The following is a 144,179-nucleotide window of genomic DNA, read 5'->3' as shown; positions in this document are numbered from 1 at the left end:
TAATAAAGAATTAAATATTACAAAAAATCCTTTTACATAGTATTTGGGAGATCCTGTAGAGCACAATTATTCGATATATCTCTCATTAGCTTGAATGACTCTATTCTCGGTCTGAAGCGTTCGCACGCACGTTGTAATGCAGCGCTGTTCGTGTCGACGAATGCTGCCTCAATAGCGGTCCTTAATGACGTCATATTGGGATGCCGAGACCCCAATGTTTGTAACCCTTTCAACTACGCTCCATATGTAGTAAGGGATTTAAATCTGAGCTGTTGGGAAGCCAAAATGGGAGCTGAGGCGAGCAACTCGGCTTGTCCTGGCAGCCTTAGAGAGCATTTGTCACATATTATCTTGTACGATTTGTATCGAAGGTCCTCCTCGGCAATTCGATGCATTGACTCGCTTGCACCAACAATCGATGCTAATTTTCGCAACGATTGTCCTAGATCCGAAATTAGCGCTTGAGCCCTTTTAACAACTGCGGGGATCCTCATGATGCTTCTATTCGAATGACTCTTCCTCGCTGGCATAGTGAAACCTTCGTTGGACTGTTCTAAAGCCGTATATTTTGTCACAACGTCATAAACGGTTGATTTCGGGTATCCAAAGAACCGAATTATTTCCGTTGTTGAGCGCCCAGCGCGAAAGCTTTCAATGATCGCGGCTCTTCGATTATATTCCGCACTCGATTTTAATATCACGGCCATTTTGAAAATATGACTGTTTACTAGAAGCATCAGGCTTTCTCGAACGCTAACAACAACCTCTGGCGGAGGCACAATATAGCGGAAAATTGAAATTGAAATTTATCCGAATTTTGGTAATGCATCCTGTATTTTGTATATTCCAAAACAAAGATGAATAGGGAATAATAAAAATATACGTTTACATATATTTTATATACGTTAATATATATTTTTATATATAGAAAAGAAATATATAAATCAAAATTGTATTAAATGACATTGTTTTTATGTATCCATGAATTGTGCGATTCATCGAATCCCATCCACTTGACATATACCATATCTCCTTTTCTGTGCAGTACTTTCTCCACGAGATACATGAGTAGCGCGATGCAACTCGTGCTCGTAGAACACCTTAGCGATGGATTTTCCGCGATAGTCCTCGAGTAGATAGATTATGAGATTGGTATGGTGCACTTTACCGATCGTAAACATCTTGGTGTCCAATTTTACGAACAATCCTTCTCAAAAACTGTCTTGTACTTACTCACGCGTACCGAATCGCCAAAGTGAGCGATTTTGCCGGACCAGCAAGTTTTATCGCGCTGTACACCGTATCCAAAAGACTTTTGGCGATCGCGAGTCATGTCGGCGGGTCGCATGCCGATAGTGCGATGTGTGCGCGCGTTGTAATCTGATACGGACAGTAGCTTGTCGATCGCTGTTGAGTGTACTTCTATATATCGTTTTTGAGCGTGCGATTGATCCGCTCAACCACTGACGCTTTCAACGTCGAATACGAGGAATAGTTATTAACGTCGTGTTTTTTCAAGATTTTCTGTACATTGTAAAACTCCTTCCCCATATCCGTTTGTAAATTTTTCGGACATCTTCCTCACTCGAATTATCTCAGCGATAGCGTCAGCCGTCTCGCTTCCACTCTTGCTCTTGAGCGTACGGCCCACGCGTACTTGCTAAACACATCGATGACGATGAATATCTAATGGTAGCCTCTATTGAAGTTCGAGTACGGGCGCACTTCGACGATATCAGTCTGCCACAGATTATCATATCTTCGAACTACAATGCGTCTTCGCGGAAAATTTCTTCTCACCGAAGCATGCAATTCCTCGACGAATCGACATCTCTTGGCACTAACTTTTCTCTTTTTCATCATTCGACGCATAATACACAGGGTGCAAGAAAAAAAATATTTTTTTTTTTACTGATGCCACTTGACTGATTTGTTTCGTCGATACTCGATTTAATTTATAATAAAACCGGCTTCGCGAATTTCCTCGATGATCGACCTCGTTGTCGTGTTGTTGCTCGGTGCGAAGCGTCAAGCAATCGTAGACGATCCACCAGCTCGTTAGGATCGACCCAGTGCACGATATCGATCGCGTTGTCGTTCAGTGTCATTGCGTGAAGTAATCTCTTTCCAGATTTCTTCTTCTGTTTCAGATGTGATCGACATTAACGGTGCGATTACGTATTTGTACTTGTATCTTCTATTACTCTAACTATATTCTACAATAATCGGCCCTGCGAATGATGCTTGTGTTTGTGCGCGTTCGTCGCCAACAGCATGCTTTTGTACTTGTTCATATTGTCTTCCGTGTTGTGGAGATCATCGAGAATTCTCTTGAAAATTAACTCGTAAAAACCGGCGTATCGTATGTCATTGATAATTATGTTATACGCGTCATCCACGTCAAAATGTTTATTCCCAAACATTAATCCATCCTTGTGTAGGTAAATGCCAAACACATAATCTATACCGCTCTTCTGTTTATCTCGCGCTTCCCTCAGGACAGCCTGGACGTATTTTTAGCCCAGCGGGCCCAAGTCGGCTTGCAACGTTTCTCAACCTTCCGATATTTGCAATCGATTTTGAACTTTCGTTGCGAGTCGTCCGTCGTTTCGAAAACATTCTCTAACGATTCTATCGTCGGTACGATCGTACGCGGGGTGGAGGTTATCGGCTGTACACGATCGTGCGATCGATCATCGAATTTACACGGGGTCGCTCGAACATCTCGCTTGCTTCCTCTTTCTTCTCTATCTGTTCTATTCCTACTCCTCTTGCGCTTGGGGGCAGACGCCGCGTCGTCATCGCGCGACTGTCTCTTCATCGCACACCGGGGCTGTCAACGATCTGTCGCAGCGGTTTGATAATAGGCTTAAAATTCCTGTCCAACGCCATGTCCTTCTCGATTCTACCGGTCTTCAGAATGCAATATTTCTTGCGGATTGACTCGCTCGCCTTCTCGATCTCTCTCGCGATTTTTTCATCCTCGCGCACATCAGCCATGTTCATCTCTGGCGGAGTATCGACTGGCCACATTACGGTATCGCAGTTAAATTCTTTTCTGTATCTCCTATCTTTAAGCGGACTGTCCTTGTCTATCACTAGAAATCCATATTTTTTTCGCAACAAACAAAATTCGTCGTACGACATGTCGGTATTCACGTGATCATTGTAAACGTGTTTCAAGTTGGTACCATCCTGTTTGAACAGGATCAGCAGGTTTGTGTTATCGCGTATCAGATGTTTAGGTATCCTCGCGTACGTCTGACAGAGATAGAAGCAGTCGACATTTGCGTGGAGAAATATTCTCTCCCGCATCCTGCTTGTCGCTACGTCATCAAAGATAATAATAGAATTTGGGCGCGCCTCGCTTGGTCATTGTTGTTGGAAAACATAAAGTAACTGATTTCGTTGATAGAAGTAAATAAATTTTCTTATATATTTGATTGTTGCAGCGATTTCGAGTAGACATACACGTTCTTGAAACGTACGCCATTTGGATTCTTGAGCAAGCTTATGAGAACGTTGGTTTTATCGTAATTCGACGGGTCACAAATAATCGCGCGTATAGTACTTGGCAGCACTTTTCGCTTGCGCTTGTTCGCGCTGCCTTCCATCATTCGCGATTTCGCATCACAGTGACGTATCGTCAGCGGTTGCCGCACGAATTTCATGTTTGTACTAAAGGCTACGCGCTCTCGAACGATTATTTAAAGGCGCGCGAACTCACGAATCACACAGTAGCAAAATGTATCTCGCGTTGAGCCATCCTTCCTATATTCGAGACTTGAACGCCAAGCAGTTGGAGTATATACTGAAAGTCGTACTTTTACGCATACGGCGATTACATCGAACACATCTGGGACAAGCTTGCGGAACACGTGAAGGCTGATTCGGAGGTTCGAACTTATCGTCGCTGCGACTACAATCAGCCGTACACACATTGACGGTCCCGCACCTAAGATAAAGGACTGTAACGAATATCGGCGTCGCGCGGCGGTCTGCTGAATCGAACGATAAACGTGCTGTCTTTCGAGTTACATATCCCGGACTACTAGTTTTGCCCGGGCACTCGGCTAACGAAACGATTAGCCAGAAGCGAACATAAATCCGCTGGTCACGGTGTGCCGGGAACACGACATAAAGCATAGAGATAATGTATTCTTTACAAGGCCAACGACAACTCGATAATACTCGCTCATCTAGCTGCATCGCACAATATTATTAATATCCAGATTTCATAAAGAATCGGTATCTTCATAATCAGCATTCAGAATCTCAACGAAATCAAGTCGTCGCTATCGAATATATCAGCCAGCCATTCACATCCTTTAACGTTGTGACGTGACGTTTTCCGTCCGTCACAAGGGCCGCGTGACTTGACCGAACAGTGCAGTATAGCGTCCTGAATTCTCTCACATTTTGGGGGCGGACGCACCTGCGCTTTTCCCGCGACGTCGTTTGCGTACCTTACGCGTTCCGCGCTGTCGTTTTCGTTTTCCTGTTTCTGTGTATTCCCATACCGAGGGTTACAGAGGCCGACGACTCCCGCGACCTTGGCAGAGTGACGCCACCTCTCGGAGAGAAGAGGAGGAAGAATGACCAGGATTGGGAGTCAAGAGACGACCGCTGATGACAGACCCGCCGGGGACGCACGACACCTGACCCCGAGTTGCACGCAGGTGATATCCTTCCTTCATTATTATGCCCTTTTGATTATCGCACAGCCTTTTTTATCGCATCCTCTTCCAGGCGCAAAACGGATCGAGAGTCGGCATGACGGGGAAGGCCACTCTACGCCCCAAGGACGGCGAGAGCCCCGAATAGGCGCCTCGAGGCCACGAGGCGGCCTGAAAGAGATTCCTGTGATCTCTCGAATTTCGCGCGCCAGGACATGCGACGGGCATGACGCGGTTCCCGCGATCAGCGGAGCCGCAGGGCCACGCGCCAATTAGGCGCGATAAGGCTCCCTCGCGGGGATAACGAGCCCTGCGTGCGCCCGGGAGAATTAGCGCCCGGCACTTGAGCTATGGCCAGCTTGGCGAAAAGGACACGCGAGAGGACACAAGACGTCAGCGAACCTTCCAAGGTCGACTAAGATGAGCACTTGCGAGGGAGTCACGATGAGACAAGCGTCACCCCTGTAAAGTCGCCGGTTTCCGCGTCCGGGAGGCGTAGCTTATTGGATTTCTATCGGGCGTATAATAGTGAGTGCACGTGGCATTACCGTGCTCCAGAGTTTCGCGGGATTCGAGTACGCGTGTCGCCTCCCGGAACGGCCCTTATTGTCGGGATAACTCTAAGACGTCCGCCAAGGCCACAGCCTCGTCACTCGTTGTCGGTTTCTTTTTATCGCGGATCATATGTTGCGTCGAAGTTCCGTGCCGTAGTATTGTCGCGTATCGTGTCGTCTCGAGTGTCTGTAGCGTAAGATTTGCATGTTTATTAGGTCCTCTGTGTTATAGCCATTAAAGTCAATTTATAATAGCAATTGATAAGTGTGCGTATTCTGTCGTATCGAGACTGCGTAGTATCGAGTTTGCACGTATTCGAGCCTTCTCTGCATCTCAGCTGAGTGGCGCGAGGTCACGCCGTGTCCACGCTACAATCGTTGCCGAATTCCTTAGCATTTGCGAAGCGATGAAATATGGTTCGTATAATTCGCGAGAGTATTCCCGTGTGGCGTGAGCTCGTGTCGCGAGAATTTAACGAAGTTGATACGCCTAGCGTAAAACCTCGGGGCCTATGTAAATCAGTTATTGCGCTCAAGTAGAGTTTATCGTCTCGATTGTATCGCCAGATGTAAATGTGAGTCGAAGACTCATTTAATATATTTGTTACTTTGGTTATTGTTAATTCGTGTGTACTTTATTTTCGCCCCTATTCGCTTCTCCAAACGATCTGCTATCCTCGACCGCGAACCGCCCCCTCTGCCATTTCCGAAGCTGAACTATCGGTTGAGAGCCCGTCGACATTCGCAGCTCATTAAAGATGGCATAAAGAAAATCGCGTAATTTCTAGAAAGAGTGGCACGCTCGCTCGTGCCTGGCGCCCAACTATTGTTTTGTGATTATGTGCCGCCCTTAAGAGCGGTCACGGGAAGACGCATTTCTGTCACGTTTCGTTTAACGCCATCCGTCATCCGATCGCCTACGAGAACCTTAGCTGTGAATGTGCGACGAAGTTGCGCCACGCTCGTGAGTGCGGTTGCAATGTATATGAGAACCTTATTGTCATCATTCTCTTCCGCACCAATTACAACTATCGTAATTAGGCGTTTCACCATGCTGTATGAAATCATTCCGTCTTCCCATTGCAATCCATGGTGATACGCACTCAGTCAGGAAGCGCAATACTTTTCGGATTTTGTCAAGAAGTTCTATGGCATGTAAAAATGTAATGAGAAAGAATAGCTCCTTTTCTCAACACCACTACTTCCTTCACAATAAATTTCTTTCCAATGATAAATCCTTACAGATCCACGTTGGTACGATCATAGCGAACGACTTTTCGAGACTGTGCTTGATTACAAAATATCTTGATTTTTATTCTTTATATTAAAAAGAGAGGGAAATATTTTTTTTATCAACTATAATTTATATAATCTTGCGTACTACGTTTGACATTGGGCTGTATTTGATCACGCGGTCATGTATGATAAGAGAATAGACTGTAATATTCCTGGGTACATTCTCTTTGAATTCAAGTTCTCATACATCCACGGTGCCACTCTTGACGGAGTCGTTTTGTCGCGAGCAGTCGATGATTGCAAAAGCATAACCGTTTCAAAAGGCATCCAGGTTGAATAACGTTCATATGTTTCGCGGGAGATTTCATAGTAAGATTTTCGGAAATGTATATACATATCATACAAAGTAGTATTCTGTCAAAGTCTAAGTTCATGTCATCATTCGAATAAAATTCTGAGTTTAAATAAAGTTTTATGTTGGTTAATTTACAGGTGAGGCAGAATTTCCCACTTTACTCCTTCCAAGTATTTCTTGACCGGTTTTGCAACGTGTGGCCTAGCGTTGTCATGTAACAGAATCAGCTTGTTGTGCCTATTGTCCCATTCCGGTCGTTTTTCTTTCAAAGCTTGGTTTAAACGTATCAGTTGTAATCGATAACGATCGCCAGTAATGGTTTCGGACGGTTTGAGCAGCTCATAATATATAATACCTCTTTGATCTCACCAGATGCACAACATAATCTTCGAAGCATGGATATTTCGTTTTGGCGTTGATGGACCTGGTTCACTTGGCATCACTCATGCCTTCAAGCGTTTAGGGTTATCGTAGTAGATCCATTTTTCATCGCCAATTACGATATGATGTAGAAAACCCTTCCTTTGTTGTCATTGACGAAGCATCTCGCAGATGACCAAACGTCTTTCCATGTCTCTCTCTTTCAATTTGTATGCCAATTTCCTTCTTTTTGCATTCCTATTGCGTTTTCCAACAGTGGATCTATCAACATTTAACTCTTTTGTCAACCTATCGAGCGATAAACACGAATCTTCTTCGAGTAATGCTTGCAATTCTGCATCTTCAAATTTTTTCGGTGCACCTTCGCGTTCTTTGTCACGCACATCAAAATCACCACTGTTGAATAGCCGAAACCATTCTTTACAACTAGTTTTCGATGGAGCATGCTCACCGTAAATATCTACGAGCAAACGATGCGTTTCCGCAGCACTTTTCTTTAAAATAAAATAAAATAGCTGTCTCTCTGGCAAAAATATGTCTCTAGTCTGTTTCGTCTGCTCGTTCAAAACAAGCTTCTCGTGTTATTGTTGTCGTATCACTTTATTGCTGTCTCTTTCATATATGCAATCAAATCCGGCGATCTCCTCTCCACAAAAATCGAGCAATCGTCCGTCTTGATCCACAATACGAAGCGTCAGATCCATAATGCTCCGTACGGTGATCGGAAGGTAAATGATCTGTGTCAGTCTTTCCGATATCTTATATTCTGACGACACACTCGGCGAAAACTTGTGTATTGTGTGCACACATTTGTCGTTGTACGCACCCGCAGTCACGTTGCATTCAATGCGAATGATGTTTACATTAATGATATTTATCAATACGTCCGATTCGTGCCACTGTCGTGATTCCAACACGTGATTTGATGAAAATCCTAACAGCGATCCAATGTTGTGAGGTTTGGTGAAATTTACTCGATAAGCGCACTTGATCTCTTCATTGTATTGTTATTAGTGCAGATAGTCAATGGGTACTCTTCATCCTCTTTGCGAAACATTTTCTCTCTTGCAATATCGTTGGGACGAGATTGTAAAATTGAACGTCTTAGATACTCGTTTATATCACATATTTTATACGATCCTTCGGGAATAACAATTTGCTTGTCGTCTTCGTCAAAGTAAAATTTATTATTTGATGAATTTACATTAGATATTGTATGGTAAGTTTCAAAGTCCATCAGACTGAGCTCGTAATCACTATCGCTCAAATCTACGGCCAGAAAGTAGCAGGCCGTGAGGATGTTACTCTTACCGGTCAGCGTAAATGTCAGTTTGAATGAATATTGAGTTGAAACAGTGCAATGTCAGTTCTTAAATTGATCGTCAACTATCTGTAAAAACTGTAGACATAGTTGTCCACAGTACTTTGATTGTAACATTGATAAGATGTGCGATTATACTCAATTTACTGTCATTACTGTATGTAGTTATGATTCAACGCTTTTCGCTCTCCTACGTTTTTATGGAGTGAAGCTTTTAGTGATATTACTGCCCCGCGAATGAAGAAGTGTTTTAAAAGTGAACAAGGGTCTTCAAACTTGAACAAAAAAATTTTCATGCATGAATATACAGAGTATTCCAGAATGACAGTCAAATATTTCGTAGAGTTCTGAAGGTGTTATATAAATGTCAGAAAGGATGAAAATCCAATATTACATAGCATGTAATATTGCAGTAATATAACTTGCAATGCAATATTACTTCTGAGATATTACATTGTGATATATCACAATGTAATATTGCAATAATTTTGTTGAGATATTACAATTTGTATATTAATGTAATATACAATGTAATATACAATAGCATTCTGCAATATTACTGCAATGTCATCTAAATATTATAGTGTGATACATTGCAATGCAATATTACCACAATATTGTCCAAATATTGCAGTACGACATACCGCAAAGAAGTATTATCGCAATATCATTCAAATATTGAAATGTGATATATCGCATTGTAATACTACTGCAATATCCTTCAATGGTTGCAATATGATATACTAATATTACAGCAATATTGTTCAATTATTATATTGTAGTTTATCGTATTACAATATTACTGCCAGCGTTGAAATGTTACAATGCATTTTATCGCAGTGCCATCTTTTAAGATATGAATAATACTATATTTTGATTTATTACTGAATAAATATTAGATGTAAAAAAATTAGGAATATAGATTAAACATATCTCACAATGGATACAAATAAGCTATATTGTGGCTTACAGCTTATTTATGTGTATTGCAATTATATTTAATATTTATTTACAATTTTTTTATTTCCCCAATATTCAATATTTTTTTCCTGTTCTTAATTTTTGTTATTATGCGGACCAAATAATACATCATTGATATATATATTCCATAGAGCAAAAGAAATCCGTGGAATCTCGTCAAGATATCGTGCCAGAATATTGCAATGTCTCAAAAATATTGAGTAGACGTCTGGATATATGACAGATATTAACAGGATATATTAAATCACACCAAAGAAAAAGATATTTTAAATTTAAGCGAAATGTATTCTTACGTTATTCCTGAGATATCTGTGATTAATGTTGCTTATAATAAAATTTGGAATGTTATTGTAAGTATATTAAAAAGATTATTAAAGATAATTTATAATATCTAGTTGGGATATATTTGGGAGAATGCTTCTAATAATAATGGCTTAATTTACACCGATTATATTGACAAGAAATATTACAATAGTATGTAATTTCGAAAGTTTCTAGCATGCAAAACCAAATCCAATCTATTAGATTTCCAAGATATTTCCAAGATATTTTAATCTTAAAATTCCAAAAATACTCATTTTGGGTATTTTTAGGTTAGAATCTATAGTCTCGGTAACTTGATGTAATGGAGCAATTTGGGCTACGGATTAGATTTTAGCATACCAAAAATCTTCGGAATGACATACTACCTATGTCAAAATTCATGTTAGCCTGTGTTGTTTTTAATATGTATATCAATTAATCGGTGTAAATATAGACATTATTGTAGTTATTGTACCTAAAATAACATAATATAACAAAATTACATAAAAGAAAATATATTCTATAAAGTTTAGATGACATTAATTTTACAATATAGGTTTGAAAAGCAGAGTAAAATAAAATAATAAGAATAAAAAGAATAAGAATCACAACATGTAAATACATTTCATAAATGATATATACGAAGAACCACCAAAAACAGATAAAGTTAGATGAATTAGAAATAATAAGATTGGAAACAAGACCGTTTACATTAAATACATTACTTTAAATATGTGGTTTGAATGTTAAGGGGATACTGGAGCGAAGGCTCAACTTAATAAAGGTCGATATTACAGGTTTTCATATCCATGTAAAAATGTTTACGCCCTCTAAGTTAATATGATCATGCAGGATATTCGATCGATTAATTATCGATATTTTTTTTCCGTTTCCTACATTACCATCTTAGCAGGAACGAAAACATGTATTAGGCTCCACAAATGTAAGATTTATTTTATTTTGCAAATCCAATTTTAGAATTGAGAAAAAAATAAACCGGAATTGAAGTTAATCTTATATTTGTGGAATCGGGTCTTAGAAATACAATTGTATTATGTACACATGTAATGTAGACCGCGTTCCAATATATACCACCACAGTACTAAAAATCTGTAATATACATAAAATACAGATTTTTAACTAATAGTTATATCGATATTAAGCCGTAGTAGTACTTTCTCGTTACGTCCAATGCCATTTTAGGTTATAATATATTTTCAATAAATAAATACGACATTGCACATACATAATGTAACTTTTTTTGCTCTGTCCAATAAAAAGAGATAGATACTTATAGTATTTATATTACTAACATGTCGACTTGTATATCCAATATAAAAAATTGTATGTATATTATAATATGTGAACACACACATTCATACATGCACGCATTATATAATATAACAGATAAAAGTTACTTATGTTGAAATAATCATGCAGATATTATCTATACGCAATATTTTATGTACATACATTGTATAATGTATGTATTCACATCGTACAAACATAACATTTATAATTCTAACATTGTTGTAATATATATAAAAAAACATTAGTGAATATAAATTATAATTATATTTTATATGTATTATAATGTACATATATGGTACCATAACATACCCAAAATATAATTTTAATGCTGCATATATCATTAATACACTAACATGTCTATATGCAATAATAGAACAATATTTTGTGTTATTGTGTGTGTACATTATAATACACATAAAACGTAATTGTAATTCGTATTCATCGTTTGTTCACTGTGGACCATAAGCGCGACCGTGTGACGATTTCAAAACAATGTTTGGAGATGTTTCAACGTAATCCAGATGAATTTCTGCATCGATTCATTACTGTGGACGAAACATGGTTCCATTACTTCACACCCGAGATGAAGGAACAGTCAAAACAATGGACTTCACCGAGTGAACCAGCTCCGAAGAAAGCGAAAACTGTGAAGTCGACCGGAAAGGTGATGGCCACAGTTTTTTGGAATACACGCGGTATAATTCATATTGATTACCTTCCGTCGAAGTAAACGATCAATGGCGATTACTATGCAGCCTTATTAGATCATTTCAATAACATTTTAAAGAAAAAACGTCCCCATTTGGCGAAAAAGAAAGTGCTCTTCCATCAAGACAATGCACGGATTCACATGTGCCCGACACGGATGATCAAATTCAACGAATTCCGCTACAAATTGCTTCTCCATCCAGCATATTCGCCAGATTTAATCACCTGCGACTATTTTCTGTTTCCAAATCTGAAGAAATGTTTCGGAAAAAAGAGATTCACCACCAGAGAGCAGCTTATCGCCGAAACAGAAGCTTATTTTGAAGGGTTGGACAAATCATATTATTCGGACGGCTTGAAAAAGTTGGAGAATCATTGAATCAAGTGTATCGAGCTGAAAGAAGACTATGTTGAGAAATAAAAATGAACCGATCAAAAAAAATGTGTTTTATATATGTTTTTCTAAAAAACTGATTGAACTTGCATATTACTTCGTAAATATATTGCATATACATATGTAGCTATTCCATCTCTTTTTATTACGTTTAATAGACCTTTTACAATAATAAGCTATAAATCAGTAATAAATTAGAAGTCAGACGCTAAAAATTGTGATTGGTCAATTTTTAGCTTCTGACTTCTGATTTATGACTAATTGCTTATATAGAAGGCCTATAATAAAAAGAGGCAGAAGTTATTCATACTTAGCTTTTCATGATATGATACACAATAGTATTAGAATTATATTTTACGTGCATTATGATGTACACACATTACAAAACATAAAATATATTTCTAAGAAAATATAATTCATATTCACATACGTGTGTAACTACTTCATCTCTTTTTGTTACATGTAACAAAAAGGTGTACTGATGTCCTCCTTTCTCTACGTTTAATAAAAAGAAATATGTTTTTTTTGGTCAAATATACGGATATTAGATCTATGTTTTTATATTTTCAATATCAGAATATACATACAACTAACATAAATCAAAGCTAATGAGAGTCAAACGCAAATGATTAGACGTAATATCTTACAAAAAATAATCTTACAAAAAAAATTACGAATCCTCTGATAAATGATATCTTCTTTATTTTATACATTTCAACTCACTTTGAAATCCTCTTCAGCAATACAATATTACAAAAAGCTCACAAATACAAAAAGATTGTCACTCCCAAATTGCCAGAGATGAAGTGATGGAAAATTTTAGTAGATAGAGAGCGTGCCAAGAAGTTTTGATACATAATTGATCACAAAATTATTAGGGGGTTGCATTAAAAGTTATTGTTTTTTCTTTGTATTTGAGCACTTATTTCAATAACAAAATATATGAATACCTCAATCAAAGTATTTTCCCTCGGAAGTTATGACTTTTTGCCACTTTTCAGGCAGAAGTTGAATTCCACGACGAAAGAATGGTCTGTCTTTTGAATCAATCCATTCAGCAACCCAATTTTCGACTTCGCTATAATTATGGAAGTGTGTATCTTCTAGAGCATGTTGCATCGATCGGAACAGATGATAATCGCTTGGTGCTAAGTCCGGAGAATACGCTGGGTGCGGGAGAACCTCCCATTCGAGATCTATCAGTGTTTGTTTCACGGCTATAGCAACATGCGGCCGAGCATGGAGTAAAATCACCTTCCGACGATTTGATGCAATTAATGGTCGTTTTTGCATCAAATTATCATTCAAATGTTCCAATTGTTGTCGATAATGCTCGGCGGTGATTGTTTCGTTCGGTTTAAGCAGCTCATAATACACGACACCCTCCATATCCCACCAAATACAGAGCATTGCTTTGTTTGTCGTGAACGTCACAATCACCATTTTGAATCATCGAAACCAGTTTCTACATACTGTTTCCGATGGAGCAGATAACCATTAATTCACCATAAATTTCCGCAAGCAATCGATGAGTTTCAGCTGTATTTTTTTTCAAATCAAAATAGTGTAGAAGTACACATAAAACAACTTATCACGTCCATTTTAATTCAGTTATAGAAAAGCACATATGTAACCAAGGATGACGTCTGTTGACTGAATTTTAGTAGGAAATGTTCACACTTCAAAATGATATAAGTAGCAGATGTCTCTGACCATAGCATACGCAGCTACTGTCATCTAAACGTGAACAGTAACTTTTAATGCAAACCTCTAATACATTTATACAAATCTATCTATTAAAATTTTACATCACTTCATCTTTGGCAATTTATGAGTAACGCAATCTTTTTGGATATGTGAGTTTTTCATTATATATCTATATTGCCTCATAAGTTTTGATTTATGTTAGTTATATGTATATTTTATAGATTTAAAGTCCTCAATATAATAATTGTTTTTTTCAATATTATATTATTGCATGTGTGAGTATTATGTTGTGTGATTATCTACATAAATTAGAGCTAGAAGTAATTTATACTGAGGTATTTATGCAGATATTTCCTATGTTTCTTTATACAAAACATTGCAATTAAATGTTATGTACATATATACACATTATATTATATTATAATAGTAATAAGACTCAATAAATTTAAAAAACAGAAAGACAAAGGCTACGAGCCTAAAACAATCATTATAAAATAAAAATTTTAAAACCGTTAATAAATAAAACATGTTATCAGTTAAAATATAAACTTTAACTAACAAAACAAAACAAACGTTTTGATCCCTATTGGATCATTATCAATGTAAACAAAAATGGTGGAAATATTACATAGTTAAGATATACAAAAATCGAAGTTCGCTATCTATCGCATCATTAATAATTAAACTCGCTCAATTTAGAATAAATGTTGCAGGAATGTTGTAATCGAAAATCATGTATTCCTCTTTATTAGGATTTATATAGAATTTATTGACGATTATAACTATTTAAGATTTCAAAAGTGAAAGTTTGAATATGTATATTTCTTTAATATTAAAGCGGTTTGATAATAAAAATAAAATTTGTGGCAAAAAATAATTGTGTTTAATTTTTTAATCGTAAGAAATATGAAAGATTAATTACAAGTATCATAAAAAATAGATATGTCATTAATCAAGAAAAATATACAATATTTATTCAACATAAATGTTTAAGATATATTACACAACATTTATTATAAATTGTCACATTTATTATAAATTGTCATCTATAACAAGAAAAGAAAAATACTGATAATTCAATCACATAAAATTGGCAATTTTTTTATGCAACAACTATCATTATGAATAACATGTTTCAATTTTTTTCTTCTTTCTAATTTTACAAATTTATCACATTTGCAAAACAAATTTGATATGGCATCTTTCCTCATAATCTTTTTACTACCAACGCGGAATAATTTTGATAAATAGAAATAAAACTAAAAAATAAGTGATACACGTTAGAGAAAAATATTTGTCCCACCAATTATCATTAATGTAACATCAATATGTTAGAATTTTTCACGCAACTATGTAATCGTTACATAAACTCGCATTATATTGAATTTAATGTATTGAGTAAGAAATTATAATATTGATTCGACATTTACATTTTTATCAGGACAATAATAACGCAGTAAAAATAACTAAACTCAACAATGTCTGTTTGCATTAACATGAGTTAGACACATATTAAGCGGGGAGCACAGACTCTTGCAAAGTCTATAAACATGTTACTTTTACACTAAAAAAAAAAAGATTGGCTGCTGGAACAATGGTAAAATATAGTATAACATTTTTTATTGGCTGTAACAGCTAATAAAAACATATTATACCATATTTAATCATTTTTTTTTAGTATGTAGTGTAAGAAACGATTGGCACATTATTGCTGATTGTTTTTCATTAATTGGTTTTCATTACGATCGGAATCGACATTTCAACAGCTCGAGAGATGTCGGAAACTTTCCGATTAATTTGGGAACAATCCGATTGTTCATAATAATTCATCTAGGGATAAACGGAATAATTCCGATTGGAAAAGTTGTGTACCGATATATCTATTAAGGGAGATTTTACCTTTGCAGACGTAAAAAAATCGAAAATTTTTTTTCCTTATTTTGATTCCTACATGTGTGTAAAATATCCCTGTAAAGAAATTTTTTTAAATTCGTAATATTAACGGAGCTATGAGCTCAAATACGTAAGCAAAAATATTTGCTGATGAAAAGAACAGCGCATAAACAAAGCAAATCGTCGTACGTCAGAATCCTCAAGACAAGCCAGAACAGCTCGGCGATTGGAAAGATTAATGGAAAAATGAATTTTAAATGAATTTTATGAAGAGGAAGAAGGATTATTGTATGGTCCTGGTATTGTAGCATAATCGTAAATGCTCTAAAAAAACTTGTTATATGTGGAAAAAAATCAAACCAAAACTTTAAACACATTTTTTTCAAAATCACATTTTTCGACCTGACGGAATTGATAACTCAAAAATGGATTAAGATATTAACTTAATTCTTTTTTCCTCTTGATCCTAATACTTTTGCGCATGGCACGAACTAGAATCATGATTTTACAACAAATATTTGATTTGTTATTCACAAAAAAATAACAAATTTTTAGGATAAAAAATTAATTTTGTTTCAATGTCATCATTTTTACAAATTTTAGGCAATTGACATTATTTTAATTCATGCCATAGCGATATTCATATAATTAATAAAAATGAAAAGAATTTTGATTTCAGATGATTTGCAAAGCCAAGATTTCTGTCATGAAGACGTGTTTTGCGAATGACCCCTAATTCGATCGCCATTTGGAGACATTAAAATGCATATTCATCTAATAAAAAAATATTTTTTTACTGTTTAAACATAACATAATTTTATGCAAAACCCCTGTTGTTCTATATATAATAAATTTTCTTTAAAAAATTCATAAAACTGAGCTAATTTTGCGGCTGGCTGAAACCCCCTTTAATTCGTTTCAATCTTGTTTCTGCGAATTGCTATTAGGATTTCAAAAATGTTCAATGAAGTTTCACTTTCAACTCGCTATTCACGCTATGTATAGTATAAGTACATATAGTATAACACTGAGTGTCGGCACTTTTGATGTATTAGGTGTATCAGAAAGTTCCATCCGTTTTTATGCAAAAAGTATGATTATATTTAAAAAACAAGATGAAAACGTACATCAATCAAAATATTGTCCATCGTTAGCGATGACTTTTTCCCATCTTTCGGCAGTAAGCGAATTCCGCGGCAAAAGAATGACTCATCTTTAGAGGCTATCCACTCAGAGACTCTTTTTTCGATATCTTCATAAGTATTGAAGTGTTCCTCTGCAAGTGCGTGTGCCATCGATCGAAACAAGTGATAGTCGGAAGGGGCACAGTCTGGTGAATAAGCCGCATGGGGTAGCACTTCCCAGCGAAGTGCTTCTAACGTTTCCTTAAGTTTTGTGACGTGAGGTCGAGCGTTGTTGTGAAGCAAGATCACTTTATGCTGTCTCGTTTCATATTCTGGTCGTTTTTCTTGCAATGCTCGGCTCAAACGGATAATTTGTTCTCGGTAGAGATTCCCTGTGACTGTTTGACCAGATTTCAACAGCTCATGGTACACTACACCCTGTTGATCCCACCAAATACAGAGCATTGCCGTCTTTCCGAGGATATTCCGCTTTGGCGTCGATGTCGATGGTTGGCCTGGATCGCAAATGGTTTTTCGGCGTTTGGGATTATCGAAGTAAATCTACTTTTCATCACCAGTCACAATTCGGTGCAAAAATCCCTTTCTTTGTTGCCTAGCAAGCAGAATTTCGTAGGTGGTTTTTCGTTTTTCAATGTCTCTTGGGTTCAGTTCATATGGGATCCATTTTCCTTCCTTGTTTTCTTTCCTAAGGCTTTCAAACGATCGGAAATAACAGATTGAGCACAATTTAATGTTTCTGCAAGTTGTTTTTGTGTTTGACATAGGTCTTCATCCACCAATGTCTGCAATTCTTTGTCTTCAAATGCTTTTGGCCGTTTAGAACGCTCTTTGTCCTCCACATCAAAATCACTACTTTTAAAGCGTCGAAACCATTCTCTGCATATTTTATCGGAAGGAGCACTACCATAAACTTCTACAAGCATTCGATGAACTTCAGCTGCAGTTTTCTTCCATTTGAAGCAAAAGATTAACACTTCGCGCAAATGACGCTTATTTGGCTCAAATGTCACACGACATTTTCAATGCGGTAAAAAGCAATGTTATTGATGCAAACGTATACTTGTATATACTGAATTTTATTGATAGATAGTAAAACTAAAAAATTAAGCTTGGTTTAGACATTAGAGTTATCGACAGTTCTATAGCTACTCGTCACTAGATGGACGGAATTTTTTGATACACCTAATAGCCCCAGATCACATGACTCGCCGTTATGTTGTGGGTCAGAAAGGCGCTTATAAATTTGAGTTTTTATGAAGCTACAGAATGATTTTTCTAAAACAAAAAAAAAGACATAATTTGGCCGTATCATGAAAATTGTTTATAGCGAGTATATTTTTAAATCAGAATTATATAATAATATAATGTTAACGAACTCATTATATAAAAATATTATTTACATTAATAGTAATAATATTATACAGTAATAAGTAAATTAAAAATAATAATTGATTAAATACTATATAAAAATTATAATTGAATAATTATGAAAAATAATATACTGCATGAAAATTGTAATTAAATGTGAAGTTGTAATTTAATAATATACATACACACACACGCACGCACGCACACATGCATACTTTATTACGAGAATACTTTATTGTATACAAATATAACAGTCTACACAATATAGCGTCTCCGAAAAAATTTGATTTAATTTTTTAGTAAAACTTAATTTTATTAACCCTGCCATACTTTTCTCTTACAAATTAAAAAAAAATTAAGCTTTGTACGAACAGCTCTCATCCATGATACTCATGTTTGGCCCGATTTCCTACACGAGTCTCACACAATATTGTAGGCGAAAGGGTAATTATATTTTATGGGAAGGAGATCCAACTAATCTAATCTAACTTGCAATTTTAACTTGCTGAAGGCAACCACATTCCTGATTGGAAATTGACATATGCGCACTAAAAATTGGGAACCACATAAAAAGTTCAGTGTTTATACTGTATGTACTTATGCTGCGGCTATGTGTCACGTTATGTTTCACAGTAATAAGTATAAGTATAGTCGGACATTTTGAATCTATCGATTTTTCTTATAGACTTACATTGTGATTGGTCGTAAAAATCCATTTTCCCATTCCTCTTGTTTGGTTCATTCCAGATCCAGAGAAACAGACGGAAAGTTCGAAAACCATAATAACAAAAACATGTAAACAAAATCGCAATCGGAAACTCGCCAGTTGGAATTTCGTGTTTCCGATCGGAAAGTTTCCATAGTAGGTATCCGGATCACATAATGCAATTTGCCACTCTCTCCCTGCGAGGCTCTTTACTCTTTCCCAGGAAGGCTTTCTACCGGATCATGGTCACCGTGAGCATGCGAATTCAAAACATGACGTCACTTTGCTCACGTAAAACGTTTAGGGAATGAATCGGACTAATCCTTAAAAGCACTGTAAGCGTGAATCGGACTACGGCCATTGACGTCAAAATAACGACAAGCTGCTACTTGGAGAATACTTGTAGGTGATTGGTCAATTTTTACAGATTACGACATATAACATACGGTTAGAGTACCGTTACATGAGGCGTAACTTGTATAAGCGTAACCTGCGAATTCTAGTAATTTTACTAGAATACGTTATATTGGGTCATCTAAAAAGTATCCGCGGTTTTTTGTTACTAGATGTGTGTTGATGGTCATATATCTAGTGACAAAATACCGCGGATACTTTTTAGATGACCCAATATTTTATTTACTAGAATACGCCAATCATTCTCAAAGCTGGTATTTACATTGGGTGTATTTCGTGGAAGATTAGAGAAATGCGACCAATTGCTGATTAGAATTTCTATTGTACTCCGACGAAAATGTAAAGCTTGTCGAAACATTAAAGAAATGTGAACAAAGAATTTTTAACGTTTCTTAATCACTTCATTGACTTTCCATTGACTCTTAGTGATTTTGAATATTCATATACGCTCCACGAACTCTCCTCAAACGCTCCGTAAAGTGTGCCCAAAACACATCTGTCACATTTCCCGCACGTTTAAAATTTTTTTTTTCGTCATTAACGTTTCTTATACGTTCCTCAACACTCCGCAAAGAATGCATGGAGCGTACTGATACATTTCCTAAACACTTAATTCGTTAGTACTTCGTCTACGCTTCCTAAACATTCGGCAAAAAGTACATGGAGCATTCAAATGTTCCGCTTTGTGTACATTTCCAGGATAGAAATTAAAAAATTTATTTTAAAACAAAGTGTCATTGAGTTATACAACGAATGTAAACGAAGTCGTTGAGTAGTACATCGCCACCAGAGGGACTTAGCAAAAACTGACTTCTCAAATTTAAACCACACAGACTAGAATAAAAGATGTAGCATTGAAAGATTTTTCAGTTGTGTTCTAATGAAATAATTTTTTTAAGTGAACCCCTAGGGCTCCAAGAAGAAAGCATAGCACTTTTTTTTAGATATTTACCGAATAAATGAAATATATTTTAAAATATCATTTGCTTACCAAAGACTTCGATTACATTTCATTCACGTTCGTCTAAGAACTTGACGATGCTCCGCTTACTTTCTCTAGATTGCTTAATCACGCTCCGTTTACATTCAACGAACATTCTGCTCGTGTTTGCTGAAGAACTTATTATACTTTTCTTTAACGTTTCTTTAACGTTTGACGCTTCCTTTACGTTTCATGTTCCAATTTTCGCTTCTTATGGGTTTCATTTATGTTTCTGTTACTCTCTCCTTACATTTCCTTTATACTTCAATTAACGCTTTATTGACACTCACTTTATGTTTTATTTTCATCAGGGTACATTCTAACAAAAATGCTAAACAAATTTATGATTAGTTTTCATAACCTACGTATCTTGAAAAATACGCCATTTGTATGTACGTGATCGAACAAAACTTCCGGTTGTAAAAAATTATCATTTTAAATCGTTTGTATTTCGTATGAAGAGTTTTGAAGTGCAAATAAAAAGGTTTGTGAGCCATTCTATTAATTACTAATCATTCTTTTTTGGATCATGTACTTGACCGAAATAATTAACCGGATCTAAATTCAACAAAGTTTATATATAGAATCGTTTGTATTTCGTATGAAGAGTTATATAGTTGCATACGTATCATCTCATAATCATGCTTGATGATATCTTCTTTATCTGATGTCAATTTTGTTAAATTAATATAATATAATATAATATTAAACTTAACTTACTTTCAGACACTTCACAATATTTTGATGGAGTAACAGTTAAAATCTACAATAAAATAATTTTTAATTTTTATATTATGTTTCAAAACCTGATACAATTAAATCCTATGACAATAGCATTTGAGATCTATTACAGAGAATGATGCAAAGAATTTTGTCTTACAGTTATTCATCCATCTTGTTGATCGAATAACAACCAGAAACGTATAATGGATTATTCGGAATGAATTCCGATCAAAATAATTAAATTATTTCCTACATTTCTATTATGTTTTTTAAAGAAACTGTAAAACTAAATGATTCCGATCGTAACTCTTCCAAGCAATTCCATAATACGTCCTGGAATATCAAAATACTAGAGAGACTATCTCGTGTCTAATAGAATTTCCGTGACCTACATCTATATTTCGGTCAAATACATGATACTTTAATATTTAATTTAAAATCACTCTGACTCACAAATGTTTTTAATGGTACTTCATAACTCTTCATACGAAATACAAATGATTCCATATATAAACTTTGTTGAATTTAGATCCGGTTAATTATTTATTAATTATTTCGGACATGATCCAAAAAAGAATGATTAATTATAATTAATAGAATGACTCACAAACCTTGTTACTTGCATTTCAAAACTCTTCATACGAAATAAACGATTTAAAATGATAATTTTTACAACCGGAGGTTTGTCCGGTCACATACATACGAAATATGCCTCATGGGGAATCGGCACCTTTCCATCGCGTACATATGAGCGGATAATCGAATGAATCATTAAAATCGGAAAATCTTATGAGATTACTCTAGGCTTTTTCGACACGTTTTTGCATGAAACGAAAGAATATGGCAAAGAAAAGCATTGTTCTGCTCTGTAATCCGAGATATTGGGTCATCTAAAAAGTATCCGCGGTACTTTGTCACTAGATATATGACCATCAACACACATCTAGTGACAAAAAACCGCGGATACTTTTTAGATGACCCAATAAAATGGCGTCTAACAGAGACTCTGTTGGAAAAGTTCTAGATTTTCTACATAGAGCGTAAGGCCATGGAAGCTTTGATTAATAAACCCTGGTGGAAAAGTTTGTCTGAATTTGTTCGAAATATAGTCAAAACATGTCCGAATTTATTCTAAATTTTTCCGAAAATTGTCGAAATGTGACCGATTTTGTTTTGATATTATTTAAAATATGTCGGATTTGGAATATGTTAGAAATTGACCGAAAACAATTCTTGCTACACGTGTCTTTTTCGAATATTATTTGATATTTTTGGACATACATGTCTTGTACGATTATGCGTGACTTTCGACAATTTCAGACATTTTCAAAACTTTTTATCCATGGTCGACACCGATAATTTCCGACTATTCTTGTTATTGGTTGAAATTTTCGGATATTTCATGATACTTGTATTGGACATCTATGCTACTTTTTCTAACATTTTTGGATATATCTACCAGAGTTATATCTAAAACAATCATACAGTATTGTAGGAATGCAGGATCATCTTGATTTGTCGATATTGATTTTTATATCAATCGATCCGAACATCGATCGGTGCATCGATGATGCGCTGAGAGCAGTGCTTGTGGCGCACGAGCATTAAGACATGAGACACAGAGGTATAAAAAGTGATCTTTTTTATCATCTTTCGTGCGTGCGTAATCCAAGTTCGTACGCGATTCTTGGGGGCTCGTTCGGGATCGCGACTAGAAATCGAACAGTGCGAAAGAACAATTTATGATGCGGGACAAATTGCGTCGAGAAAGCAGAAGATCGTAAAGACGGGAACGAGGCATTTCCCAAGGTAAAGTGACGTGTATGACGACTAAGAAGATATTTGCCGGGCAAGACAGCCATAGACATCATGACGGAGCAACCGGGGAGATGACACAAGGACTTGAGCAGCTAGATCTATCAAAGATGAACAGTAAGGTGACGCTACAAAGAAGGGCGAAGGATGTTAATGGCGGCAATAATGCGGAGAATTAAACGTAGATGCGATGTCGAAGATAGAACTACAGAAGCAACTATCTAATTTAAGGCTACATCCAGTCTTAAAGCTACTTTACGCGAAAGATTACGCGCTGCTTTAGAGGCAGACGCGAGTGATGCGGACGAAATCGATAGTGTATACGAGACGATCGGTGGAAGATCAATGCGGCGACGATGCGCAATCACTTTGGCACTAGAAGGAGACGGACCTCCCACGACCTTCGAAATGAATCACAAACGTGAGGGATTTACAACTCTAACCTTCAAAGATGTTGAGGAATTGTTAGGAACGTTTAATGGCGATAGCACTCAAAATATACAATGATAGTATCATTTGAGGAAACGGCAGACATGTGCAAGTGGATGGATGCACAAAAGGTGATATATGTTAAAAGACAGTGCGCGGATCCGCAAAACTATTTGTAAATTTCAAGTGTCACATACGAACATGGAGGGATTTAAAGTATGATTTAACAGAAGAGTTTGCCAAAACGATGAACAGCAGGCAGATGTATAAGGAGCTAAGCGCTATCAAAAAGAAGAGTATTAGAATTGGCGAGTCATGCGGCTATCGAATTGGAAGCCAAAATTCAATATATAATTGACGGAGTGAACGATGAAGAATCTTATAAATCTCTTATACAGTGTGACGACAATTAAGGATCTGCGACAACGTTTCCTGCAATATGAGACGCAGAAAATAAATCGAGATAAACTGAAGCAACAATTAAATGTGGCCTAAAAAGAAGATTGCAAATCAGACGCCGGTGAACACAACAAACAAGATGTGATGTTTTGATTGTGGTGATATTAAGCATTTAGGCAAGGATTGCCCAAACAAGAAAGGAAGGACAGAAGTGCTACGATTGCAATGAATTTGGACACATCGCAGCAAATTGTCTTAAAAGTTCGATACCAAGAAATAAAGATAACTACTTCGGCGAAATGTAACGCAGTATGCTCGCAGAAGATAAGAAGACGTGAGTATTTTGGGGAAATATTATTTCAGTCATTGATCCTGGCAGCGACTTAAACTTGATATGTACCAGCTGCTATGTGCAATTAGCTCTGAAGCTACGGCAAAAAATAATCAAATTTAACGATGTAGGTTCATCGAACTAAAACATTGGGAAGGTTTTCGATACAGTCATTGACCATATAACCCTAACATTATCCTTTGATGTATTATATCACTTTCATTTATTCACTTTTCAGATCACTTTATTAATCATCACGACTTGTTGATAGGAGGCGAACTATTAGAACTAACGAAGATCCGTATCTATAAACGTCAAGCAAGCTTGACGAAAATAAACGATTCGTCGAAACACAGGGCAGAGATATTGGGCATTAACGTACGACATTAACAGCACGACGAAGAGAAGAGATCAGAAGTTTTTATGGAACACATAAAAGAAGAAACTTTACGAACGCAGGTACGAGAGTTAGTAGAAGAATATCGTCCCGAAAAGTCGAAGGATAGTAGCATGAAGATGCATCTTGCCCTAAAAGATAAAATATCCGTGCATCAAGGTCCTCGGAGATTGCCAATAGGCCAACGAGAGAATCGGATTATCAGTAATTGGATATAATGAGGAATTATTCGATCAAGCATCTCAGTGTAAGTCCGATAGTCCTAATAGAAAAGAAGAACGGAGAACCAAGACTATGTGTCGACTTCAGACAACTAAATAAGAAGATTGTGAGGAATCGTTTTCCATTCCCAATCATAGAAGATCAGCTAGACAAACTGTCTGTAGCGAAGGTGTACTGGATCTCAAAGATGGATTTTTCCATGTACCAAAAGAAGAAAACAGCATCAAATATACGTCTTTCATAGTTCCAGATGGCCAATATTAATTTTTGGTAGTACCTTTCGGAGTATGCAATTCGAAAGGTACTGTCATTTTTCAATGACACATCAAAGCAATATTCAACGAATTTACGGCGAAGGACGTGGTAATGATCTATTTGGATAATCTCATCATTCCGGCCAAAGACGAGACCGAGTGTCTAGAGAGATTAAAACAAGTTGTACTCACAGCTAGGCAATTATGGATTAATTGAAAAAAAAGCTTACTTGTTCGACAGAATATCTTGGACACGTGGTGGAAAATGGCACAATGATGCTTTCAAATAAAAAAGTCCAAGCGGTGACTCAGTTCCCCGAGTCAATAACAACGAAAGCAAAAGCTTTCTAGGATTAGTGAGGTACTTCCACAAGTTCGTTTCACACTATTTCCTGATAGCACGATCGTTATCACAATTGTTAAAAGACAAAGTCAAGTTCAAATTTGAAGTGGAACAGAAACAGAAGCGAGGAGTTCGAGGAGTTGAAGAACGCACTCGTAAACGATTCATTACTGAAGACCTAGCACTGAAACTGAACTTCACACGGATGCGTCCCGGTAAGAGCCTTGGGCCATCCTGTTGCAAAAGAACGACGAGGACAATCTCCTTCCGCTATACTATACCAGTTGGAAAACTACGGAAGCAGAAGAATGTTATACGAGTTACGAGCTTGAAGTGCTCGCAGTAATTAAGTCGCTTCGGAAGTTTAGAATGTACCTTCTGGACATCTCTTTTCGCATAGTTACTATAAAACTTTCGTACAGGTAATATCGAAAAAGGACGCATGTTTATGTGGCTCGTTGAGTTTTGGAAATCGAAGAATTTCATAAGGTATTCATAAGGTAATTTCATAAGAACATCGACCAGGAACTTTGATCCGTCATGCCGATGCACTAAATCGAAATCCCATGGAATACTTCACATCAAATATACAAAAAACACAGGATGCGCTAGCTACACAAATCAGGCGCGCACAATCAGACGAGCCGGAGATTCAAGAGATCTTGGAAGCAGAAACGTAACCAGGACTTTGAATTGACGAACGAAGTATTATATAAGGAGCATCTTGAAAATGTATTACTAGCGATTTCAAAAATCATGCAGCAAGAGCACATATACTTCAAGCACATGAACGAGACCATTTCGAATGAAGAAATACCGAATATTAATTACAACAGAAATTTTGGTTTCCTCAAATGAGACATAAGGTACAATAAGTTATAAACAACTGCGTGCATTGTTTGCTGGTAGAGAAGAAAAGCGATAAGGCTGAAGGATTACTACAACCATTGGATAAAGGCGATCTACCACTGGAGACTTACATATAGATCATCTGGGGCCGATCCCGTCAACTAAAAAGAATTATGCATACATCTTAGCTGTAGTGAATGCATTTACGAAATTCATATGGCTCTATGAAGACAACGACTGAAAAAATGGTGAATCTTTTACAGAAACGGGCGGCCATTTTCGATAACTCAAGACGTATTATGTCCGACCAAGGAACAATCTTTACTTCGAATGGATTCCGAGAATACTGTAGAAGAGAAAAAATCGAATACGTGTTGATTAAAACAGGTATTCCACGAGGAAATGAACAAGTGGAACGTGTCAACTACATCATTATTTGTTAACGAAGTTATCTCTTCCAAAATCAGCAGAGTGGTATAAACACATGGATAAGGTTCAGCAGTACATAAATTCATCTTTCAATCGAAGCATTGGAACCACGTCGTGTGAGTTGCTTATTGGGCGAAAGATGCCTTAGAGAAAATCTCGAGCTGCGCGATGCTATTTAGAAAGAAGATGTGACAACAAAGCGAAAGAGAACATATCCAAGATACAGGAGGAAAATCGGAAGACCTACAATCAGAAGCACAAGCCAGCAAGAAAATATAAAGTTGGAGACATCATGGCAATACAAAAGATTCAATTCAGTCCAGGTCTCAAACTATGTCCAAAATTTGTGGAAATCTACAAAATCACGACCGTTTTGAGAAATGACCGCTTCCTCGTCAAAAAATTGAGTGATTCTGAGGGAGAGATTCTTGTCCAAGCCGGACAAGTACATCCAGTGATCATTTGAAACTCAACATCGCGACTAGACAAATATCAATCTGCCAATGGAAGAGAACAGCAAAGAAAATGTCGATATCGAAGACGATGCCGAATTCAGAAACGGCCGAATGTGGAAATGCAGGAATCTTGATTCTGTCGATATCGATTCTTTTATCAATCGACCGGTGCATCGATGGTGCGCTGAGAGCAGTGCTTGTGGCGCATGAGCATTAAGACATGAGACACAGAGGTGTAAAAAACGGCGACTAATCTTTTTTATCATCTTTCGTGTGTGCGTGATCTGAGTTCGTGTACGCGATCCTACAGTATTTCGAATACTTCTTACACTTTAACATGGTATTTTTTGTAATAGTTTCCGACAATTTCGAATATCAGTACATTATCGTTATAACTATTTCCTACATTTTTCGATCATTTCCGATGTCAATTATTAATAAATGTCAATTAATGTTCAAAAATACCAGAAAATATCAAAAACTGTTGGAACATATCGAAAACTACGTGACAAAAATGTGCTAAATCAGTGCTCGGAATTAGTTGCCCATTTCGGGCAAATTTTTGACCCCCACTATCATTCAAGACTCGGCGGCCAACCCTACGTGACGCTGTGCCCCAGGAGCGTCGCGATACAAAAAGTATACTGGAAGCATATCTTCCGGCAAATATCATTAAAATATTTTCTTTCCTACATTTTTATTTTAATTTTTATTTTAATATTTAAATTTTTATTATTAACATATTATATGTATATTCTACAATAATATAATAAGGAATAATATAGTAAGCAATTATTATAATGTTACGATGTAATTACAGTATTATAATAATTGCTTACTACAATATAATAGCAAGACTTAAATAACATAAATTAAAATATATCTAATAAGATAGGAAACAAGACCGTTTATATTAAATAACATTACAATCCGAAGCGCCACTACGGTCTAAGTATTAAGATGTTGAACTAATATATATATTATTCAAACGAATGAATTAATTTCAGAAATAATAATTACGTGTCGATATGGTTGTCGACATTAACGCAATTAATCTGAAATGTAATAATCCCCCCAAAATTCCCCAAATTAATCTTAATATGCGTTACTTTCGATACATATCGGTTATTGCGAAAAATTATTGCTAAAGTCTCGGTAGTCTAAAGGCTCAGGACGCTCGCACGGAATGCAAGAGATCCGGGTTCGACTCCTGGCCGAGGCAATATTTTTTCGCAATAAGTTTATTACAGTTTTTTAAGATTAATTTGGGGAATTTTAGGGGGATTATTACATTTCAGATTAATTGCGTTAATGTCGACAACCATATGGACACGTAATTATTATTTCTGAAATTAATTCATTCGTTTGAATAATATATATATTAGTTCAACATCTTAATACTTAGACCGTAGTGGCGCTTCGGATTGTAATGTTATAAAATATATCTCATGTGCACATGGAGCATTTTAACATGCAAAAATAATAAGAATTTAATCACGCTGCGAATGAGTGCACGAAACTTCATATACATTGATACTTACATCCCGACTATCATATCGAGCCTAACGCGAAGTCACAATGCTCCACGTCAATGTCTATGATCATTAATATATGTATTTACATTGTTCCTGGGCGCGAACTGCGTTAATCTGTAGTGAACCAGGTGCGTTCCGAGTGATGTTAGTAAATGTCTGATCTATTCGATGCACAGTAGTTGATAATGTTTCGGTTCTATTGATAAGAATCGAAGCTTTCGCATGTAATATACCCACAGCATCCGAGATATTATGTATGTTCTCCATCGTACACAAGACTAATCAACTGATAGAGCTACAACTGATAGCCTAACCGACTGATAGAGTTTGATTTAAGAGAGATTATAAACGATTTGACTGAGATCTTCGAATCTACTGAGAGAACGAAAAAAAATTATTATTGTCTAGAATTTAGGGGATGTAGAGTAGGGATAGACGCTTGTAACAAAAAGTCTAGACTGTTATGATAAATATATTGTTTTCATATCTAATTCGTCTATCGTTTTTTCAAAAAAAGTTAACAAAGAATGCATTTGTTTTTCTTTTAAAAAATTCCAAGTTATCTGAAAGAAATGTATCATCTATGAAAATGAGTCACTCATACTATTATTATTGAATTCACATCAAACATTTTATTGAACTAAGTATATCGTAATAATACTGAATAGCTATCATTATTGATAGCTATTATAGATAGATAGATTCTTCTGAATTACAGAGAAAGGGGAGAGAAATTAAAATGCATTAAAAAAAATTTCATACTTTATTTTTTTAATTTAATGTATTTTTTTCTGGCGTTGCGACCACTAGTTGTATATTTTAAGTACATTCTGTAACGCATAATTTTTACCATGTTTTCCACATCGTATTAGTAAAACCTAGATTATGTATAGAATCTATATCTTCGTAATCAGCATCCAGAGTCTCAATTGTCGAGTCATCTATCGAGTATACTAGCCAACCATTCGCGTTTTTCGTTCTTTAACGTATGTAAGAGCCTCATTCTCTTCCTCATCAATTACAGCCATTGTAATCAGGCGTTTCATGCTGTACGGGAGCATTCCCGTCTTCCCATTGCAATCCATGGTGATAAACACTCAACGCAAGAAGCGCAGTCCTTTTCGGATTTTGTCAAGAAATTCCATGGCATGGGACATATAAAAATGTTATAAGAGAATGGCTTCGTTTCACAACACCGTTACTTCCTTCACGATAAATTTCCTTTCAACGATAAATCCTTGTACAAACAATCAAATTAGGTATGCATTAAAAAAAGCGTGTTTTCCTTGTGTTTAACGATATTTCAAAGAGATCTTAAATCGATTCCAGAGGTGACACACATATTCCTTTGTTATTGAATATTGTCACGTTTACTGAATGTAAGTAAACAAAAAATGAAAACTTACAATATTATTACATTAAAAATTCTTTAAATTAATGCTTTATAAATACGTAAGCTATAATGTAATTTTTTATTATTGAATACAAAAACGGTTATATCATGACATCTCTCAACGTGATCTGAGTTTCTTTCACTTAATCCGAAGAATTTGTTACATCTATATTTTAATATTAATAAATTTCATATTAAATATATTACAGATATAATGCATCTTCAAATCGTAATAAAAAAAAATGTAATTTTAAATGTATGAGTAACTATAAAATGTTAAAACGAATAATATGTTTCAATTTCCATGCAAACATTCGCTACCGAAATCTAAGTTATATCTTGAAGAATTCATTACTCGTATAACTTTAATGTAAAAAACGTTATGATTTCTTTTTAAAAGTATAAGAGACCAACGTTGTTGGTCAACCTAAACTGTTAAAAAATAAATACATTATTTATTCGAATGCTCTTCTACGGTCTATAATACCAAATCATTTTTTAATAACAACAATCATTTATTGTTATAATAGAATTAAAATTAAATTGCTGCAAAATATAATTCTGTCTCATTATTGCGATCAATAACAAACTTTCTACAGATTACAAAATTCGTGACATTAGTTATATACAGTTTTTAAATTTATTTCATACAATTATACACTATTAATTTAGTTCTTTTTTTCTTATACATTTATCTTATAATATTTAATTACTTTTTTAATTACAGGAAATATTAATTTTATTTATAAAAGATTTTTGTTTCTGATGTAAAATGCTAATAAGTAAAGCTTCAACAAGAAATAACGTGCGTGTGCGTGCGTGTGTGTGTGTGTGTGTGTGTGTGTGTTTGTGTGTGTGTGTGTGTTTTATATATATATATATATATATATATATATATATATATATATATGTAATAGTGTACATTCTTCATTATAAAGACTTACAAAATTAGTAGAAATATGACAGTGGTCTGTCAGACCGATGTAATCGTTGGTATATTTTTTAACATTACAGTTTAAAGTTAAATAACTGATATAACTAATATCAATTGTGCAATTTATTACAAACGCCTGGACCTTAATCGAGTCACTCTCAATGCATATACAGACAAATTATGGTGTTACAAATTATAAAATACGAATCCAGCAATAATTCTGTGTCATTTTGTTTATTTGATTGCCCGCAATTGTTCTTTTCTAATATAAACTATTCAAGAAATTAAACTTTTCCTGATTGTAGAACTTGTTGTACGTGTTGTATATATTGTCACTTGATATATATCCGTACATGAAGCCGTCAACTGTGTTTTCGAACTGGAACATTGCATGGAGCACGTATACTTTGAATTGTGTATGTAAACAATATGAGTGAAGACTTAAAATTTAAATAAATTTTTACACCAAAAGTTATTATCAATAAATTTAATGATTTTTTCACAAAATTTTGTGATAAAAATTTTATTATAGAATATGAATAAATAGTTCAAGTTTTAAATAATATCGAAAATGCTGCAAATTACATGACAAATAGACGAATACGTGATTAATAATTTGTGTGTGTGAACTGTTTCCACATTTCAGTCTTCAGTGTACGATTGAATCGTTTGACGACTGTCTGTTCAAAGAAAAAGAAAAGTTCAGAAATACGAAATGATCTCGATTTAGCAAATTGAGATTGAGGTTTCTGGGAACCCAGTGTGCATAATTAGAGTTATAATAAAAGTGGTGCGATAGACGTTCGATAACGGTTCGACAGATGTTTGACATTGATTCGAAAGATGTTTTTGACAATAATTCGATAGACGTTCGACGATGATTTAATATATGTTTGATAATTGTCATAGATGTTTCGAGATTGTAGTTCACTAATATTATCAACATGTATTAGTGGGTATACGACATAATAGTAAAGCATTTTTCTGTTGATGATTTAAGTTTAAGATAAACAGATAAAAGTGCATAAGTTCTTCTCAGTGAGACGTTGATGTATGGCAGTTGTGACGACTACGTTAGATACGATATTGCATAAGTATAATATAACAATTTTTTTCTACGGAAAATCGACATATCACAACATGTTTTGCGATTAGATTACTCTGTTGAATACGTAGAAACATAATTTTGCAGTTTCGCATAAGTCAAGCGTGCCGACTTCAGCAATACTTGTCGCCAATGATTATAAGTAAGTGAACAACCGTTTGATCAAAACCTAGTGAGTGAATGTCGTTTTTCAAGGGAACACACAATTATAATACATATTATAACTACTGTAATTTCATGATTGCGTTCAAGATTGAAAAAGACTTTATTGCGCAATTTACAGAATTGCTATGTACGTATGTATATAAATTCACACCGAAATATTTAGGCAATAAGATCAGCTTTGATCAAATATAGAATTTCTTTTACTTAATTAATGGAATTAAAAATTTATTTATCTAATTAAAGAAATTTTTTTATAACATATATATTATCAGTTTATAATATATATATTACATATATATATATATATATAAAACATACATACATACATACACATATATATATATATATATTTCTTGTTGAAGCTTTACTTATTAGCATTTTACATCAGAAACAAAAATCTTTTATAAATAAAATTAATATTTCCTGTAATTAAAAAAGTAATTAAATATTATAAGATAAATGTATAAGAAAAAAAGAACTAAATTAATAGTGTATAATTGTATGAAATAAATTTAAAAACTGTATATAACTAATGTCACGAATTTTGTAATCTGTAGAAAGTTTGTTATTGATCGCAATAATGAGACAGAATTATATTTTGCAGCAATTTAATTTTAATTCTATTATAACAATAAATGATTGTTGTTATTAAAAAATGATTTGGTATTATAGACCGTAGAAGAGCATTCGAATAAATAATGTATTTATTTTTTAACAGTTTAGGTTGACCAACAACGTTGGTCTCTTATACTTTTAAAAAGAAATCATAACGTTTTTTACATTAAAGTTACACGAGTAATGAATTCTTCAAGATATAACTTAGATTTCGGTAGCGAACGTTTGCATGGAAATTGAAACATATTATTCGTTTTAACATTTTATAGTCACGATATAATTATCATTCGATGTACGTAATATTAATGTTACTATACATTTACTTTAGTAATAAGAATACATATTAAATCAAATAATTAAATAATATACTGCAAATAATTCGACACGCGATATAATCTCACAGAAAGAATACGCCACATTTAATAATTTTTATATAAAATATAAGTTTATATTAAATATGTATTACGTCACATATATATACATATACATCTCGTATCTTTTTATTAAATTTCAGAGAGTGAAAGAGGATGAAATTTTGAATTGAAATTTCCTTCACAAGTTTTGGCTCGGATCATTATTTACCAAGTTATTAACAATTAAAGTTTATCAATCAAACTGCACGCAGCTGGAGTATACAGGAGCGTAGCATGCCACGGGATTTCTCGCACTTGCTATGTATTATCCTATTGAAAATTTATTCTAATTTTTCATATTAATTAATAAGCAAATCAATAAAAAGATGGATAAATAAACAAATAAATAAATAAGTAAATAAATAAATAAATAAACAAATAAAATAAAATGAAATGAAATGTAATATAAAATAAAATATCTGTTCAATATAAAATAAGTACTTATTTAAAATGAAATAAAATAAATTAATCAATAAAATAAAATAAAATAAATAAGTGAAGTAAATAAAAGAAATAAAGTATGGGAGATCGGGGCTAATAGACTCATTTTTCAGTTTCGAATTTTTACAGATGAAATTAATTTATCGAAAAAATGAATTTTACATCACTTATTACATACATACACTTGACTACTTAATAATATTTTAATAATAAGAGGAAACTAATAACTAATATGAAAAAATGCATTTTTCTAATGTATTCCGCTACCCCCGGTACCGGGGTAATTCGACTAAGATTATTAAAATTTAAAAATTAATGTATTTTAAGCTACATCTTTGGCTACATACGTATATTAACAAAACTTTTAAAAATATATTTTAAACACAAACATTCGCTTCGCAGGACAAAACAATACTTCTTTTTGCAAAATTTGTTCATTTTATGCAAAAACACGTCGAATAAGCCTAGTTTTCGAGATTGGACATGAGGGAACTAAACTTATAACATTTACCACTGAGGAAAATCTCTTTAAAGAAATGAAATTTTGAGTAAGTACTATAAAAGTCGTCATTAAATGAGTCATACGATTCTATGCTATGATTAATCTACTATTCCCATCCATTCATTTTTTAAAAATATTAACAATATACGATGAGACACATAAACAAAAAAAAGCTGTTGGATTTTATTAAGTAAGAACTACACTTATTATCTAAGTAAAAATAAAATATTTCAGACAATCATATACGATTGTAAAACAAAAACTTTAAGAATAAAAATATTTACTTAGGTGTACGATTTTTTAAAATTGTGGCATAATTTCTATCATAGATGTGTTCGCAACAAGATGTTACAGCAGACTTAGTAACAGTCGCTGCTGCGTACTCAAACACATTTACGCGTGTCTCGCGTGTTTTGTTTTTAATGTAACCTCGATTATTCTACTTACCCCTATATTCAACTGACTTCGGTCTTCCCTAAAATCTAATAGAAAATAAAATATCTATCTAACACAAAATAAAATATCTATCTAAAATAGAAAATAAACATCTATCTAAGATAAAATTAATGAATGAAGTAAATAAAACAAAATAATATCAAATCAAATATAAAATATCTAACAAACAAAGTTTATCTTAGATATTCATTCTATTTTAGATAGATATTTTATTTTATATTAGATTTCATTTTATAATATTTTATTTGTTTATTTATTTATTAACTTATTTATTTATTTATTTATTTATCCACCCTTTTATTAATTTATTGATTTATTTATTAATTAATATAACAAATTAGAATAAATTTTTTATCGGGAGAATGTGCATAGCAAGCGTGAGAAGTCCCATGTCATGCTACGCTCTTGCATACTCCAGTTGCGTGCTCTCTGATTGATCAACTTTAATCCTTAATAACTCGGTAAATATGATGTGAACCAAACTTGTGAAGGAACTTTCAGTTACAAATTTTTACTTTCTGAAATATTAATGAAAAGATACGGGACACCCTGTATATATATCTATATGTATGTATATCTATATCTATATATACTATATGTCCTAGGCACAGTATAAGTACATACAGTATAGACACTAAATTTTTTTATGTGGTCTCCAATTTTTAGTGCGCATACGTCGATTTCCAACTAGGAATGTGGCTCTTCAGCAAGTTGAAATTGCAGGTTAGGTTTGATTAGCTGGATCTGCTTCCCATAAAATATAATTAATCCTTATAATATTGTGAGACTCATAAGGAAATCGGGCCAAACATATTACGGGTGAGAACCGTGGTACGTATAAAACTTCATTTTTTTTTTAATTTGGAAGAGAAAAGTATGACAAAGGATTAATAAAATTAAGTTTTACTAAAAAATTAAATCAATTTTTTTTCGGAGACACTATATTGTGTAGACTGTTATATTTGTATACGATAAAGTATTCTCGTAATAAAGTGTACATGTGCGTGCGTATGCGCATGCGTGTGTGCTAATGCCGGCGGTACTGTAACTTTCATGCCTTATAGCTCGAAAAGTACTTTATGGAAAAATTCTTTTATTGTATTGTTTTAGAAAGCTCTCGAGGTGTGCTACAAGAATATGCAATGAAAAATAGGGAGTTCCATTAAAAAATTCAAAGTGACATTACTCTGACCTTGGTGACGCCAAGATCAGACTAATCAGATCACTAAATAGATCATTTAGAACCTCATAACTTTTGTTTAAAACATTTTTTTCTAAAATGCTCTGTTTCCAAGATAAAAGATGATTTAAGATATCCTATATATATATATATATATATACAGAGTGTCTGAAAAATAATGAAAAATCTTTCGCATAGGGACAGAATGGACGAAACTGAGAAGAAAAGTCCTCTACCATCTTGAAATTTTCGCAATAGTTAAATATTAATTGCTTAAAATTGATGGAAATTGGTTTTCAATAATTTTTTAATCAAATACTATCAATTTACAGAAAAACTGCAAGAGACAAAAATTGTTTATTTTCTTTCATAGAGGTCCAAAAACTTACTTTAGAATTTTTTTAAAATTTTTTAGTATCGTATTTTCTCAAGTTGTTAAAAATCAGAAAATGCTGTACTAAAAAATTGTAAAAAAAATTTGTAGAATTCTATAACAAAAAAATAAACAATTTTTGTCTCTTGCAGTTTTTCTATAAAGTTGATAGTATTTGAGTAAAAAATTATTGAAGACCAATGGTTTCAGCAATGTTTAGCAATTAATAACTTATTAACGAAAATTCTATTGTAAAAATTGTAAAATGGAAGAGGATTTTTCTTCTCAATTCAATTCATTCTACTCCTTTGCGAAGAATTTATCATTATTTAACCATATCAAACACCCTGTATATATATATATATATATATATATATATATATATATATACACATATATATATATACATATATACATATATATATATGTATATACACACACACACATACACACACACATATATATATATATATATATATATATATATATATATATATATATATTAGGTTTCACCTGTTTTTTCAGATTCAATCTGTCCAATGATATTTTGTGCTGCAGGTGTATCATTGGGCGAATCTAAAAAAATGGTTGAAAACTATTGAAACCTGATATATTAATTTTTAGAGAAATAATCTTATTGGATTTTTCCAGATATAGTCACATAGACACGTGCCGGATGTTGCATATACATTTAGATATATCGACTATTGGCAAAAATTCCTTTGCCACATATACGCTCTTCCATATACGTTCGTATGAAACTTTTGTCAATATAAAAAACGTGATAAAATCATATATGGCGGATCAGATCGGAAAAACAGATTAAAAACTATTGAAGTCAGGTCTATTAATTTTTAATGAAATAATCTTATCGGATTTCCTAGATACAGCCATATAGGCACGTGCCGAGTGTCCACGTACGTTTGGATACACCGGCTACTGACAAAAATAACTTTGCCACATAAGTATGCGCTCTTCCATATATGTTCGTATGAAATTTTTGGATAACACGAAAAACATGATAGAATCGTATCGGTGGATCGAATTCGGAAAAGCCAAGAATTGAAAACCAAGTTGAATTGAAGTCTATTCATTTTTAGAGAATTTTCTCGAGTTTTCCGGGTACAGTCATATAGGCACGAGCCGAGTCTTCTATATATGTCTTCTATATTCGAAGACTGATTTTTGGGGAAAATAGCTTTATTATCATATATATGCTTTTCCGTATATGTTCCCAATAAACGAGAATGGATTGAAATGAATTGAAATGGATTCAGATTTTTAGAAATATTGATTCACGAATGTTAAAATGAATGCTTTTCAATCCTGAATGCGTTTTTTACTCATTTATAGGAATTGCATAGAGCATATCTCTATGTCTTTCAATATAAAAATAATATTAGCTTTTTCTGTGTACACAACAAACATTATGAATACTATTCAATTCAAAATTTTAAATAAGAAATGCAGGTTTCAATCCAATTGCATCCATTGAATCTAATTGAATTCAATTTAATCCAATAAAATCCAAAAAAAGTATTCGCTATTTAAAATACGCATTCGGATAGAAAAAAATTTCAATCCATTTTAATCCATTCTCGTTTACTAAGTTCGTAAGAAGTTTTTGGATATTAATATGAAAAACATGATAGAAATATATATTGGGTCATCTAAAAAGTATCCGCGGTTTTTTGTCACTAGATATGTGTTGATGGTCATATATCTAGTGACAAAGTACCGCGGATACTTTTTAGATGACCCAATATATACGGCGGATCATATATGATAAGGCGATTAGAAAATTATAAGTGATCTATGTGAAATTCCGTATATATTCATATGGAGCATGTAAAACATTTATGCATTTATACGATAGAACGTCGAATAAAGTTTATATCAAACTCTATATAAAACTATAAAAAATCTTCAGAAATGGAAAAACATATACAATATTATAGAAATGACCAATTTTTTGTATTGAAAAGTCATATGCAAGATCGCATACATTAGAATCGACGATATTCTCTTTCGTAGTCTATCTGTTTCTATCGATTTTTTTAACTAGGGATTTATTCAATTATAGACCTCATTTTACCTCTGTGATAGATTTCCTAACCTCAATAGTCATCAACTTTAACGCTTAATATTTCAGATCACAAAGCAGACGACGCTTTTTTTTTGTCAGATTCTTTCGTTTCATGCAAAAACGCGTCAAATAAGCTTAAAACCTGCTGCACATTGTGCTTGTTTTTCTGCTGAATTGCTGGATTAGAATCTTGGCTGCGATGCTGTTAGTGCCAGTATCGTACCCAGCAAATGAGAATGAATTAAAATGGACTAAAATGGATTCAAATTTTCAGAAATACGGATTCATGAATGTTAAAATGAATCCTAAATACATTTTTATTCATTTATAGGAATTGCATAAAACAAATATCTATGCCTTTTCAATTCTGAATGCATTTTTATTCAATTATAGAAATTGCATAGACCATATCTCTATATCTTTCAATCTAAAAATAATATTAATATTTTTTGTGCATCGTGAGTACTACTCAATTCAGAATTGTGAATAGAAAGTACAGTTTTTTTAATTCAGTTTTTAAATTCAAAAATAATATCAGCAATTTCTGTGCAACGTGAAGACTACTCAATTCAATATTCTGAATATGAAATGCATTTTTCAATCTAATTGAATAAAAAAAATTTTTATTTAAAAATGGACCATAAATGCTACTTAAATTATTCAAAATTATAAGTAGAAAATTTTTCGTTTTAATCCAACTAAGTTCAAAAAAGTTGTAATAATTGAGCTATGTTCTTTTGTTTTTCTTTGATTAGAAGTAAAATGAATGATTGATATGAATACTCGCAAACCTAATCGAACACAGCCCGAATATTAGACTATGTCACGACGCGCGACATCAGCCAAGCGGGATTAGATTATTCGACACTTACACAATGTTGTCTCATAGTAATGTAAATTATGTATATTTTATTATATCTATTAAATTATGATATTTTTATTATATTTATATAATTTTGTGTACTGGTTTAGCTGGTTGTAATTGAAGTAGAGAATGAATAATATATTTACCAATTAAAGAAGTGTAACGTAGAAGACTCATAATTCAGAGGTCCCAGGTTTGAATCCCACAAAATGCGTTTTTTAATATCAATTTAAAATAGTTAATTTCAGATATAATTATTATAAATGTCTTAGAAATAAAATTTGTAACCCTTAAATATAAATTTTTTTTTCGAATATTAAATTAGTGTTAGCTCGGATTCAATCCATTTTCATGGATTTAAAATACGCATTAAAAAAATGTTAATCCATTTTAATCCATTCTCGTTTGCTGGGTAGCCAATACGGTGCAAGATTCTAAGATGTAAGATCTAAGGTATAAGATTCTAGCTAGCAATCCAGCAGAAAAGCATCGTGTACCGCAAAGTTAAGAGTGATTCTTACAAGACTTTCCGATTTTAATAATTCATTCGATCATTCGCTCATATGTACGCAATGGAAAGGTGTTGGTTCCCCATGAAGCGTACTTTTCGAGATGCGGTTACGAAAACCAATCATAAATTCATTTAGCATTTCTGTTAGAATGTACTACAGAAATTCTAATCAGCAATTGGTCGCATTTCTCTTATCTTCCGCGAGATACGCCCAATGTAAATATCAGCTTTCAGAATGGCATATTCTAGTAAATGTAACAGATGACGTTCGGCATTGCAAATCGGAGGCGTTCGTTTGCTCTTTTACCTCGAAAATTGTTCGGCAATTCGCATTTTTCTGCTACATATTATATCATCTTATCTGCGTTCGATATTAACATTTCTGGAGCCAATCGAACTGCTCGATCCACTCTGGATTCAAAGACCGAGTTCGCAAAGCTAATGCAGATTTTCGCGCCTAAATTAAATTCATAACCTATATATTTATGATAATGCTATCAAACAGAAATTGATGGAATACACAGGGGTATGCAACTCCCTTAGTTCCAATGACTACGCATTGTCTCCGTGGCGCTTGCGGTCAACCGGGCCTGTAGGTGTCGGATGGGGGTATGGCGGATACGATCAACGCGATCAATGCAATGATACAAACGCTTTAAAGTCTTTTTTGATTGATATATATATATATATATATTTATATATATATATTAAATTAAAATATATATTTTTTTTGACTCTATGTATATATATATATATATATATATGTATATATATATACAGTGATGGGAAAAAGTTCCGGAACGGTGAAGTATTTCAGCGAATTGCATTTTTTTGGGAAAATGTTAAATACAGAAGTTTTAGGATTTTTCCCTGGCTATCTAATGGTGATACTGAATTCGACCTTGACTACAACTTTAAAGGTCATTTCAAAGTCAAGTTCACTTTTTTAAACGGGAACCACTATTTTTTATTACGGATTTGGAAAGAGCGGGAAATTTTACGTCAGAACATGACCTTGACTATAATCTTGAAATCAACGTCAAGATCATTTCAAGATGAAAGTTCCAAAAATCCTGATACGGCAAGAATATCTCGGCGAAATTGCGGGAAAATGTTCAATACGAAAGTTTCATGATTTTTTTCCTGGTTATGTACGTTGTTTGTTTAGCACACAATTTTAACATCTCTTAGCCATTTTTCAACCTAAAATAAAAAGTATTTTTCATTTCTACCACGTGGAGGTAGATGTCTATCCAGAACCTTTTTATTTTTTTTGTATTTTCATTTTTTATGTTTTTTTTTTAATTTTTTGTTACTTTTTACTTTTTACGTAAACGCGTGTGCGTGCGTGTGTATGTGTGTGTGTGTGTGTGTGTGTTGTATTTAATGTATTAAGTGTTCAAACTGATGCCCGTGCAATGCTTGACAGTGTGCCATACGTATATAAATACTTTCCTGAACATTTTGTAACATTTCTGGTGTGATTGAATTAGACACATTTATTATTCTTGCTCTTAATTTATTAATATCAGCGGGTTTAGTCTCAAACACTTTACTCTTCAAATATCCCCAATAAAAGTAGTCTAATGGTGCTAGGTTCGGTGATCTAGGTGGCCATTCAATCGAACCTCTTCTACCTATTCATTTATTAAAATGAAATATTTCATTAAGATAATCTCGAGTAGCTACGGCAAAGTGAGCTGGGGCCCCATCTTGCTGAAACCAAACATGTTCAAAAGCGAGTCCAGTAATTTCTTGGATACGTGGCACGACTTCCGTTCGTAATAAATGCACGTAATTCTCCGCATTTATGTTCCCCTCGATAAAATATGGCCCAATAATATTCTGTCCTAAAATTCCTGCCCAAACATTTAGTTTTTTTGGGTGTTGTGTATGCGAATCTCTCATCCAATGAGGATTAACATCAGTCCAATATCGCATATTCTGACGATTGACAGATCCGCTCATTTCAAAAGTAGCCTCGTCAGAAAAACAAATCCAATTGAAAAATTGATTGTTTTCATCATACCTCCTCATCATTTCATCGCAAAACTCCACTCTTCTGTCATAGTCATCTTCAGAGAGTTCTTGGACGAGTCTTATTTTATACGGGTGGTAACCGTGTGTCTTCAAAATTTTTGCAACTGATTTTCGGTCGATATCATATTCCTGAGCTACCCTCGAAAGAGGATTGTGCGGGTTTTCAATAATATTTTGTAGAACCTGCATAGACACATCATCATTAGTATGTCTTTGGTCTACCGGATCTTTGTTCATCGGTAACTAAACCAGTTCTCTCGAATCGTAAGACAGTTCGATGGACAGTAGATTTCGAAATAGGATCACGCGTAGGAAATTTGTTATTAAACAGATTGGCAACTTCTTCATAGGATCTCATTTTATCACCACACCCTCGCATTATGAGAATATGAATTCGCTCCGTATCAGTCAGACGCATATTCAATACAAGCAATTGGAACAATGCGACTATGAATAATTGGACGAAATTAATTTTACGAAGGTATCAGCACAAAAATACCAGAACGAAGTTTTATTTGCATAAATAACGCGACAGTTACGTACTTAATATGGATTCCACATACACAGATATCTTATTATTAGGTTTTACATTAAAATTCCGTACTATGTGTACTGCGAAATTGATTTCGACTTGCTCCTTTTTAAAAAGTATAAAATAAGAAAACGAATGCTACTGCGCTGCGAATACCGCATATGTATGTATGTATGTATGTATACATAGACAGACAGACAGACAGACACACACACCCACTTACCCAGTCTTGGTCTTGGTCTTGGTAGTGGTCTTGGTCTTGGTAGTGGTTTTGGTCTTGGTAGTGGTCTTGGTCTTGGTAGTGATATTGGTCTTGGTAGTGATCTTGGTCTTGGTAGTGGTCTTGGTCTTGGTAGTGGTTTAATTTCGAGGGAAGGAGCGGCACATCTCTCGCCATGCGCCGGACACGGTCTGTATCTACAATATGGCAACTTCTTTCCGTGTAGAACGTAAGCGTCAACAATTGACACAAAAATATAAACTGAGCAAAAAATAAATTGTACATATAACATCTACCTCCACGTGGTAAAAATGAAAAATACTTTTTATTTTAGATTGAAAAATGGCTAAGAGATGTTAAAATTGTGTGCTAAACAAACAACGTACATAACCAGGGAAAAAATCATGAAACTTTCGTATTGAACATTTTCCCGCAATTTCGCCGAGATATTCTTGCCGTATCAGGACTTTTGGAACTTTCATCTTGAAATGACCTTGACGTTGATTTCAAGATTATGGTCAAGGTCATGTTCTGACGTAAAATTTCCCGCTCTTTCCAAATCCGTAATAAAAAATAGTGGTTCCCGTTTAAAAAAGTGAACTTGACTTTGAAATGACCTTCAAAGTTGTAGTCAAGATCGAATTCAGTATCACCATTAGATAGCCAGGGAAAAATCCTAAAACTTCTGTATTTAACATTTTCCCAAAAAAATGCAATTCGCTAAAATACTTCACCGTTCTGGAACTTTTTCCCATCACTGTAATAAAGAGGACAATGACATTTATATTTCGAGTTCAGGACAAGTCTGAGTTTATTTGACAAATCTGAAAAATACATATATACATATAAATACATGAAGAAGAACACAAGTTATTATAAGTTATCTTCGCAAATAACTTATTTTCTTTTTGTGTGGCGAAGACATTGCCAATCGAATTCTTTTTACTATGTACCTTGAGACGCCTTTTCTTTCGCTGAATCAATCTTTTAACATTCAGACTAATGGACAGATTTCAGAATCAGCCACTAACAGCGAATATTTATTATGTCGCCATGTTCCAATGGAATCTGTGTAGGCCAAAGCATAATTGGACGTTATCAAATCATTGTCATTGACATTTATGGCACCTTTGCAAATATTATTATAATGTAGTAAAAAGAAATCCATCTATTGGAAAAATAATGGATTTCTTTTTACTACACCTAATATTTAAGTTATCTATTTGAAAGAGTATTTCATTCAAATCTTTGAGTGATGCGCTCACATATCGTATATCGAGTAAATTAAATTCAACCACTGGCCTTCGCATTACATTTACTATCAGCTTCATATCATTGAGAAGAAAAACTCCTTTACTAACTCTAGCGTAAACCTTTTTGAGAAATTTTTTAAAGACAGACATTTGTACATGTAAAACATAATAGCTTTTGCATTATCACAGAATACAATCCGATATTCCCAATTGATTGGCACATGAAATGTCTTGTTTAACACAGCCTCATCCGCTGTCAAAATATCAAAAGTAAGCATCACATTTTCATTGACATAATTAGCGTCGTTCTTTGTACTGTTTGTTCTGATGTATTCGGCATGAATGTCACATTCTTTATTTTCAAAATTTATATCTGTTGAATTGATTGCTTCGATTATTATCGGTTCTTAAGGTTTAACTACTGTCGTCTTTGTCCATGGAAATTGATACAGCTTCTTTCCGCAACTTTGTACAAAGCATTCTAAAATCAAACAATATATTTTAAGAGCAATAACATATAATTTAATATTAGAAACAAAGATGTACAAATGTTACTTATAGTACCAATTATCTTTCCATTATAAAGCAGATCTTTTTTCTGATAGAAAAAATTTCAAAGAATTTCTTCTGATAAAAAGTGATTCGCACACACCACTTGTTCCTTCTTTTTATCCAGAGTACTCTTTTGATCCAGAATGCTTCTTTTCAAAGCCATTTACCATAATTTAACTATTTTTTCATCACTTGACACATAGAAACAAGGCACCTTTTCAGAATTGGATTTATATTCTGTCGCCAGGCGCAATACACTTACGTGGCATTGTCTATTTTGTTTATCAAGAAAATGCAGCACAAATAACATTAATTAACTGCAAGTTCACAATTGTCACTCGAAGCTTCTTCTTTTTCGTCTTTTAATGGCCTTGGTTTTCACAACAAGGTTTCACTTGACCAGTCTATATCCAAGCGATCCAAGCACAGTTGAAGTCGGCAACATTTTCCAAAAATAATAAAATGATGCAAGGATCACTTAAGCACAAAGCTTGTCACTCGAAGCATTTGAAGGACTTCAAACAAACATTTGAGAGAAACATGAAGAAAAAAGACGCTGGACATGCCAGACCGGCCCGGCTAGAGATCCTTTAATCAGAGACTGGCCATAAGATTTTGTCAAATTCCTACGAGTGAGACAAAAACATAAGCTGTTCACTTATTCTCTCTCATCCGCGCATGCGTACATGTATACATATGTTCACGCTAAACGTGATTAACGTGATATTATGCAAAAATGGTTGGATGTTGCGCAGAATTTTGCAATAATTCCTCATCAAAGGACTACACAATGAAAGTATTTCCGAGAAACGCGTATTTCGTGAACGCCGTGAAATATGGATGAAAAATGTTGACCGTAAAAATTGGATGCTGACGAATAACTCATATTTTTGTGAAGTTAAGTACCAATTATAACAATGACAAAATTAGAAAAATTATGAACGTATTATTAATTTAACACATTCTATGTCGAGTCATACTTATTTTTAGAATAGTATGTATATATGTATATATATTTGTGTATTATAATTCACACATTTCAAAAAACTAAAGATAACTATAATAATTTTAATATTAATTCTTTTATATATATGTATTTTTTTTTATGAGCAATTATGATTAAACTAAATAGTGTTCTCTTTGATTATTCAGATACATTTTACTCCTCATATGTGGCAACAAAGATTAGATGGGAAAAAAAAATTAAAAAACGATGCAATTCCTACTATATTTGGTTTATTTTTTAAAAAGAAAAACGTGGTGGATAATAATCTATCAATTAACAATGAAAGTCTACATGCAGAATGTGAAGTAAATTTAAAAATGCTACAATGAAAAATCATAATATATTTATATGACATTAAACATTTTTTTTCAGACAGTTATGAATACTTCCGAGTCTTTGTTGTTTGCTGAAGTTAATGACGCTAATAATGTGTCAGATAATAATATTTCTAGTAATCAATTGATTAACAACAGCCAAGATGTGAGACATGAGGTAAGCATCAAGTAATAATGCTATGACACACAAAAAATTATGACATTGTATGATAATTTATTTTTCAGATAATTATTTTTAAATCTTCATGTGACTTGTACAAATTTAAAGAAAAGTGACGAATGTAAAGAAAGAGAAGTTATTAAAAAACAATATTTACACATTGTAAAAATAAGATGTAGTAACAAGATATCCATTATTTTTGCATGAAATTGAAGGCTTTATTTAGTATAGTTAGAATGATCCGATTTAGGTCAAATATGCACCGTTTTGTTCGATAACTTGTTGCCATTTTGAAGGTAATTCCATTATGCCTCTCTCATAGAAACCCTCGTCCCTATTGGCAAAAAACATTTTACATTTTCGACAATTGGCCTTCCAGAGCGTGATGCATCTTTGACATCAAAATTACCGGAACGGAATCGAAACCAAAATTGCGCGTGATTGGCTGTTACAGTATCAGGACCATAAACACTATTCACATTTTCAGCCGCCTGATTTGCGTTTTCGCCTTTATCGAAGAAAAACTGTAAAATATGGCGTATTTTCTCTTTGCTGATGTCCATCTTTGATGCGCACTCAAACAATACTGAGTCAAGCAATCATAAAATTGTCTGAGAAGTTTTTTTAGTACGAAATCTTATCTTTCTAACGCCATCTAGCGTAACCCAATCGCACTTATACAACGCGAGATACAGATTACTAAAGCCATCTATTGGAAAAATAATGGATTTCTTTTTACTACACCTTATATGAGAAGGAAAATGAAAGCTTAAAGAAAAATAATACAAACGTTACAAACTGAGATTAAAAACGATAAGTTAAAATTAGCTTTAAGAACAATTTTTAAGAAGATTAAATCGAGACTTTTAATGACAAAGAAGCAGTGTCAAAATTGGTTTCATAAAACTATACAACGTGCTCTACAAATAAAATTTGTTTGTGGTCGTAATCGTCGTTTGTGGTCGGTATGATGCACTTATTCAACAAGGATACCGTTACCAAACTTACGGACGCTATGACGAAAATTGGAAGATTTAAAATTTGAATCTGGAATTTCATTAAAAATTTCAAATTTTTATCACATTAGAAATCTCACTTTGAAAATGAAGTTGATTTGGAATGTGACTTGATATTTGATGAAATGACAATTACACCCAAAAGATCTTACAACTCCTCAACAGAGTTATTAATAGGAAACATCACATTTCCCTAAGAAACAGGTAGAGCAACAAAAGCTCTCGTGTTTATGCTTGTTGGCACACACAATAAATGGAAACATGTGATAGGATACCATTTCACTGGTAATAGTTTTAATTGTAAAACTTTAAAAGATATTATCTTTCAGATAATTGTCAAAGCAGAAAAAATAGGATTTCATGTTAATTTTATCACCTCAGACATGGGTCCTGGGAATATGAGATTATGAAGATTATTAGGAATAAGTGCGGGTAGATTTAATGAAATAAGCAACTCTATTACACATCCATTTGACGATAATCGATTGTTATATATAATTGTCGACTCATCACATATTTTGAAAAATCTGAAACAAGCGTTAGTTAGTAATGGAATAATCATTGTCTTTAATGATGTTATTATAAAATATAATTTACTTTGCGATAAAATTGAATTAAAACATATTGGCGAACTGATAAATATTCAAAATAATTCTTAACTTCGTAACTTTTTGTAACACTTAAATTAAAAGCAGATGATGTTAGATGCAATAATTTCAACAAAATGAAGGTTAATAAAGTCAAACACATTTTCTCTAATGACGTGAGTAGCTCTTTGCAGCTCTTAGCAGATGAGAACAATAAATCTGAATATATCACTACCGCCTGGTATATTACAATTATATGTTACAATGTTTTTTCTTTTAACATCCAGATATTGCAAATTAGCTCTTGGTACAAAAAATGAAAACATGTACAACGAAAATATTAATTTTTTAAAAATTATTGATATTTTTATGAAATTAGAAATAGGTATTGCAGGAAACTTCAAACCTGTGCAAAGAGGTATAATTATTACTACTAAATCAATCGTAGATTTAACGCAGTATCTAATTACTCACAAAAATTTTTAATTCGCTTTAATGTCTCAATTCAATCAAGATTGTATGGAAAATCTTTTTTCGCAAATTCGACATAAAAACGTACCAGATATATTACAATTTATGCATGATTTAAAATTGATTTCTGTTGCGATGTACATGAAGCATATAAATAATAATAATTATGAAAATGATCAGGAATATCTTCCAGGATTTATTAAATATTTATCAGGAAAAAGAAACAATAAACTTATGATGGATTCCGATGATTTAGCAAGTAATGATACAATTCCAGCTTTTAAAAATAACTCGACACAAAAATTAACAACCATTGATTTGAATTCGTTGTATAACATAGCGGATTATATTGTGAAGTCGATCATGAAAAATGTGCAAAACATGTAAGAACTGTATAAATTCTGTGAACTCAAATACTCCGCTACAATGTTCCTTCACAAAGTTTATTTACTTAAAATGTTACAATAAGAATTTGTTAGTTTTTGTAAACATGAAAACGTTCAAAATCTTTGTAATATTAGAAAAGATGTTCCGACACTATTCTAAATATTTTAATACTAAAAATATTGATTGGAAAAGTTATTTAATTAATAAATTTAGTCTGATTCCTGGAGATCACATTATGGAATGTCACCAATTATTTATAAAAATAATTAAATGGTTTGTAATATTTAAATTAAGAACAATAGATAAAAAATAATAATAATAATTGTAAGCGTTATGATAGTAAGTCTATGGCTGTACATACTTTTTTTAAATAAATTATGTAAAAGTAGTATTTTTAACTTCAATATACAAGTATTATATATAATTATTTTTTACCCTTTGTTAAATTTATGAATTTTAATTAAAATAATTCTCTTTTAATTCAAGCAGAAACTCTTCATAATAATAGTATGTTAAAATTAATAATAAAAAATTTTAAGCTGCATGTGTACGTGCGCGCGTGTGCGTGCGTGCGTGCTTGTGCGTGTGTCATATTTTAATACAATAAGTAAAAAATATAAAGAATTTTGTAGTATATATTGTTTTAAAATGTTGTACATAAAAAGAAGAAAAATAATATTAGGTGTAGTAAAAAGAAATCCATTATTTTTCCAATAGATGGCTTTAGTAATCTGTATCTCGCAACTAATATTTAGTTCCTCTGAAATGTTTATTTTTAATAATATTGCTGAAATATAACGTTTATGATAATGATAAAGTTAGTGAGTTTCAAATATGAGCGAGAGTTAACGAAAATTCTAGACCAATCGAAAGTGGCACTCATATGACCAGTCTCTGATTAAAGGGTCTCTAAGCTCGGCTAGAGAGCCTACAATCAGAGTGACGCCATACGGGTATCACTTATGATTGGTCCGTCATGTTTTAGCCATTCCCTCCAGTTTTTTAAATGCATTATTTTCTAAATTTTGAATTCATGCTAAAAAAATGCTCAAAAATTGTGACAAATTAAAAAATGATAATAAATAAATATTGTATATAAAATAATAAAACTTTTACATATATTATTTGTTATAAAATTTCATTTATTTTGTACTATTGCATATTTTGTATTGTATATTTTGTAATATTGCACATTACTTTATACAAAACATTATTTATTGCACATTATTTGCGCTATTAAATGCGCTAATTTATTATCCATTCTCTGTTCCTACATTTTAGGAGCAAAATGCATTTGTAATAATATAAAAGATATCAAAAATTCAGAAAAATATATATGTATATACCATTTCACAAAATATTATATATTATTATACGAGGTCTGTTCAAAAACTATCGCGAATTTTGTGTTTTTTCAAAAATTATTTATTTATTCATGAATATCTATTTTGTCCCCTTCAAAGTAATCCCCATCAGATATTATACACTTGTGCCAACGTTTTTTCCAATCCTCGAAGCACTTCAAAAAATCATTTTTTGTGATCTTGTTCAGCTCCTCCTTCGATGCCGTCTTTATCTTCTCAATCGTAGCGTAGCGTCGTCCTTTCATGGGCCTCTTCAGTTTCGGGAACAAGAAAAAGTCACAGGGGGCCAGATCTGGGGAATACGGTGGCTGCGGCATCATTAATGTGTTGTTTTTGGTCAAAAATTCGCGCACAAGCAACGATGTGTGAGCAGGGGCGTTATCATGGTGCAAAAGCCAATTTCGCGGCGACCCGTCTCATGCCCAAATCATTGGTAAAAATCGAATGGCATGAGCCAATCGATATGTTTAGGTCCTCAGCAACTTCTCTAACGACGATTGGCCAATACTATTTTCTTCACTTCATCAATGTTTTCGTCTGTTGTTGATGTGCTCGGGCGTCCGGCACGCTCTTCATCGTTCACATCTTCTCGGCCCTCTGAGAACATTTTGTACCACCGATAAACGTTGCTTCGGTCCAAGGTAGCTTCACCATATGCCACAGTCAACATTCGGAATGCGTCCGCGCACTTAATTTTGTTTTTCACACAAAATTTGATACAGATTCCATTTTTTGGAATAGGCAAAAATCGAAGACGAGCCAAAACATGTGCAAGCAAAGCAGCTGTCAAAAATTAACTGAACATTCAAAATGGCCGAACTTGTCGGCATAAGTGAGAGACATGAGTACCAACATAACGCCACAAAAAAATCGAAAATCGAATATACGTAACCCGCGGAAATTCAAAATTCGCGATACTTTTTGAACAGACCTCGTATTATTATAAATATCGTAATTATCATATTATTTGATTTAGACTCACAATGCAATGATATATAATTGAAAAGATTATGCCAAAAAGAGAAAGAATTAAATTCGTAACTAATGTGATGACTATACATATACTTAGTGCCAAGACACTACCGTGTCTTCAGATATTATAATTAATCTGTGTATATTTTATGTTACATTTTTATTTTAATATTTTAAATACATTATTATATATAAAGAATAAATTACTTTACCTCACATACAGATGAATTTTTTGACGGTGTCCAATTTTTATATTTGCCATTTATACTCTTTAACCAATTCATGGCGTTCTGTGTCTTTCGGAATTATTTTCATAACATATCCTTTTTTTAATGAATTGTTACAAAACGGTATTGTACATCCAACCATATTTCTAAAATAATTTCGATAATTTTATTTTTATCAATGTATCTTTACGTATCTATGTCGTTCAATGCTGTTGCACCTAACCCTAAAACTGACAGTCTGTTGGATAGACTGAGACCGCATATCTCTTTCTCTCTCGCAGAATTTCGCTAAAATATAACGTCATCTCTCGTATGGCGCCACTCTGATTATAGGCTCTCTAGGCCCGGTGTAGGGAACTACGTTCTCAATACCTCACTAGCGCAGAGAGTATAGAAAGCCTAGGGATTTTGCGTGTTGCCTACAAGCAGCGTCAGAGAAAAATAAGAAGTCAGATAGATTATGGTGCTCATCCTGTACGGTCATATTCATTCGAGCTCGAGTAATAAAATTCATCATTATTAGTTACAAGAAAGATGTCGATCATTACACCTCATATCACATCACACGATAAGCATGGGCTTGTCTTGAGAATTTGACTCATCAATCGAGTCATTTATTCCCACATCGGCCGTTGCATATCGCCATCTGCCGGATTAGTTTACGGAGGAGACATTAAAGACTCACTTTTTCTCGGGTAAGAGTAGAAAGTTGCATACCCCTGTGGAGTACATTATGCACAATATTTAATGAGAAAAGTAAGTTTTTAATTCTTCTCCTCTTTATAATATATGAACGATAAATTAAGTGACCTTATAAATTGCAGAATTTTATTTTGTACTATGTATAATAATATTTTCTTTTAAGAAAACATACCTTATGAATCTGCTATATTCATGTGTCATCTATTTTTAGTATATAAGACTATTATCACTTTCTAGTAAAGCGAAAGAAATTTTTAATTAATAGGGTATTTTTTATTTATTCATAAAAATAAACAATTCCATTTTATAATCTAATCTTAAAGGATAGTTTATAGCTCTGTAGCGTTCGGAATTAATTCTTGGCACTCGGATTGCTCGAAGATCACGTGATCCAGCTCGTCATCTGCTAACTCGCATCTCAGATTTACATTGCTGAACGCACCTAACGTATCTAATAAGATTACTAGAATGCGTAGATTAAAGCGGAAAGCATAACACATAAGAAATCCAACCAATCAGAGTTCTTTATTTCATGGAAAACAAGGAAACAAAGGACTTTGATTCTGAGAGGTATATTTTCTTATGCATTACGTATTAAGCTGGTTCTACATTAGTTGCAAGCCGATCGCAAGTTTGTTGCGACAGCCAATCTGAAGCTTGCATTTTGAAATCAACGCTTCATATTGGCTGTCGCAACAAACTTGCAATCGGCTTGCAACTAATGTAAAACCGGCTTTATGTATTATGCAAGAGTCTGTGCTTCCCGCTTTACGCTTACGTAGGTTATGCCTCATGTGACGGCATCTTTATTATATCGAAAAATCAGTTTACTCCCGATGTGTTTTAAGCCTTGTGTCTATAATGTTAGAAATCGATTCGAGACCTCAGAAGAAAGAATTGACCAATCGCAATGTCATGTTAGGGGTTCCGTACAATAAAAGGAACAGGGAACAGAATAAGAATTTCAATCCATCAGAAATCATGTATTGTGGAATATTCAGTTTCTGATAGGTTGAAATTCTTATTCTCTGTTTTCTGTTCTCTATTCCTTTTATTGTACGAAGCTCCTTACTGTTATAGAAATTTTGTCTGCGGCAGTCCTTAGGACTACCGCACATAAAATTCCATAGCAGTGACCTTAAGACGTGACATAAGCCGATGAGCCAATCAGGATATTGGATCTTACGGCTTACCATTTACTTATTGCAGAACAGGTCTACGATGTTTATCAGGCCCGTTTTACAATTAATCGTATGTCGATGTCGGCTGTCGCTAGCTGTGTATCGTATGTTGTATATTGCACATGAATACGAATGACTTGCTATTCTATTGTACAATTGAGTCGTTGAGCGAAGACAGAAGAACAAATGTAAAGAATAGATATTGAAACGTTGAATACATATTTAAATTTATTATTAATTTAGACGCAAATTATATGATTGTAGAATACTGCGACTCCATTTGCTTGACGACTATTATGCATTGATTTAATTAGTTTTTTAATATTGAAAAGCATCAAAACGATGATCGAAACGTATATTATTCAAGTTATTAAACTTGAATAAATTTATATACACAAATTCACTCAATATCAGCTCTTATAGGCATTTCTTAAGTTGACACAAAAGAATTAAATTACAAAATATTTTTATATTAAATAATAATAATTTAACAAATAAAAAATTACTTGACATATTTATATCATAATAGTTTCTCAAAATTTGTGGATATTTTTTGCCACAGATCTTTTTTTACTAATATTTTTAAAATCCACATCGCATTTATCATAGCAATGATTTTCGTGAACAAAGTCAATAATTATTTTATCTACATTCAGTGATATCATAATATAAATATATAATATAAATATATCCATATATCCGTATAAAAATATCTGTTTATCTATACACAAATGGTCCGAAGGTTATGTTTCATTTGATCGTAGTCGGAAAAGATAGGAATTGACCATTCTATTCCGACAACGACAATCCAGTGCGCATGCGTACGACATCCGACTCCGACATATTGATTGTAGAACGAGCCATACAATCGGACGTCATAAAACGAATGTCGTAGTGTGAATCCTATATTCTGTTCAACGAGAGAATGAGTTTACGCATAACAGGCAATGTAACAATGTACAACGCTATGAAGATCTGCGCAAAATGGACGAGTTTTCATCCGAAATCATCCTCTCGTTAAACGAAGTATATATTGGGAAAAAGTTCGTAGCGTTTTTCCCACTAGATGGCATTAAATGCTCAGCAGTCGGTAACTACTAATCGCATCGACAACACTAGACGTGCGTTTAAAAAGTGACATTTCAACCTTTGTTTTGAGCCGAAAAAGATTGAAATCGATGAAGTGGATCAAAAGTTATTTTATTTTGAAAATGAAAATAAATAAGGAAAAAATTCGCTACATTTTACAGTATTACTACGATAAAGGCAAGAACGCTGCACAGGAAACTGCTTGTGAAAAAATTTGTTCTATTTACGATGAAGATACTCTATCAAAATCAGCAGCACAGAAATGGTTCATTCGTTTTCGTACTAGAAATGTCGATGTGAAAGATGAACTTCGCTCCTGTGACCAATCACTGAAAAGTCCGATGAAATCATGGAAAAAATCGAGCGTGATAAGCATGTGAGCACTGTAGAGATTGCCAGGGAACTAAGCATCGATCATAAAAGTTTTAAATCATTGACCACAAAACAGTTTTAAATCATTTACACAAAGATGGATACAAAAAGAAGTTCGATGAGTTCCTCACGAGTGTTAAGAACATGATGGACCGAATTAACATTTGCGATACGCTACTGAAACGGAATGAAATTGAGCCATTTCTGAAGAGAATGATAACTGATGATGAAAAACGGATTACGGATTACGACAATCGAACTCTCAAAAGATCGTGGATAAAAGAAGGAAAAAAGGCACAAGCAATCGCAAAACCTGGATTGACGAAGAAGGTAATGTTGTGTGTGGTGGGATTGGAAGGGAATCGTTCACTATGCTATTATCGCCCGAAATCAAACAATTAATTCTGAACTCTACTGTGAACAACTGGAGAGATTACAACAAGCAATTAAGAGGAAGCGGCCAGAATTAATCAATAGGAGAGATGTCGTCTTCCATCACGACAACGCTCGACCACACACATCTTTGATAACTTGGCAAAAATTGCGAGAGCTTGGCTGGGAAGTCTTAATGCATCCTCCGTGTAGTCCTGACATAGTACTCTCAAACTATCATTTGTTTAGGTCTCTGCAGAACTGTTTTAATGGTGTAAAGCTGACTTCAAAAGAGGCCTGTGAAAATCGCTTGAAACAGTTTTTCGACCAGAAACCACAGAAGTTCTATCACGATGGGATTATGGCTCTGCCTCAAAAATGGCAAAATATTATTGAAAATAATGGAGCATATTTGGTTTAAATAAATTGATTTTAATACTCTAAGAAAAACACTTGAATTTTACTAAAAAACCGCTACGAACTTTTTCCCAATACATTAGCATTATTCGTTTTGTCTCTCGGGAGTTGCTCGGAATCATTCCGAATGAATCCAGCATACTTGAAATGCAGGATTTGCATATCCGTCATACGACATAACGATGAATATCAGTCAAGCAGCTCCTGAGAGACAAAACGAACAAAATGCTATTTCAAATACACTGGATTCGTTCGAAGCGATTCTGAATAGTCTCTCGAGAAACAAAACAAATTATTATAAAAATAAAATTATAATAGTTTGTATAATAAATTTTCATTTATTATTACTATAAATACAAAAATATTTTACGTATTTCATAAATCTATATAAATGTTATCAACATTTTAACATTCTTTTTAAAAAACAATCTATAGGTCTATCGACGTTGCATGAAATCTTCAAATATTTTTGCACTTAAAATGAGCAATATATTGGGTCATCTAAAAAGTATCCGCGGTTTTTTGTCACTAGATGTGTGTTGATCATATATCTAGTGACAAAGTACCGCGGATACTTTTTAGATGACCCAATATATCTTTCTATGCTTTTCTATCGAAAGAAGAAAAGTTACAGAGCAGAACAGAAATATACATCTTGGGATCGATTCGGTATCTTGAAACGAGGTGAAAATTACAAAAGTGAGCGAATTTAGAATACTAATACAATAATTTCATTGATCAACATCTAGTAAATTTGTTCACTTTTGTAATTTTCACCTTGTTTGAAGATACAGAATCGACCCCCTTCTGTCTCTCAGTCTTGCTCACACTTTCCACTGATTGCTTGGATTGCATTCGAATCCCCCTCTAGTAGTATACGCTCTATGATATTTGGCCTTGAAAAGAGAGAAAAAGAGAAGATTCCAAGTATCAAAAGTGCAAACAACGCGAATAGATTTCGTTTTACTGAAATAGTGCAGCATGACTTTGCGAACACGCAGTAATGTATACGTAGCGTATACATACATATATATATTGTATCACATATCACCACACGCTCATTAATGCCTGTTCTACAATAGGGTCGCAAGTTATAAGCCATAAGAAATTAGCCAATTACAGTTAAATACGAAAGGAATAATCGACTATGATTGGTTAATTTCTTACGGCTTGCGACCTAAATGTAGAACATGCATAAATAGTAGTGTGAGGTCGCTGCTTGTCTGTTTCTGGAGCTTTCTGAACCTTCGCCGGCACACGAGCATACACGCGTCCGGTGGCACACAAGAGGATTTACAAGAATTTATACGAGTCATCATTGAGATTGAACGTATTTATTGCTCGAGTCAAACGGACGATCATCAGGAACTAGACAGAGATTCAACATTTTAAGCGTGCATGATGAGTGATCAGGTAAGCGTTGCGAGAAACGTTGTGAGGCTCGTAAATCTGCGAGGATTTACGCGCGTGACGGCGAAGGCGAAGTTCGCATTTTCCTCAGAGACGCTTCGTCACGTTCCGCGAAGTTGACGATTGTCCTCCTCCCCGCTCTCCCAGCAAATTTCTTCCGATTGCTACCACTCATTTTTTTCCATTCAGTCGATCATAGAAAAATGGAACAAGGACACGCTGATACGGATAAATAAGAAAATACTAAATTAAGAATAAATAACAAAGGTTGATCATCTAGCAAGATTAATTTATCTAACTTATTAATCCAAAAGATACCGTATCCGTTATAGGTTTATTTTTTGTTACTTCATTAGAACTTTCTTGCTTTCGTCAAATACATATCTATACATATCTATTTCAAATACATATCTATTTCATTTTAAGTACAAGGATACACTCTTTGGACCACTAGTTAGAAGAAAAAAAAACAGACTGATATTCATAATCCATTCTTATTTCAAGACGTCTTAAATAATGTCCTAAAATGCTTACATACACAGCTCTGTGATTTAATATCTTAACCCTAACTATACTATTTTTCTTGATATACACATGGGTCCCTAAGATCCTATCTATATTTGTTACAATCTATATTTATAACTTTCGTAAAAATGGACATATTTCAATTAATTTTTTTCAATCGATGGAGAATTAATTAAGGAATAAATTAAGGAATAAATAGAATTAAGAAGCTTCGAGATATATAAGTTCAAAAAAAAAAAAATTTAGCAACACGAAAAAAAATCTCAATTTAGCAAATTATACTGAGGTTTCTTTGACCTCAGTGTATATAGCTAAGGTTAAGACTGCACTTAAAACGATCTTAAATGAATAACATCTGCTATGTACAACCAAGTACATTCTTGTATCGTTTTTGCAGGTAGCTTTGTTGAAAGAGAAAGGAAATGCTGCTTTACAAACTGGAAATTATGATGAAGCTATTAGATGCTACACAGATGCTATCATCTTGGATGGCAATAATCATGTTCTCTATAGCAATCGCTCAGCGGCATATGCAAAATCCGAAAAGTATCAGCAAGCGCTGGAGGATGCCGAAAAGACTGTCAGTTTAAAACCAGATTGGGGGAAGGGTTATTCGCGTAAGGGCAGTGCTCTTGCTTACTTGGGCAGGTATGATGAGTCCATCAGAGCTTATGAGAAGGGCCTACAACTGGATCCAAACAATCCACAGCTTAGAAGCAGTCTGGCCGAGGTGAGGGCTCAGAAAACAGCTGCTGTAACTAATCCATTCAATTCACCAGACATCTTTCTCAAGTTGGCTAGTGATCCTAGAACAAAGGGATATTTATCTGATCCTGAATATATGAAGTTATTACAAGAATTGCGAACCAATCCACAGAGTCTTAGTATTAATCTCCAGGACACCAGAGTGCTCACCACTCTTAGCGTGCTGTTAGGAATGAGCGCTGACATGGAGGAATCGATGGAAACTGAACCGATGAATTCATCGGAACCACCGAAACCCAAACCAGAACCAAAGCCTCAGAAGAAGGAGGAGGACAATCTTCCACCTGAAAAGAGAAAAGCCTTAGAAGAGAAGAAACTTGGTAACGAGGCTTACAAGAAAAAGAGCTTCGAGGAGGCTTTAGAGCATTACAATAAAGCTGTGGAATTGGATCCGACAGAAATCATCTATTTGTTGAATATAGCGGCAGTGTACTTCGAACAGAAAAATTATCAGAAATGTATCGCTCAATGTGAGAAAGCTATTGAGATCGGTAGAGAAAATAGAGCGGATTTCAAATTAATAGCAAAAGCATTTACGAGAATTGGACACGCTTATAAGAAAATGGAGAATTGGAAGCAGGCTAAGGTGTATTATGAAAAGTCTATGTCTGAGCACAGAACGCCGGAGATTAAAACCTTACTCTCGGATATAGACAAAATAATCAAAGAGGAAGAGAGGAAGGCTTATATCGACCCGATTAAAGCAGAAGAAGAAAAGGAACTTGGAAATCAAAAGTATAAAGATGGCGATTATCCTGCCGCTATTAAACATTATTCCGAAGCGATCCGAAGAAATCCGGATGATCCCAAATATTACAGTAACAGAGCAGCTTGTTATACTAAACTGGCGGCATTTGATCTCGGCTTGAAGGATTGTGAGAAAGTTGTCGAATTAGATCCAAAGTTCATCAAAGGCTGGATTAGGAAAGGAAAAATTTTGCAAGCCATGCAGCAGCAAGGAAAAGCTTTGTCAGCATATCAGAAGGCTCTGGAATTGGATCCACAGAATAGCGAGGCGTTAGAAGGCTATCGCTCTTGCGCCGTATCCGCAAGTTCGAATCCGGAAGAAGTGAGAAAGAGAGCAATGGCAGATCCAGAGATCCAGAGTATATTGCGAGATCCAGCCATGAGATTGATTTTGGAACAAATGCAGAGCGATCCAAGAGCTTTACAAGAGTAAGTAATGTATTACATTAACATTCTATATGTTAAGGACGTTCTCCGACTGCAATTGTGAAATAAATTTTCATAAAAATTTATTTTACTTTTATATAGTATAAGATATTCCATAAGTGTTAATGTTTTTATACAAGTTTTTTTATACAATATAAAATGTCTCCCGTCTTCGCTATTGCCGCCGGTCGAAAAAATAGCGACTTTACTTACTGTATTACTTACTTTGCTTAATGATTTCTTAAAAATGAATATCGGAAGCCATATTCAGACAAATTTCATATTATTCCTTGTGATATCAAGTTTTATATCTCATTGTTTCAAAAAATTGTCAAAAAAAAACTTTCACAGTGAATAAAAAGATCACTTTTGAATAAGCTTTAGATAGGGATTTTGTGTGTGTGTGTGTGTGTGTGTGTGTGTGTGTGTATTTTAACGCTTCAACTTTAAAGTGGAATATTTTTTAATCTCGCTCCGGATATTGAGTTTTAAAGCACATGTTCAGGACATTAAAACAAGCTTATTCTATAAGTTTCAGAAAAATCTAAAGAAAATGGATTTTTTCGAAGAAAAAGTCCTTAATATCATACAGAAGCGGTTTAGTATTAGGTTGCTTCTCGCCCTGAATGTTCATGAAATATTCGCATGTATCAAGACACGAAAATACCTTATAGTTTCATTAACATACGCAAATGTTTGTTCAATTGCTCATTTTAAAGAGGATCTCGATAAAATATTTTTGCTATTTTAAGAGAGATGTTACGTATCAATTTATTGTTCCCAAAATGCGTGTTAAAAGTTATCCTTTATACTCCTTTATTCAAATTTTCAGTTCTTCAAATCAATCTTTTATGGATCCTACAATAAGTCATTACCTAATTAAGAATTGTCGTAAGAAATTGATTAATGTTGAATGTGAAAAGAATAACCAACTATAATTGCTTAATTTTTTACGGCTTTTAAGACTTAAAACTTAGATAATAGTTTATTGTAGAAAGCTCATTATAATCTGACAACAATATATAGAGTAATAGGAATCAAACTTCGGGAGTCTTGAAATTCGCTGAATATAAGGTTCTTTTTAGCTACAATAAAATTCTTGCACAGTTCATCTTTCTTTTCTCTCCACATTAAAAAGAAAAAGAGAAAAGATGAACCATATAAGAAGTTCAGTTCCTATAAATTAATCGTTCTCACGCAGAGCCACATGTCCAACAGTTACTATTATAGAGTTGCCACAGACTTAGAAAATTGGGAAAAGTCAGGGAAATTGGTCATAGAAAACCAATGATGAGAAAAGTCAGGGGAAAATGTAAAAAAAGTCTGGAGTTTTTAAATTTGCTCACAATTTTCTTAAACTGCTCCTATTCCAAATAATTGTTATAATTTTTTTTTTAATATTATGTACATAATCAAATATGTTCCAAACTCGCGCACTTTAGTGATTTTAATAAAATAATTACAATTTATATTTAATAATTAAGAACAAACGGGCAAACTGGAAATTGATACAGTGATTGGTGCGTAACTCGCTTTGAAAAAGCTTTATCTTACATTAATAAAAAGAACTTGTACATGTTTTGACTTGCTGTCTTCTTCAGCAATAATAGGTAGTGGTACATTGGTAGACGAAACATCCTCCGTCCATAATCCTCCGAATGTGGTGACTTCTACCTGACATATGCCTGTAGTGCGCACGCTGATTGTACACTATCATAAGGGACCTACAGTTTAACATCGATTCCGAACGATTTTGTTTATAGAAGTGCACATGGCAAGAATACTCTCGTTGGTTTACCATTGCCTGTCGAGAGGAGTTATGAGCGTACGAAAATTTTTCGATTCTGTCTGGGATCGAACCCGGAATCTCTGGTATAGCAGTCTCGTACGCTATCAATTACGTCACGCTCGTGCTTAATTAATGGAAATTAATAACTATGTAAAGCTATAGATGAAAATTATAATCAATGTAAACAAAACTTACTTCATTGTCTTATTTACATTGATTATAATTCTCACCTATAGTTTTATACAATTATTAATTTTTAAAGATTTTAGTCGTTACTACCATCCAGCCTTGCAACTGATGAGAACAACTCTCGTAATGGAGTAAGAGTTACTATATAATGACGACCCAATTAATTCAATATTTGTAACATCGTAGGTTTCGTTCTATCAATGTATGGATCACCATCTATTAATATTACATATTATTGCTGAAGAAGGCTAGAAGACTAGTCAAAACATGTACAAGTTCTTTTTATTAATGTAAGATGAAGCGAAGTTTTTCAAAACGAATTACGCCGATCACTTTGTCAATTCTCAATTGCCCATTTATTCTTAGTTATTTTATAGTTTATCGCGGGAATTCCAATATTATTATTTTTAGTTTATATTATATTTAGTATTTCTTGAATTTGCACAATTTAATTATATTTTTTGTGTTGTTTTTAATCATATAGACCAGCTTTCTTATAGATCTTGATTCTAAATGTATTAAAATACATATTAGAAAATTTTTCATTTTCATCTGGAAAACTGAAAAAAATTAGAGAATTTTAAAATAATAAATTCATTTTCTGTGGCAACCTTGTATTACTTTATTTTCTATTATTACATTATATATTGAATATTCTTTGAAAATCTCAGGACACTCAAAAGAGTATTAAAATTTTTTTTTAATGTACCATTTGTATCCATTTCCCTGTTGACAGAAATTTTAATAAATTCTTTTTTTTGCACAGCCATTTGAAGAATCCTGATATAGCTGCAAAATTACAAAAACTTCTGGAATCTGGTCTCATTGCTATTCATTGAAGATGTAAGGAACTACATACAACATACTTGTAATAAAAGAAGAATAACATTGCTATCGCAAGTTCCTTTAATATTAAGGAAATTCGCATTCGTGTATTGCAGATATATTAGCCGTATGGGATACTTATCGTCATATTGCTCTGCTGTCACAAAATCCTTTAATATTAAGGAAATTCGCATTCGTGTATCGCAGATATATTAGCCATATGGGATACTTATCATCATATTGCTCTTAAAATCTGTGTTCAAAAAGCCATTTGGAATAAAAGTTACATTGTACACTTAATTCTTTCATGCAAACGCAGTGGCCTTTAGTGTCATCGATGACTTTGCATTGCAAGACTTGTTATGGTGATCATGTGTATACTAATACACATATATACATATAGTGAGGTTCTTTGTGCAAAAATGAAGTGTAATTGTGAAGCTGTGAACTCTAATATTTACATTTAACAAAAACTATTCCGATGGCTAAACCGTGAATATCGTCACTTTGGAAGTTGATAGTGTTATTATATGTTTTAGATAAAAATAATCTAAAACTAGAATATATTAATTCTTTAAACTAGTAAAACTAAAAATTTCATAAAATTATTTCTGTATATGATGCACACACTAACATCTCTTTTACCGTTTAATTAGTGCTTTTAGTATTAAAATTAGTCATAATATAATGAATGCGAACGCAGGTTAAGACCGACAACCAATAAGAGGAATGCTTCGAATAAATATCTTTTTAAACCGAATTCTCTTTTTAGAAATTATTTATTAATACCTTATTAACACCTTTTTTATGTCCACTTAAAAAAAACTCCTAATTATAATGGAACAATTGTTCTGAAATTTCATAAACTTATATTACCGTGTTTATCATAGTCATTTTATTTTATAAAGTTTATAATATAAAAAACAGTTCATATATATATACCAAATTTCAATTATCATATTTTGCAATGTTTTCATAACATGTAATCTGTTACAAATAAAATATTACCAAAATTCTTGCGTTTTCTATTAATATTCGTCATGTGTAATATGACTATCATTACAATGATCTATGCGAAGAATCCGAATATACACATAAAAAATTAATTTTTTCTCTTTATGTGATTTCATACGTAAAGTATTTCAAAAAACCTATCAATGTGAAGAAAATCTTAACGGAAATCATAACAAAGTTGATCCATTTGTACGTGTGGTATCTTCTGAAATCACGCAAAAAAAAACTTGATTGTAAATTATGAATATTTTAACCGTGTGTTGTATCGTCCTCGACGAAATCAGCCGCTTCTTCCCGCGTCACACATTCGACATGCGAAACCTTATTCCTGAATTTCACTCCATAGAATTTGTTTGCATGATGCAGTAATTCTGGTCTACGAAACAAACACTTTATTTTTTATATTGTCCTATTAATATAACAATCATGTCATTTTGAATCAATCTCAAAATCTTGTAGGCTGCTGATTGCATTATGTCACCTGAATGTCGTGGTGATGAACTGAGCGTCAGAACTAAGCTCGTGGATCATATCCGCTACTGCCTTTCTGTGTTGTGCATCTAGTGCCTGATCGATTTCGTCGAACAAGTAAAACGGTGCAGGATCGCATTTTTGTATCGCGAATATCAGGGCCAATGCTACGAGTGATTTTTGTCCACCAGATAATTGATTCATTTCTCGCATTTCGCCTCTATGTCCTGTGAATGACACCTTTATACCTAGAAATAATAAATATACAAGTTTTCAAAATCCATAAATAAAGTAAGTACATACCACATAAATATGAAATATAGCTAACTCGAAGAAAGATTTAAAAAATTTTCAAATAAATCTTTCTTATTATATATAATAATACAATATATCTGAGATAAATGTAAAAATCTATTTCTCCTTACCTACACCTATAAATCTATCAGAATCTGATGGCTCCGCTGTTCCATCATCCCCTTCATCGCCGTCTGCAGTCTTCATAACCAATTGTGCATGGCCCGAAGGTACAAGCTTTTTGAATACCTCACTAAAATACTTGCTCACCTTAAAAAAAGAAAAAAATATTGTCACATGAAATTAAAAATATATTGGGTTCTAAAAAATATCCGCAGTACTTTGTCACTAGATATATGACCATCAACACCATCTAATGACAAAAAACCGCGGATACTTTTTAGATGACCCAATATTATCATAACAGATTTTTAAGACATTAATCCTCCACTACTTTAAAAGTTTAAACTACACTATATATACTGTATATATAGGCATACCTGCTTAAATGTAAATTGTATCGCTTCACATTTGCGCTGTTCAAGTACTGACATGAGTTCTTTTATTTTCTCGTCGCCTCGATCCAGTTCTTCTTTCCGTTTCACTAATCTTTCTTTCTGATCGCTGAAGGACATAAACTGATCCAAAGCTTTTTTATTCACATGGCTAAAAATATGTAAAACGTAAATATAATAAATTGCTGACACAATCTTTAATTTAATAAATATAATAGATCAATAATTATATTAGGTGTTGGAATTAATTCGTAGCGTTTTTTAATGAAAGAATGTTATTTATTTCACATGAGCATTAAAAAATACATTAATGAAAGTACTTCCCATCACTTGTAAAACGCTACGAATTAATTCCAACACCTAATATATATAAATAATTTTTGCTAATTTATTATATTTAAATAAAAAAAAATACACACCTATATTTTTTTAAATGATTATTTGCCTTTTCCATTTCCTTAAAAAGCTGTTTCGTGGACATTGTACTAAACTTAGAATAAGCTTCGTGACTAGGCAATGCGCCAAGTTCAGTAATTTTTTGTGTACACTCCACTATTTTCTGTTGCAGGATATTTAACTTGCTTGCCAATTTTTCCAAGTCTTTCGCATCCGCTTCAATCTTCTCTTGCGCTTCTTTTTCTTTTAATTTCCATTTCTCAACTTCCGCAGACTCCGATTTTTGCTAAACATATAAAATGGGGAGATTAAAGACTATATTAATTTAAACATATACAATAAAATGGTCACTGTGTTCTTAAATACTTACTTTCTTCATAGCATTGGTTACTTTTTCATTTTGTGCTTTGAAGTCCTCGTTTACCTTCACTAATCTCTTTTCGATATCCGCTAACTGGATCTTTGATGAATCAAGTTGACGCTGTCGATCTTCGACCGATATCTCTTGTAAAGCTTGAACTAGCTCGTCCTTTCTTCTCACTAAGTTGTTCGTTAATAAGTTCTCTAACTTATTCTTCTCTGCTTCCAATTGCATTCGTTTTGCGAACGCTTCTTTGTTCTCCTTTGTTAAACGTCTGATATCGTCATTTAAAGTATCGACCTACCAAAATCGATAAAATAGAGTTTCAATTTTTAATTTAAGGTAGAAAAAAGGAAAAAGAAATATCATATTCTTAATTCAACTGCATTTAAAAATTTATTTACGCTCACCTGATGCTGATCCGCAACGGATAACTGTGCCATAAGTTCTTGATGTAATTCACTCTCCAGGCCGTCTTTAGTCGCACGCATAGCTTCCAAACTTGAAGTACATTGTGCAAGACTTTTTTCTTTTGGTGTCCGATACCTTTCTATAGCACTTAATTCTTCCTTCATAAGACGTATTTCTGCTTTCATTTTGTCGTATATATCTCTATCAAATTAATAATGAATTGCTAATTAATTGTCATAATTAAAATCAACAAAAAAATTTCTACACTTATTTCCAATAATTAGATATAAATATTTAAACGACGCACGCACGCACACACGCACGCACGCACGCACGCACACAGGGTGTCCCAAAATAATCGCCAAATATTATGAGCAGGTAGAGCGGACTAAACTAAATCAAAAAGTCTTTTATCATTTTGCAATTTTCATAAAGTTAACGAGATATTAATTACTAAAAATTGCCGAAAATTGATTTTTAATAATTTTTTACTCAAATTTTTTCAAAATTTTTTCAGAATTTTTTAATACCGTATTTTCTTATGTTGGTAAAAATAAGAAAATACAATACTAAAAAGTCAATTAAAAATTGTGAAAAAATTTTTAAAGCTCTATGAGAAAAAAATAAACAATTTTTGTCTCTTGCAGTTTTTCTGTAAACTTGATATAGTATTTGAAAATTATTAAAGACTAATTTTCGACAATTTTTATCAATTAATATCTTGTTAATTATTGTGAAAATTGCAAAATGGTAGAGGACTACAACTCAATTTAATCTGCTCTACCTGCCCATGAAATATTTAATGATTATTTTGGGACACTCTGTATAACTTTTTAAATTAATATTAATTATAATTCTAAATTAAAAGTATCATCTAATTACATACTTAGCTTTACTATTTTTAGTTTCAGTTCTCTGCATTTCGCTAACGTAAGAACTAATATTTTGATCCGCCTTTCTGATTTCTTCCTTAAGCGTCGTTAATTGAGTTTCGAGAGTAGAAATTTGTGACATTAATTCCGATCTAGTTTTTTGTATCTCAAGCCGTGACCTGAGTGTGTTGAAATATCCGCCAGTTAAGGAGCCTTTGGATGAAACTTGGTCTCCTTCTAACGTAACGCAATCTAAGCCAGAATCCCGCGCCAAAGTCGTTGCTGCTTCCAGATTACGACAGATCAAAGTCTTTCCAAATATATATCTATAATTAACAAATGTATAATATGATAATGTACGATAATAATATATAAAAAAACTTTTATATATTACAAAAAAATAAGAAAAGAAAAAAATTCTTATTTAATAATTTTTATTTTATATCCTTTTACCTTAATGCTTTATCAAATTTGGGATCGTAATTCAACTTGGATATCATGGGTATAGCATCAGAAGTCTGCGGATAATCAATATCCTTTACGTGAAGTCTATTCAGTGGCATAAAAGTTACTTCTCCCGGCAACCGTTGATTGTTCATTTCTTTTAAAATTTTTGTGCCAAACTTGTCGGTCTCCACAATGTGATGAAACAATCTATTCCCAGCGGTTACTTCAACTGCCATATAGACGCTTTTGTCACAGTTGAAATTTTCAATTACAGGCCCATAATAGCTGCTCACTTCATTAACCATATCTTTTCGTCCACTACAAAGATATTAAATACCACCATATTACATATGTCATCATCATAGATTTATCTCTTCAAAAAATTGTGCAAATAATGTATCTATATTATAAAAAAAATTAATCTTACCGAAAAGTATCTAGTACTTTGCGTACGCTATCCCTGCCATTCAAAATAGGTTTGCCAGCCATAGATCTTAGACTTTGATCTGCTTTCGCTAAATCTTCCTTTAGACCAGATAAATTTAATTGCAATACACTCTCCTGCCGATACCTGCAATTCGACATATTCAGTTTGTAAAATTCTAAGATTTCTAACATAAGTATTAATTTAATAAATTAAACATACTGTTCTTTTCGAGTTGCTTGACACTGATCTTTCGATTTCGTAAGCTCATAATATTGCTTGTTATGATCGTCTATTGACGCACGTTGCTGTTCCATCTCGCGTGTATGATCTCCTATTTTTTTCTCCAAAGCAATCTGTTTCTCTGCATCACGTTTTAAATCTTCACTAATTTTTTTTTGATGCTCTTCTTTATCCTTTATCTGTTTCGTAAGCTGCTTAAGCTCATTTTGTATCCACTTATCTCTTTCATCCTATTAATGTATAAATAAATCTTTAAACTATCATATTGGAATTTAAATATAAAAACAAAAATACAACTTGAATTACTATGGAGTCACAATTTTTTTTATTTTTACCTTAGTGGTAAATTGACTACCACGACCTTGTTTAGCATATAATTCTTTACGTTTCTGCTCTTTTAACTGTAATTCTCGTGTACACTCTTCTTCAACACGTTTCATTCGTTCATACTGTAAAGAAAAATGTTTCTCCACACATTCCAGTATTTTAAAAAAATACACATAATTTTAAATATATATTTAAATATATATATATATATATATATATATATATATATATATATCTGAATATTTTTTTACCTCTGGCTTAAGAGATTTTAGCTCGGTTTCTCGAGCAGCGATATTAGACTTCAACTTTTCCAATTCTTGTTGAGCTCGTTTCTTGCTGTCATTATCACCTTTTACTTCCTCTAGCAAGTCATTAATAGTAAAAGTTAATTTGTTTTTTTCTTTCAGCAATTGCTGTTGCTCTGCACTGTATTTTACAAACATTTTATTACAAATATTTCTCTTTTTTATATGCAATTTTTAGTATGTGTATTACCTAAGAGTGTCTCTTTCTTCTTTAGCAGTCTGCACTTCCTTTTTTGCTTCCTTTAGCCTCTTTGTAGCTGCACGTACCATTTCTTGCGCTGTTTTAGCTTCGGCACCTAATCTTGCCTGTTCGGCTCCACTATTTGCTCTAGACTCCTCGAGCTCTTCTAATTTTCTTTTATTTTCTTTAAGTTCACGTTCGTGGATCGTATACTCTAAACAACGACGTTGTTTGTCCCAACGTTGATATTCTTTCAGTTCCTCCTTCTCTTCCTCAAGTGTTTGCAAACGCTCTTCTACAATATAAAATAATTATTTATTCATTTTATTTTATTTTAAATAATTCTTTAAATTTTATAATTACCTATTGTTCGCAGAAAATCTTCGATTTTTTCTAATTTTCCTTCTGTTTCTTTCAAAATAGATTTTGATTCTTCTCTTCTATCATCATATACTCTAGTACCTGCTACCTCTCTTAATAATTTCAATCTGTGGGAATCTGGTGCTGTTGCCATTTGGTTTATCTGCAAAACAATTATATTATACTACAGATAAATATAAATATGCTACATAAAAAAACAAACCTTTCCTTGCTTCACAATGTAATACGGATTGGACCTAGAAAATCCTGCCGACTCTAATAAATTCATTACGTCATTCCTTGTTACAATCTTTTTGTTGAGAAAATATTGGTCCTTCTTGGAGCCGATTACTCTCCTTAAATAAACTTCATCTTTATCGATCTGAATAAAAGACAAAATTATATATATTATTAAAATTATTATGACATATATATCGACAAAATCTAAAATGATATTAAATATATATATATATATATATTTAAATTTTTTATACATATCTATATACGCGCGCGCACACACACACACACACACACACACACGCGCGCGCGTGTTTAAACACTAGTGTGACATAAACTACTAATGATTTTTACCGGTAACCTTCCATCAGAATTATCAAATATGATTTCTACATGGGCAGATATAACACGAGGTCCTGTTCCTTCATGCAACAGTCCCTGTCTCTGATCTGGTCTGAGATGAGAAAATTCATCACTAAGGACAAATTGAATCGCGTAAAAGAAGTTACTCTTTCCAGAACCATTTCTGCCAACTTAGAAGAAAAGTGTTCAGTTACAATGTATATGTATAATTATATCAATCTTATTAACTGCATATAAATCCTGCATAAGATTATCAATTACATACCCACTACATTGTGCCTTGGATCAAAAGGCTCAACAACTGTCTGTTCACGATACGACTTAAATCCTTGGATAATTACCTGTTTCAACATAAACCCAAAGAAATCGCAATAATAACAATATAATGCTCCGAATTAATATATTAGAAATTCAACAGTAACTTACAATTCATGGTAACGTACAATTCATGCATACAAAATCTCAATAATAATTCAATCAAGAATTAGAATGGAAGCAATGCAAGAAAGGGTAAAGTCAAATAAAGAAAAGACGAAGCGTAACTCCGTCTCAAAAATGACGTGTTAGATTACGACACGATTACAAATACGATTTGCTTACAAACCTGCTTAATGTACATGATGTGATAAGAAGTCTGACGTGCGTATCATTCGTAATGTTACTCCAAAACACAGACATGCGAGACGCGACGAAAACATTCGACCGATTTGTTGGCAGAGCCCGTAAAAGCGACATTTGTATAACATGCAGGTTGACGATTATAAAAAGTCCCTAGGTTTGGGCGGGAGACGCCATGAATCTAGTTTAAGATACCATTACATGAGAGCGTCAAACGTCGAGCGTCGAGCATCCTAAGCTTACATGCCTTTTCATACTGACGCTTGACTACAGTATATATAGTTAACAGTAGCGCAACTCTCTGTCGGATGTTAGTGTTGGCCAAAATGGAGTGCGCATACTGTGGCGTTGCGAGCGTTAGTTGCGGCGCTGCGAACGTTAGTGGCGGCGCTGCATGCGTCTGTCGCGACGCTGATACGGTCGTTCTTTCCATGACTCTTCCCATTCTCTCTCTGGCGTCATGGCGTGCCGCGTGCAGACCTCGTGTAAGTCTCTGCGATAGTCAGTAAGTTAGAACTCGGAAGTTAAGGTTCCGAATTACTTTGTGTATTCCGCGAGACCGATACCGATTACTATTCATGTCTGTGGTAATTGTTAGCGTCGTCCGATAAATTCTTAGAGTGTATTTTCATAGTTCTAGCATTGTAACTCCGCGACACGATGCCGGTATCCGAGCCGTCTTACACGCGCAATCACGTCTCTACTTTTTAATCAACATTTGTATTTAGTTAATTAGGCATTAAGTGTGTATTAAAACGCCTCATGGCATAAAATCAGAAGCAGTGCGTAGCGCTCATTCTCAACCTAACTTTTTCCCGCCATACGTCCTTCGCCGTGGTTGGTAACCACCGGCGCCATATTGCGTAGCACGCGATCCAATAGCCACAAACTGGTGTTACGTCCCAAGGTCCAACCGTTGGTAATTGATACCTGGACAAACCGGGGACCAATGGCGGGTAACAAATCGAGAGTTGCGCGTCCTTTCGGTTAAGAAGAAACCTACGGTAATCCCTTCATGAATCTTGCTGGTGGTTTGGTCCGTGGTGCGGGACACGCGGCTCAGTCTGGACTCCGGTTGGTCAGGCTCCTTGTAGGTGCTCGATGATTGGCCGGCGCTGATTCCGCTCGTTCACACACACAATCTCCAAGTTAAACGATAAACGTATACGCGTGGCGGCGTTTATTGTAAAAGGAGAGGTTTCGTCAAATATTATTATATATACGTACTTATAATTGCTCAAAAGTAATTAATGTATTTTATAACTTCTGCAGTTGCTACACACATATCCAGACTTATGTTATAACTAATAATTAGATGCGGTTAACTAGGAAGATTAAATAAGATGTACCTATAATTAGATTGGATTGCTCACGCGAGTAGAATTTAGGAATTAAACTAGAAATCACGATACTCTGGAAGAGACCGTTTCTCTTCGACCAGACCTGACCCCGGGAGGTTTTGAACTAACTCCTTAAAACACTCGCTGCTCGCGAGAGAGAGCAAGTCCCGTTTTTAGAACCCGAACGCTTTCAGAAAAAAGGTGCCCCTGCATGCTGGTAGGGCGCGTGAGGTGGGGAGAAGATGTCAGGGGCGGTCCCTGCAATTCTAGTGCCCCGTCGGTTATTGAAGTAAGGAAAAATTTGTAATTTGGCCAAGGACATTCCTGGACAAGTTTTATAAGTACCGCTGACGTGACACCTCCCCCCCTAAAAATAAAATGTTGGACTCTGTCCGACGTTTTAACAATTATTTGATTTTTTTTTTTTTTGTTCTTAATCTATGATATTAGCGCAATCATCTAACTTACCGCAGGGTTACATGTTTATTTGCTTAAGGACTATTGTTTATCTTAGCGATTATCATTTATTCGTTTTCTTTATTTTGCAGCATTGCGCGAAGTTCCTTGTACTGCACGGGTCTCTCACTCACGTTTTCACTTGATGTTGGTGCAGTGGGGTTAAGGGTTTGAATTTCTGTCGTGGAATGGGGATTGGAAACAGGGAGGTGGGCCCCCCAGTCCTTTTGTCTTCCAGGTGTATCCTTCTCGTTGGGCCCCGCTAAATGAAGCAGCAGTTGTGTGACGGAGCTCCAAATGGCCCCAAATAGATGCAGACTCCAGCCGTATACCGAGTGAAGCGCGTAGCCATGGATTATTGTGTCCACGATCAGTTTTATTAGCTTGATGATAAGAAATATTGCCATAACTCCTGCGCTCGCTGACCCGAATGTAATGAATCCCTGCCAAAGACGTGTCCCCGCACTTTCGGCAATTCTTTCCAGGGATCTTTCGTCAAAGAGGTTCGTCATCGAGATGCTTCCTGAGGGTATGTTGTGACCCATTGCTCCTCGCGCCAAGGTATTCAACATTTGCGGTTTCTCCACCGGAAACATTATATGGTTGCGGAGTCTGTTCAGATCTTCGTCCGAGTATATCCCGCTGGTAGCGAGCGCTGTGGGCGTGACGTATTTCCACGTTGGTCGAGTTAATGGTTGGATGATGGGTGGGGGTAGAGATTCTACCGGGCGCGGCATGAAGCGAAACCACGTCTCGTGTATTTTATACATATTTGGCAGGAGTTCGCTGCAATCCTTATGTGTTCCTGTTCGCGTTAGTATCCTTGATCCGGGTAGAAGGAAAGCTGAACTATTTCCATAGGTCACAGGCAGTTCAGCGAAGCACTCTTCTGTATGTCGAATTTTGCACTCCACTGGGACACATTTAATGAGATGTATGGCTTCTCCGGCCACCACGGCCGTATACCCAGGGGATTTCATGATGCGGTGCGCCATTTCATCCGGTGCAATGCTGGACAATGTGAGGGCGTTCTGGAGTATTTGTTTTTCCAAAGCGCATTTTTGCTCCGTTATGTCTCGATATAAGCGCGTTAGTTGCGTCCTGATGTGTTTCTCTACGTACACGAACTTAGAATTTACATAGGCGAAAATATCCAAGTTGTTCACGGAGATTCTTGATCGCACCCTGAAGGCTCGGTCTTGCTGTGTTTCCAGAATAAAGAGTTTTGGGTGTTCCGTTTGCACCAGTGTATACCCGCAGAGGTTGCTTTTGCCTGCTTGCGTGAGCGCGAACGTGGTCTCTCTCGTAGTGACCGTGTAAATGGTAGGTGCTGTCTGGTTGGCCTTGGGAGTTAATTTGCTTGCTTGTCCCTCGTACAGGACGTCGTAATGGCTGAAGTGGCAGCTATCGGGCGGTATCATCGACCAAAAGGTCTCGTCTCCATCGGTGTCGAGACATTCTCCGGCCGTGACCTTACAGTGTAAGCCGGAAGGTAAGATAATCTCATGTGAGTTACGGCGAATGGGCGCCTCGAAGTCCCGCAGTGTGACCCTAATCGTTGCTTGTACTACGACGCTGTCCCACGTTCCATACGGGTCGCTATACTGGGCGCCGCTGCAACGTCCATCCACGGACGTATGTTCGGCGAGGGTGATGCTCCTGGTAGAAGAACTATTTGGTTTCAGGCCAGTGATGTAGCCATCTCTTCCTTCCAAATCAATTGCACCGGTTTCATGAATTCTTCGACAGTTGCTAGCCGCTGTTTCTTGCAAATATACTCTCCTTCCGCCATGCACGATCGATACATGAGAGTGCATCCCGCAATAATATATTATGCGGTCGATCTCAATTTTATACTGGATTACTCTGGTCTTGTCGAAGTCCGAGAGCTGGAGCAATTGGACGTGAGTGTTCTCGGTGATAGGCTCGATGTCTTCCAGATTACAATCCCCTATATCTAATAGAGATAAAGATGTAATATTAAGACCGTGGCCTCCGCAGTCGTAACCCACCAGCCCTCCCGCTGGCAGGGTGAGGAGCGCGGTGATGATGCCGAAAATGATTCCCCGTGTGTCCATTCTTGGGTGCGTTTGTTGTCAGACTAATGCGTCAGTGAGTGTCTCTGCGTTAGTTTCTTCTGCTAGGCCCGGGGTGGGGGTCGTCATCCTCGAGTAGATGTGCTCCGCGTTCTCCGATATAACGCAATTTCTTTAGTTTATTGCTATGTACTATGCGAGTCCTATTGCTATTTATCGCTATCTTAACATTATTGTTCCTTAAAATCTCTAATATTTCGTGTGGCCCGGTATATTGGTCGGTGAGTTTCCCTTTTACGGGTTCCTTTAGTAAATATACCTGGTCACCGCGTCGGAAGGTTCGGGGGTTACATTTCTTGTCGTAATAAACCTTCGATCTTTGTTTCGCTCGGCAGAGATTCTCTCTGGCTATTTCCTGTGAGTCTCTGAGTCGGTCGAACAATGAAATTATATAATTTACGTATGTTTCACTCATGTCGCTCGGCAAAATAGGATCACTCGTCGGAATTCTAGCTGTTTTGCTGAAAACCAACTCATGTGGTGTAAATTTCGTGCTTTCATGCATGCTTGTATTGTAAGAGAACGTTGCTAACCTTAATTGTTCGTCCCACTCTCGCTCTTTGTCGACGTACTGTTTAAGGTATTCCCAAAGTACGTGATGGCTTCTTTCGATCGAGCCATTCGATTGCGGATGATAAGCGGTTGTCTTACATTGCGATATGCGGAATTTTCGGGCGACGGCGCGCATAAGGGCGCTCAAGAAGTTTGAGCCTTGGTCGGTGAGAAGCGCTTTAGGGGCGCCGTAGATACAGATAAACTCATTTACGAACGCGGTGGCTACATCGACGGCGGTCGCTTGTTTAAGCGGTATCGCGAGAGAATATTTAGTTAGGAGATCCTGTATGGTTAAGATATACGCACTGCCGGCTCGAGTCTCGGGTAACGGCCCCATAATATCCATTGATATTTTTTCGAACGCAGCGGCTGGGGTATCCGTTACGACCATCGGCTGGCGGGTCTTCAAGCGCACAAGTTTTTTTAACTGGCAATTTCTACAATTTTGAATGTATATCTGTATATCCGATTTCATATTAGGCCATTGATAACGGTTTTTTATGCGCCAATAAGTTTTCGTTATGCCTTTGTGGCCACCCGTCGCGGAGTGATATTCTTTAAGTATCCGCAGTCGATCGTCGACTGGGGGGGTTGAAATTTTATTGGTGCATATTGTTATCTTAGCGCTGTGGTTATTAAACGTGTCATCCAAGATGTCTCTAATTTTTCCCCACGGTACCCTATCTATATCACCTTTACATAGTGAGGCCGTCGTTAAGCCGAGTTCGTTGATCACGCTTAATAATGCTGCAATCGCTTCGGTTATTACTTGTCGCCCTATTGTCTCGGATACGCGTTCTTTGATTATCAGAGCGATTATGTAACGATTTTTGTCGCTAATTAATTTGGCGCGCCCGAGAGTGGCGTTTTCGATCCGCGGGAGTCGCCCTTGTTCTGCGAGCATGCGCGCTCCCTTGTCGCAGGGTTCGCCCGTCTGTGTGGTAAAGATGATAAGATTATCCTTGCGCATAATGAAATTGTCACGTACTTCTCGTACTTTAAAACGTTAGCAAGGAGTGTCGGGAGTGTCAGGTAATGGGAAGTCACTGTCTTCGCTGCTGTCGTCTAACTCTGTATCGTCTTCGTCTATAAATTCGTCACACGTAAGAGAAACTACATCTTCTGGAATGTCATGGCTTTGTCTAGGCGGAGTAATTTTTGCAGGCAGAGCCGGGGCGGGTGTTGAGTCGACACTCTCGTTCAATGCAAGGGGGAACAAAGGTTTATGACTTTTAGTTTTATTGATGGTTTCCTCTGCAGTTACTTCGACCACCGGATTCCTTGACAGCGCATCGGCGTTCGAATTTATTTTTCCTGCTTTATAACAAATTTTGTACTCATATTCGGCGAGTTTGAGTTTCCATCGTGCGAGCCTAGACGTGGGGTCTTTCACGGAATGCAGCCAGATTAAAGGCTTGTGGTCTGTCACGAGATCGAACCTATGACCGTATACATATGGTCTAAAGTGATTCACGCTGTATATTATTGCTAAAAGTTCTTTTTCAATTGTAGAGTAATTTTGCTCTGCAGAATTTAGAAGGCATATGCGACGGGACGGTCCTTACGTATGGGACCTTGACTAAGAATTCCTCCGACAGCGTACTTTGATGCGTCGGTTGTAATTAGAAATGGTCGTGTAAAGTCTGGGTACTGTAAGAGAGGTTCCGAACATAGTAAGGTTTTAAGGGTGACGAACGTGTGTTCCTGTACGTCAGTCCATTCAAATTCTACATCCTTTTTTAGTAAGTTGGTTAGCGGACGAGCTATTCTGGAGAAATCTGAAATAAAACGTCGATAATATCCTGCGAGCCCCAAGAACTGCTTAACGCTTTTCGGGTCGTGCGGCACTGGAAAGTTTTCCATCGTATGAATTTTTTGTGGGTCCGGTCTAACTCCGTTTTTGCCGATGATGTGGCCCAAGTATGCGACTTCTTTGCGCAGGAACTCGCACTTGTCAGGCTGGAGTTTTAGATTCGCTTTTCGTAATCTTTCGGCTAATTTATTAAATTTAATCTCATGTTCGCGCAATGACCCTGCATATAACACGATATCGTCTAAATACACGAACAATTCGATTCCTTGCAGCCCGGACAGAACCTGATCCATAAGCCGTTGAAACGTTTTTCAACAGGAGCGTTTTTCAGACCGAATGGCATTCGGTTGAATTGATAGTGACAGTGAGGTGTTGAGAACGCTGTTTTCTGCGCGTCCGGCTCGTGCATCGGTATCTGATGAAAACCTGACGCGAGATCGAAAACGCTAAAATACTTGGCACTGCCCAATTGATCAAGAATCTCGGTGATATTAGGCAGCGGGTACGCGTCGCCGATCGTTTTTTCGTTTAATGTACGGTAATCGATTACCATGCGCCAGCGTTTATTATCTAATGAGTTGGGTTTCTTGGGGACTATCCAGAGGGGGGAGTTGTAGGGGGAGTCGGAAGGAGAGATGGTGCCATTATCTAGGAGAGCCTCTATTTGTTTATTTATTTCCTCCTTATGGATGGGAGGATATCGGTATTGTTTAATGTAGACAGGATGGTTATCAGTGGTGTTTATCTTATGACGCATGGCATTTGTGTATCCCAATGGGTCGGACGGTATGTGAAAAAGATCATTGTATTTGTTTATTAACTTATTCACGTGCGCCGTTTCCTCGTCGTTTAGGTGGTCGAGTCGTAGGAGAGTTTTTATTTGTTCTTTGCGCTCGTCCCTAGGGACGGTTTTTCCTGTGGTAGAGGCAACTTGGAATGTGCGGTCGTTTTTTGCGCTATTCGGTTCCCCGTGCCCTAAGGCCGAAGCACGTCCTTCGAATAACGAAGCGCCGCTTGTTCGCCCGTCGGAGACAATTTCGACTTCCTCGAGCTGAATTATAGGAATTTCTATTTCTTGGTCGATTTCGCTCGCATTTATTACGCTAATAAGGGCTCTACCGTCACGATTAGCTACTAACGCGCTACCTAGGTACACGTTTTCGCATATATTAATTCGTGGAACATACCCTTCCGATAATTCTGAATTGACAATTCGCACCGGAATAGTGAGACGAGATCTAGGTGGGACGATTACGGTATTTCGTTGAGTAAAAGGTATTGTGATGTCCCGCCACGTTAGAATTTTTTGTACGAAGTCGATTTTTGTGGCGCTGCATAAGAAATCCGATCCTAGGATTCCCTCTTGAGAAATTGGAAAGTCGTTCGTTACAACTTGCAAGATTATGGCGTATCCCATAAATTTTATTTCGATGGCCCCGAGAGTTTTTATATTTCCGTCGGTTATTCCGCTAAGGAGAATCGACTGCTGAGTTTGAACGTATATCTCGGGACATAGATTGCGTATTTTTATTAAATTTGGCGCAGCACCTGTATCAATCATGAATTCTGTTGATTGTAGTAATCCGTCGGCAGAAATGACGACAGTAGGTGCGTGGGAGAAATCGCGAGGATTTAAGACTGCGATGCGTCGTTCGCGATATTGTCTGATTGGGTTTCGATCGCGCTCACCGGACGATTTTCCTGAATTCTCCCCGCTCGAGATTCGTCCGTTATTCCCGAGGGGCTCCCGGCGTTTCCCTGGTTGACCCGAGAGTTATTATATTCACGTTTCCGACATTGTTCGATCTCATGGCCTGCGTTTTTGCAATATCGGCACCATTTATCGGAACGAGCATTGGTGTAGCGATCAGGGGGCACATTGCTGCCGGCGCGATTCTCGCGGCTACGATACGGTTCAGGAGGGCGTATATCTCTAGTATATGAGTAATTTAAGTTTCTCTAGTCACCAACATTTCCTCGCGTTTCTTCGGGCTGGTATCTAGAGGGAGGCTCCTCACGTCGGGGGGTTGATTGAGCGAGAGGGCGGTAGGGCGAGCTTGCAGGAGGTAATCGTTGAGGTACGTTTTCGTACATGTTTCGAACGTTGTATCTTTGTTTATCGAGCTCCTCCCTTTTTGCGAGGGACTTGGCTGCGGAAAATGCCTCGAATGGATTCTCGCGGTGTTCCGATGTGAGTTGCAATCGATATTGGAGGGGAAGACCTTCGCAAAATGATCTTGCAGTGAGCGCGTCTACTTCGGCTATCCTTCGGGGATGCAGGGTTCCTCCCGTACGACGCTCGGCGTCGAGAATCGCGGTACGCAAATCCTTTACTCGATTAATATAATCTAGCATATACCGTATCGCATGGCTCGTCTTCCACTGCGTAATGAGCACGCCCTCTCAATTTGTTTATCAGTATTTTCGTTAGGTTCCTCTCCGAGGAGGGAGGGATGATTTCTCTAGCGCGACGACAACCCCGAATAAATTGCGATAGCGGAATATTATATCCGTCGAAAGAGGGGACGCATTCAGTGGCTTCCCGGAACGAGACCTTTGGTACGTACTTATAATTGCTCAAAAGTAATTAGTGTATTTTATAACTTCTGCAGTCGCTACACACATATCCAGACTTATGTTATAACTAATAATTAGATGCGGTTAACTAGGAAGATTAAATAAGATGTACCTATAATTAGATTGGATTGCTCACGCGAGTAGAATTTAGGAATTAAACTAGAAATCACGATACTCTGGAAGAGACCGTTTCTCTTCGACCAGACCTGACCCCGGGAGGTTTTGAACTAACTCCTTAAAACACTCGCTGCTCACGAGAGAGAGCAAGTCCCGTTTTTAGAACCCGAACGTTTTCAGGAAAAAGGTGCCCCTGCATGCTGGTAGGGCGCGTGAGGTGGGGAGAAGATGTCAGGGGCGGTCCCTGCAGTTCTAGTGCCCCGTCGGTTATTGAAGTAAGGAAAAATTTGTAATTTGGCCAGGGACATTCCTGGACAAGTTTTATAACCGCTGACGTGACAGTGGTGACCCCGACGTGATCGCGCGGTGTTTTTATTGTTTTTTGCGCGTGTGTGACTTCGTGTGTTCGACCTTACGCGCTAAATAAACCGCCGACATGCCTGGTGGCTCTAGCGATTTCCCGGCGCGCAATCCGGACGGCGGCGCACCATCGCGTATTATCGAGATACCCGCGCTTTCGCGAGTCGGCATTAGGTCCATACCGTTCTGGAAAAAAAAACCAGATCTTTGGTTCGTGCAAATGGAAGCTCAATTCCTCACCGCAGGCATAACGGTAGACGACACGCGGTATAATTATGTAATACAATGTCTCGACGACGATTCCTTGACCAAAGCTAGTGATATCATACTTAATCCGCCCGCGATGGACAGATACGCCGTGCTAAAAAACAGGTTATTGAGAAGCTTCGCGGACAGCGCCGATAAAAAATTGCGCAAATTGTTAAACGAAGTCGATCTAGGCGACCGTCGCCCGTCTCAATTGCTCCGCCGCATGCGGGATCTCGCGCAAAATGGCGCATCGGAAGAAGTATTGAAATCGTTGTGGCTGCAGCGCTTGCCGCAACAGGTACAGGCGATATTGGCGTCCAGCAAGCACGAGCTGGAGGAACTAGCGCAATTAGCGGACCGAATCACGGACGTGCTTAGCCCCAGCGCCATGGCCATCGCAGCGTTTGCGCCGACGAACAGTGACACTAAAGACTCACAAATATCCGCGCTTACTGAACAAGTAACTAAACTAGTAGCTCATTTATCGCGCGATAGGTCGCGGCCCTCGCATAATTCGCGTCGTAGAAGCCGCTCCAAGTCTCAACTCACGAGCAAGCCGTGCTGGTATCACCAACGCTTCGGCGGCAGAGCACTCAAATGTACGCAACCGTGCAGCTGGAAGCCGACAGCGTCGACAGAGAAGGAAAACTAACGGCCGAACTATCCCCGACGGCAGGAAGTTCGGCGGCGGTGAATCACCGTTTAATAGTGCGTGACCGTGTCATCGGCACCAATTTCCTGGTGGACACGGGCGCCGACGTCTCGACCGTACCCGCCTCAAGGCGCGACCTTGCGCACTTAGATAAGCAGGTACTCTACGCTGCGAATGGTACGATCATCTCGACGTACGGGCAGAAGCTACTCGACCTCGGATTCCGCCGAGTGTTCCAGTGGCCCTTCATCATCGCAGAAATGGACACCTGCATAATCGGTTCGGACTTTCTGGCGCGCTACAATTTGCTGCCTGACATCCGGCATAAGAGGCTTATCGATGGCGACACGCTCTTCCAGATTAACGCACAGCTCGTCTATAAGACAGTACCAAAGCTGACAGCCTTCGCCGACGACTGTCCTTTTAAAGAATTATTAAGAGAGTTTCCAGAGATCACTCGAACATCGGGTACGCACAAGCCAGCCGCACATGTGGTAGAACACGTCATCGAAACAAAAGAGCCCCCGGTGTCAAGCAAAGCCAGACGACTCTGCCCGGAGAAATTTAAGGCAGCCAAGCAAGAGTTCGAATATATGATTCAACAGGGTTTATGCAGGCCTTCCAAGAGCCCTTGGGCCAGCCCACTGCACCTGGTCAAGAAGAAGAATAGCGATTGGCGTCCGTGCGGGGATTACCGCAAGCTCAACGAGGTAACCGTCCCGGACCGTTACTCAATTCCGTTTCTTCAAGACAGCACACACTTTCTTCATGGTAAAACAGTATTTTCCACGATCGATCTAGTACGCGCATATCAGCAGATTCCAGTTCGCGAATCGGATATTCCGAAAACTGCCATCATCACACCATTCGGGCTTTTCAAATTTCCGTATATGACCTTCGGACTTCGTAACGCAGCTCAAACCTTTCAACGATTCATGGATCGAGTAACCATAGGACTCGATTTTTGCTTTACTTATATTGACGATATTCTAATCGCTTCGCAGAACGAAACTCAGCACAAAGAGCACCTAAGGATTCTGTTCGGTAGACTGCAACAGCATGGAATAGCGATCAACGAATAAATGCGTGTTCAGGCAGAAGAGTGTCAACTTCCTTGGACATATGATCAGCGCCGAAGGCATCAAGCCCTTGCCCGAAAAGGTTCAAGCAATTGTTGATTTCCAGGAACCAGCCACTGAAAAAGGACTTCGACGATTCCTGGGAATGCTCAATTTTTACAACCGGTTTTTAAAGGATATCGCAAGTATACAGGCACCATTGCTAAAAGTAATTTCCGGGCGTAAACGCAACAACAATGCGAAAATTGAGTGGACTCCTGAGCTCAAGCAATCCTTTCGACGAGTCAAGGAACATCTTGCTCAAGCCACCTCGCTCGCATTTCCGGACAGCAATGCAACACTCTCGTTGCAAACAGACGCCTCAGATAAAGCAATCGGCGCGGTATTGCAACAGCATAGCAACGGATTTCTCCAACCACTCAGCTTCTTTTCAAGGAAACTCACGTCTACACAAACTAAGTATAATGCATACGATAGAGAACTATTAGCTATCTATGCGGCTATCAAACATTTTCGATATATGTTAGAGGGACGAAATTTTCACGTAATCACGGATCATAAACCTCTCATTTACGCATTCAAGAAGAAGTCAGATCAAATGTCGCCAAGACAAACTCGTCATCTACTCTTCATTTCAGAATTCACAACTGATATACGTCACGTTTCAGGCGCCGATAACATCGTAGCAGATGCATTATCTCGCGCCGACACTATCGTGATGCCAACTAGTCTCGATATGCAGGAAATTGCAGAAGCTCAAGCCTCAGATGATGAATTGCAGCAATTGAAGCAGTCCACATCAACGTCTTTGAAGCTCAAAAAGTTTACCTTATCGGAAACAGCATCCAGCATTTACTACGACACTTCAGAACATGAGATCAGACCTTACATTCCTGGACCACTACGAAGGCGAGTTTTCGACATGGTGCATCAAATGTCGCATCCAAGCGGCAGAGCAACTCACCGGCAAATTGCACAAAAATTTGTGTGGCCTTCCATGTCTAAGGACATTAAAGAGTGGGCCCGCACTTGTCTAGCATGCCAACAATCCAAAATTCATCGTCATAACCACACCACACCCTCCAAAATACCAATACCAGATTCTCGTTTCGAGCATGTACATATCGACATCGTCGGTCCTCTACCTCCATCCAAAAGTTTCAGGTATTTATTAACAATGATTGACCGATTTACTCGTTGGCCGGAAGCTATTCCATTACAGGATTGTACAGCAAACACGGTAGCAAAGATGTTTTTCACTCACTGGGTAGCCAGATTCGGAGTTCCACGCTTGATCACGACCGATCAAGGCTCGCAATTTGAAGCGCAGCTGTTCGACACATTAACTAAGCTCATTGGCTCTAAACGTTGTTGGACAACTGCATACCACCCGGAGTCTAATGGCATCATCGAGCGATGGCATCGCTCTCTAAAAACAGCATTAATGTGTCACGGCGAAACTCAATGGACTGATACACTGCCAATAGTATTACTAGGATTGAGAATTTGTCTCAAAGAAGATCTAGGCGCTTCGGTAGCGGAATTAGTGTACGGCACGACGCTCAAGGTACCAGGCGAATTTTTCTCTGAAGAAATGCCGAGCGACCCACGAATCTTCGTCGAAGATTTCCGCGTAATTATGCAAAAGTTGCGGCCTAGACCAACTTCTCATCACATTAGACCTAAGCTATTTTTCCACAAGAAATTATATAATTGCTCGCACGTTTTCTGCAGAGTTGAAGGCAACAGACGTCCTCTGGATCAACCATATACCGGACCGCATAAAGTACTAGAGCGCATCTCGGACCAAGTCTTCGCCATTGAAATCGACGGTAAATCCATCAATGTCACGGTCGACAGACTTAAGCCCGCGTACGTACTAATCCAAGACTCGGAAACTCTTCCGTCCACTGCATCTTCGTCTTCAACTGACATTCCAATGCAAGGTGAACCAAAGACATATCCTAGTCCAGCAGCAAAGCGAAAGACTGTTAGATTTAGATGTAATTCGCGCAATATTACGCTAAGCAAACCAATATGTACAACTTTTGTTTGTTTCATCTATTCTTATGTTTGTTATTCTCATTCTAGCGATATCTTAGCCAGTATTTCTTTCTTTAACGTTTTCACTAGGAGGGGAGTACTGTGGCGTTGCGAGCGTTAGTTGCGGCGCTGCGAACGTTAGTGGCGGCGCTGCATGCGTCTGTCGCGACGCTGATACGGTCGTTCTTTCCATGACTCTTCCCATTCTCTCTCTGGCGTCATGGCGTGCAGACCTCGTGTAAGTCTCTGCGATAGTCAGTAAGTTAGAACTCGGAAGTTAAGGTTCCGAATTACTTTGTGTATTCCGCGAGATCGATACCGATGACTATTCATGTCTGTGGTAATTGTTAGCGTCGTCCGATAAATTCTTAGAGTGTATTTTCATAGTTCTAGCATTGTAACTCCGCGACACGATGCCGGTATCCGAGCCGTCTTACACGCGCAATCACGTCTCTACTTTCTAATCAACATTTGTATTTAGTTAATTAGGCATTAAGTGTGTATTAAAACGCCTCATGGCATAAAATCAGAAGCAGTGCGTAGCGCTCATTCTCAACCTAACTTTTTCCCGCCATATGTCCTTCGCCGTGGTTGGTAACCACCGGCGCCATATTGCGTAGCACGCGATCCAATAGCCACAATACGCGAAATAGTAACGCCATCTAAATTTCTTTCTCTTTATTTTTTTACTCTCTCTCTCTCTAGATCGTTTGTACGTAGCTGGTCGCAGAAAGGTTGCAACACTTTTTTTTCGATAGATTTTGGAATGCAGCCTACTCATCAAGCGATTGGTTCTTATTTGTAAGAACCAATCGTTCGATAAGCATACTGCATTCTGAAACCAATCGAAAAAAAAAGTGTTGCAACTTTTCTGCCCAATAAATATTGTTTGTTACAGTAATATAACATGGAAATAAGGAATAATATAACACAAGTTATTTTTATGATATAAAACTGTTACATATCATGCATATAATTATGTAATATTACAATGTTTACAGTATGAAATAATTTAATATTGTTATATCAATGTTGTATAAATTTTTTCTGTACATATTATATATTGGGTCATCTAAAAAGTATCCGCGGTACTTTGTCACTAGATATATGACCATCAACACACATCTAGTGACAAAAAACCGCGGATACTTTTTAGATGACCCAATAATTCAGTTACAAATATAGTTACAAATATAAAGAACTTCCGTTGCGTAGTTTAAAAACAGTTTCAAACAATTATTATCTATTGGACTAGATTATTATGAATTAAATTTTAGCTTAAATTATATGTTTAGTACACACGCACGCATCCACACAGACACACACACACACACACACGCATGTGAAAATGAAATATTGCCCACTGATTTGTGTTGTTCCAAAACGTGATAGTACTCAAGAAATAAAAACATAAGCATTTTTAATTAAAATGAAATAATTTATTATATATTGGGTCATCTAAAAAGTATCCGCGGTACTTTGTCACTAGATATAGACCATCAACACACATCTAGTGACAAAAAACCGTGGATACTTTTTAGATGACCCAATATGTTATATATTATAACTTTGCAATACTACTGTGTACAATACTTTATATATTGCAGTGTAATAATATTACTTGAAAATATATTTTCAAGTAATATTACACAGTGCGACAAATATGTTCCCGGACAGGGCCTGAAAATCATAATTGAAACAACAATATGCATATTTTTTGGTTTTATTATTCAAAATATTCTCCTCTGGCTTCAATATACTTGTTACAGCGATTCAATAGTGATTCAAATGCATGTTCTAGCTCAGTTTGCGGAATTGCCTCTAGTGCCTGTGTAGAAGCTGATTGGATGATCGGAATGTCATCAAAAAAGCGTCCTTTCAATTTCAATTTCAATTTTGGGAATAATGAGAAGTCGCAGGGGGCCAAATCAAGCGAATACGGTGGATGGTTTAACACAGAGACACGATTTCGAGCCAAACATTAACGGACAATCAATGAAGTGTGACTCGGTGCATTATCATACAACAAAGATCAATTTTCTGGATCACGATATTCGGGGCGAATACGATGAATTCTGCCCATCAATCGCTTTAAAACTTCGAGATAATATGCACCAGTAATTGTTTGGCCAGTTGGAACAAACTTTTTGTGGATAATACCTTTGCTATCAAAGAATGTGATGAGCATTGTCTTGATTTTTTTATGGAACTTTTCGTACTTTTTTGCTTGTGGTGAATTTTTTGACTTCCATTCCGCACTTTGACTTAGTTTCTGGATCATATTGAAAGCACCATGTTTCATTACCCGTAACAATTGATTTTAGGAAGTTTAGATTATTTTCTGCGGCTGCAACGATGTCTCTGAAATAATTGATTCTCGTTGATTTTTGATCGCTTCTTAATGTGTGTGGAACAAACTTCGCACAAACCTTCGTTTTACCCAAATCTTCATGTAATATGATTCGAATCGTTTCTCTACTGATATTTAAAGCCTCCTCCATCATTTTTAGTGATGCATTGCGATCGTTTGCAACAAAATCACGTACTTTTTCGATCATTTCGGGTGTTCGAACCAAAATTGGCCGTCCTGATTTTTTGTCATCTTCAAGGGTCTCTCTGCCTCTCAAAAAATGCTTATGCCACTCAAAAATAGCTGTACGACATAGACATTGATTGCCATAAACTTCTTGCATCGATCGGAATGTTTCTGATGCACTTTTACCAAGTTTTGCGTTAAATTTAATCACTGCTCTTTGTTCCATATTAAAATTTCTACCTCGACCAAAATCTTGTTTAACATGATCATGTCATATCTTCGTTATATATCGACCGAAATGAATGAAACTTTGACAGATGATACCAAAATGTTCAACCTTTAAAATGCATGTTTGAACGGACAGATGTCGCCACTGTTTGCGAGATGTGGTTCGTGTCCGGGAACATATTTGTCGCACTGTGTATTACACTGCAATAGAGTATTATACATAGTAGAATTGTACAATTGTATATAACACACATTTGTATAAATATTACAACATATTGTACATTATAATTCCTACATTTAACAATTATGTATATTTTGCATGCACCCTAACAACACAAACGTTAATATGTCGACTGTAAGTCGACTTTGTACAGACGTCCTTCCAATATCGACTTTAGAATATCTAGTGCGGTTTATGCTCGCAAAGCTTACATGTGGAATCATTTCGTCCTTGTTGTTTAATTATAGTTAAACAAGGATGAATGCTGTTCATGAGCGTGTGGGCATGAAGGATCACAGCCTAGAATAGTTGACTTAAAATCGGCTTACAGTCGTCTTTAAAGTGAGACATTGTATGACTTAGAGACGTCTCCAAGTCGTCTAAAGTCGACTTACAGACGTCAATTTTTCAGACGTCTAGAAGCTCAGAATCGACTTAGAGTCGACTTTGTGCTGTTAGGGCAGTTATGTTTTATACGAGTATTCTTATACACTTATATTTTTATGTAGATTTTTACATTTTAACTTTATATTATTCAAATAAAACAAGTAACCAAACTCTCGAGAATGTCAAAAAACAAAAACAAGGGCCAATGAGAGTTTGTTGTGCTTTTGTTAGTGCGAAAATAAAAATCATTTATTGTCGAAAAACTACAGTATAATTGGTTACGTATAAACATTTCGGCCTGTTTCCGGATTATTAGTAGGATGTTCATTTTCGATCGAGTTTTAGTCGGATTGATTCTTTAAAGGATAAGCTTGAAGATGTGTGGAAAGCAACAAAATCATTTTTGAGGAACATTATGATTACTAGAGTCGATAAGGGTAATGTGACAGTGACAATGAGAAAGGAAGACTATAGACTATAGACAAAAAATACTTACATTACTAAGTGATGAAAATACATATGAGATTATTAAAAAAGATTCTACTAACATTCTTTCTAGAAAACTGGAAGAATTACTCACCAGATGAAAAAAAAAGAATTTATTTCAACAAATCCTATCTAAAAAAGGAGATGTTAAGTTGATTGCTCGCATCTCTCGAAGCTTATTGCCGCTTTTCTGCGATGTTGATTGATTCTCTCGTAATGACAGCTGCTTACTTCGTGAGCGATTGTCATTGTCGAGATTTTGACTTTGGTAAATGTGATTGACAATTGAGGTTGTGTATTGAGGTTAATATAAATGTGATTGACAATTGAGGTTGTATATTGAGGTTAATATAATGTAAAAGATATTTATTTTCAAAGTGTTAAAAGTTTCTCTTCAATATCGTATTAGATAAGTTTTAGAATCTCTATTAATTTATTCTCTCCATTCTTTATGAAAGAATTCTTTATAATTATAAAAGAATTGATTCTTTGTGCTATATTTTATTTTCAGATTTTTGAAAGAAAAGGCCTAAAAAGAAAAGGCCAGGATTTAGAAGATAATATAATCTTCTTTCTTCAAAGTATGTTTCTTACTATATACCTTTACTAGAATATCCTGAAAATTACATGTCATCAATGTCGTTAAAACGCAATTTATACTAAAATCAAGTAATTTTATTCAGAGATAGACAAACTGATTTGATGGAATGTGTTGAAAATCGCATTAAAAGTAGTACAATTTCGACAAAATCTGATCTTTGATTGCAATTTTCAATATTTGTCAATATTAATTAATAATTTGAGATATTTTATGATTCATTTTGGTATTATGATACATTTTGATTGATACATTTTTTATATAAAATATCTCGTAAACTATTTATTTTTTAATAATAACAAGAAAGAAAAACAGAAGCAAGACAAGACATTGGAAATGAGAAAGAGATGCGAGACGAGATTGAAACAAGAAGAAAACAAAAGAGATAGAGATGACAGTGAGAACGAAAGGAGACCAGAGATGAAACGAAAGAGAGATAAGATGGTCAGAGAGAGAGAGATGAGATGAGACCAGAAAGATTAAAGACGAGAGATGTGATACGAGAGAACAGAGATAGCGGACGAAAAGATAGAATTTAGAAGAGAGAGAGAGAGAGAGAGAGAGAGAGAGAGAGAGAGAACGAAAGAAAAATAAAAAAAAAGAAGGGTAAGAAAAAAAATCATAATAAAATTTGTACTTTTTCGTATAGGTATATATATTTTTTATATTTTTAATGAAAAGAAAATAAGTGAAAAGTAAATAAGTTACGAGAGAGAGAGAAAGAAAGAGAGATAAGAGAAAGAGAAGAGAGACAAAAGATGAAAGTGAGACAAGAAGGAGATAGAAGAGACGGAAGAGTTGAGAGGAAAGAGTTGATGGAAGAGTTGAAACACAATTGTGTGTTTTTTTTAAACCAATTCATTCTGAAGAAAAAAAAAGAAAAAGAACAGAAAGAAAAGAAAGAAAGAAAAAAATTAAGGAAAAGAGATATGAAAGAAGGCATAATGTTATATGAAGTAAAATATTTATATTTATAATACTAACTACTGTCTGTTACCACGACGCGGATCACAACTTTTTTGCGTTCATTTTTATTTATATGCGCTCAACATACTATTAAATAAGGTACATTTTTATATTTATACATATTGTTAATTTTCGCATTCAGTATTAATTATCCTTTGTTATTGGTTACTTTTAGATTATTATTGTTTTATTGCCGTGAATTTTCAACGACGAGTTGGTCTATTTAAGTTATTAACTTGCAACATTTGTGGCCACGATATGAATCACTATCCTTTTGCGTTTTTCTTTTTTCATATACTCTCGACTTTTTTATCTAATAAGATTTTACTGCCAAGAATTTACAACGATGAGATTGTTTATTAAGTTATTAACTTTATAATATAGAAACTTTATAATATAGAACATGAAGAATACTGTTGACTACATAGATTTTTGACAATTTTACAATAATTATATTTACTGTAACATTGAGAATGACCTGATCGGTGTCGAAATGTATGTAACTATTTTCATTTTCATGTGTTAAATTAAAAAAATTTTTGTTAACCGGCTTTTAGCCCTTCATTTATTCTAAATTGATTTATATTTATGTTAATATCTTGGAATTATATTTTATTTTCAGTTATTAGTGATCTTCATGAAGGAAAGACTTTATTCAACAAGAATTTATAAAATTATACATTATTACTTAAAAGGTTGTGGCATGCACAGAAAATAAAAATGAAAAAAAGAAGATAATTTTTAATTTAACAACATTTTAAATCAAGGCCTGTTAAAATTTAAATAGCATTATTCTTAACAAGTCTCTTTCTATAAAAATAGCCTTAAAATATTAGTTTTGTTTGGAAAACAGTAAGTATTTGGTTACAAAATTAACAAAAAATAAAAATATTTTAAAATATATGCAAATAAATGTATATACATTCACACAAATCTTCCGTAAACCTCATGACACATATAAAAACGTAAGGCCGCAATACATAATCAATAAGCGAATTGGCCAATCACGGTAGAGACCGTAAGGCTGGTAGCGAATCTAATCTAATGCGTGGTCTACAATGGCAGTAGCTTTCATTGATCAATTACAGTCGAATAAAAGGAGAATAATTGACTATGATTGGTCAATTCTTATAGTTAACAGATTACGGCCTATTATAAACCAACTCTAAGACGTACCGTAAAAATCAGACAATCAGAATTAAGAGTTTAAAAGAATTCTCGACTGTGATTGATTGATTTTTACGGTACGTCTTATGGTTACTGTTACGGAAAGTGTGTGTCTTTAACACTACTATTGGCCGCAGCACAAATTCTTGCATAACGTATAAAGAAATCAATGAAATTCTTCTTTTCATAGAATGAGAGGAAAAGAAAGATTGATAAGCTTATGCTAAGCGTTATGGCGCGGTCCCACAGTGCGGAATGTATACGAAATGCGAAATTGGCGGAACGATGTCTGTCCAATCTCAAGCATTCCGTCAATTGCGTTCCGCCGATATGTCTTTTCTAAATCAATCACAAGCGTTCCGTCAATTCCTCATTGTGCCAATTCTGCATCATAGGACTGCACCATTGTGCATTATGCAAAAGTGTGCGGCCATTATAGTGGGGAGTCTGTGCATAATTTATATAATATAATATAATATAATAATACATAATATAATTTATACATATTATAACAAAAATTTTGTATACATTAATATATGTATATACAATGATATATGCTAATAAAGCCTTGATAGAAAGCCTTGATAAAGATTCGATTTTCTACTTTTTATAGATATTGACCGTAAGATACAGTCTAATATTATTCATTGTATTCATCATATTAAATCTGTGCAATAAAATAAAAAGAATGAAGAACACGTATATATTTCATTCTATATAAATGGCACAAGAGATGTATGCACGTGTGCATTGAATTTTTTTTTTATAAGTCTACAGTGTACAATTAGCCTCGATCTTTTAGATCGATTTCTACTAAATCAATTCTTTGGTACTCGATTTTTTGATGAATCGATATTTACAGTTGCGATTCGGGTCGATTAAAAAAATCGATTCTTTTGCCGAGATCGGGCATTCCTATCGCAAAATATTGCCGCGCACTACTGCCCTCTAACAAAGTGGATTTAAACTACACAGCAACGTCCACTTTTCTTAGGATACATCGTTCATTTTTCAAAGCTGGAGATGATAAATCGATATTTGATTCATATGATCGTGCTATATGTAGTACAATTATATGACTGGTATTCATAGTCGATTCTTATTTTAAGATCGTCATAAGTAATGCGATGATCGCTAATGCGGCCTTCTGATTGGTTCGTGACTTCTTAAGACCGTACTTAAGACGGTCTTAAATATAAGATCCGACTATGAATACCGGCCTATGAATCAAATATCGATTTATCATCTCCAGCCTTGAAAAGTGGACGATGTACATTAAGAAAAGTAAATATTGCTATGTAATTTACATCCATTTTGTTAGAGAGCAGTAGTGCGCGGCAGCATGTGGCGTTGCAAGCGTTAGTTGCGGCGCGAGTTAATTCTTTTTTCCGGCTTCTCTTTCTTTCTCTCTCTCTCTCTCTCTCTCTCTCTCTCTCTCTCTCTCTGGTGTCATGGCTTTCTGCGTGCGGATCTTTTGTAAGCCGCAGCGATAAATTATAAGTTAATGCTCAGTAAGATTAATAATCACCCTATGTTCACTGAGATCGACATCGATTACTGCTCATGTCATTAGGTAATTGCTAGCGTCGTCAGATAAATGCTTAGATTGTAGATTTTTTTAGTTTCTTGTATTCTAACCTAACAATGCGATACCGATATCCGAGCCATAATACGCACGCAATCACGTCTCTACTTTTGTAATCTGTACGTTCTAAACAATCATTTAAGTTTGTATTAAACCGCCTTATGACATATGAGTCAGAATCAATTAGTAACATTTATTTTCAAACTTAATGATTTCCCGTCAATTGTCCTTCGCCATTTGTCATCGCCGGCGCCCAGACACGTTCGGCACCATATTGGACCGAGCATACAACAGTCACAACGTAGCCACAAGCATTGTGCGAAGAACAATTGGCGGGAAATCGTTAAATTTGAAAATAAATTAAAGATTGAAATTTCATCAATGAGAACAAAGAAATTTTGGCTCCTTTTGTTCTGATTGGTCAAACTTCAATTTTTTAATCTTCAATCTTATTCTTCAATACATAGTCTGATTCCGACTTTAGAATGCATTACCAGAGAGAAACCTGAGACTTCTCTGTACGTTAGAAGCATTCTTGCGACTTCCAATAGCACGGATTTAGACGGGCTAGCCGTCCAAATGGCGGATAAAATAACTGAAACCGCGAGCGACTCTGCGCAGTGTGCTGTCACATCGTTGTCAGAAGCGAAGATGATTTAGAAGCTAAGATGGACAGTCTAATCGCCGCGATAGCCGACCTCGCGGCTAAGGTCGAGCGGGGCAACAGATCTCAGACGAGAGACACGGCAAATAAAAATTGTAAGCGTTCCAAAAGCAGAAGCTCTGCTGGCCGCATTGTACTTTCGGGGAACAAGCGCGAGTCTGCAAAGGAACTGAAAAATTCCCGTGCCCTTGTCCAAAGCCCAAGGCTTTAACGGATAGGAAGGCGGGAGAATAGAATCATCTGCCACCGAGGTGACAGGTATGGCGGGCGTCGATTCTTCTGTCCATCTTCACATCCGCGATCGAGTCTCTGGAGAGCTATTCCTTGTGGATACGGGGGCGGAAATTTCGCTGCTTCCCAGCACATACGCGAAGAAAACTCCGACCAATTTCAAACTTTACGCGGCAAACAATACGCATATAGACACGTATGGGGAGTCGTTCCGAACGCTACATTTAGGGATACGCCCGCTCACATGGAATTTCTGCGTAACATCAGTGCCGTACCTGATTGCACATTACGGGCTCCTTCCGGACCTTAAGGGTCGCAGACTCATCGATTCGCTAAACAATGTGTACGTATCAGGCATTGTCAAATCGGTACCTCAGCTTGCCATTAGCATGGTCAATCCCAGTACGAAATTCGCGAGCATCTTATCTGAATTTCCGGAGGTCATTTCGGCTTAGAAGGCAACTCCGAATTGTAGTAGCGATGTTCGTCATCATATCATTACCATGGGCCCGCCGGTAGCCGAGCGCCCCAGGCGGTTAAGTCCGGTAAAATTAAAAGCAGCAAAGGCTGAATTTCAACAGCTAGTCGAAGTCGGTATATGCCGTCCGTCTAGTAGTCCATGGGCAAGTCCCATTCACATGGTACAGAAAAAAGACGGGTCATGGAGGATCTGCGGCGATTATCGCCGACTTAATGCGATTACCGTGTCGGATAAATTTCCTGTATCACATTTGCACGACTGCTCCTCCAACCTATGTGAGAAAGTCATTTTCTCTAAGCTAGATCTGCATCAAACATACAACCAAATTCCAGTGGCGCCGGAAGATATTCCGAAAACGGCTGTCGTTACGTCCTTCGGGCTGTTCGAATATAAATTCATGACATACGGTCTTAGAAACGCGAGTCAAACATTCCAGCGTCAAATCTTCCGCGCATTAGGTGATCTGGAATTTGTGTTTGCATTCATCGACGACATTCTCATAGCGTCGACGTCTCTTGAAGAGCACGAAGCTCACTTACGCATAGTATTACAGCGATTAAAAAAGTTTTATTTACGACTCAATGTAGAGAAATGCGAGTTCGGCAAGCAAGAATTAGAATTCCTCGGCTTTACAGCGAAGGTTGTAAACCAACACTCGATAAGGCCATTCGCGAGTTTCCGAGGCCTAACACTATAGTTGAATTGCGCCGTTTTCTTAGGCTTGTCAACTTTTATCGTAAACTACTGCATAATGCAGCTATCATTCAGGCATCATTAAATGAGTACCTTTGCAACTCACACAAAAATGACAAACGGCCAATTATATGGACGCCGGCGGCTGAGGAAGCGTTTAATAAGTGCAAGGAGAGTCTGGCCAATGCGACTATACTCTCTCATCCCTCCGATGCAGCCGAGACGCGCCTCGTTTGTGACACGTCAGATTTCGCCATCGGGGCTGCCCTCGAACAACATCTGGACGACTCGTGGAAACCGCTCGCGTTCTTTTCGCGCAAACTAAGTTCGGCGCAACAGAACTACAGCGCATATGATCGGGAGCTTACGGCGATTGCAGTTAAATACTTTCGTTATTTTCTCGAAGGGCGAAATTTCAAGATTGCGACTGATCAAAAGCCTCTCATCTACGCGTTCATGCAACGTTCGGAAAAGGCATCACCCCGGCAACTGAGACAACTGTCGTTCATCTCTCAGTTCATCACGCGTATCGAATACCTATCGGGCAATGATAACATCGTGGCGGATTCTCTTTCCCGCATCGAAGCCATTCATTTACCTGCCGAGATTGAACTAAATGAGCTTGCACAGTAACAAGAACAAGACGAGGAACTACGGTCCATCCGCGAATCTCCTGAATTTCCGCTTACTATGAAGCGAATTCAATGGGGGCCGACGCATACCACACTTTATTGTGAAATGACCGGCGAGGCAATCCGTCCCTATATACCGGCATCTCTACGAAATCGCATCTTTCACATGTTCCATGACGCGGCTTATCCAGGCCCTAAAGTCACTGATCGGTTAATCCGTCAACGTATGTGTGGCCTAACATGCATCGCGACATTGCAAAGTAGTGCAAAAATTGTCTAGATTATCAACAGTCAAAAATAACTCGACACGTTCAACTAAATCCTGAAAAATTTGTCGTGCCCGACGGGCGTTTCGCGTATGTTCACATGGATTTAATAGGTCCCTTGCCTGAGTTGGACGGGTACAAATATTGTGTGACGATTATTGATAGATTTTCGCGTTGGCCAGTAGCAATACCTCTCAAAGACATTGAAGCCATTACAGTGGCACGCGCATTTTACGACAACTGGGTAGCAAATTTTGGAGCATCCAAAACGATAATTACGGATCAAGGTAGCCAGTTCGAAGCACAACTTTTCATTGCACTTCTTCAGCTGATCGGCTGTCAACGGATTCGTACCACGGCGTATCACCCCCCCTCGAACCGTATGATCGGCCGGCATAGAAGTTTAAAGGCTGCAATAATGTATCATGCTAATGGAGACTGGTTACGAGTACTTTCGACCGTATTATTAGGTCTGCGTACTCATGTCCGCCTCGACACATGCGTATCGCCTGCGGAATTCGTTTACGAAACGACGCTGCGCGTCCCCGGAGAATTTGTACTACCGGACGACTTCACTCCTAATCCTCAAATTCATCGAGGAATTCCGCGAGCATATGCGCAAAGTTAAGCCAATCTCGGTAGAGCATAAGCATAAGAAACGCGCATTTGTATTCAAAGATTTATATTCGTGTTTCCATGTGTTTCTACGAGTGGGCGGTACCAAGAGAGCATTAGAGCGTCCCTCACAAAATCGTAAATCGTGTGTCGGATCGAGTATTCAACATTGACGTTAATGGTATACAGCGCAGTGTATCGATCGAAAATTTAAAACCAGCGTATGGCATACGCGATGACTTATGTAGTGCAACTCCAGAAGCAGGGCAATCAACCAATTCGTTCAGCAACGAGCAACCAGCTTTAAAAACGTATGTGCGTCCGAAGAAAAAAGTCACCTTCGCCATATATTGGGTCATCTAAAAAGTATCCGCGGTACTTTGTCACTAGATATATGACCATCAACACCATCTAGACAAAAAACCGCGGATACTTTTTAGATGACCCAATAATTATAATAAATCCTCCCAACAACAAAATGTAATTAGCTTAAGAAAGACACGCAATGATATGTTTTATATAATATGTTTTATATGATACATTTTATATGTTTTATTGGGTCACCTAAAAAGTATCCGCGGTACTTTGTCACTAGATATATGACCATCAACACATCTAGTGATAAAAAATCGCAGATACTTTTTAGATGATCCAATAGATAATCCAATAGATTATGGCGCTCATCCTATACGGTCGCATTCATTCGAGACTCATGTTTGTGTTGCTACCGGTTGCGCCAGGCCGCCGATCGGGGGCTGATCACGTGCTGCAAACGGTCCGGAATTCGCATCACTGATTCGAGCTCGAATAATAAAATTCACCCACACTGCTGTGGGAATAAATGACGATTGATGAATCAAATTCTCAAGCAAGCCCACGCTTGTCGTATGATATGAGGTGTAATGATCGACACTTTTCTTGTAATTAATAATGATGAATTTTATTATTCGAGCTCGAATGAATATGACTGTACAGGATGAGCGCCATAATCTATCTTATTTTTTTCTGACGCTGCTTATAATTCGCAACTTACAAAATCCCTAGGCTTTCTATACTCACTGCGCTAGTGAGGTATTGAAAACGTAGTTTCCTACACTGCGGCCCAGAATTCGCATCCCATGTCCTCAATTCTCTCTGAAGGCAAGTAGACAGTTTGCTTTGCATCATGGTTACTGTTTTAATGGAGAATCGTGATGGAGAACAGAGTTATGACTGCCGAACAAATAACGGGAAGATGTCTGTTTATGTGTCCGGAAAAAGAACGGCTTATGTAAGTTTTTTTCGCAATGTAGAAAGTTTGTAAATCGAAACTTTGAACATGTACGTACATAAATCTTGCTTCGAATTTCTCACGAATGTCAACATAAACATTAATTTATTTTTCCACTATTTTTACATTTAAAAACAGGATATATATTTTACTAAAAAAAGATTGTTGTATGTCTCATAATTTTATATGTAACACGCAAATAAGAATTTAATATATGACTTTTCAAATCTTATTTACTTCAGGAGAGAACGGGAAGGTTTGTTGCACAAATATGAAATTGATGAGAGAACGAAATACATGAAGAGACCCAAGTCTGATCCAATGAAAATTGTAAAATGCTTCAGTCGCTCTGCTGCTGGACAAATTATGACGGATCCGAATTTGTTGCGTCCTCCGCATGTATTATTATCCACTGTCCGATACTTATTCACCAAGTAATTTTGTCTATCTGTTTAAATATGATTCAAGAATGTATAAATTGTTACTGTTAAGTATTACTGCTACCAGAATATATCTATTTAATAAAACATTGTTTATAATTTATTGTAAGATTTATATGCATAATATTTAAAATATATATCATTTCAGGATAATTACACGAACGGATTTAAATTGGGTATTGATATATGACTTTGTATTTGATAGGTTAAGATCAGTACGACAAGATGCTGTAATACAAAGAGTAGATATTGTTTCAAGTATTTTCCTTCTTGAACCAATTATCCGATTTCACATATATGCCGCACAAAGGTACAAGTTAATCAAATGGTCTTTAAAAAGTTGAAAAGTTACTCAGAAATAGATTCTTTTTTTAGGCTGTGTGAAAGAGACATTACGGAATTCAATGCAAAAATTAATAATAAACATCTATTTGAATGTATCAAGCAGTTACTTGTATTATATGATCAACAAAATGAAAATGTAACAGATAATATAGCAGTACATAAAGATTTCGAAAAATTAGCATTAAGTAATAATCGATCAGAGATGGAAGCTATATATATTCTTCTCCATATCGGAGATTGCGAGGCTTTAACAAGAGCTTTTTCGCTTTCATCTGATTTAAAGTAAGTTCTCATTATTGTGATAAAATTAGAGCTTAATATTATGCAAATTATGTATATACATATATACAGGGTGTTCGCTAAGTTTTGACAAAGCGCTTGTGTGTAGATAGAGCAGACTAAACTGAGTCTGAAAAGTCTTCTACATTTTACAATTTTTGCAATAGTTAACAAGGTATCAATTACTAAAAATTGCCGAATAATTGGTCTTCAATAATTTTTTTCTCAAATATTATCAACTTTACAGAAAAACTGTAAAAGGCAAAAGTTATTTATTTTCTTCTCATAGAACTCTCTAAGAATTTTTTCAAAAATTTTATCAACTTTTTAGTACTATATTTTCTTATATACAGGGTGGGACATTTTAATCGCCCCAGGTGAATATTTCAGAAACTAAGAGGGATACGAAACAAAGTTTTATATAAAAGTTGTAGGTTTTCTTGGGGGAAAGAAAGTGAAAATAACGGATTTTGGATAGCGGGTATTATCAAAGTTAGGTCAAGGTAAATATGAATTTTTTAAATGGAACCCCCTATTTTTTTTATTGCATATTGTAAAACATCTCGAGAGCTTTCCAAAACACTATAATAAAATATTTTTTCATGAAGTACTTTTCGAGTTATAAGGCTTGAAAGTTACAGTTTCTCTTATTTTCATTTTTACATAAAAATGAATTTTCAGTGCAAAAATGAAAATAAGAGAAACAATCTTCAATGATCTTAATCTTAACAAATGTTATCTAGGACATGATCCTGATCAATATTCAAGAGGTTTTAGCCGTCGGTCCGATACCTTGCGTAATGCTAACTAATGCGGTATTGTAACTTTCAAGCCTTATAACTCGAAAAGTACTTCATGAAAAAATATTTTATTATAGTGTTTTGGAGAGTTCTCGAGGTGTGCAAGAATATGCAATAAAAAATGCGGAGAGGGGAGGTTCCATTTAAAAAATTCGTGTTGACCTTGATCTGACTTTGGTAATGCTTCCTATCCAAAATCCGTTATTTCCACCTTCTTTCTCCCAAGAAAACTTACAACTTTCATATAAAACTTTTTCTTGTATCTCTCTTAGTTTCTGAAATATTCGCCTGAGACTATTAAAATGCCCTGTGTATATATATATATATATATATATAGGCAACTATTTTTACCAACGAAGAAAATACGATGTTAAAAAATTCTGAAAAAATCTGGAAAACTTTATGAGAAGAAAATAAACAATTTTTGTTTCTCGCTGCTTTTCTGTAAAGTTGATAGTATTTGAGTAAACAATTATTAAAAATTATTCAGCGATTTTTAGTAATTAATATCTTGTTAACTATTGCAAAAATTGCAAAACGGTATAAAACTTTTCGACTCAGTTTAATCTGTTCTATCTATAGGAGCGCTTTGTCAAAACTTTGTCAAAACATCTTGTATATGTACAGTGTCCCATTTTAACTTTTGAATAACAATATCTCGTAAAGTATAAAAGATATGGGAAAATGTTTCAAACAAAAGTTGTACTTCGAGGGGAACATAAGATGGTATCATTGATTTGACTTTGGGTAGCATTATCAAGATCAGGGCAAGGTCATTTTGAAATAAAATCCCCTATTTTTAATTACACATTCTTGTAGCTTATCTCAACAGCTTTTGCAAAACACTATTATAAAGTATTTTTTCATTAAGTACTTTCGAGTAATAAAACTTGAAAGTTACAGTACCACCAGCATTAGCATTACTCAAAGTGTCGGACTGACGAATGAAGTGCTTGAATGTTATTAAGGATTATGACCTGGATAACATTTATTAAGATCAAGGTCATTAGAGGTTGTTCCTGTTATTTTCATTTTTACGTAAAAATTAAAATAAATACAATCTCCAGTGACCTTGAGCTTGACAAATATTATCCAGATTATGATACAAGAGGTTTAACCGATTACAACATTCAAGAGATTTTAGCCATTGATCGAACACCTTGGGTACTATTAATTTAGGCGTAACTTTACTGTAACTTTCAAGCTTTCTAACTCGAAAAGTATTTAATAAAAAAATACTATATAATAGCATTTTGAAAAGCTCTTGAAGTAAATTATGAAAATCTGTAATGAAAAATAAGGGATTCTATTTCAAAAATTCAAAGTGACCTTGTCCTGACTATGACGAGATGGTCAAGATGAAACCAATGATACCGTCTTATGTTTAATCAAAGTCGTACAACTTTTATCTGAACATTTTCCAGTATCTTTTATACTTTATAAGATATTTTGATGTAAATGTTAAAATGGGACATCCTATGCGCGCGCGCGTGCGTGCGTGCGTGCGTGCAAGCATTAAAAATATTTAACATTAACTTTTTTTACATATTCATTTCTTATGTTGTATATACAGAAAGTCGCCTGCAATTCAGTTAGCCACAAAGATATCACTTGCTTGGTATTTAAGAAACTATGTTTACGTTCATCATTTGGTTAAACAATTACCCCCGATATTAGCTTGTGCATTCTTTTGTAATTTGCAAAGCTTCAGAAGGTATTCACTTATTTTTGTTATTATGCATGTAAAAAAATATTCAATAATTATAAAAAGCTGAATAATTATTTAAATAACAAATGTATATTTGCAGAAATGTTCTGCAAATCATGAGTTCTGGCTACAATAGCAGAATATTGATGTTCCCAGGATTAAAATTGCAAGAACTTTTATTTTATAAAGATATAAGTAAAATCCAGGCTGATTGCAATTTATTTGGTTTGACATTTACCAATGATAATATTTTATTTAAAAAGTCACAGTTTAACGAACAAATCTTACTGGTTAGTGAAAAATTCAGATGTTAATTATTGTATACTAAAAGACAAATACTTTTATTTTCGAATGTTTTTTACTTTTTATGTTGTAGGCCAATCCTGAAATGTATTACACTTCCACCACGTTACATAAATTCATGCCAAAAATTCTTTTGGAAGGTACCTCTAACGATGAATGTTGAATTAATATTTATATAAAATGTTTTCTATATACAATTACGGATTTATTGAATCCAAACTAATGAAATTTAAACTTTAAAGATATCAAATATTATATATTTAGATGTGTACCAACACTTTTCTTTAAATTGTAATATTTTGATCACAAATTTATTTATTTGTAATTATAACAATTACAATTCACATTAGACTGACGAGAATAAATTAAAAGAAATAAACTTATTTTCAATCAAAACAGATCTTGGTGCTTAAATACTTATTTCAAAGTGAATTTATACACACATTTCCAATTCTGCATGCAGAAATCTTTTCCAGTTCTTGAAACACAATCAGTTCTTGAACAGAACTAGAATAGAAATATCACATTGACAAGCAATTTTTGATGCTAATAAGCATCTTAGAAAGATATTAATAATATAATATTAATCTAATTAATAATTTAATGTTAATCTGAGCATAAGAACTGTAAATAATTTAATTTATTGCGAATAATAGTACTTCAGTCAGAATATCCGAATCTCCCACATTCCATGTGAGCAATCTCACCATTGAGGCTTCGACAATATTTGTCGCAATAACCAGTGATTAATGAAAGAAACGTTTTTTAAGTAAACGTATATCCACAATTCATATCACAATTCGTTACAATTTGTATTAGATCAACGAAAATAAATCAATTAACAGAACTAAATCTATTTTCAAATTATTATCCTTCTAAAATGTTTATTAGCGTCAAAAATTATTAAATTACTAAACAATTTAATATATGATATTACTATTTTAGTTCTGTTTATGAGAATTAATTTTAAGATAAAAAGATTTCGGTGCGCGGTTTCCAAAATTGTATACTACACAAATGTGTATAAATTTACTCCGAGATATTTAAATACTAAGGCCCGAAATTACTTTAATTTTAAGTAAGTTTAAAATTCTTTTTAAAGCCGACAGAATTTTAATCCTAGCTTAAAATTAAAGTAATGTTAGTGCTATTGGGCCTAAAATTCGTTTTAATCGAAAATAGGTTTATTTCTCTTAATTAGTTTAAATAATTATATATGAAAGAAACACATTTTGTTTTATACATGTAGCTATGGCAGATGATTTTAGTACATAAATAATTTTGTATTAATTAATAATTAATAAGTATTACAGATATTATAATTGTATTTGATATTATAGATAATTAATGAGATAACAGAATCTATTTAAGCCAAATGCAAACAAAAGCAGAAGAATCGATACAACTTGCATACTCTTGTTTCTTCCTGATGATTTCCTCTTAACATTACTTTCCATCGACTGTGTGAGACATTTTCAATATACAAGTTGTTGGTATGCTGAATACGTTCATATACGAAAAAAAGAATAATTTATGACATAACTGTGCAAATAGTTTCTAGGAAGATTAACTAGGAATATTCGAATCTCATTTCCACAGTCAAGTTTCATGACCCTTATGACAGATGATCAAAAAAAGACATTACAATTAACGTAAGTTATGCGCGCGCGCGCGTGCGTGCGTGTATACAGTATACATATATACATATACAGGATGTCCTGCATTTTTTGCCAAGCTCTTTTGTATAGATAGAGCAGACTAAACTGATTGTTAATTGAAAAGTCCTCTACCGTTTTGTAATTTTCGCAATGATTAACGAGATATTAATTACTAAAAATTGCCGAATATTAATCTTTTTACTCAAATATTATCAACTTCACAGAAAAACAGCAAGAGATGAAAATTTTTTATTTTCTTTTCATAGAGCTTTAAGAATTTTTTCAGAATTTTTTATCAACTTTTTCGTATTGGATTTTTTTATATATACAGGGTGCCACATTTTAATGTCCCATCTCAAATATCTTCTTTATTTTCTCAAATCTTTTTTATTTTTGGTCTTAGAAAAAAATATTTCAGATAAAAATTATATGGCTTTGATGAAGATATAAGATGGTGTTAGTTTGAATAGTTGCTTGAACACGTAAAGGTTATTTCATTTATAGTGTTTTGGAAAGCTCTCGAGATGATCTACTAGATATGCAATAAAAAGTAGGAGATTCCATCTAAGAAATTAAAGGTAACTTTCACATGATCTTCAGCAATTATTCAAAGTCAAATTAATGACATCATCTTATGTCCTCCTCAAAGCCATACAAGTTTTGTCTGAAACATTTTTTTCTAAGATCAAAAATAAAAGTTATTTGGGGTAGGACATTAAACGGTGGGAGATCCTGTATTATTACCAATTATTTTACTAACATGAGAAAATCAGTATTAAAAAATTCTGAAAAAAATCTCAGAACTTTGTGAGAAGAAAATAAGCATTTTTGTGTTTTGTTGTTTTTCTGTAAAATTGATAGTTTGATAGATTTGAGTAAAAAATTATTGAAAACCAATATTCAGCGATTTTTCGTAATTAATATCTTGTTAACTATTACGAAAATTGCAAAATAGTACATAAACTTTTTGATTCAGTTTAGTCTGCTCTATTACATAAAAGTGCTTAGCAAAAAATTGTAGGGCTCCTTGTATGTGTGTGTGTGTGTGTGTGTGTGTGTGTGTGTGTGTGTGTGTGTGCGCGCGTGTGTGTGTGCGCGTGTGTGCGTGCGTACATACATACATATATATATATATATATATATATATATATATACACATACATATATATATATATAAGTAAATTTTATACAGATAGTTTAAGTTTTATTGAGAAAAATATTTTATTTTTCTCTAAAGCTGGAAACATAATAGACAGGCAATAGGAACAAGAAACGGAATAAGTTTGATATTATACCTCAGAGCTCTAATTGGATGATTCGTTATTCCCTGTCCCCTGTTCCTATTTGTGTTTCCAGCTTGATACGGTATAAATAATATCTATTGAGAATCACTAGAAGAGCTACTCGAAGAGTCTGTAGACATAACTTCGACGTCTTCTGTTTCTTGTTTATGTGTATTCACCGCTACACTGCCCTGTCCACCAACCGACATGTGAATCTCTCCCGATGGATGCCAGGCAAATTGGTTTGATTGCGAAACAGGTGGTTCTGAAACAACAAAAATCTATTCTAAATAATTACTAAAATCTCTTCAAAACCTGTTCATTCTTATATCAATTCAAATGTGATACACACATACACACATAAAAACTTTTACCTCCAGCAGGATGTCCTGCCCTATGTAAATCTGTTGGTACTCCTAGATGAGACCCAAGTAACTGTCCATTTAAAGGTAGATTGCTTGGGTCGCTCAACCGTCCTAGGAATCCTACTCTCATTTCGAGATCTGTGGGATATGGTCTTCTGGGATCTCCCTGTTGCCATGTTAAAGGTGCACAAATGGCATTGGTTGCGCTTATTCTATGTGCATATTTAATAAGCTCTTCTGAAGGAACTGGTCTCTTATTAGCACGTGCGATAGATTGTAATTTCTGTTTTGCTTGATAAATCGCAGTAGCCAAAATTTGTTCTGCTTCTTTCAACTGTCGTTGCAGCTGCTGGATATCCTGGTCTTGCCTCTCTACCTCGGCTTTCAATGCCTCCATCTTCAAGTTAATTTTAGCCTGTTCAGCGGCCCGTTTCAGCGTCGCCTTTAATTCATTATCCTTGGCAACTAATAATTCAGTTAACTGAGCGTGCTCTGTGCTAGAAAGCTTTGAAGGCTTCTGAGCGATTGTGTTTTCTATCATCTCCCTGAAAATAAATATTTTAAATTACAAAAAAAATAAAATATATATAAAGTAAAAACCTAGATTAATCAATTAATTATAAATCCCTTTTAAAATTCTCTAAATATTTTATTTTTACTCCAATTATATAAAATACTTTGTAAAGATTCATATATCCCGGTCATCTCAAATTTTGATAAAAATAGGCTCAATCGATGCGTTTTCGCGTAAAAATAAAGATTCTACAAGAAAAAAGTGCTTTGCCCCACAAACGATACATTAAGCGTTAAAGTTGACGATTAGGAATTTGAGATTAGGAAATCTGTCAACCATGAAATACTGTGATGTATGCGCTGCGTCTGGTCTCAAATTCGCTACTTTAAAACAAGTTCTCTGCTCTAAAACATAAATTCGTGATTTTAAAACAAATCCTCTGCTTTACATACAAATTTATTACTTTAAATTCATTACTTTATAAACAAATTCATTGCTTTAAGAAGACAAATTTACTACTTTAAAAACACATTATTTTCTTATATTATTTTTGTGTTTTGAAAATAGTAAATTTGTTTTTAAAGGATAATTCTTTAGAATAGCTACTTCCGATTTCAAAATTAAACTCATTCGATGCGTTTTTGCGTAAAATAAAAGAATCTGATAGAAAAAGTCCGGGATTACCCTACAAAGCAAGATATTGAACGTTAAAGTTGACAATTACTGAGGCTAGAAAATCTGTCATGTGAAGTGTATAGACAGTAGTGCTTATTAGTTTGGGGCAGCTACGCCCGAACAAAAAAAAAACATCCTACCCGCTTGAGACCTAACTGCCTAGAAGTTGCAGCCTAGACAGTAAAAAGACTGTTTTAAAAAGATTATTGTCTCATACTCCACTGTCATCATGACTTCATGACTTAAAAATATTCCAAGCAGGCACTGTCTAGGCTGCAATTTCTAAGCGATTAGGTCCCAAGCGGGTAGGATGTTATTTTTTTTATAATAAGCACTAGTCTATACATCCTACTACATGATAGATTAATGATCGTATATACATAGTATATACATCGTTATATACATAGTAACACTAGTCGACTTTAACACTTGATATCTCGCTTCGCAGAGCAGTCCCGGACTTTTTTCTGCCAGATTCTTTTATTTTACACAAGAACGCGAATGAACCTAATTTCATCAAAATCGGAGCTGACTTAACCTCAATAGTTGTCAACTTTAACACTCAATATCTCGCTTTGTAGGGCAGTCCCTTTTTTCTACCGGATTCTTTCACTTTACGCACAAACGCGTCGAATGATTCTAATTTCATCGAAATCAGAAGTGAGGCTATTTTAAAGAATTACCGAAAAATATTATTAGAAGTACTTAGGAAAATTAATATAAAACATTTATTACTAGTAGTAGACGCAACTTACTTTGCTATTAATTCGATATCATCCACCAGCGATAATAGAACTTCTCTTGTACTTCTGCTCGATGCCATCGCGATTAGTCCTTAAACAGACTATATCAAATTATGTGAAAATCCGATAATTATTCAGTTTAGTTATCCCTTCAAAAATCAATATAATTAGACGCGTTTATTCGATGCGTTTTTGTATGAAACGAAAGAATCTAGTAAAAAAAACCTTCGCTCTTCTCAGTGAGCCGAGATATTAAACGTTAAACTTGATAACTATTAACATTAGGAAATCTGTCACAGAGACAAAATGAGGTCTATAATTGTACTGTTCCATGGGTTTCGACTAGTGCTGCCAGATGTTTGAAAAATTTTACGATAGATGGTATGTCAAAAAAGCAGTAGATTTGAAACTCAAAGCGGTAGTTTTTTTTCAAGAAATTTTGTAAAATTGAATAAAATAGAAAAAAATAGTGTAATTGTAATACATACCGAAAACAACTCAGTAGCAAATAAAGTAGAAATTATAATAAAAAGAATGTACTCATACTTTTTTCTTTAATCTTTATTTAGTCTCATTAAAAATGAGTATTACAAAATTTATAAAAAATAACAGAAAAAAATACTCTAATCTGTATAAAATAAATAATTCAAATACTTATTATAAAAATAATACAACATCAATAAGTAGGAACAATACAATCTCAATAGTAGGAAGACAGAAATTATAATTTATATTTATAGTGAAAATATATTTTTTTGTTTTCCAGGAAACACAACAAAAATAACATAACATTAGTGTTACAATTTTTCATTCAATAATGTAACTGCAATGTAATATGTCTTATGCATAATAGTAAGGGGCTCCGCACAATGAAAGGAACAGGAAACAGAGAATAGAGAATAAGAATTTCAATCTATCAGAAACTGTGTATTCCACAATGATTTCTGATAGGTTAAAATTCTTATTCTCTGTTCTGTTCCTTTTATTGTGCGGAGCCCCTAACATTATTGAGTGGAAAATTATAATGTTATGTGTTACTATTATTTTGTTTTTCTTTAATCTTCGCCATATAAAATACCTGCGCAACGACATCCCTAGCAAGTAAAATTATTGTTAAAAAGTTACAGATTACAGAATAGGCCTATTGGACGCTAGACCAATGACACATGAGTAGCGATACTAATGTTCAATCAGAAGGATGCTCAAACATAGCGGATAAGAGATACTAATCTTTGAGTAAAATGAGCAATAACATAGGATATCATATACAAACAAAATAAAGTAAAAAAGGACAATAGATAACCTAGCTGAAACAATAGGCAATAGGTTTGTGAGCCAAAATAGTAAATCTACCGCTAAAACAACAGGATTAGCTGCACTGGTTTCGACTTTCCACTTGAAGCGACTCTCACCCTCCTGCAAAGGGGCGCATCATTCTATAATTGTACTGTTGTTGTTGAGGTTAGAAAATCTGTCATGTAGACAGTGAGATATATAGACTAATGCTTATTGGTTTGGACCGGTTACATCGGCCCGAACAAAAATAAGATAACATATTCTACCCGCTTGGGGCCTAACCGCTTAGAAGTCTAGACAGTAAAAAGACCGTTCTAAAAAGACTGTTCTCACACTCTACTGCCTTCATGGCTTAAAAATATTCCAAGCGAATACTGTCTAGGCTGCAACTTCTAGGCGGTTAGACCCCAAGCGGGTAAAATATGTTATCTTATTTTTATTCGGGCCGGTGTAGCTGCCCCGAACCAATAAGTACTAGGCCGATATTCATAGATCTTATATTCAAGACCGTCTTAAGTATGGTCTTAAGGAGTCATGAAGGAGAGCTGCATTAGCGTCTTAAGACATTACTTAAGACGATCTTGAAATAAGACTCGACTATGAATACCGGCTTTAGTCTATACATTCTACTGTCTACGTGACAAAAACGTGATTAATTAAGATCGTGTTACATAGTAACACTTTAATCAACTTCAATGCTCACAAGGTAGAGCGACGTTTTTTCTTGCCAGATTCTTTCGTTTCATGCAAAAACGCATCGAATAAACTTAATTTTATTGATTTTTGATAGTTAAACTGAATAATTACCGTAAATCCTTTTAATTAACAATATGTAATTATTAACGTAACAGCACAGTATAGAAACAGTAGATTCACTCTGTAACTTAATTTCCACCGAAGGTTCGAATCCGGTCAGAATGCAAGAACCAATCAATTACAGTCGAACATCCCCCTGTCACTGTAATAGAAGAATACTCGACTGTAATTGGTTGGTTCTTATATTCTGATTCGGATTGAACCTTCGATGGAAACTAGGCCTGTGTCAATACCTTTGATCTGACTGCTAACCATAGATTTAAGGTGCCTTTTCATATGCAGCATGCTGCGGCAGCAAAAATGTCACGTGATGCCAATTTTTCATAATTGCTTCCTCTGCATTTGCTGCGCATGAAAAGAAATAACAATATGTATTAAAGTAATCTCAAATATGTGTCTTTTATTTGCTCAGCTCGAAAATTAATATGAAAAACTTAAAAAGCTAAAACTTAAAAAACTAAAAAACTTGTGATTATATAACAATTGTGCAGTTACAATTTAGACAACTATCATTTCAGGTAATTATTTAAAATATGTAAAAAACGATTGTGGTTATAATTACAAAATTATGAAAAGAAAGAGCATAAAGAACTACAGCACAAGATGTAGTTAGTGATATTTAATTATTCTTGCATTACGAATTACAATAAAATTATTAAACATTTCGGCCACAATCTGGCCATCTTCAGTAAAATTAATAATATTCTTAAGACGCAGAGTTACATCAAATTGGAATAAAATTCAACCGTCGTGTGTTATAATTGTAAAAATCGTGTTTGCATCAATGCGACGCTGCTTCGTATGATAATGTTAGTCAGAAGTCATATAGTAAAAAGTGTAGAACGAGAATTTCCAGATTCTAATTTACAATAATTTATTTTATTATTAATATCTTTCAAAACGGAGTATAAAACAAAAGAAACAGTACTTGTTTTACCGCAAAATAAATCGATGAATTTCCAGTGTAATCATTGCACAGATAGAAACTTGTCGTGACATTATGTATTGTTATTGATCGTATCACATATTTTTCCGCTATTTATATCTATCAAATAGTTTAGAAAGTTCCAGAATTATTTATTAAGTGCGAGAGAGATTTTTCTTTAGAAGAGGAAGATAAACATCAGGCAAACCTTCAGTATCGCTTTGTTTATTGATCCCACTTATTTGGTTTTTAATATGTATCATTTCTGAAATTCTTCGTTTCATCAATGATTGTTCTGTATCTAAAATCTTAATGTTATCCCAATCAAACTCATGCAATTCATTCACACAGTGACGTGACACAACTGACATCTCAGAAGTAGATTTCTTAATATCAGTCTTGTGTGCTTTAATACGAGTTTTTAATTTTCTCTTAGTTTGGGCAACATACGACGATTTGCAATTCAAACAATTAATTTTATAAACTACCCCACAATGGTCATCCTTAAGCAAGGGATCCTTTCCTGTTTTTATAATTGTATTTAACTTATTCATCGGTTTATATGCAATATTAAAACCATGAGTATATGCAAGTTTTCAGAAACCTTGCTTAAGTATGGTATCGCGAAAAATTTTTTCTTGTTAGAATCATATTCATTATTATTTACTTCGCGATTTTTATCTGGATTAGTTTTATTTTCCAAAGTTTTTATTCTATTGTTAATCGTCGAAAATACGAATTTGAGAGGATAGCCATTATTGAGAAGAGTGTGAATTAATTCCGAAATGTTCTTTTCATGAAATTTGGGATGGGACAACAATAAAATTTTATCAAGCTGCCCAATGATTACTCCTTTTTTTTTGTGCTAATGGATGATTCGAAAAATAATTTAAATATCTCCCCGAATTAGTAGGTTTTTTATACATATCAAAGATGATGCTTCCTTCTTGAATCATTAATTTAACGTCCAAAAAATTAATACCGTTTTTATCGCCAAAATTAACCGTGAATCTAAGTCTATCGTGGTATGAATTAAATAAATCGTGATATTAAATAATTAAATAATCTAGAACCTCTTCAATCTTTTCTTCATGTACAGCTAATACAATGTCATCGACATAACGCAAATAAAACGGAGAGACGATATTATTAGTAGTGAAAATTTCTTGTTCTAAGTCTTGTAAAACTATATTCGCTAGTATAGGTGATAGAGGAGATTGGCATGCCAAAAATCTGCTTAAATATTTTTTTATCAAATCTGAAAAACGTGGAGTTAATTATGATTATAACTGCTTTAACAAACTCATGTAAAGGAATTGAAGTCTTATTTTCAATCCAGTTCCATCTACATTCAATGCTTTTTAATACTAAATCCGTAGGAATGTTAGTGTACATGGAGACCACGTCAAATGATATGATATTAAAATTTCTTTCAATTACCTTTCCATTAAGTTTGTCAACCAAATCATAACTATTTTTTACAAAACTAAAATTATTACTATTATCGATAATTTCTTTTAAGAAGGTCGCCAGTGGATAAAAGGCGCTGAATTATTTAAAATTTAGAATATTCTCATCATTTTAAAAATGTACTCATTAATAAAAATATACTCATTATAAATGTACTCAATTTTCACATTTTTTGCAAATATTGTAGACTTTCTCAGCTTCAAATTCTTTGTTATTCATTGTTCGTTCGGTTGAACTTCAGTGAGAGGCAAAATATTTTGTGTCGGATGTGCGTCATGTCATATAAAATTTTTAATCGCTACGGTTTATTTTTAATAGTTACGAATTGCTGCCGCAGCTGCATATGAAAAGTCAGCTTTAAGGTATCTTTTCATGCTGACGCTCGACGCTCATTTTCAGTGTCAAAATAAATCACGTGATCAAAATTGACGCTTGATATTCGTCAATTTCTATCACGTGACTTATTTTGATGCCAAAAATGAGCGTTAAGTGTCAACATGAAAAGGCATCTTTATAGCATATTCAATTTATTGACTCGACCATAGAGATAGTATCTCTAGACCGAGCGTTGTCAGAAATTTGAAGAGTTGAGGATAGCCCTTATTTAGAAAAGGACGCATTCATGGTCGGCTCAGGTGCGTTCTCTCTCATGCATGCGCGAAAAGAGGCGAAACGAGAGAGAACGCACCTGGGCATAAGTATACCCCAGCATAAAGTATAGTCAACGAGATTGCAAACGCTTTGAAGCGTTTTTTAATTGATCAATTTGTAAAATTCTTTCTTCTAATTAATTCATCAAACGCTTCAAAGCATTTGTAGCGAAACTTTGACCACAGCTATAATGCATAACACATAGTGCATAAGAAAATGTACCAAAGCCTTTCGTTTCCTTCCTTTCCATGAAATAAAGAACTTTGATTGATCGAATTTCTTATGTCTTATGTGTTATTCTTATGTAAGAGTCTGTGCTCCCCGTTTTAAGCTCTACATTACTAAAGTAGCGTAGTGCGCTATATTGGATCTACTAATCTTACCATGTACCAATATTATAGACATAGGAATAATTATGTATTAATAATACTAAGTGCTTATTGGATTACAGACAACTAGATTCAAGATGGCGGTGAAATAGCCAATAGAAAGTCTGTCGACAAGATAAAAGAAATGCGCTACTTTAGTAATATATATTTGTATTCATAAGTTTTCCTTGAGGAATGAGAATTCCTTGTTCTTCATTTTACGTTTCATAAACTTTCTTTGACCAAACAAAAAGCCTTATTAGCTTCCTTTTCTCAAGGGAAGTTACGAGTTTCCTTGAGGAGGAGATGCAGTTTTCACAACCAAGCAACTTTCAAATTTATTTCGTCATACCGGTCTTTTTATTTTTGATAACTTTTAATTTAGATCTATCGCATCGATAATTATTTTTGATAGCTTTTTTTTCAGAAATTAACTATGCCAAAAGCATTTTCTCCTTCATATAATAAGCATTATGGCGAATTTGATTAGAAGCACTGATGCATATTAAAATTGTACAGCAAGTCACAGAAAGATTGCAACACTTTTTTTCGATAGATTTCGGAATGCAGCTTGCTCACCGAGAGATTGATTCTTATTCATGAATCCACAAATAAGAACCAACTGCTAAATAAATAGGCTGCATTTCGAAACCCATCGAAAAAAAAAGTGTTGCAACCTTTCTGTGATCGGCTGTACACTGATTTAATTTTAGTATAAAAATAAATATTTCGAATTATGAAATATATATTTTACCTAATAGTGCAATAAAATGTATTGAGTATTTCACGATTTAATCGATTTTTGTGTTTATTTATAAACATATATTTATAATTCGTTATTTCGTATATGTACGATGATTTTGATGTGCATCAGTGCGCACTGAGTGCGTCCAATCGAATTCGCTATTAGTTTTATTTTTTCCATTATTGTTGCAAAATGCTTAATCACGACTTTATTTAACAATGCCTTTATAACCTTTATTCGTAATTCACGATATTAGGTTTGCATATACTATGTATTATGACATGCTACTATAAACAATTGACAACAACAAAGAAAAATATCAGAACTCTCCTCGTCTCGATCCCAGGCCTGTTGAGGCCTGTTCTCTCCTCCGAGTTAGTAGACTTTCGTTCTGCCACTGAGCCATGCAGCCCTGATGCTGTTGGTATCTCTGTTGTGTGTGGGTATCTAGTGAATTTCTTACACTGTCTTCAGTAGGTTATTAAAATCCTTAAAATATTCTTTCCTTCGGGAAGGGAAACTTGAAATCTGTTTATGAAACAAGGAGGCCTTGGAGAATCGAGAAATCCTTCGTGGAGGTTTCCTCCATCCTTAAAATAAAGAAGGACTAATACGGGTATGTCTATGGACTCGACTTGACTCCGAGTCAATAAGCTCTATATTACTAAAGCGCATATTGTCGGCCATATTGGACCTACTAACCTTACGATAGTATTGTTCGTTTTGTCTCTCAGGAGTTGCTCGGGGTCGCTCCAAATGAATCCAGTGTACTTGAAATGTAGGGTTCACACTATGTACGACATCCGTCACACGACGTTCGACATTCATCGTAATGATAAATATTGTACATACAGATATTGTATGACGGATGTCGTACGTAGTGTGAATCCTAAAGACCATTCTACATTAGTTGTATCGTAGATGCCGCAAGCTTGTTGCTTCAGCCAATTCGATGCTTCAATTTTAAAGTCACATGCTTACAACGCTTCCGACGCTACGATACGACCAATGTAGAATGGCCTTTTGTTCGCGTCGCATGCTCCAAATTAATCCAGATAGCACTTAAATTACAGGTAATAATAGCAGTTGGAGCAGTTGCATTCAGGTGCTCCAATGTTCAATGACACGAACGGATTTAGGACAAGTGAGCATGTCACTTAACCTAATCCGTGAGATCACTCGAACGGGTCGGACATATGCCTAGTTTTGTTTCGGATATTTTGTGCTGTCTCGATTATTTGAAAAGCGTTTTTATACAAAATAAATGCGTTTTTAATAAATATAAAAGTTATAAATTAAAATGTCAAAACTTTTTTAAAAACGAACAAATATAGTTATCTATTATAATAAAATTCGTCTTTTATTATTTACATTCGTATAACGCTATAAATTTCGATTTACAATATTTTCATCAGTGATAATAAAGAAAACGTATTTATGTAATCCCATCCAATGTCAACGAACTAACATATGATATATAATAAAAATTATCGCTCTAGGCTGATCTTATTTAGTTATGCCTGCGTTAAGACATTACGAAATATCAATACCTCTATGAATGTCGATGACCTAGTTTTCACTAAAGGTTTAAACCGGATCAGAATATAAGAACCAACCAACTACAGTATTCCCCTGTTACAGTAAGGCACTATAAACGCGAATATTCACATATCCATCATTTTGCAACTTGCAGTATTACTGTAAAATAAATACATGACTTGTGAATAAACATCACTTCATCCTAGATGAAAAATTTCAATCCTTTTCTTCAAATTAACATACATATTTGGCACCTTATCTAGAAATAACCTGAACGCCCAAACATTCTTTAGGTCCTGCACTAATATTACGATAGATATTCAACTGATTTTGAGAGCAAAAATGGAATAAAAGGCGCTACAAAATTTCAAGCAGCAAATACAAATCATAACCTGTAATGATCATAATCCGTCACAGTTCAGTGATGAAATGGAGTCAGAGCAAGGAGGGAAAAGGAATAAAAATGGTGGAATACCTATGTTTCTAGTGTTCTAGTTACAGTCAAATGCCAGGGGAATGTTCGACTGTAGTTAGTTCTTACATTCTGATCCGGTTTAAATCCTCGGTGGAAATTAGGTCGATAAGAGATTAATGCCCATATTCATAATCAGACTTTGTACTTAAGACCTTAAATTTATCTTTATCTAGATGCTCAGCAGCCAATGAAATAATTCGTAAAGTATCTAAAGATAAATTTAAAGAAGCCTTAAATATAAGGCCTAGAGGTTGATTCTGTAATTCGAGTGAGATTACTCACTTTTCGCACTTTCATCTCACATGAGTTTGTTCGCGCGATTCTGTAACGACGAAGTGAAAATATGAAATTATTAGATTTATACTATAATAGATTTGCCATGTGGGGAAAACGTGAAAATGTGAAATGATTAAGCGATTTCTGCTGAGTCGATTTGAAAGTATAAAAGTGAATTTATGCAGATTAATCTGAAAATGAACGTGACAGAAAAACAAAAACAAATTCTCATAAATTTTATGAAGTCCCATCCCGATTTTGAACAAGGCAGATTGAGATATAACCGCAAGAATAAAAGAAAGATGATAAATATTGGGTCATCTAAAAAGTATCCACGGTACTTTGTCACTAGATATATGACCATCAACACACATCTAGTGACAAAAAACCGCGGATACTTTTTAGATGACCTAATAATTGTAGAGGTTATTTCATTATTAAATAAACTTTTATTTTTACAAATGCTAAATAATAAAAATAATAAACTGCAAATAAAAATTACGAATAAATATGTACACTTTTTGTAAAGGATGAATTATGGGAAGAAATAACGATAGCTCTTAATTCATCAGGCTAAAATAAACTTTGAAATTGTAAGAGCCTTCCTTCAGGCACATCACCAAGGAGTTCTTAATCCAGAAGAAGAATTCGTCCTCCCACAGATTGCAGGATATGGCTTCGTTCTTACAGATCAATGTTGAAGTAATATTGTTTTATTATAGAATAAATATTGTTTTAATTATAGAGTATTATAATATTGTATTTATTTAGAGTATTGTAATATTGTTGTGTTTATTATATTATTGTGTTTATTATATTGTTTATAGAATATTATATTGTTTTATTAATTTTATTATAAAAAACTTTTGCCATTACTAAAAACTTTAATAAAAATTATCTGTACAACCTACGAAATTCATTATCAGAAACCGAAAAAAGATTTAATACATCTTTGAGTAATTCTCCGAGTAATTCTCATTTCATTGTGTAGTTCAAAAACCTCTTCATCTTTCTTATTATTAAGTAATAAAACAGCCACATACATTGTCATTTTACAGGTTTTTTCTTTTAAGTATTTGTGCAAAACAATATTTAACGGATTTAATCTTTGTTATCATATAAACTAAAAACATACAAACATAAAATTATTATCATATCAACATACTGTTGGATGTCTATTACTCGTATTATTCATAGTCAGGTCTTATATTTAAGGCTTCCTTAAATTTATCTTTAGATACTCTATTATTATTTCATTGACTGCTGAGCATCTAAAGATAAATTTAAGGAGATCTGGCTATGAATATGGGCATATGGTTCTCGCCGAACGAATTCCCATGAGATGGCTCACCTTTTCATCATGATGAAAGTTATAGAATCGCGCGATATGAGATAGCTCACATTTTCACCATGATAAAAGTTAGAGAATCGATACCCTATGAATATTAATAAGTATAAGGCTGTCAACTGTAAAACGCGAGACATAAGGTTTGTTTGCGTCGCATACTCCAAATTAACCCAGAGAGCACTTGGATCACAGGTAAGGTGGCGGTTAGAGTAATTGCATTCATGTGCTCCAATGTTCAGGCTAATTCTACAATGTGCTTTTTGTTTTCTGTTTCTTGCTGTTTGTTTCTTGTTTTATTGATCAAAAAGGCAAGAGACAAACAGAGACAAACAGCAAAAAATAGGAAAGAACACGTTGTAGAATTAGCCTCAGTGACACGGATTTAGGACAAGTGAGTCTGTCACCTAACCTAATCCGTGAAACTACTTGAACGGATCGGACATATGTCTTGTTTCGTTTCGGGTATTTTGTATTACTTCGATTATTTGAAAAGCGTTTTTATACAAAACGCGTTTCGATTATTTGAAAAGCGTTTTCATACAAAATAAAAGCGTTTTTAATAAATATAAAAGTTATATTATATTTTTATATTATATTATATTATATTTTATTGTATTAATATTAATTAAAAGTAATATAAAAGGCTCTGTAGTAATAAGCAAAAGGTAGTATAAAAGAAGGGCAAAGAGCCAATGACGTATATAAAAAATTATAATTCAGATAAGAAAACTCAATACAAAAACAATAAAAATACAATAAAATAAAACAAACGTTTCAACTCCAATTGAGTCATTTTCAATGCCATCATACAATAATATAAATGTCGTTCTAAATTAAAAATTAATACATAATCTTACAATATTCTTAAAATTCCTTAACAAAAAATTCTTTCCTCTTTCTGTGTAATACGCTGTGAGTTATTTTTATCAAGAATTAACAAAGTCATAAGAAAGTTCTGGAAAAGTAACCGTAAACAAAAAGAATCAATATTAATCACATAAAAATTAAAAATATGATGATATACCTTAATAAATCTGTTAAAAGTCCCATAATACACAACGAGAAAAAAATGTAAAATGTAGTCCATTTTGTGGTACAGTAAAAAAGTCTTTTTAATTTAATAGGTTATTAAAGCAAATTCGCAAAGGTAACGAGCATCTGACTTAAACGATGTCACAAAACGAAATGTCAAACAGAAAAACATTATCGAGAACGGAAAACGGAAAAATAGGAGGAAAAGGATAGAAGATGTTAGAAAGGAGAAAGAGAATGTATAATGTCAGAATACAAATCCGGCAAAGACTCCGTGTCATTTTGTCTATTAATCCCATGCTTCTGTTTTTTAATATGAACCATTTCTGATATCAACCTTTTGTTGTATGAAGGCTCTATATCCAATATTTTCACTTTATCCCATTTAAAGTTATGATTCTCCACCATACGATGGTTGGAAATCACTGATGGAGATTTTGAACTTATATTGATATCAGAAACATGTTCATGCAATCTGGTCTTTAATTGTCTTTTAGTTTGGCCAACATAACTGGCATCACAATTCTCACAGGATATTCTATAAACCACATTTTGACTCTGAACGTGTTCCAAACCAAACTTTTTTACTGTACCACAAAATGGACTACATTTTACATTTTTTTCTCGTTGTGTATTATGGGACTTTTAACAGATTTATTAAGGTATATCATCATATTTTTAATTTTTATGTGATTAATATTGATTCTTTTTGTTTACGGTTACTTTTCCAGAACTTTCTTATGACTTTGTTAATTCTTGATAAAAATGACTCACAGCGTATTACACAGAAAGAGGAAAGAATTTTTTGTTAAGGAATTTTAAGAATATTGTAAGATTATGTATTAATTTTTAATTTAGAACGACATTTATATTATTGTATGATGGCATTGAAAATGACTCAATTGGAGTTGAAACGTTTGTTTTATTTTATTGTATTTTTATTGTTTTTGTATTGAGTTTTCTTATCTGAATTATACTTTTTTATATACGTCATTGGCTTTTTGCCCTTCTTTTATACTACCTTTTGTGTATTAATATTATTTAATTTTTAAAATTTTTCTAATTTTATTTATTTTATTTTTTTATTTTATTTAATTATTCTTTTTATTTTATCTATTTTATTTTATTTATTTATTTATTTTAAGAATTAATTATTTATAAATTTTAATATGTCATTCAACATTATTAAGATTGTTTCGAAAATGCGAATAAGCATCAAAAATTTGTTAAATTGCTACTCAATTTAACTCGTGATATTATTGCGATAGTTTAGTTAGTAGAGAGTTAGCGTTTCAAGACCGAAAAATCATTTCGGCGCGCGTTTCTAAGAATTCCATACGTAGTATATAAATTCGCACAAGAATTATACAAGCATTTAATCCAGCTAGACCGTTTAAGGTTTTGATTTCTATAGTTTGTGTTATTTATTTTATTTTATTTTTTATTTTATTTTATCATTTTATTTTATTAATATTATATTATATTGTTAAATTATATTTTTATGGGAACTACAAATTAGTTCGGTCCGTTTTTTGTGTTCAAAAATGCATTTTTCAAAACAAAATGAATGAACAGATTAATTAAGGTATTGTCCATCGCTGGCTGCTACTTTTTTCCATCTCTCAGGCAATTTTCGAATTCCATCTCGAAAAAATGACTCGTCTTTGGAGGCGATCCAATTTTGGAGAAGTGAACAGGTGACTTGCCAAATCGTGCTGCATCCTTCGGAACAATCAATAATCAGAAGAAGCAATGTTCGGAGAATACGGCGGGTGCGGTAAACATCCCATTTGAGCGTTTCCAAATATTTTTTTATGACTTTTGCGACATGAGGCCGAGCGTCATGAAGAAAAATAACTTTATCATGTCTTTGCTCGTATTCCGGCCGTTTTTCTCGCAATGCACGGCTCAAACAAATCAATTGTAGCCGATACCGATCGCCCGTAATGGAATCGCCAGGTTTCAGCAGCTCATAGTAAACAACATTTTTTTGGTCCTACCAGATACAGAGCATTCTTCGAATCATAAATGTTCGGCTTTGATGTTGATGTTGAGATCAATGGCAACGATTGACCGGGCTTAACATAGTATTTTTTCTTCTTAGGGTAGAATATCCACTTCTCATCTCCAGTCACAATCCGATGCAAAAAACCTTTTCTTTGTTGTCTTGGAATCAGCTGTTCGCAAGTGAAAAATCGCCTTTCAACTCTCTCGGTTTCATAAGGCACCCAATTTTCTTGTTTTTCAATTATTCCCATGGCTCTCAATCGTGCAGAAACGGCTTGTTGAGTTACTTCCAACGATTCTGCAAGCTCCTCTTGCGTTTGACTCTGATCTTCTTCGAGTAATGCCTCTAATTCTTTGTCTTCGAATTTTTTTGGCTGTCCAGAGCGAGGCTTGTCTTCAACGTTGAAATCTCCATCCTTGAAACATCGAAACCATTCCCTACATGATTTATCAGTTGGAGCAGTGTCACCATAAACTTCGACAAACATTCGAAGCTTCAGCTGCACTTTTCTTCCAATTAAAGCAGAAAATTAGAACCTCCCGCAAATGCTGCTTGGTTAACATTCGACATTTCGAACACAATAAAAATCAAGGTTTTTGTATGAAACTCAAAGCGATATAAACTGAATATTATTAGCAGATGTCTAACCTCTCTGAAAACGCCAAAATCAGCTGTCACTATGAACCATTCACAACAGCCGGAGCCATCTTTTGGAAAACGGACCGAATTAATTTGTACTCCCAATATATCAAAAATTTATTAAATGCATTTTTATACAAAATGAATCTGAAATATTGTACTTTTTTCGATACAGTACGTTTTCAATAATTAGAAGTTCCGCACAATAAAAGGAACAAGGGACAGAGAACAGAGAATAAGAATTTCTACCTATCAGAAATCATGTATTGTGGAATACACAGTTTCTGATAGGTAGGTTCTGAAATTCTTATTTTCTATTCTCTGTTCCCTATTCCTTTAATTGTGCAGAGCCCCTTACGCATGCGTGCATAACATGCCCCAATCGTACCATCTTCTGAGATAAAGCAAATGGAGTGTGCTCTTAATTGATATGCTCTAACGCGACGCGAACATCTAGTTGCCATATTGGTTCTAGTGATGCGAACGTGAATATTGGAGCATGTTGGGTATGTTGAAGCGTGCGACATGAACAAACCTATATTTTGCGTCGTGAAGTTAGTATGCTGAGAGTGCGATTACATGGAGCGCGATACGCGATACAGTAACTAGGCAACTATAAGCAATTAGGAAAATAGGCGGTACGCGATACGTGGTATGATCGGCACTGGACACTAGACATAATCACACCGTTTTGTTTGTTAATCAAATCAGCAAATGACCTTAATTTTTATATGTTCTCTAGAGTGAACCACTTTATGTAATTACGATAAAGTTTAATTTTGTTCCCAAAGTAGAAATGGCTGGCCTTCGTAATGAAAAATGAGTCGTAGGAAGAATAGAATCGATTTATCAGAAGATTTACAAGATTATATAAAACAAAATATGATTCTGAAAATTAATAATTTAGACTGCCGATAGTAAATATATTAAGAGATCCTTCTCCTTTGGAAGTCAGAAGCAGAATCCATAATTTTTGATTATGTTTAGCCGACCATATCGCATACCACGTACCCGGCATACCGCCTATTTTTTCACTGCTATTACATGGAGTGCGGTTTGCACGCGATTTGCGGCACGGGCTAGTGACAAACTCATATTAGTATGAATTTTTTAAAATATATTAACTTATTTTTATGCACACTTTATCGATACTCTTATTTTTTTAACAGATTACTTAATAATTGCATTTCAATCAATTAATTTCATTAAAAAGTGCATAGCAATATAATGTGAATTTGTTACTAACCCGTGTCGCAAACCGTGCTTCATGTAATAGAAGAGAAAAGAAGCAAGCGGCATGGTTTGGGCGATTCGTATATTCGTAGTTACCTAATTAGTTTCTATATCGCGTACTGCGTTCTGCGCACCATGTAATTGCATCCTGAATGTACTGTCCTTGTTTCACGCATTTCAATCATCAATTTCTTTTTCTATTCTTATATGTATATATGAAAGAGTATATATGTACAATATATATGTGGAAAAAGACGTAATGTGTTGGCAAGGAACGTGTTGATATGCTTGTGTGCAGATCTTATTCCGTTTTGCAAGAACGACAAGTTATTCTCGTTTGTGGAGAAATTCGGAAAATTCATTGATACGTATAATAATACAAAATAGTATACTATTGTATAATGAATAATTGCAATAGCAATTCTGATAAATGTAGCAGTATAAGTTTGTTTAACTTGCCGAAAAACCAAATTATGTGTGAAGCTTGGCTGCAAAGAATCGGAGAAAATCGCAAACCTCACAATGAAAAATTTGGTAAATTTATTTTCAATTACATTTAAATATTTTCAACTGTTTCTAAATGACAATAGTCTAGTTTCCATCGAGAATTTAAACCGGATCAGAATGTAAGAACCAACCAACTACATTTCTCCTGTATTTCCCCTGTTACAATTGAACGACAGGGGAGTGCTCGACTGTAGTTGGTTGGTTCTTACATTCTGATCTGGATTAAATCCTTGCGATGGAAACTAAGCCATAGACTTTCCATTAGGCCGGAATTAGACTACGTATTAAAGAATGAGATTGAAGATTAAAAGTTTGAAGTTTGACCAATCAGAACAAAAGGAGTCAAAATTTCTTTGTTCTCATTGGTGAAATTTCAATCTTTAATCTTTAATCTCAATCTTCAATGCATAGTCTGATTTCGGCCTTAAAAGCTTCGCACAATAAAAGGAACAGGGAACAGAGAACAGAGAGTAGGAATTTCAACCTATCAGAAACTATGTATTCCACAATACATGATTTCTGATAGATTGAAATTCTTATTCTCTGTTCTCTATTCCCTGTTCCTTTTATTGTGCAGAGCCTGTTAGGCCGGAATCAGACTATGCATTGAAGATTAAAGATTAAAGATTGAAATTTCACCAATGAGAACAAAGAAATTTTGACTCCTTTTGTCCTGATTAGTCAAACTTCAATCTTTTAATCTTCAATCTCATTCTTCAATACGTAGTCTGATTCCAACCTTAGAATGCATTACCAGAGAGAAACCTGAGAGAGGATATGACGGCTCAAAACCTGTAACCGCAAAATGCTTGGCGTTGCAAGCGTAGTTGCAGCGCTCGAGTTAGTTCTTTTTCCGGTTTTTCTTTCTCACTCTCTCTCGTGTCATAGCGTTCAGCGTGCAGACCTTTTTTTTTTAGCCTCAGCGATAGATTTTAAGTCAATGCTCGGTAAAATTAATCACCTTTATGTTTATTTCGAGATCGATATCGATTACTGCTCATGTCATTAGATAATTGCTAGCGTCATCAGATAAATGCTTATATTGTAGATTTTCTTAGTTTCTTGTATTCTAACCTATAATAGTAATGCGATACTGATGTCCGAGCCGTCATACGCATGCAATCACGTCTCTACTTTTGTAATCTGTACGTTTTAAACAATTTGAATTTTACATTAAACTGCATATGAGTCAGAATCAATGAGCATTTTGCGGTTACAGGTTTTGAGCCGTCATGTCCTCTCTCAGGTATTCAAAAAATACGATTTTGATTACGATGTCGTCACATCGCTTGTCAGTGTTCAAGTTGCGGAGTCGATTGAAGATCTGCGACGATTTCCCTGACGTAAGCACTTGGTCTTTAATTAGTTGTCGCAGTTGACTCTCTGGCGCTGAAAAATTTTCAATAATACGCTGTTTTAATTTGGTGTATGGTTCGTTCTCATCGAGCTCCGCGATGAGATCTCTGCAGCACGCGATGATTTCGGCGTCCAAAGACATAATCACGTGATGCGCCTTAGTCTCCTGATCTGTGATTCGAGTGACCTTGAACGTGGCCTCGACTTGAATGAACCATATCGTCGGATCTTTGATTAAGAACGGTGGAATTTTCGGAACCCTATATGAATCCACGCGCGCGGCATGGCCGACCACATTGCCTTGCACCTGTCGAAGCGTCGCTTGCGCCTGCAATTCCTCATAGGTAGAAGGAGGCATGACTGTATGTACGTCTACCGTATCGAAGCTCGCGAACAATCAGCATTTCCTAACGGCCTTAAATTCTAACCGCTCACGCGCACGCTATATAAAACTTCGATTGTTTAATGCTAATCTGTAAAAAATCGTTAATTAATGTTCATGCGTTAACCTCGCGGAGAAAACGCGGAGGATCTACTTTTCTGTTCTGCCGGGTTACGCGCGTTAAAAACTAATGCACTGCGCACGCAACTTGCCCGATTACAATGGCGGCGATGTCGTCCTTCACAGGTCACACTCGCGGCGACGGCGATGGCATCCTGAACGCCGGCTCCTGAGCTGGCCTGTCCGATTCCCACGGAGGCGGCACGCTGCGCGCCTGTCGTTGGATATGTCCTTGCGGTGCTTCCGACGGCGAGACTTTTCCGCCGGCCCCGGTCTCAGCGATGGGGCCTTGCGACCGGTCACGATATCGGTGATGGGCCTCCTGTTGCTCACGACGTCGGCGATGAACCTCCTTGTCGGCTACGACGTCGGCGATGTGCACTGCTGCTCGATTCGAAACCAAGTTCGTTTCGATGTTGCTCGAACGATCTAGTGACAAAAAACCGCGGATACTTTTTAGATGACCCAATATATCCCTCCCATAAATATAGAATATTATAAATCGTGTCAAAACGCGATAGTTGACAGGAGATTAATTATTTATGATTTTCTATTCATGTTATATACCACGGTCATAAATTCGATCCGCAAGAAATTGGCGTGTCGAGCGCGTAAGATGTGAGATCGGAAATAAGTACTATAATTAGTATTGGGTCATCTAAAAAGTATCCGCGGTTTTTTGTCACTAGATGTGTGTTGATGGTCATATATCTAGATAAGTACCGCGGATACTTTTTAGATGACCCAATATATTAGGTCAAATATATTTTCATATAATTTTTGGAATTATTATTCGTATGTGTAATTTTTAAGCAATAGTGTAGGAAAAAACCGATTCGCTTTTCAATAAGCAAATAAAAAATTATTTTGAAATTACAAAACATATGAAGGCTTTCAATTGTGCACTACAAAATTATATTGGTATCATCTTTATTTATATTATTAGTAATCTCATTTTCAAAATTTTGTTCATTAACAGAATTTTAAAAGCGGATGTGATAGTTAGAAAGAAACATTTTATACAAAATATTGATCGACACAAAGCGTATTTGTCATAAATAATATCATTAAACATGTTTTTTTTTAACAATAGAAGTTAAAACGTGGTTAAATTTAAAACAATGTGATTGAAAAGGCATACACTATGAGCGCAAGATGTTAGTAGCGAAATATTTATATTTTAATAGATTATCATAGAATAAAAACAATAAAATAGACCTTATATATCAGGCCATCTTCAGTATTACAAAATTAATGTGTGTTATAACTTTCATACATGTTGAGACATGTAATGTTCATACATTTAATTTCGAATAAATTTTATTCACGTTATAATGAGATAAAATATTTTTCACGCTCAATTACAATTATATTTTCGAAGAGCTTGAAGCTCAGGTTATTGTTATAAATTTTTTTAGTCCATAAAATCATGTCAAATGCTCCAGATGCCAATTGTCGTTTTTTTGTCACAACAGTTAGTCGAACTTATTGAAACACATAATTTCTAGATTAAATGTGAAATTTATTAATAATGTTAATAGCTCTTTAATTGAAAAAATTAATTTAACTATGATATAATAATATATATATATATATATATATATATATAATATATATATATATATATATATATATATATATATATATATATATATATATATATATATATATATTGGGTCATCTAAAAAGTATCCGCGGTTTTTTGTCACTAGATGTGTGTTGATGGTCATATATCTAGTGACAAAGTACCGCGGATACTTTTTAGATGACCCAATATATATATATAAATTATGATATCTGTGTTAATAAGTAACCTGTGTAATAAGTTGAGTTGTGGAATCCAAGACTTGGAAAACTATATTGAACTGCTTAAGAATCGAAAACAAAATATAACTCTAATCATGAAAGATGATTTATATACAATTTTGTTTATGAAGATCATTTCTGACATTAGTCTCTTTTGAAAGAATGATTCTATATCTAATATCTGAATATTATCCCAATTAAATTTGTGACAATATTCAAATTGATGTTGTGAGACCACATTGTGAGCGCTATTTAATTTTTTAATATTAGTTTTATGTTCATTTATTCCACTTTTAACTTTCCTTTTAGTTTGGCCCACGTAAGAGAGATGTTTTTTTAATATAAATCTTTCATCGATTAAATCGAATACCATACATATTGAATCATTATTTTTCCTACAATTTTTGATTTTAAGGTACACGAATAATTGCACTTATTATATATAAATATAACAAGAAAATATATTGACCTTATACAGATGATTAATTAAACTACTTGTATCACGAAAGTATATTAAGGGGAAAAAAGGGAAAAACAGGATTTTCGCATGAGACTATCAGTACTGTCCGCGCATTTTATTTACTCAGCCACATCGATTAATTGAATTTAATGTTTACTAGTGCAATATAGAATTCACACGATGAACGCTCTCGTGTTCTCGTATTCTCAAGAATCTCGAGTTTTCGATGCAAACTTTTTGATACACCGTTTATGAACAGGAGCGGACTAAACTGCATCGGAAAGTTCTCTACTATTTTGCAATTTTGGCAATTTTTTTTTAATTATAATATTTAATGAATAAACTCTCTGAAATCGACGCATAAAACAACTTTAAGGTACCTTTTGAAATTCTTTAAGAAATATCCTTAAATTATTTCGTACAAAAAACTCTGAAAGATATCTACAAGTTAATTTATGAGTCTTATATACCCCCTTGTTAGAGATTATCTTTAGAAATTAATATCTTGTTAATTATTACGAAAAATGGTAGACGACTTGGTGACTCAGTTTGGTCCGATTTATTTGTCCATAAGTACGTAAAAAAATTTGGGACACAATATATTGGAAGTACAAATTAGTTCGGTTCGTTTTCCAAAAGATGGCTCTGGCTGTTGTGAATGATTCATAATGACAGCTGATTTTGGCGTTTTCAGAGAGATTAGACATCTGCTAATAATATTCAGTTTATATCGCTTTGAGTTTCATACAAAAACCTTGATTTTTACTGTGTTCGAAATGTCGAATTTTATGTTAACCAAACAGCATTTACGGGAGGTTCTAATTTTCTGCTTTAATTGGAAGAAAAGTGCAGCTGAAGCTTTGAATATTTGTCGAAGTTTATGGTGACACTGCTCCAACTGATAAATCATGTAGGAAACGGTTTCGACGTTTCAAGGATGGAGATTTCAGCGTTGAAGACAAGCCTCGTTCTGGACAGCCAAAAAAATTCGAAGACAAAGAATTAGAGGCATTACTCGATGTTGGAAGCGCGCTCTCAATATCGTTGACATAGAGGGCGAGACGCGTGTTACCGGCCGAGGAGTGAGTTAGAGGAAGGTGCCGAAAGGGCCGCGTGTGAACGGAAGAAGACGAGATCGGATCGCGAGCAGAGAGAGTACGGCCCGTTTCCCGCCAATATTCCCGCTATTATAACTTTTGCCCTTGGTACTGCCATTGTTACTACGAATAATCCGAGCCGTATGCTCTCGATGTTTTGCAATAAAGTAGCGTGTTCGTGTAAAATAAGAAGAAGTGTCTAATATTATTGAGAACCTTACGATCCCGAAACCGCGGCTGCAACATTCTGGCGACCGTAACAGGACTGAGTAATTTCGTTGTAGCCGTTTATAACAAGTAGATCGTAAGAAAGTAATCCATAGACATGGAACAAATAAAGTTAACGCTAAAAATAACATGATCCGCCTTTACGAGAGTGTACACTTCCTTCCGGACTGAGCAGTCGAAGGAATCGCCGGACATAACCTCATTGCAAGTCAGCTTCGCGTTGCTACGAGACAAAACGAGTGAGCTTAATGAGCTAAATCAGAAGCTGCAGACCTTGATGATTGAAGCTGGAGATTCTGAAGAAACCATTGGAAGAGAGGCACAACACGCAGATGAATATGCCACGAAATACCATCAAGCAAAGGTCGGGCTAACCTGTCTTTTAGAGCGGAAGAATGAAACGCCGACACCGGTTCCGCTACAACGGACTACCACGACAACACAGAAAAATATACGCGCATTGAAATTGCCGAAAATTGAATTAAGAAAGTTTGGCGGTGATATCAAAGATTGGCTTCCGTTTTGAAATACTTTTAAGAAAATTCATGAAGACGCGACGTTGTCGAGGGAAGATAAATTCCAATATTTGGTACAGTCTATGGTAAAAGACTCGCGCGCATTTGAAGTAGTGAATAGTTTTCTACTAATGGCCGGTAATTATGAGAAAGCCATACACAGCCTCGAGTCTCGATTCGGGAAAAAATACTTATTAATTGAATATTATGTACGTGAACTTTTAAAGTTAGTCTTAAGTAAGAATAAAAACATGTCGCTCACAATCACTTATGATAAATTAGAGACACATATACGAGCACTTGAAACTTTAGGCGTGACAACAGAAATGTGCGCAGCAATGTTGCTTTCTTTAGAGAATCCTCACTGCCTGAAGAGACCTTACGTATATGGAAACGAACAAGGACTCAATTAATTCCTCATTCTGACGCGTCTGTTGTAAACGTTACTGCAAAAGATCGTCTTACTAGTTTAATAACTTTTCTAGGAAGAGAGGTCGAGAGCGAGGAACGTATTCAAATGGCAAAAACATGCTTCGAGAGCAACGATTTCCAGATGACAAAGGACAAAAATAAAAGGAAATCAAAGAGTGAACGAGATCCAGAGATAGCGATAGAGTCTAGCTTACTATCGGCAAAAGAAGCAAAGCCACAGCAATGTATATTTTGTGGAGCTAATCATGACAGCTTGAGTTGTGAAAGTTGAGTTAGAGAAGAGAATCCAAGCTGTAAAAGACAAGCAGGGCTGTTTTAATTGTCTAAAAGTAGGGCACAGCTATAAAAGATGCCGTAACGAAATAAAATGCCCTTGGTGCAGCAAAGAACATTGCCTACTGATGTGTCGAGAAACCTGTCGAGCAAGGATGAGACCAAGCAAGCGGATGAGAAGAAACCGAAAGAACCAGCTTTTCACGAGGAAAACAGTTGTCTCGCTAATGTCTCTTCGAATACAAAAATGTTTCTGCCTGAAAGTCAAGATGCGAGGTCCAAAAGGCTTGGTGAATGTTCGCGCCATCATAGATACTGGCTCGCATAGATCTTATGTTTTGGAAAAAATAGCCAGAGAGCTTGGATACGAGACTGAGAACGAACAGACGATGGTACACTTGTTGTTTGGAGGAACTAAAACCAAACCTCAGAGACACAAAACTTGTCGGATCTACATCGGCAACTTAGATGGAATATATAAATGCGACTTCGTAGCTTTGCAACAAAACATTATCTGCCAGGACGCCCCTTGTAAGATCGATGATACTTGGATGGATATACTTGAGAAAAAAGACATACGCTTGAGCGACACCTTGACGGTGAACGTCAAGAATTCATTTCACTATTGATTGGAGCTGATGTTACTGGCAAAATATTCACAGGAAAAGTCCTACAGATAAATTAAGAAATAACAGCTTTAGAAACTAAGCTTGGATGAACAATCTTGGGTAGGAACATAGACGATGACAGTGGCACCGATATTACGTTGACGATTATGTCAATGTTCACTCAAGAAGCCAACATATCAGATTTATGGAGATTCGATGTCTTGGGCATCACGGATTGAGAGTGTTACTAAAGAGGCACATCAAGCTGATATAAAGACCTCATTTCAAGAGACAATGAAAATCGACAACGAAGGTCGATACGAAGTTCTTCTGCCGTGGAAAGAGAATCATCCACCTTTACGAGATAATCGAGACGTAGCCGAAAAGAGACTAAAAGGCGTCACAAAGAGATTGCGACAAGAAGATTTATTCGACGACTACCAGGCTGTCTTTAATAATTGGCTCGAAGAAGCGATTATTGAAAGGGTACCTGTACTTGAAGTCGACTAAGAGAGCTACTATCTTCCACACAGACCTGTAGTCAAGAAAGAAGGAACTACAAAGATACGCCCTGTTTTCGATGCGTCAGCAAAAGTCAAGGAATCGCCTTCGCTTAACCAATGCTTGGAGACTGGACTCAATTTTATAGAGTTTATTCCAGCATTGCTACATCGATTTCGAGAGAGGAAGATAGGGGTAACAGTTGATATTACGAAAGCCTTCCTATAAATCAGCATCTCTCCATCGGATAGAGATGTTTTGAGATTCCTGTGGTGGAACGTTGACGGAGAAATAGAGATTTATCGACATCATCGAGTTGTTTTCGGATTGACAAGCAGCTATTTCTTTTAGAGGCGACGATTGAATTGCATATTAATAGAGCCTTAAACTCTACTATTTTGCCATATAAGAAAGCAATTTATGAGAAACTGGTAAAATCCTTTTATGTCGATGGCTGTGTTACTAGTGTCAATTCTTATTCTGATTTTGAAGTTTTCAGGAGAGAAGCCTATTCCCTTTTGATTCAAGCCAGATTTGATTTAAGAGATTGGAAATACACTGGTAAGGATCCTGAGAGTCAATCAATGGTGCTTGGACTTATATGGGACACCAAGAGAGATATTTTAATGTTACCGGAATTTCCTGCACCGACGATCACGGAGAAAATAACGTAAAGAGTCATCTTGTCACAAGTACAGAAAGTTTATGACCCTCTCGGATTCGTCTGTCCCGTACTGTTAAAACCAAAATTACTATTGTAAGATCTGTGGAATAAAAACTGTGGACACAGAAATAAACGGCGACATTAAACATGAATTTCTCAAATGGGTTCAGCAACTAGGTCTCCTACGCATATTGAAGTTTCCACGATGGATTTTTGGAGAGAAGAGAGGTCCCGACTCACTGTCCTTTCATGTTTTTGTCGATGCCAGTAAAGACGCATACGCGACGGCAATCTTCGTACGAGTTGAGTCAAGCACAGGAGTCGAGATACATCTCGTAGAAGCTAAATCTAGAATAGCACCCAAAGAGAAGAAGACCATACCTCGCCTTGAATTACTAGCAGCCTCCATTGGAGCTAGGATGATGCGATCTTTCGTAAAAGCTATGGATTATCAAGACCTATTTCTGGAGCGACTCGATGACCATTCTAACATGGATTCGACAAACAAGACAATGGGCAGTCTTTATATGGAATCGTGTTCTGGAAATAAGGAGCCTTACGGATATTGAATCTTGGAGATATGTTCCTGGAGATTTACCCTCACGAGGTTGTGATGCTAAGAAATTCCTTGAACTGAAATGGTGGGAGGGACCGGAGTGGTTGAAACTACCTCCCAAAGAGTGGCCCAAAGAGGAAGGAAAAATTGACGAGAACATAGTTAACTTAGAGTTACGCAAGACTCCCGGACGATGCAAAGAGAGAATATTCCCTGAGACTATTGTTGAAGAAATCGCTAATCTCCGTAGAACAAGCGAGTGACAGAGACAGTCCCCTGGTATTTGCAGAGACTTTCGATGTATTCCAAAATTCTGTGTACTATCGCATGGATATTAAGATTTGTGAATAATTGTCGAAGAATTCAAGTAAACAAAACTCAAGTAAACTTAACTGCCAAAGAAATTACTAAAGCAGAATTGCGTCTTTGTAGACTAGCACAGAAAGAATCATTCCTGGGAAGTAACGATTCACGAAGCTTAAATGTTTTCGAGGAGAATGGACTAATACGCACAAAGACAATGATCTCCAATCGTCAAAATACTTTTGCTTTCAGATGTCCCGTGGTGTTGAACTCAGCTCATTTATTGACGTTGAAGATTATCTTTCATATTCATCTGAAACTTAATCATGCTGGTATTGTGATGAATAGTTTACGCGAAAAGTTTTGGGTCCTGCAATGTCGTCGTACGGTACGCTCAGTCATAAGAAAATGCGTCGTTTGTCGTCGGTATGCATCGAAAACAATGAAAGCACCACCTGGATTGTTACCTGAAGACAGAGTGGCGCAGCGTTTGAAGTGATAGGTATCGATTACGCTGGATCACTCTTTTTGAGCGGTGAACAAAAGGCATACATCTGTTTGTTTACTTGTGCAGTCGACAGTTTACTTAGAGTTGGTTACATCTCTATCAACAGAGGAATTTCTGGAGGCCTTCAGAAGATTCATTGCACGTCAAGGAAGACCTACTGTAGTATATAGCGACAATGGGAAAAATTTTGTAGGGGCCAGGAATCTACTACAGAAGATTAATTGGCGGAAAGTTTCCCAATATTGTGCACTCAATGAGATAACATGGCATTTTAATCCAACTTCAGCTGCCTGGTGGGGAGGATAGTGAGAGCGACTTATCCGCCTCCTTAAAGATCTATTGAAGAGGACATTAAAGAGAACTTCGTTGAGCTACGAAGAAATGAACACTGTTCTATGCGATTGCGAAGCTACTATGAATTCAAGACCCCTTATCTACTTGACAGAGGAAAATACTGAAATCACAGCGCTGACTCCAGCGATGTTCATCAGTGACATTCGAGAAAATGACGTTCCAGATTTGTGGATCAAGTTTACAAGTCCCACTTTGCAAAGAGGATACGCTATCGTCAAAGATTGAAAGAAGAGTTCAGAAAACGTTTCCGTATACAGTACTTGGGCAGTATTCCGTATACAGTTATCTAGACGAACTAAACCCAGCAATAGTTCCGCGTTCGTGGCTGTCGGGGACGTCGTGCTTATGAAAACAATTTACAAAAGCGATTAGACTGGCCGCTCGCCGTCATCAGAGAAGTCTATCCCGGAAAAGATGGTTACGTGCGGATGATAAAACTGAAAACGAGTAAAGGTGAACTGGTTCGACCCATTCAAAAACTAATTCCCTTGGAAGTTGAACACTCCAGTCCTGAAACTGATAACTTTATCGAGTCTATCACTACGACGTCAGAGACTACTAAGGAAAATGCAGCTAACACCCTCGAAGAGTCTGTAATTGTCCCTAAAGAGGAATCGAAATCGTTGGAAGAAACGATGGAAGACCCGAAGAGGTCGTATCACCAAGAAACCGGATCGGTTCAAATATTAAAAATGTTTATCATTTTATTTTTGTTTTCATTTTTTTTAGATAGGTTGAGTTGCTCCTACTAAGAAGTCACAACTCAAGGTGGGAGAGATGTTGGAAGCGCGCTCTCAATACCGTTGACATAGAGGGCGAGACGCGTGTTACCGGCCGAGGAGTGAGTTAAAGGAAGGTGCCGGAAGGGCTGCGTGTGAACGGAAGAATACGAGATCGGATCGCGAGCAGAGAGAGTGCGGCCCGTTTCCCGCCAATATTCCCGCCATTATAACTTTTGCCCTTGGTACTGCCATTGTTACTACGAATAATCCGAGCATATGCTCTCGATGTTTTGCAATAAATCATTTAGAATGAAGTAGCAATTTTTCAGTTGCTACTAGGCCGGAGTGAAGTAATTCTTGCTTGTATAAGTATCATCTTTAACTTTTCAAGGATAAAAATGTTAGAAGCTGGATTATAATAATCCTGGATCTCATATGAAATTGTCGTCGTCATGATCATTTTGTTATTTACAGAATAGTTATTTATAGAATTTCCTGAATAGCTTGTAGCTCTAAATAGTGCAAAAAGCAAAACAAAAAACCTAGAATTTCGATACTAGTTTTTATGCTTCAATTTGTAATGGAGTTGCAGGCAAGAAGAGATTTAGTAATAATATTAGCATTAGAGATACGAGAATATTTGGAAGATGTATCATGAACTGACAGCGATATTGATGAAGTATTGGATAATATTGACATGTTTAATAAAAGAAGAAAAATATCCAGAGTACATAATTACGTTGAAATAATAGTGCCAACGTTGACACATCAAGACTTTAAGGCTCATTTTAGGTATATTTATATAAATAATATCTTTCAAAAAATATTTGTGTTAAAATTATTATGGTTAAAAAATAATTCACTTGATTAGAAAATGTAATATCTAACTATAATAAAAAGTGATTAATATATCATTTAGAATGCTTCCTGAAACATTCGAGTATATATTTTATCTATTATATAACGTTGAGCTCAATCAGTGTGTCTGTCTATATCTTTTCTATAAGTTTATCCAGTCTGTATAACAGTTTTGTTCCTATTTCCATCTTTTCTTTATATCTTTTCTCTTTACTTTCTACAGCTTTTCGTTTTCCTTCTAATATTTCGATAGCATAGTTATCTTTACGTTTATCTAAGAGTAGAAATATTTTTTGTATCTCAGTGTCTAATTTAACTAGTAATGACTAACAGTTATTTACGAGAAATTATATTGGATGAACAAGTAGAACTGCATCTGCTATTGCTTGGAGATATTGATCTTTCCTTTAATGTTACACTTCCAGTTGGCGAAATAGTGCCAATGGTGCCATATAATTTCTCTCTATAAGAAGGTTCTCCATAATCTAAGCAATTAATATTGTATACATAATACTAATTGTGAAAGTGTAAGAGGGAAAAAGTTATATAATGTTATGTAACTAAAGTAGTACTTACTTCATAATATTTCCATGTGCGTATGTTATTACCGGATTTTGCGTTATGATTTTTAATTGTTTTATATGTACGTTTCATTATATTTATTCATCATGCATTGTCTATCAGAGACATTATATTCCTTGGTATACATGGTTGCCGCAATTTCATTCCATGCTTTCTTATAACTGATTTTACCTGAAGACATGGAAGGTTCTCGTTGTTTATATTCCTTAAATAAGAGCATTATTGCCTCATGAGACCATCTGAAATCTGTAATATAAATCATTACGACATAGAGTACATATAAGAAAAAAAGATAACGTATTCATAACAAATATGATTTAAATTTATATTAAAATTTCCTTACTTTCTTTATTTTCTATCGATTCCTTTTCCATTTCCTCTTCTGTTTGTCTTTCTTGAGAAAACATATTATCTATAGAACATTCATATTATCTATAAAAGCAACATAATGAAGCAATATGCTCTACATTACTCTGCAATGTCAAAGAAAAGCTAAATTAGATTAATTACGTACTAAATGTTTCCTCTGACGGAGTGTTATTTGAGATAGTGGTCTGCATAAGCCCAGAAGCTCCTTAAAAAATATTTTTTAATATAAATAATATAATTTGCATAAATTGTTTCGTTCATGCATCAAATAATTGGTACAAATTATATTATTATCATAAGTAATAATTGTTTACAAAATTTTTACCAAAGCATGCATTATTTCGATAATTGCCTTGACGTGCAACATTCAAAAAAGTTGTTGCAAAATACAAATCTGCATGTAAAGTAAGAAAAATATTAAAGTAAACAAATTCATATCTTCTTAATTCTGTAATTTCTGATAAATTTTGTATTGTGATACATATTGGGTGCTGTTCAGCAAAAGTTATTGATACACAGTAAATTATTTCATCCTTGTTAACATTGGCAACAAGGATTCACTGTATTATACTGTGTCATCTATATCTCTTCTTGGAAAGCATTTTTTATTTGCAGAAAAATATTCGTATCGCGTGCATTAAAATTTACAGATTCATAGAAAATGAAGAGTTCATTCTACAAAAAAAAGTTAGCATTTTAATTAAATTAATATTATGATAAAAGTCATTCAGAATTAGTTATATTAATATATATATTATAAATAAATAAGAAATGACTTAAATGTTATAGAATTAAACAACATCTTGGAAATTCTGATTTGTACAGCACAGAACAAAAACTGAGCAAAATCACAATCACAAAATTAAATGACTATAATCTACTGGTTAGATAGAAGGAACGTACAGTTCCTGTTTTGTAAGTATTATTCGGTGAGAGTCGCAGTTTATAATTTTCATTTGTTTCTACATCTCGAATCTCTATTTTTTCATAATTAGCTATTATGAGTACAATGTCGAATTGTAAAACTGTTTCACAATTTTCGCGCGACTTGATATACTACGATCTGCACGGATGGGTGATGTATCAACCTTTGCCATATGCCGAATTTCGATGGGTCGAAGACGCTGCGAACTTGACGTGAGCGCGATCGTTCCGGATTCATCTACCGGTTATATTCTCGAGATCGATCTCGAGTATCCGCAGCATCTACACGACCGACACATACACTGATCTACCTTTCTGCCCAACGCGCGATAAACTACCCGGCAAGCGCGAAGATAAACTTCTAGCGACATTGTACGATAAGCAGTGTTACGTGAACAACGCAGTATTCGGTAAGACCATGGAAAATGTGCGCAACCACGTCGATGTAAAATTAATAACAAAATTGGACGGACGATACGGCACGGAGGCAATGAGCGCGAAACCGAATTTTCACAGTCGCAGCGTCTTTGCGGAAAATTTGATCGCCGTCGAAATGCACAAACTCGAGGTGAAGTTCAACAAGTCGATTTACTAGTGAGTATATGCATACTCGACATATCGAAATTCTGCTTGTATGAATTTCACCTCGTGTACATGTCACTGAAATATCGCGACAAATGTAAGATCGTGTATACCGACACGGACAGTCTCATTTACTATATAGAATGCGACGATGTTTACGAGACTATAAAACGCGATTTCGCTAGATTCGACACGAGTAATTATCCGGCAGATAATGTGTATCTCTGGTATGCCTCTCGCGAACAAAGAAATATTCGGCCTGATGAAGTACGAGAACAATGGTGTATTAATGACCGATTTTGTTGAATTCAGAGCGAAGATGTATGCAGAGAGTGAACGAAAAGAAGGATACTAAAAAGATGAAAGATGTAAAGAGTAACGTCATAGCGCGAACGATAACGCTCGATGATTACACGCGGTATTTGAACGAAGAGATTGAAATTACTCGTCGACAATCGGGTATACGATCTAAATTACACAAAGTATACACGATATCCGAATCGAAAATCGTTCTGAGTCCATACGTCGTACCGAACTGGACGGAGACATTACCGTGGGGGCATTGGCGGATACCTTTGTAATATATATATATTATATGTATTATACGTAGTATATATTGCTATTATGTATTACTATTGTAATTTACACTTTTTTACATTTATACAAGTATTATTAATATATTTTATTAGGTATACAACTTTGCTTCCGCCGTTTTCCTATAGATGGCTTTAGCGGTAAGTGGTGGTCGAAATAAATAGATCATAGACGTACATACAATAAACTTGGGTATCTGTCAACATAAGAAACCACCCCATAGAAACATTAGTCGATTTGTGCATCATAAAATTATTCTCAATTGAAAATGTCAATTTACGCCAAATTCTCATTATTTGCGGGAGGTTTTAATTTTCTGCTTCAATATGAAGAAATCTGCGGCTGAGGCTCATCGAATGCTGTCAAATACTTATGGTGAAGCCGCTATTAGTGAAAGAACGTGTCGTGAGTGGTTTCAACACTTCAAGAACGGTGATTTTGACGTCGAAGACCGGCATAGCGGTGTAAGAGAGGTTTTCGAAGATGCAGAATTGGAGGCATTACTTGATCAAGACTCGTGTCAAAATTAAGAAGAATTGACACGATCATTGGGAGTGACTCAACAAGCCATTTCAAAACGCCTCAAAGTCATGGGAATGATTCAGAAGCAAGGAAATTGGGTGCTGTACGAGTTGAAGACGAGAGATGTTGAACGGCGTTTGTTTGCTTGTGAACAGCTGCTTGAAAGGCAAAGACGGAAGGAATTTCTGCATCGCATTGTGACTAGAGACGAAAAATGGGTTCATTACGATAATCCCAAGTGCAGAAAATCATGGGGAGTTCCCGGCCATGCTTCCACGTCGACGGCCAAACCGAATATTCACGGCTCCAAGGTCATGCTCTGTATTTGGTGGGACCAGCTCGGCGTAGTATATTATGAGCTGTTAAAACCAACTGAAACAATCACAGGCGATCAGTATCGAACGCAATTGATGCGTTTGAGTCGAGCATTGAAAGACAAACGGCCGCAATACAACGAGAGACACGATAAAATGATTTTGCAGCATGACAATGCTCGATCCCATGTTGCGAAAGTGGTCAAGACATACTTGGAAACGTTGAAATGGGAAGTCCTACCCCACCGGCCGTATTCTCCAGACGTTGCTCCCTCTGACTATCATTTGTTTCGATCAATGGCACATGGCCTGGCTGACCAGCACTTCCGATCTTATGAAGAAAAAAATGGATCGATTCGTGGATCACCTCAAAAGATGACCAGTTTTTTCGACACGGGATTCGTACGTTGCCCGAAAGATGAGAGAAAGTAGTGGCCAGCAATGGACAATTCTTTGAATCATAAATGTATAACCAGTTTTTTACAATAAAGCCTCGAATTTCGGAAAAAAACGGCGGAAGCAAAGTTGTATACCTAATATAGCATTTATTATGTATTACGATTATTGTACTTTTATATAATACATATCATATGTTTTTAACATTTATATACGTATTATGTACTAGTATTTTAATTTATATGTCCACTTTATATGTCTCATGTTTTTATTGTACGTTTTCATTTACGCGTATTACTATTATCTTGATTTACACTTAACGTATGTCTTTTTATATTTATATAAGTATTACTATTATATTGTATATTACTACATATGTATTCTGCCCCATACATAAATTGTTACAAATAATTATTTTATTATTAAGTATTTTGTACATTCCAAAACGAAGATGCTGATAATTGGGGATTCATAAAAAATAATATACGTTTATATATATTTATATTAATATATATTTTTATATGTAGTATGACGTGATGTTTTCCGTCCGTCACAAGGGCCGCATAACCTGACCGAATACAATAGTGCAGTATAACGTCCTGGGTCCTCTCACATTTTGGGGGCGGACGCACCTGCGCTTTTCCCGCGTTGTCGTTCGCATACCTTACGCGTTCCGTGCTGCCGTTTTTATTTTCCCGTTTCGGTGTATTCCCGTATCGAGGGTTACAGAGGCCGGCGACTCTCGCGACCTTGGCGGAGTGACGCAATTTCACCGGAGAGAAGAGGAGGAAGAACGACCAGGATTGAGAGTCCAGAAACGATCGCTGAGGACAGACCCGCCGGGGAGTACGATACCTGGGCCCGGGTCGCACGCAGGTGATATCCTTTCCGCATTGTAAGTGTTCCCTTTTGATTATCGCAGAGTATTTTTTATCGCACCCTCTTCCAGGCAAAGCGGATCGAGAGTCGGCACGACATGACGGGGAAGGCCACTCTACGCTACAAGGATGGCGAGAGCCCCGGGTAGGCGCCTCGAGGCCACGAGGCGGCCTGAGAAAGAATACCGTGATCTCTCGAATTTCGCGCGCCAGGACATGCGATGGACATGACGCGGTTTCCGCGATTAGCGGAAAGTCGCGGGACTACGCGCCAATCAGGCGCGATAAGGCTCCCTCGCGGGGATAACGAGCCCTGCGTGCGCCCGGGAGGATTAGCGCCCGGCACTTGAGCTGTGGCCCGCTCGGAGAGAGCACACGAGAGGACGCAGGACGTCAGAGAACTGAGAGCCTTCCAAGGTCAACTAGGACGAGCACCTGCGAGGGAGCCGCGGTGAGACGAACGTCACCTCTGTAAAGTCGCCGGGTTCCGCGTCCGGGAGGCATAGCTATCGGATTTTTACCGGACGTAATAGTGAGTGCACGTAGCCTTGCCGTGTACCAGAGTTTCGCGGGATTAGAGTACGCGTGTTGCCTCCCTTATCGTCGGGATAATGCTAGGGCGTCCGCCAAGGCCACAGCCTCGTCATTTGTGTCGGTTTTTCTTTTTATCGCGAATCATATGTTGCGTCGAAGTCCCGTGCCGTAGTATTGTCGCGTATCGTCTCTAGCGTCAGATTTGTCTGTTTATTCGGTTTTCTATTTCATAGCTCTTAAAGCCGATTGATAATCGCAATTGATGAGCGTATTCTATCGTATTGAGATTGCCGAGCTTGCACGTATTCGAGCCTTCCCTGCACTGCATCTGAGCAGCGCTGAGTTCCACGAGCGCGCACGAGGTCACGCCGTGTCCACGCTACAAGCTACCGAATTCCTTAGCATTTTCGAGGCGATGAAGCATGATTCGTATAATTCGCGAGAGTATCTCCGTGTGGCGTGAGCTCGTGTCGCGGGAATTTAATGCAGTTGATACGCCTAGCGTAAACTCTCGGGGCCTATGTAAGTCAGTTATCGCGCTCAAGTAGAGCTTATCGTCTCAATTGTATCGCCGGATGTAAGTGTGAGTCGAAGACTCATTTAATATATTTGTTACTTTTGTTACTGTTAAATTCGTGTGTACTTTATTCTCGCTCCTATTCGCTCCTCCAAACGATCTGTTATCCTCGACCACGAACCGCCCTCTTTGCCATTTCCGAGGCTGAGCTACCGGTTGAGAACCCGTCGACATTCGCAGCTCATTAAAAATGGCATAATGAGAATATCGCGTAATTTCTAGAAAGAGTGGCACGCTCGCTCGTGCCTGGCGCCCAACTATTGTTTTGTGATTATGTGCCGCCCTTAAGAGCGGCCGCGTGAAGACACATTTCGGTCACGTTTCGTTTAACGCCACCCGTCATCCGATCGCCTTCGAGAATCTTAGCTGTGAATGTGCGACGAAGTTGCGCCACGCTCGTGAGTGCGGTTGCAGAAAAAATACACGAATCAAAATTTTATATTTCAAATGATATTGTTTTTGTGTACCCATTTTGTTCGATTTGAATTGTGCGATTGGAATAGTGATTAACGTCGTGTTTTTTCTGCACATCGGCGTTGTAAAACTCCTTCGCCATATCCGTTTATAAATTTTTCAGACATCTTCCTCAATCTCGTTCTATCTCAGCAATAGCATCAGCCGCCTCACTTCCACTCTTGTTCTTGAGCGGTACGGCCCACGCGTACTTGCTCAACACATCGATGATGGTGAGTATGTAGTGGTGGTCCCTGTTGAAGCTTATCTCGACGATATCAGCCTACCATAGATCGTCGTATCCTCGAACTATGACGCGTCTTCGCGGAAAATTTCTTCTCGCAGGAGTGTGCAATTCCTCAACGAATCGACGTCTCTCGGAGCTAATTTTTCTCTTTTCGCTGGATTTCTTTTTCATGATTCGACGCGTAATACAAAGGGCAAAAGTATTCTTTCTGGCTGATGCCACTTGACTGATTCGTTTCGTCTGTACATGATTTAATTTATAATAAGACCGGCTTCGCGAAATTCCTCGATGATCGACAGCATCTCGTTGTCGATCATCGAGGAACGTTGTGAACGTTGTTGCTCGGGAAAGCGTTGAGCAATCGTAGACGATCCACTAGCTCGTTGGAATTGTCCCAGTGCACGTAATCGATCGTTGTCGTTCAATGTCATTGCGTGAAGTAATCCCTTTCCAGATTTCTTCTTCTGTTTCTTGAGTGTGATCGACATTAACAATGCGATTACGTATTTGTATTTGTATCCCCTGTTGCTCAATAATCGGCCCTGCGAATGATGCTTGTGTTTGTGTGCATTCGTCGCCAGCAACATGCTCTTGTACTTGTTCATATCGTCTTTCGTATAGAGATCGTCGGGAATTCTCTTGAAAATTAACTCATAAAAGACCGGGTGCACTGACGTATCGTACGCCGTCGATAATTATGTTGTCCGCATCATCCACGTCGAAACGTTTATTGCCAAACATCAATCCATCTTTGTGTAGGTAAACGCTATATACATAAATCTATACTGCTCTTCTGTTTATCTTGCGCTCTTCTCAAGACAACTTCGATATACTTTTGCGATATATCGATATACCCAGCGGGCCCAAACCGGTTTGTAACGCCTCTCGACGTTTGCAACTGATTTTGAACCTTTGTTGTTAGCGAGTCGTCCATCGAAAACGTTCGACTATCGTCGGTACGATCATCGTACGCGGAGTGGAGGTTATCGGTTGTACACGATCGTGCGATCGATCATCGGATTTACGCGGGATCGTAGAATGCTCGAACGTCTCACTCGTTTTCTCTCCCTCTTCCTCCTCCTCTTCCTCTTCTTCTTCCTTCCTCTCGCGCTTGAAGGCAGACGCTGCGTCATCGTCGCGCGACTGTCTCTTTATCGCGCGTACGCCGAAGTACTCAACGGTCTGTTGCAGCGGTTTGATAATAGGCTTAAAATGCCTGTCCAATGTCATGTCCTCCTCGATTACCGGTTTTCAGAGCGCGATGTTTCTTGCGAATAGACTCGCTCGTCTTTTCGATCTCTCTCGCAATTTTTTCACGCTCGCGCACATCAGCCATGTTCATCTCTGGCGAAGTAACGACTTCACGTTTTGGTATCGCGAATTAGTTAAATCCCTTTCTGTATTTTCCGTCTTTAAGCGCACTATCCTCATCTATCACTAAAAATCCATATTTTTTTTGCTAACAGTCACGACACAACGCGCAAAATTCGTCGTATGACATGTCGGTATTCACGTGATCGTTGTAAACGTGTTTCAAGTTGGTACAATCCTGTTTGAGTAGGATCAACAAGTTCGCGTTATCGCGTATCAAACGTTTATCCTCGCGTACGTCTGACAGAGATAGAAGCAAGTTCGCGTGGCGGCTCATTGAAAAGTATTCTATCATCGCATCTTGCTTGTCGCATGCCACGTCATCAAAGATAAAAATAGAATTTGAATGCGCCTCATTCGGTGGAACGACGTCGCTATTATTGGAGAACATAAAGTAGTCGATTTCATCGATAGACGTAAATAAATTTTCGAGATATCGATACTTTGGCTGTTGCAGCGATTTTGAGTAGACGTACACGTTCTCGATACGTACGCTTTTAGACTCTCGAGCAAACTTAGAACGTTGGTTTTACCGCAATTCAACGGGCCACAAATGATCACGCGTATAGTACTCGGCAGCATTTCGCCGTGCTTGCGCTTCTCCGCGCTGCCTCCCATCATTCGTGATTTCGCGTCACAGTTTGTATCGTCAGCGGTGCAGCACGAACTTCATGCTCACACTAAAGACTACGCGCTCTCGAATTATTTAAAGGCGCGCGAATCCGCAAATCGCGCAGTAGCAAAATGTCTCTCGCGCTGTGTCATCCTTCCAATATTCGAGACTTGAGCGCTGAGTAGTTGCAATATATACCGAAGGTCGTACTCTTACGCATGTACGGTGATTATATCGAACACGTCTGGGACAAACTTCCGGAACACGTGAAGGCAGATTCGGAGATTCAAACTTATCGCTGCGACTAACTCTACAATCAGCCCTAGCAAAATTGACGCATATCGACGGTCCCGCGCCGAAGATAAAGGACTGAATGCCGGCCTAGCGAATGTCGGCGTCGCGCGTCTGCTGATTCAAACGATAAACGCGCTTTCTTTCGAGACACATATTCCAGGCTACCAGTTTGCGGTCCGAGCACTCGTCCTACGAAGTGATTAGCCAGAGGTGACGCGGGCATAAATCCGCTGCACGCGGCGTGCCGAGAATATGACATTGCGTATTCTCGGAGCAACGATCTCACCGATAGACACACAGCGGACAAGGTACTCGCCGATAAAGCGCTAGGACGCGTCTTCGCGAGAAATTCGACTCTGAGCGAGAGAACCGCCGCAATTGTCTGGACAGCGATGAAAGCCAAGACTAAGATCGACATGAAACCGGGGGATGAAACCAAAAAAGAAGACGATGAAGAAAAAGGCGACGAAAAAGCGGATACTTCCGACGGCGAAACGAGGCGATACGTTACCGTTTCTGCCAATGTTGGGCGCGCTCGAGCCCTTCGCTCGGCGGAGCGGTCAGCGTGGCGAAAACGGTAAACGACAGCAAAGCCGCGCGACGTCAGCTCGAAGAGCTACAACGTCAAGATCGTGGGATGGAACAGGCTCGCGGACTGTATCTCGCTCCGTACAAATATGGACGCGGACTGCATCTCGGCTCATACAAACGTGGACAGGGCGTAGCTGCAAAGAAAAAAAAACTCCATAAAGACGATAAAAATCATCTGGTGCAACTACCAATGTGCAATTGAACAAATTCGCGAGACATATGCGCATACCATACTTTAGAGGCGCTTTCATGCGTAACACATTACCAACGAGCGGTGCGCGCCGAAATGAAAGCGGTATCGTAAATCTGGACGATGCAACTGTTACTCACTGAATAGCATAAGCGAAGAGGAACAACCGTGTTGTGTACTTTGACAGTTTCGATAATCTTCGATCGTTTAAGGAACTGTTGCGATATTTCGGAAATGGCGCTACGATGATAGAGTACAATCCCACGTACTATCAGACGTATGATCAGAGTTTCTGCGGACAGATGTGTCTGCGGTTTCTACAAACGGTAGACAAGCGTGAATTTAAAAAATTCGACGAGGTATTGTGAAATCTTAGTATTAGTCGAACACTTTTTCCGTCATGTCGTTGACGCTTACGTTGAATGGAAAGAGCACCATCCTCGCGAATTATTTTCCCGCCATAGATTTGAGTGACGAAGATTACGAGCGATGGCGATCTGGCGATTTTTGAGACTTATCACAAGATACCGAACGTGAATGAATCGAACAACAAATTTTATTTCAAAGACAACGCAGAAATTATAATACAATTCCCGAGGATTCGTATGAAGTGCGAGACATAAATGAATTTCTGAAACTCTCAATTTTACGGAAACGTCCGCACCGCGACGCGCTTGAAACCGTTGACGTAGTACGTGGTGACAATAACAACAACAATGACACCAATGACAATAATGGTGAGGGTGGAGAATATCCGATTACGCTCCGCGCAAACTACACGATGAGATGCGAGATTAGATGTGCATACAGAATAAACTTTGGCAAACTCAACAGCATTGGATCACTGCGATTCTCGTCGAACCGTATACTGCGGCCGCGAACATAGCACGAATCGGACATGTCGATCAACATAATGTAAGTTTAACATGAACGTAAATATTATCCGTGTAGAGTGTAACGTGACCGCAGGCGCGTACAGCAACGGCAAAAGCGCGCACACGATACACGAATTTTCGCCGAGATATAATCGAAGAAGCCGGCGCAAAATCATTTACTTGCCGGTCATAGCACGGAGCATTATGGATCTAATGATACGCGTCGTCGACGAGAATAGACGTTTGCTCGATTTTCGCGGAGAGGAGATCACCATTAGATTGCACATACGACGGCGACAGTGATAACGTGAGCATGAGATGCTCGTGCTGAACGGAATGGAGCGCACACAAAGAGATAACTCATTCTTTACAAGGCCTGTGACGTCACAGATCGATAACATTCGCTCATCCATCTGCATCAGGAAGAAAAAGGAGCTTAACACGTCAAACGTTACATTTTTAAAATCTTTGCATTTTTAAATTCGCGGTGCGCAATATTTGAGATGACTGATATCCGAAACATTAAAGACGAGCCGATCTTCGACGGTCACATCGTCAAGATTGAGTCTCACAGCCCGTTCGTCAACACAACGTTTGGGTACAGCGACGAAATAAGAATATCCACAGCAACAGGATCTATACACATTACGTACGAAAGCTTTCTATGCATTAACGTAAGCTGATACGATAATTTGTTGCGTTTTTTTTGTTTTCAAATCATACATACTATTAAAATACATATGTTGTTATATATATTTTACTATATAAAGTGAAGGTACATCGTCAATATTCCGTTCCGCTGTTTCTTTCTCCATGGGGATGCAGCCTAAGTAAACGTTGTTAAATACGTATGATGAATCTAAAACTTTTTAAAGTTTTCATAAATGCATCAATGTACAAGGGCAAGTTAATAAGTTTTTAGAAAAACATAGTAAAACACTTTTTTTATCGATACATTTTTATTTTTCAACATAGTCTCCTTTCAGCTCGATATACTTGATTCAACGATTCTCCAACATTTTCAAGCCGTCCGAATAATATGATTTGTCCAAATAAGCCTCTTCAAAATAAGCCTCTGTTTCGGCGATGAGCTGCTCTCTGGTGGTGAATCTCTTTCCTCCGAACCATTTCTTCAAGTTTGGAAACAGGAAATAGTCGGGGCTAAATCTAGCGAATATGTTGGATAAGGAAGCAATTTGTAGCAGAATTCATTGAATTTGGCCATCGATACCGGGCACGTGTGAACCCGTGCATTGTCTTGATGGAAGAACACTTTTTTCTTCGCCAAATGGGGACGTTTTT

At 35.7% G+C, this 144,179-nt stretch overlaps 7 protein-coding genes, 1 long non-coding RNA gene and 1 pseudogene across 29 annotated transcripts; 4 read left to right on the top strand and 5 right to left on the bottom strand.

The window, feature by feature from the left end:
- The first annotated feature begins 32,084 nt into the window (after positions 1 to 32,084).
- On the top strand, positions 32,085 to 48,058 carry LOC105145932 (uncharacterized). 5 transcript variants are annotated; one of them, XM_011055834.2, is made up of 5 exons: positions 32,085 to 32,190; positions 35,307 to 35,471; positions 45,405 to 45,563; positions 45,631 to 45,750; positions 47,099 to 48,058. In XM_011055834.2, the coding sequence occupies exons 3-5, from the start codon at positions 45,423 to 45,425 to the stop codon at positions 47,177 to 47,179; spliced, it is 342 nt and encodes a 113-aa protein (XP_011054136.1). In that variant the 5' UTR covers positions 32,085 to 32,190; positions 35,307 to 35,471; positions 45,405 to 45,422; the 3' UTR covers positions 47,180 to 48,058. The 5 variants fall into 5 exon arrangements, 4 of the variants coding, with proteins under 4 accessions (XP_011054136.1, XP_011054135.1, XP_011054137.1 ...); XM_011055833.2 differs by having other exon boundaries at positions 32,090 to 32,340; XM_011055835.2 differs by lacking the exon at positions 32,085 to 32,190 and adding an exon at positions 35,098 to 35,207.
- An 8,034-nt stretch (positions 48,059 to 56,092) lies between these two features.
- On the top strand, positions 56,093 to 62,346 carry Stip1 (Stress-induced phosphoprotein 1). The gene is made up of 3 exons (XM_011055839.2): positions 56,093 to 56,323; positions 57,243 to 58,786; positions 61,528 to 62,346. The coding sequence occupies exons 1-3, from the start codon at positions 56,309 to 56,311 to the stop codon at positions 61,598 to 61,600; spliced, it is 1,632 nt and encodes a 543-aa protein (XP_011054141.1). The 5' UTR covers positions 56,093 to 56,308; the 3' UTR covers positions 61,601 to 62,346.
- Positions 62,347 to 69,607, bottom strand: SMC3 (structural maintenance of chromosomes 3). The gene is made up of 19 exons (XM_087409339.1): positions 69,412 to 69,607; positions 69,073 to 69,148; positions 68,799 to 68,977; positions 68,431 to 68,589; positions 68,211 to 68,370; positions 67,857 to 68,142; positions 67,613 to 67,787; positions 67,370 to 67,483; positions 67,014 to 67,264; positions 66,795 to 66,938; positions 66,374 to 66,685; positions 65,935 to 66,246; positions 65,048 to 65,249; positions 64,647 to 64,937; positions 64,300 to 64,562; positions 63,866 to 64,031; positions 63,497 to 63,635; positions 63,082 to 63,319; positions 62,347 to 62,976 (listed from the first exon to the last, which is right to left on the bottom strand). Exons 1-19 carry the CDS (start codon positions 69,424 to 69,426, stop codon positions 62,850 to 62,852), a joined length of 3,609 nt encoding a protein of 1,202 aa, XP_087265465.1. The 5' UTR covers positions 69,427 to 69,607; the 3' UTR covers positions 62,347 to 62,849.
- LOC147908489 (uncharacterized) lies at positions 68,519 to 73,300 on the bottom strand. Its single transcript, XM_087409340.1, has 4 exons — positions 69,621 to 73,300; positions 69,073 to 69,148; positions 68,799 to 68,919; positions 68,519 to 68,589 (listed from the first exon to the last, which is right to left on the bottom strand). The coding sequence occupies exon 1, from the start codon at positions 73,297 to 73,299 to the stop codon at positions 71,290 to 71,292; it is 2,010 nt and encodes a 669-aa protein (XP_087265466.1). The 5' UTR covers position 73,300; the 3' UTR covers positions 68,519 to 68,589; positions 68,799 to 68,919; positions 69,073 to 69,148; positions 69,621 to 71,289.
- A 21,085-nt stretch (positions 73,301 to 94,385) lies between these two features.
- LOC105145935 (SAC3 domain-containing protein 1) lies at positions 94,386 to 101,067 on the top strand. Of its 3 annotated transcripts, none has more exons than XM_011055841.2 (8): positions 94,386 to 94,828; positions 95,562 to 95,787; positions 96,030 to 96,221; positions 96,433 to 96,537; positions 96,603 to 96,854; positions 99,225 to 99,365; positions 99,460 to 99,649; positions 99,736 to 101,067. In XM_011055841.2, exons 2-8 carry the CDS (start codon positions 95,711 to 95,713, stop codon positions 99,823 to 99,825), a joined length of 1,047 nt encoding a protein of 348 aa, XP_011054143.1. In that variant the 5' UTR covers positions 94,386 to 94,828; positions 95,562 to 95,710; the 3' UTR covers positions 99,826 to 101,067. The 3 variants fall into 3 exon arrangements, with proteins under 3 accessions (XP_011054143.1, XP_011054142.1, XP_011054144.1); XM_011055840.2 differs by having other exon boundaries at positions 96,376 to 96,537; XM_011055842.2 differs by lacking the exons at positions 94,386 to 94,828; positions 95,562 to 95,787 and having other exon boundaries at positions 96,077 to 96,273; positions 96,376 to 96,537.
- A 1,078-nt stretch (positions 101,068 to 102,145) lies between these two features.
- MED4 (mediator complex subunit 4) lies at positions 102,146 to 107,150 on the bottom strand. 16 transcript variants are annotated; one of them, XM_011055843.2, is made up of 4 exons: positions 107,004 to 107,150; positions 104,913 to 105,001; positions 102,964 to 103,513; positions 102,146 to 102,884 (listed from the first exon to the last, which is right to left on the bottom strand). In XM_011055843.2, the coding sequence occupies exons 2-4, from the start codon at positions 104,978 to 104,980 to the stop codon at positions 102,699 to 102,701; spliced, it is 804 nt and encodes a 267-aa protein (XP_011054145.1). In that variant the 5' UTR covers positions 104,981 to 105,001; positions 107,004 to 107,150; the 3' UTR covers positions 102,146 to 102,698. The 16 variants fall into 16 exon arrangements, with proteins under 16 accessions (XP_011054145.1, XP_011054148.1, XP_087265469.1 ...); XM_011055846.2 differs by having other exon boundaries at positions 104,913 to 104,991; positions 107,004 to 107,133; XM_087409343.1 differs by lacking the exon at positions 107,004 to 107,150 and adding an exon at positions 103,767 to 103,886 and having other exon boundaries at positions 104,913 to 106,967.
- Positions 107,151 to 111,626: 4,476 nt separating this feature from the next.
- On the top strand, positions 111,627 to 116,048 carry LOC147908488 (uncharacterized). The gene is made up of 2 exons (XR_015546125.1): positions 111,627 to 111,787; positions 112,245 to 116,048. It is a non-coding gene; the product is annotated as an uncharacterized LOC147908488 (long non-coding RNA).
- A 5,393-nt stretch (positions 116,049 to 121,441) lies between these two features.
- LOC147908487 (uncharacterized) lies at positions 121,442 to 121,942 on the bottom strand. The gene has a single exon (XM_087409445.1). The coding sequence runs from the start codon at positions 121,940 to 121,942 to the stop codon at positions 121,442 to 121,444; it is 501 nt and encodes a 166-aa protein (XP_087265571.1).
- Positions 121,943 to 132,064: 10,122 nt separating this feature from the next.
- Positions 132,065 to 132,876, bottom strand: LOC147908486 (uncharacterized; annotated as a pseudogene).
- Between the last annotated feature and the right edge of the window lie 11,303 nt (positions 132,877 to 144,179).

Source organism: Acromyrmex echinatior, chromosome 9 (assembly GCF_024713525.1).
Source record: "Acromyrmex echinatior isolate Ae372 chromosome 9, ASM2471352v2, whole genome shotgun sequence".
NCBI classification, from domain to species: domain Eukaryota; kingdom Metazoa; phylum Arthropoda; class Insecta; order Hymenoptera; family Formicidae; genus Acromyrmex; species Acromyrmex echinatior.
The sequence above is the reverse complement of the archived record's forward strand: the minus strand, read 5'-3'. Positions and strand labels throughout refer to the sequence as shown.

Excerpts from the sequence above, each read along its gene's own strand:
- LOC105145932 (XM_011055832.2), top strand. The coding sequence starts at position 45,093 with ATGAAAAATGTTGACCGTAAAAATTGGATGCTGACGAATAACTCATAT. Across the intron at positions 45,564-45,630 it reads GTCTACATGCAGAATGTGAA|ACAGTTATGAATACTTCCGA; the intron begins GTAAATTTAAAA and ends ATTTTTTTTCAG. Across the intron at positions 45,751-47,098 it reads GCCAAGATGTGAGACATGAG|ATAATTGTCAAAGCAGAAAA; the intron begins GTAAGCATCAAG and ends ATTATCTTTCAG.
- LOC147908487 (XM_087409445.1), bottom strand. The coding sequence starts at position 121,942 with ATGCCTCCTTCTACCTATGAGGAATTGCAGGCGCAAGCGACGCTTCGA.
- MED4 (XM_011055843.2), bottom strand. The coding sequence starts at position 104,980 with ATGGCATCGAGCAGAAGTACAAGAGAAGTTCTATTATCGCTGGTGGAT. Across the intron at positions 103,514-104,912 it reads GATATCGAATTAATAGCAAA|GGAGATGATAGAAAACACAA; the intron begins GTAAGTTGCGTC and ends ATTTATTTTCAG. Across the intron at positions 102,885-102,963 it reads CTGGAGGTAAAAGTTTTTAT|ATTTTTGTTGTTTCAGAACC; the intron begins GTGTGTATGTGT and ends TATTTAGAATAG.
- LOC105145935 (XM_011055840.2), top strand. The coding sequence starts at position 95,711 with ATGGAGAACAGAGTTATGACTGCCGAACAAATAACGGGAAGATGTCTG. Across the intron at positions 96,855-99,224 it reads TCGCTTTCATCTGATTTAAA|AAAGTCGCCTGCAATTCAGT; the intron begins GTAAGTTCTCAT and ends TTGTATATACAG. Across the intron at positions 99,366-99,459 it reads AATTTGCAAAGCTTCAGAAG|AAATGTTCTGCAAATCATGA; the intron begins GTATTCACTTAT and ends GTATATTTGCAG.
- LOC147908489 (XM_087409340.1), bottom strand. The coding sequence starts at position 73,299 with ATGGACACACGGGGAATCATTTTCGGCATCATCACCGCGCTCCTCACC.
- Stip1 (XM_011055839.2), top strand. Across the intron at positions 58,787-61,527 it reads GATCCAAGAGCTTTACAAGA|CCATTTGAAGAATCCTGATA; the intron begins GTAAGTAATGTA and ends TTTTTTGCACAG.
- SMC3 (XM_087409339.1), bottom strand. Across the intron at positions 68,371-68,430 it reads ACATTGTGAAGCAAGGAAAG|ATAAACCAAATGGCAACAGC; the intron begins GTTTGTTTTTTT and ends ATTGTTTTGCAG. Across the intron at positions 64,563-64,646 it reads TAACCAATGCTATGAAGAAA|CAAAAATCGGAGTCTGCGGA; the intron begins GTAAGTATTTAA and ends TTATATGTTTAG.